This window comes from Oreochromis niloticus, linkage group LG3, assembly GCF_001858045.2.
Source record: "Oreochromis niloticus isolate F11D_XX linkage group LG3, O_niloticus_UMD_NMBU, whole genome shotgun sequence".
NCBI classification, from domain to species: Eukaryota; Metazoa; Chordata; class Actinopteri; order Cichliformes; family Cichlidae; genus Oreochromis; species Oreochromis niloticus.
Genome location: NC_031967.2, coordinates 3,125,319 through 3,244,614, shown reverse-complemented (window position 1 = coordinate 3,244,614; position 119,296 = coordinate 3,125,319). Strand labels below are relative to the sequence as shown.

Below are 119,296 nucleotides of genomic sequence, written 5' to 3'. Positions count from 1 at the left end.
AGGATTATAGTTTCTAATTTTAGACCGGGCCCCCACGCTACAACCATGAAGTGTTGATAGTTATACGCATATTGAACGTCCCCCTTCCAGCTATTACATAACCGAATAACAGCCACACAGTTGTAAATCTTAAATGAAACATTTGAAAATCAGCTCCTGTGTGGAGGCAAACAGTTGGAAAAAGTGGAGTTTATTGAAGCTAAATATTCTCCAAATGAAAGTGATGTTGGAGACCATCTCTCACTCACAGAACCAAGGTTACAATGTAACCGTACCATCCAAAGAAATGTAAGTCAGCAGCTTTTCATAAAGGAAACGATGTACCGTTTGCATATATAATAAAATACTGGCTGCTGTGGTATTAATTTGAAAATACTCGGTGATTTCCTTCTTAAGTTTTCGTGTTCACATTTTTAGAAAATTTGAACTCTGACCTCAACCTGAGATTTTACGTTGTCAGAGTTTCACCAAAAACATCCTACGTAGCTTTGTTATCAAGTTATAACATTCACAGACTTCAGTTCTCACGCTGCCGACCACATCAGCCTTTTACGGCTCAGGGCTAAAAACAATATAAATGAATGTATCAATATGAGACCCACTACTGTAAAATTCAATCCTGGCATCAGTCTGGCTCTAGTGTCAGGCTTTAGTGCCTGAAAATCAGTGACTAGCACAGGTGTACAGGTGGGTTCAATCTGAATCTACAGCTTATGATTCAGATCAGCATCCAGAAAACAAAGACTGCTTTGTCAGAGTTCACAAACACCTTTGACTGATTTGCACTGACTATTTGATTTAGAGTCAAATCACAACAACAGTTCACTGGAGTGGTTTGAGAATCTGCACCTGAAAGTCTGAGGCCAAGAAACGATTTCCAGTATTTGCCCAAAAATTATTGTTGGTATTTAAACAGCTATAAATGAATTGTTGGGCTATGATGTGTAACATATTGTCAACCATCTCTTATGAATAATATCCAGCAATTTTAAGCCAGAGAGAACATTTTTGTCACGAGGTAGAAGCTGGAATCAGTTTGTGGCAAAACTGATCAGATACATTAAAAATGATGGTGCAGAGAAGGCAACAAATATAACAAAAATTCTATAAAGATTTAAAGTATCCAAAAGGACTGGTTTGGTTATAATGTAGCAAACACAGTAAATATAATAACACAGAGCTATAAAGATGGCTGCAAAATATGTCATGTTTTTACATTATATGTAGCTGCTTCATAAATCAAGTTGACCGCAGATTATTTATCAGGATAAGTGAAGATATTTGATTTTTTTTTTTCAACACCAGAAAAGGGCGGAGTGCTCACTCCAGGTCAAAGACCATCTATTGGAAAATCCAAATCAAAAGTAGTATTTGAACTACACCTTCATGATGAATCCAAGACATCAGCAGTGGTTTTAAGGATGCGGTGAATTCCCTTTGTTTAATCACAGACATGAAAACCTAAACCTACAGCAGCAGTGCTGCTCGTCACCAACAGCTCCACGTTTCTTCGTCTGCACCTGGACAGCACCTGCCTGTGGCACCAAAGGCCTCCACCCCAGCAGCAGCTCTCCTCTCCTCCTCAGGTCACCTCATCATAAACTCATCATCATATTCTGTGTAATGATTTACTTTTGTTTGTGTTTGACAAGGTTGGTGGTGTCGTCACGTGTCACAAACCACATCTCGGCTGTTGACTCCCTTTACGATTTGCCGTCATCATCAACTGAGTGAGCGTGAGCAGTGATGCCTTTAGAGCCGTATTTCACACTATGACAGACGAAAGAAGTAGTTTCTACCAATCATTAGACCAGGGGTCTCACATTAATGCTGTGGGCCACTGCTGGCCCGGTCTACTCATGTGAGGGTTCAAGTGTTCAAGTAGTACAAAACAAAAACAAACAAGAAAACACTCACAAATATTTCCAAAGATGTTTTTTTGTTGTTGTTTTTTTCATTTCAAATATTGTATAAAAGACAAAGCTGCAAACGTGAACACATTTTTTTTTCTCACTCTTGACTAACTGAAGCCTTTCATTGAACTACAAAATAACCACATTGCTCCTCTCTGTCTGTGCACACACGTGGCAGCACTGCTGCTGTCATTGTGTTCATGTTTAACAAAATCAAACTGCAGACATAAGTGTTCACATTAGTTTGTGACTCTGTCACTGAACTAACAGCCTCAGCATGGTTGTGCTCTCTGCTCATGTCGCCTTCATATTCAATCAGCTTTTTAAAGAACTTATTTGAACATTGAACTCAACAACAAACAAATCCTCAAACAAAACAGTCACTTAAGGGACAAAATGCATTAGATTTCTTCACTTCAATGTGCAAGTGGCCCCCGGGACGCAAGTTTGGAACCCCCGATTTAGACAATCCTAATAATATAATTACTTTCCACTGTGTTTGAAATGATTAAAATCATTAAAGTATCAGTATATTTATATTTATTGTAGAACATAAACATCAGGGTTTTGTTCACAACAAAGGGGAGCTGGAGATGCAGTCGTGTGGACGTCGTGGTGAAGAGCGAGCTGAGCCTGTCCCGACCCTGACCCATGCTCGACACGGCGAATACGAGCTGCAGAAATGAGCTTTGTCCAGTGGGAGGCTGCCCTTAGAGGACTGCAGTTACTGAGGAATGATCAGATGGATTATACTGAATATGTTTTACTTCATACATTCATTAAAATCTTCATGACCACACAGGAGATTATTTACTAAACACTAATATTCACATAACTTTCAAATGACTGACCATATCTCCTGTTTGTATGATTCAATATTCAAAACTATAATTAGTGGGAGAGGTTTCAATCATAAGAAAAGAAACTGAGATACAAGGTGTAGAGTTGATTTGGTTGAGGTTAAATGTGTTTTTCAGCCCTGAATTGAGTTCTTGCCAAGGTTACGAGAAAAACTGGAAACAGTGATTTCAGAATCAGAATACTTTATTAATCCCAGGGGAAAATGTAATCTGATTAAAAAAAACGCCAAATGTGCTGCATGCTTGTACGTTGGACAGTATTAATAATAATATGATGGTGAAATGTTTCATGTGTTCATTAAATCTAAAACTATTATACAAACAATGAGCTGATTGTGAGGGAACTTGAACCCTGAAGCTGGACTCTTTTAGCTCATTTTTGATGCTTCTGGTGTTTCAAACCACATTTCAAGTGTCAGTTATTCGAGCTTGACTGTGCACAGATATAGTGTAGTACAGACACTCCACAGACAGCCTCGTGGTAATGAGTATTTATTCAAAGACCACAGAGGAGAGAATGCACATGTCGACCATTTACAGATGAAAGGTGATGAGAACATAAAGGAGGAGAAGCTCCTCCCCCCACAAACACAGTAAACACACACATCCAATCAAGTGCATCATGTCTCACTTAAATGAGCCTCTGATTCTTTTCACTGCAACTCACTTCAATTTAAAATATAAGTGCTGTGTCAAAACTTTATCAGAGCCATGGTTAGACCTGCTCTAATGCAAAAAATGAAATCATTTGTAGAGAGTGTGACAGGAATGGAGCCGCTGACCACACACTGTAGCATTTAAAGGGGAAAACAACGAACATCATCGTGGTTTACAAGTTGTTTTTGAGAATGAAGTCATATTCTCTGCTTTAGGTGTAGAATATGTCACAATAAACATACACTCACTGACCACTTCATTTGGTACACCTGTTTGACGGCTCATTAACAGCCAATCACAAGACTTTCCTCTACGACCGTATCTAGGTTAACAGAGAACGGTCTGAAAAAGGAGAAAACACACGACACGTTAGCAGCAGCAGGAGACTAGACCAGGTGCTGCTCAGCCAAGTACAGCAGGCTACGGTTCACTCACCAAACCTGGACGACAGAAGTTTGCAAAAACACCCTGATGAGTTTTTATTTCTGCTACAATATACAGATGATAGTGTCCGAATTTCACCACAGTGACAGCATGGAGCCGTCGTGGCCTGCAGCAGTGGGCCAGGCTCTGTGTGCCGGTATTAAAGTGTGGGCGTTCTTTTGGTGGCACACTGTGGAGCCCTAAGTACCAGCTGAGCATCGTTTAAACACCACAGCCTTCCTGAGTACTGCTGCTGACCTGGTTTAATCATCTTCTGATGGCTGCAGGTTATCACACCATGCCACAAACCTCAAATCACCTCAGACTGCTTTCTCGAGTTCACTCCACAGCGTCCACTGTGGGGCGGCAGCTGGATGATGTAAGAGTGCAACCCAGCACCAGCAGAGTGTATCTAATAAACTGATCATACGTTTTTCATATATGTTTTTTTGCTCACAATTGTAAAATTCTATGAGATTCTAACGTGACTTTTTCTTAAAACATGACTTTTTCCCCTTAAAAATCCAACTTTTTGTGAAAGCACAACTTCTTAAAAATACAATAAAAAAGTAACGTTTTTAGACTTCTGTTTTCTTTAAACAGTGGCCCACGTTCTCATATTTCTCCCACCTGTACAACCAATCCTGACTCTTCCATCAGTACATCGACAGCCTACAAGGTGAGAACGATTATGTGAAAGGGCTGTCGATGACAACAAAATCCCTGAGGTATAATTTCCAGGTGAAGAACTGGTTATGGCCGACTTTTCTTTTCCAAATAATTCATCTTCAGTTTTCTTCGTTGCATAAACTTTGTACAGTGAATGAAAAATATGAAGCGGTACCAGAGCGGGAGCAAAGGTTTCAAAGTGAAGGCAGAAGTTCAACAAGCTTCGCTCCAAGTGTTGAAGAATGACGCTGTTTGGAATAAAGTAGAAAAACTGGATATAATTACAAACGGACTGTAGAAACCAGGCTGCATCAAAGTGCTCATATAAAGAAATAATCATTCATATTTACATATTTTTGTACAGCTTTTAGCTAACAAAATGATTCAGGCTGATGTTGATGCCAAATGCTGAGGATAAGTGAGAAGAGGGCCTCCTCTTCCTCCTCTGTAAACAAGAGATTAAATAGACTGGAGTGATGTGAACCCAGTGACTGCACGCTGCCATTCATTGTCTTCAGCAATAACATCAAACATAGTCTCATTCTATTGGATGCACACGAGGACATTTGGGGTTTAGTACATTTCAGGGGACAAAGTGCTGAGTTGTCTTAAATTTGACTCCGTTTTCTTGCTCGCCTCACTGAGCACTCTGTTTCTTACTTCCTGAGAGAAGACTCAGGCCCCCACAATGCCACATTTCCAGGAGTTCACCGTGCCATAAGTGCTTAAGTCCAGATACTCGTTGGGTATCGAAGGAACAAACATTTTGACTTGTAGCAGGGAAACCAATGGCTCATCTCCACTCAGTCAGCAACTTGCTCACCCCTTTGTTAGCGAGCACTGCTGAGCATCATGAAACTTTGTGGCGAGATCAAGCATTTTTTTAAGTTATTATATTTTATTGCATATCTGAATGCCTTTCTGTAGAAATGCAAAATAGGGCATTGGTATTAGAAGTCCTCTCTGAGCTTGCCTGACCTTTTCCTCCTCTGACAAGCTAACGTCTGCTGTGAAATACATGAACGAGTATCAGTGTTTAAATATTCCACACTGATTCAGACCAGAGAGTTATTTCTGTTTTTCCTGAACTAGCCCACATGAGACGCACAACATGAACTGCTAATTCTGTCTGCGAGCTAGCTAGCCCAGGAAGAGGGTAGCCTGGTGACCTCAAAGTGGAATTTGCGAGTTTGTTGCCACGTTGGGATGTTTTCACTGGAAATCTTTGTTGTGTTTACACTAAACTCGAAGCTTTCAGCATTCAGTAAAGCTTTCCTTTTTGGAGGACAGGAATCAGAACATCAAGCGTAACAGTGCCGCTATGCTAACTGGTAGACAACTGCTACCTGCCAGTTAGCAAGCTTGCTAATTAGGCAAAAGGTTATTAAAGACATAGCCTGTCCCATTACTTTCAGTTCTTTTGTGGGGCACTTTATTCTCCAGAGGAGCAGTTGCAGCTAATATCTTGCCTTGATGACATGTCAACCTTGACAAAATATTAAGTCCATGCATTGCTATGATTCTGACATAAACATAACTATTAGCCTTGGCTGTTAAATGTTGCCATCATAAATGCTGCTCTGTATGCGCCTGTACCTGGGGACCCCATCAAATTTGAACAAAACTGGCATATTAGCACATTAGCAGCTAGTTTGGTACGCCCACAAAGCCCAAGGAGCAGAATAAATTCACATGCAGCTAGCTGCCTAGCAGCTCATCGTTATTTCTTTTTTAGAGCTGCTTCTGCTAACTGACACATTACAATATTTTATCGAGAAGCAAAGCAGAAATGTTTTGTTGTTGGCTGCCAAAGAGAACCCTGCATCAATTCTTGGGATGTGAAAAGTGAAAGTCTCCCAACAATAAGAAGATCCATCTATGTTCAGTGTTAGCCACATTAGCAGTGAATGTGGCTAATGTGACTGGACAAAAAGCATGAGCCCCATGTCATTTTTCTATACATTACTTTTAAAAAGTATCTTAGCATTACTCTACAGTTTGTGTCCGCAGATTCAGAGATATTATCCGAGTGCTCCAGAGGACCACCCACTTGGGTTCATGTTGATTTATATTTAAAGTACCAACAGATACAAGGCTAGGAAATAAATACATCAGCAAAACATACATTTTGTACATCTAAAGCAATAATTTCCAAAAATCTTGTGAGGTCCTCAGGTAAAACAGGCGATGTGCAAAAAAGCTTTAGTTTCAAATGAGTGGCTGCACTTTGATTTTGTTTTTAGGCTGCGTGATATTTGTATTGTTGTCGATTCCCGCGTGGCACCCGTTATTGTCCTTTAGCCACAGCAGTACTCCCAGATGCAGACTTAAAGGGAAATTGCAGTCTTTTACAAATTACAAATACCTGAATTTCCCTTCAAGAAAACAAGGAGGGCTGTTTCTGAAGTCATGTGAGGAGCAACAGACAGAAGCCCTTCCTAAGTGTCCAAGTGTGTTGAAGTGGGGGCCAGCTCAGCATGTCCATGGTCCCGGGGTGAAAAGCAGTCATCAGAATGGATGAAATGCAGGGCAGTCTGGTTGTAGCTCTGCAGGGCCTGCTGCTTTTCCACTGCGCTGAAATACAGCGAGTGAGGGTGGACCTGCTGAATGTGCCTTTTAATAGTGCTGACCTTCAGTGTGGCCAGAGTGGCTCCACACACCATGCAGATCAGCCCGTGCCTCCTACAGTCGTAATCCATCAAGTAATCCGTCCGCCAGCGCACCTGGTAGTTCCTCCTCTGGTCCTTCCCGGGGTAATGACCATGACGAGAAGGTGTGTTTGCAGCGCCGCCATCCTTTGATTTGCCCTTGCCTTCGCCCACACCTTCCTCCTTTATCACCTGTTTGCTGGGTATTTTGACATCAGGGGAGGCATCTTCATTTGTCTCTCCTGCGGTACTGAGGACATCAACTTCACTGGGGTTGATTTCTGTGGAAAAAAATTATAAGTGAGAGGAGAGGATGCTAGATTCTTGCCTTGTTCCACCACAAAATCAAGTCACACGTTAGTGTCTTTGCTTGCTGTACCTGATAGCACTCTTCTAGCCTTTCTAAACACTCACAGTGCTGAGTCAAATGGCGTCTTCACGGTAAGTTGCAAACAAACTATGTTAATACACGCTATGCGATTAGCACTCCCGCCTGGTTTGACCGAGCCAGGACCCCATAAGTTCTCCCTGTGCCTGCATGTGACACAGATTAATTTATACACTTTAAACTCTTCACATGCTGAATGAATGTATGGTTAAACTGTGACTTGTAGACAAAAGTGCTTTCAGTGGTCAGTAAGGTTAGAAAACTACCATTAGATTGCTGGAGACTTAATAAACAAGCAAACTATCATCTTCTATTATTATTACTATTTATTACATATTACTTTCTTTTTTTTCTTCTTCCTTAAAAATACGGCTTGTATATTGTACATTTTATATTATATATATATATATATATATATATATATATATATATATATATATATATATATATATATATATATATATATATATATATATATATATATATATATATATATCTTTTTCCCTATGTTATACTGTCCATATATACATAGCACTGCAGAACTGTACCCCCCCCCCCAGCATGTTTACACTGAGTAGGAGATGCTCTGTATCTCATTGTACGACTGTATAGTGACAATAAAGGCATTCTATTCTATTCTATTCATTTTTCAATAAAACCCTAACAGAACAACATTCCTAACAAAGGTCACGTTGTTTAACAGATTTATCTGCTACATTAGCTAACTTCCTGCCTACACTGTAATTCTTGTGGGATCTTTTACTGGCTGTATCAGCTGTGAAATGTCAGTATCGGCTGGACTCTACAGATAATTGTGAGATGCTGAGATTTACCGTATTTTTCGGACTATAAGGCGCATTAAGCAAAACAAAACAGATAAATCAAACTTTACTCAACTCATTCTTCTTGCTTCCTCCACTTCAGTACCATTGATTCATTAATGTTGAATTCTCTGGCAGCTGCTCTATTCCCATGTTGTTGCAGTATATTAATGACTAACCTGTATTGTGGATGGATTATCTCAGTTGTTCTCCTGACTGATGTTTGGTCCATTTACAGCATCCTGCCAGGCGATTGCATTTGTCTCTAACCATCGGGAACCCTCACGTTAACTTTTATCAGTGGAAATAAGTTAGCGTTCATCCTCCAGCTTCACTGTGTTTATGCTATGCTAACATAGCTGTTTAGCTAGCGATCACGTAGCACATCATTATATACCAGCTAGTCCAACTTCCGTAACCCTACAAACGTCACTGCTGTTTAGTTTTCTTAAAGGATTTTAAGTGCGCCTTATAGTGCGGAAAACATGGTATATGTACAAATGTCTATTTTCTCAGGCTAAATAGTAAGTGAGGATGCTAAAAAGACCAGCCAAACAAACACAAACAACTCTTAACACAGCAGTAAGGTGCTTTTTTGCCTCTTTGAGTGGGGATGTGTTGTGTTCCACTGACACTTTTCACTGTGGATGTCAGCAGCAGCTGACAAAGCTGACTTATAAAACATGAAAAATATGAAACCACCAAACTTTCTAAAAAGGCCTGATATTGTTGAAAAATACTACTAAGAAGTTTACAGCTTTACAGAGACGTGTAGCAGTGAAAGCTTCTCACCATCTTGTATCTGCATGCCTTCACTGGGGTAATCTTTGGTCCAGGCTGCAGCCATGGCTTCCCTTTCCTGTCGGCTCAGGGTTGTGGTCTCTGGGTGACATTCCTGGATGTGGCGGCGGAAGCTGCTAACCTTGGTTTCGTGCAGGACCTGAGAACACACCATACAGAACATGCCCTGGCCTTGGGGCCCGTAGGCCACCAGATAGTCCAGACGCAGCCGCCACGGGTCGCCCCCGTGTAGCCTCCTCTTCTTAGGCTGCCGGAAGGGCTGCAGAGCCTGCTGGGGAACTCCGACACCGCCGTCTTCACCAATAAGACAAGTGTCCTGAATTAAAGTGCCGTCGCCCTCCGTGTACACGTCAGTGTTGATCTGGATGGTTTCCACGTCCTCAGAGAAGAGCCCCACAGCGCCATCTTTGGTGTTGGTCTCTGATTTGTTTGAGTGCTCCGCTTCTTCTGCTACAGGGCACAGAAACATACAGCATTTCTAATATTAAATCATCCATTTGTTTCAGTCTCATTGTGGCTACATCAGTCTGTTCAAATGACAACTGTGAGTTATTCAGAATACCCCAATTTTTCCAGTTTTTACAGCAAAATTTTTATAGCAAATTTAAGCAGTCTCATTGCACTGAAATCAAAGCATAGCACAAATAAGTAATTGGAATCAGTTTATAGACCAAAATGTATTCTAAACTTTAACTCGTGAAAGTCGCCCCCTCAGGCAGATATAACAGCCGAACACAGCCGTGGCATTCTTTCTACAATAGAAATCAAATATTCTCCCATATCTGCTGCAGAAGGTCCCATAAATGTGGACCTTGTAGGCTGCTTTGCTTTCACTCTTCTGTCCAGTTCATCCCAAACCAGCTGGATGGGGTTTAAGTCTGGAGACTGTGCTGGACACTCCATGTTTTCAAGCTCACCGTCTTGTTCTTTCTTCCTGAGCTAGTTCTGGCAGAGCTTGGACTGATGTTTTGGGTCATTATCTTGCTGTAGGATGATCCCCTGACCAACTAGGTTCATACCAGAGTGTGTTACATGGTACTGCAGAATGCTGTGGTAGCTGCTTTGGTTCAGGGAGCCTCTCACTCTGTACAGTCACCGAGCCTGGATCCAGCAAACAGCCCCAGACCATCACACTTCCGCCTCCATGTTTGACAGTTGATGCCACACACTGTGGAACCATCCTTTACCTACTCGATGGCGTACAAAGATCCTGTGTGATGAACTGAAGATTTCAAGCTTTGATTCTTTGGTCCATAATACCTCTTTGTCTTATTCTGACGTCTTAGCATTGGCGTTCTACCTGCAGCTCGAAGTCTTCTCTTCACAGTTCAAACTGAGACTTGCTTACTATAACCACTGTTACGCTTGAAGCTGTTGTCCTGTGAGCCGCCGATCACACATGCTGTTAACTCTCAGAAACTTGTCCTCTGACTCAGTTGTGTCTTTGGGTCTGCAGACCTCTTCCTGTCACAGTTTGTTTCTGAGCCTTTGGATGGTGAAGGAAACTGTACTCACTGACACCCTGACTTTCTTTGCAGTCTCTCTGTAGCACAGACCTACATTTACAAGTGTTATGATGGTCTGTCTCTCTTCCATTGCCTTTTTCTCACATCACACTACTTCCTGCAGTACAGTACTGTTCAGCTGATGCTGACGAGGGTATGGTACCACAGTGTGTCCAACACTGCTTTATGCACAAAGAGTTCACAGTTCACCACTTACATTTGTACTATTTCAAGCTGTTCACTGGACTTGAATGACTTGAATTGCAATAACTGGAAAAATTGTTCTAAAACTTTTGAGCGGTAGTGTAGGTTACAGAACAGAGAGCCACACTTTCACAGCATCACGGACTGTGAGAAATCAAGTGACATATCGTGCCATCATCTTTAGAGGTCACGTTCGATGTGTAGTTGTTGTGCATGAGATAGATTTAAGGCCAGAAAAGGTGGAGTGCTGGGTCTCTGACTCTGCCCTCCATCAGCACCATCGCTGCACTTTTATCATTAGTTTTGATGGGAGTTATTGGCATTCCTGTTTCAGTTTAAATTATTTAGTTTCCTGATAGTAACGTAGGAACAAACCTTCTAAAGTGTGACATGTGACAGTTTAAAGTGTCCATACTGATGCTACTGTGAGAACTAACTGATGAAGTCACTGCTGCTCTTCCTCCTGCACATTTAAATGCAACCATCTCTCTCACAGTTAACCTCTCATCAAAACTCTGACAGCAGCTGTTGTTAATGTGACCTGTCACAGTCTCCACAGTAAAGAGTTCAGCAGGTAACAGGTGTGTCAGGTTAAGTGATACATCAATGTTCCTCGATCACACCTTGGAAGAATGCCACTGTGAAGTGAGCTCGATGCTCAGCTAACAAGTGTCGATGGTGTCAGACGAAATGGAATGTGCTACATGTCTAACATGTTGGTGTTTATCTTTGTCACTGTCTCATCGAACTGCTGTTCAATGATCAGCCAACCACAGACTACTGACAGGGGTCAAAGGTGAATTCATCAGGAAGATCTGGTTTGAGAATATTCATCAAACAATCATTTCTGTTGCTAATCCCAGTTGTGTTCAGGCTGACTCGGAGACTCATGGTCTCTGTGGATGTCACCAAAGCGATCATGGCTGATTTTGAGCTCCTAGACCAGGGGTCCCTAACTCCAGGCCTCAGGGGCCGGTGTCCTGCAGGTTTTAGACCTCACCCTGGGTCAACACACCTGAATCACATGATTAGTTCATTACCAGGCCTCTGGAGAACTTCAGGACATGTTGAGGAGGTCATTTATCCATTTAAATCAGCTGTGATGGATCAAGGACACATCTAAAACCTGCAGGACACCGGCCCTCGGGGCCTGGAGTTGGACACCACTGTCCTAGACAGTATACAGCACAACCTGGTGTTTGAATCCAACCAGCATGATAAGCTTAAATTAATCTCTGGTAACCTTTTACTGACCATGACGATAACAGCCTGGTCTGCACCAGTGCAACCATCTGACTCAAACAAGTTTGGCATGAATCTGAAAATTACATATAAAATTTTAATTTCCAGTTTGTGTCCATCTGTCTCCACGCAGTGTTTTCCTCCACACCAACACTCGCTAAAGAATTAGTCATCTTACTGTCCCGGCCTCTCTTTCTAATGTAAATGCTTCGGAGTCTGAAGATGAACTGAACTGGGGTATTGTTGATTTACATGCTCTGAGAGCCAAACTCATTACAGGGTTTATTCACTGGTAAATACAGTAAACACTGTACACTTAGCTAACAGACACACTGGGATCCAAACTGGGACCACAGCTTTATGGATCTGAACCATGAACACGTCACAGCAAAGAGAAGGAAAAAAGAAGACGGTGAAAGTGTAAAAGGACCACGGGCGACATTACGTTCTTACGACTGCGATCACCTGGAAGCAATGATCGAAAAAAATGATCTCACTTATTATCATGTGCTAATCAGCCTATCAGATTTAGTTGCTCATCGTTTGACCTTGCTGATCCACTTTAACCACCTGACTACAGATGACATGAGTGACAAGAGATAAGATGAATTAATGTGTCGCTACAGTACCTCCTACTGGTTTCACTTGCACGAGCCATTTCCTTAATACCAACACTGCCTTTTGCTCGTTGGTGTGTGAGGTGTTGCACTTCTTACCGTGAGTCTGAGTCCAGGCCTGAAGGATGCAGTGCTTCTCCTCAGAGCTGTACACCAGTGAGTTAGGGTGGGTGTCCAGCAGGTGGCTCTTTATGTGGTCCAGGTGAAGCGAGGGCAACACCGCTCCACACACCATGCACAGCAGCCGACCGGCATGAGACTCATATTCCATCAAGAACTCCTGACGGAACCAGGCATGCAGCGAGTCATTCAGATAGCGTTCCAAGATCTGCGCTGACGGCTCGGGCAGGTACTGCTCCTCTTCTTTAGGCTGCGGGGCTTCACCCTCCACAGAGCAGGGAGTCAGGCTGATGGGCTGCTGGGTTTGCTCCTCGGCTGTCACAGGGTCTGCAGTTTCTGCTTATAGTAGAGACGAAACGCCATGAGTACAAATCAACTTTTTTAGCTTTATGGCACTGTACTAGCTTTGTTTCCAGCAGACGGGCAACGTCAGGTGTTTACATGTTCATTCTACACCATGGTTATTATAGATGTCTTCAATCAGCCAGGACAAATTGCCTTTTTGTCCTAATAACAATGTGGCCCCAAAGCATTTCTCCTCCAGAATACCAGGATGAGACAGATGTGCAAGATAGCAAAGAAGACACCGCTAAACTAAAAGAAACACGAAACTCTTTTTCTGAATCTAGGAGAGTTTTACATTTGGGAAACTTCCCTAGCATCACAATGTTAAATCTTTTTTTCTCTTAGAGTGAACTTGAGCTGATTCTGCTTGAAACGTTTTGCAGTATTTAACCATTGTTTTTACATAAAGTAATATCTGCCACAATCTGCACCTTTCTGCCACCTACTGTGAACACACGGGGTGGCTGCAGCTCAGGAGGTAGAGGAGGTCCTCTGCTAATCAGAATCAGGTTTGTTCGAGCCCTGGTCTGCATGCCAAATATGCAAGATACAACCCCAAGTTGTGTGTGAATGTGTTTGAGTGTTAGATAAAAGGCACTAATGTAGAAAAAGTGCTTGTGTGAGTGGGTGAAAAATGCATGCTGTATAAAGTGCTTCATCCCAGCTTTCACTTGTCCACCGTGCACGGCTGGGATCACAGGGTCAGTGGTTCAGCTTCACCTGTTTGCTTTTCCAAGCATTATGGGATAGCAGCTCCATATTCACTGGTGTGTGTGAGTGTTTATTAATGTTATTTTTGTCAGGCAAGAAAGAGTGCTATATCTCTCTGCAATATTAAATAACAACATGGACTACCTTCAAACAGTCCAATCCAATCAAACATTACATCATCACTTCCTCCTCACACATGACCACGCCATGATATAAAGTCATACTGAGTTTGAGAAAAACGTCTACTTAAACCAACTCACCTCCAGTCTGTTGACCTGAGTGCCGAGTGTCCTCTTCTCCCTGAAGTGAGGGTCCAGAAGCAGGGCTGTATAACTTCTGCCCTCCCCCCAAACTCAGGTGGCTCTCCCACCCCGAGCGGATCACCTCTTTGTCGGCAGCGCTCCACAGCAGGGAGTCTGGGTGCTTCTGTCTGATGTGCCTCTTGATAGTGCTGAGCTTCAGAGTGGCCAATGAACTACCGCACACCATGCAGATCATGCCGTGCCTCTGGGGGTCAAAGTCCATCAGGTACTCGCTGCGCCAGTACTCGTGGTAGTACCGGCGGTGGTCACGGCCTGGAATCCGGCTCAGGCCTGGACGCGAGGCTCTCTGCACCCTGGGTTTGGCTCCAGAGGGCCCCGGGGCCAGGGAGAGGAGGAGAGGGTGATCTGGGCTCTCTGTGATGCTCCAGTAGCTGGTGCCTGGTGACCTGACAGGCGTGACCACACCGCTCTCTGATTCCACCTCTCCATGGCCATTGGCAAGGCCGTCTTCTTCAGACAAGAACAAGACAGAGTCCAGATCAGAGCAGCAGGTTTCATGACATGCAAACTGAAGCAGTGTCTTCATGTTGCTAAAGCAGGGATCTCAGACTTAAATGAGCTGTGGGCCACTGCTGGCACTGTCGTCTCATGTGAGGCCACTTTAGTGGTTAAGTAGCACAAAACAAGAAAACACCCACAAATATTTCAAAAATGTAGTTTTCTGTTTGTTTTTCAACATTTAAAATATTGTATAACAAGACTAAACTGCACGTGAACGCAATTTTGTTCGTATTTAACAAAATCAAACTGCAGACATAAGTGACACATTAGTTTGTGACTCTCTCACTGAACTAACACAGCCTCAGCATGTTTGTGCTCTCTGCTCATGTTGGCTTCATATTCAATCAGTTTTTGCTTTTTTGAAGAACTTATTTTAACACTGAACTCAACAACAATCAATCCTCCCTAACAAAAAAAGTCACTTCGAGGGACAAACTGCATTAGATTTCTTCATGTCCATGTAGAAGTAGGGGTGACGTGGGCTGCAGGTGGCTAATGCATGAAAAATAAAGTCCTGTGAAAACCTAAGTACATCCTCACTGCTTCCATTGGCATTAAAAGGTTCATTAGGTGCTACTAATCAAAGCACTTTGAGCATCATCTGTAAAAGCAGAAGTGTTTGTCAGGCTGCTGATCCGGAGCATTCAGATGTGTGTTAACACAATGCTACAGTCTTTCCAGGATGTCCCAGTAAATTCACCTCAGGTTCAGATCATGCAGGCCTTCAGGCCTCAGTTAGCATATTATGACAGCACAGTTAGAAAAAGGCTGAACTTGTATCACTTGTTTGGAGCAGTTAGCAGGAGAAAGGCTCTTCTTGTGTAAAGAACATGGTGCCATTGGGTTTGTAAAGCTGCATCTGAACAAACCAAGACTTCTGAAATAATGTTGATTAGTCAGATAAGATCAAAGTGGAGATGTTTCCCCATAATGTAAAGAACAAACCAAACACAGCACAGCAGCAAAAAGACTTCACACCAACTGTCAGTGCGGTGGTGTGTGGCTGATGACTTGTGCTTGTTCTGCAGCTTCCTGAGCATCTTACAGTGTGTACAGCTGCTGTGTACCAAAGCGTCCTGAGGCCACCAATCTGACAGCCAGAGCTGAAACTGGACCGCACCACACAGTGATCAACGTGCTGCTCCAGACCTCAATGTGATTTTAATGCTGTGGTGGGACCTTAAGTTAGCTGTGCATGAATGAATGCCTACACATCTCAATACACTGAAACAATGATGTAAGCAAGAGTGGACCAAAGATTCTCTTCTGTTTTCCTGAGGTTCAAACTCGTCCAAGATTTTTCGTAGACACACCCATGGTATCAATTTGAAGCTCTTACGCCACTTTATTCTACTGCATGCACAAACTTGGGTGTCTACATCGCCCGCCTACCCATCAGGGTGACATCAATACCCAATCACCCATTATGGCTGATGGGTGAAAAATGTTGAATGTAAGAGAAGATTCTTTAGGAGGCTGGAAGATTTGATATTGGAACTGTGACTTTTAAGCAATCACTAAAACAAAGAATATAAAATGCTGCTAAAACTTGTTTAAAATTGTTGAAGCTGCTGCTGGATGTAATCTTTCACTCATAAGTCAGAGTTTAAAAGTGTTGATAGCTGACATTTGAATGCAGACCTGTGCTAATGTCGGATTTTTTTATCACCCCACCATCCAATCCTTGGCTCTACGTTCACTGGCTTCCTCTTCTTGATTTCTAAAGTCATCCTATACACTAGCATATGATGCTGCCGAGTTACATTCTCCCATAGCACGACTTTACAGTCTCCTATCTCTTTCAGACTGCACACTCAATAATAATCACACATCTGACAAATAATCAATAGTATGACTCAATGCATTGCACTGGCACACTCAAAAACAAATCCCTGGAGCTGACAGAGACCAATAAAAACAACATACACCATTAATATGAAGTTATTTAGGTAAAGGCTGTCCACACAGGTCTATTTCTATCTCACTGAGGATGGGTAACATTTAAATTGTGTGTTTAAATGATACCAATCTTTACAAAAACCCAAACGGTTACATGAGAGAAAGCAGCAGAAATATCATGTGAGTAAACTGTTAGGTCTAACATTGGTAGGCATGCTTTCAGGCTACAAACGCTAGCCTTTCAGTTCCTCACAGCTTCAGCTTTAAATTTCCAGATAAAGTCGCTGCTGTCATTTGGTAATCAAGCACAACTTGCTTCCGGACATTTCTGCGGTCAGTTCGCACCTCACGTCAAAGGATAACCCTGTATGTCCCTTCTTCAGTGACCAGCGTTTGTTCCGCTCTTTGACAGGTCTGAGACGGCCTGTACCGCCGCTGTCCACCAGGTGTCAGCAGTGTGCGCTTCGCCTGGCTGCCTGCGTGCAGTTGAGCCTTTGTTTATAGGAGCCACAGAGACGGAGGGGCCATGCTGCTCCATGGCTTTGTCCCTGACACGGATTAACTGGCTGCCTGACAATGGCTGTGTCTCTGACAGCCACGCAGACCCACTTAGCGTTGGAACAAAAACAAGAAAATTAACACTAGATGTGTTTTTTTGCTCTTTACCTACTAACTCGCTCTCCTCCTGCGTGGTTTCCTCCTGCCCGCTTGTTATTAATGAGAGCAGCTCCGGCTGATAGGCACAGCGGAGCTTCACGGGCTCCCTCTGCCCCGCTCCTTTCTCTTCCATCACTGGATCGCTGCTCTCGCTTTAGTCGTGGTTGGCGGTGCTTCGTTCAGTGGGTCGTGTCGCCGTCGTGGGGCATGTCACCCTCACAACAACAACACGTTCTCGCCGCTCCGCAGCGTTCGACACGCATCTGCCAGGCGCTCTATAACGAGCCCACCGCCGAGGAGCCCGTGCTCTCCGCGGTCCCCCCACGCGCCCCGCACGGGAGCCAAGTTAACTTTTCATGCAAGCACACAATCATAAATCCACCGGCGAAAAGGGCCGCTGCTCCGCGGTGCTCGGTGGAGGCGCCTCGGCTCAGGCCTCTACTCATGAATTTTTAGGCTCTTGCTTGTCTTCAGGGTGGGGAGCCGGACTAGGGGCCCCTGGGGCTCCTTAAGGGGCTCCTGGGTAAATTTAAAGAGACAGTAGCAGCTTCGACGATGCACACCCACCCCGGGGGGCAGAGGGAGCAGCAGGCGCTAATACCGGTAAGCTGCTGCTGCTGCTGTCCCACAGCCGCGACATGAAGGCAGAGCGCCGGTTAACCACGAGGCGGTGAGTCGGGGCCCCTCAGCAGCTCCTGCTTTGTACCGGGGCCGCACGTGCTGTTTTCATGTGTCACGGTCCGTCATACACATCTGTGCAGATGTTCGGCTCAGCGGCGCAGAGACTGAAACGCACATGTGTTCATGACTTCCTTCTCCATAAGTAAACTTGTCTGAGCTGACATAGTCCGACTGAAACCTCTGATGCATTAACTTTGATGGCCTCAGTTGTAAACAGTATTAAACTGATGTTAATGCTATTAAAATGAAAAATGTTTCAGCTACTTAACTCACACCTTTGGAACACAAAGATTTACACACATTTAATTAATGTATTCAGTCCCTAGCTATAATCTTGCTGTGACGTCAATTTAGTTTTTTCAAACCGGATCCACGTTAAAGGAACCGGGCCGTGGCCCCCAGCGCCCTAACACTGGCCGTCAACCCCTCCCTCATGCTCATTTGGCCGTTGTGTAGAAAAGTGGATCCCTGCTTGAAGCGTGTGCACATGAATTCAGGTCATGTGTAGAAAAAGACAATAAATCAATGGACCTTTGTGCAGCTATTCCAACTGAGAACAGCTGTGCGGGACCTCCGTGTCCCGGCACTGCATTATCTTTGGCTCAGTTTGGAAGAGCCTGCTGTCACAGACAGACAGACAGACAGACAGACAGGGGGACTCGTGACAGGTTTGTAAAATCCTTATAATGCGACCCAGTGAATGGATGTGGCGTGGAAAGGAGGGGGCGTTGCACACTACTGTCTCGATGTACACAGAGACACACACACACAGCGAGCATCCCACATCCTGGTACTTTTCAGCGTTGTCAAGGCAGCCTGAGCACGACTGGCGGAAAGTAGCTGCAGTGTCCTGGCAGAATATCTGTGCAAAACCGCCCCCAAAGTGTCCCGGAAAGTTAAGTGCCGCTAAAAGGTAACGGACGTGCATGTTTTCTGTCGCTCGTGCTTCCGGGCGCGCGGCTTTGCGGCTCGAATCTGCGCCTGTCCTCGCGGCTTTCACGCGCAGGCAGGCGCCAGTCCGCGAGGACCAGAGCAGGAAGATGTTGTCCATTGTGCCGCTGAGAGACACAACGATCCAGGCACCATTTCCGCTCTAGTGCGACCGCTTTTCCACGGCCGCTCTGCGCGTTTTGCTGTAGGTTGTTCGGCTGAGTGGCCTGGTGTCGTTTGACTGAAACACACTGAGAATAAAGAAAAATGGCAGATAGACTTTGTGATAGAGAGAGACAGCTTTAAAGGGACAGCGACACGCTGTTTTCTTCCTGCTTTCTGGAGCCGAAGCACTCCCACACACGACGGCAATTTCATTTATTTCATAGTTATCTCCTGAAATCTTACACTGAAACTCGTGTTTCACGCGGGATTCCGCACAGATGTTGTGACAGATGAGGTGGGCGTTGTGCCGTATTTATTGTCTCCTGACTGGTGCACGAAATCCTGCTGGAGTGAGTGCGCACAGATCTTAGAGTACGTCAGTGCTCCACTGAGACCACCTTACTCCGTGTACTCCGTGTACTTTCATTTAATCGTGAGGCACACAAATGTGAGTTCAACAGATAAAATGACTTTGGTTGAACTTATTTGGTGAAAATTAAAAAAAACATAAATTGTTACATTTTTGTAAATAGCTATTTGACTCTTCAGTCCTCGCTAATATTCTAATTATCATTACTTTGCACAATAGAAGTGAATTATTGTGCGTAGTGTTTTATATACAGTATTCTACTTGTTAATGTTGTTGTGCTTGTTGTTTCATTACTGATCAGTGAGCATGTTGGAATTCCTATGGCTCCAATCACTGCTAAGAGCATAGATCCTGAAGCCCAGGATTTCAGAGGTTCCGGCAGTTATTTCCAAACCTAACTATGGCCACCGCACCTGCCTGCTTATACACTCTTTAAAACAGCAATGGCAAACCTCAGTTTGAAATTTAGAGCAGCAGTAGGTGCTACACATTATGTTTTAAAAAGTGGAAAAATATTGTCTTGATGCATGCTCGATCATCCAGGTAAGGAAATCCCAAAAAGGTCTTCATTCTGTTCATCGGAAACGTTTCGTCACTCATCCAAGTGACTTCAACTTGTGTTAGTTTTGCTGTTGCTTAATGTTTTTTTTTTTTACAAAGTATTACCTAATATTTAGGTCATTTTCATCACATTTTAATGCAAGATTGTTTTCTGTTCCTCAGGATATCTGCACACCAATGTGATGTCGGAGAGCATAAGAGGTGCTCAGAACCGTGATGATGCTGATAATGACAGATAGGATCCTGGACTGAGGGGCTACCAAGGCCAATCACTGCTGTTGGATGAGAACCGATGGGCTGTCTAACCTGGCAACAGCATGCCAACTGCAAAAGGTAAAGGTGGCTCAACGTCCCACCGTTACCGGCCGGCCTCGGAGTACGATGATGCCACGCTCGCCCTAAAGCGAGAGTACTGGAGAAACAAGAAGCGAGAGCAGCGGGCCCGTCTGTCAGAGGAGAGGGAAAGGCACAAACACAACAACAGCAGCCAGGGAGGAAAGCAGCTAAATGCCCCTGCAGAAGAGAATTCCGCTCTGGCCCAGTCCTCAGGTGCTTTGTCTTCTCCTTTGCAGAGTAATGATAATTCATACAATTCTGTGTCAAAGCACAGAAATGCTCTGGGGGATGGGTCATGTGAAACCACTGAAAGCCAAAAGGAGAAGTGGCTCCAGACAGTAAAACTCAACAAGCGTCTGCCTCAGTTGCCAGTGTCGTGTTCCATCTCTGCCAGATCAGCCAGCGGCAGCACAGCCGCAGGTAAACGTCAGACAGCAAGGGACGCAGCCGTCTCCTTACCCGTGTCCAGTGGAACTCAGCTGAACACCGTATCCTCAGTGCCTCCAGTCAGAGTGACCAGAATAACCAATGGCAGCTCCAGTAAAACAGCACCTCAGCCATGTGTGTCTATGCAGGGTGCATCAGTCCCCAGAAACCAACATAAGGCACAGGTTGTATTACCCACTCAGCCCAAAGTCTTACCCACAGGTCTCGTTCTCGTGTCCTCTCCATGCGGCCCCACTTCCACTAAAGCAGAGAGCAAAACAGCCATCTCACCACCTCAGAGTGGAACAAAGCGTGCCTTGGTCACCACACAGAGGGCTAAAGGTGTTGGCAATGCACAAGCTTCCCTGGAGTCCGACGAGGAAAGAGCAGCCAAGCGTCGGGAACAGTGGCGGCTCAAAAAGCGAGAGCAGCGAGCAAAGCTTGCAGCTAGGTTAGCTAAAGCCAGAGAGAGGGCACAGGGTGCAGAGATGACGTTTCAGAGGCTAACGGCACCAAAAACCGGACACGTGGGAAGCATAGTTCTTCCATCAGAGTCACTTTTGAGAGGAGCAAGCCAGAAGCAGTGTCATACACGGGTCAAAACACCATTTACATCAGCCAAAAGTGAAAACAACAAACTGCAAAGTGGGACAGCAACTGTAGTTGTAAGTGCTCTGCAAACATCTGATACTCCATCTGTGAAAAAACCAGTCGACTCTCAGGGAAAGGTTCCAAGTTACGGTCATCTTTGCGGTGTTACCCGGGGTATCGCGAGATATAAAACGCCTAGACAAAGGTTCATCGAAGCACAGAGAAACTTAATGAACCATAGAAGTCTAAGGTGTAAATCCCCAATGCTGCCCTCAGCTTTTGGTACCAGAAGTATGCCCAAAATCAACCCTGACGACACGCCCGAGCAGATAATAGCTAAACGGAGAGAGTACTGGCGGATCAAAAAGCGCGAACAGCGAGCTAAGCTGTCCATGGAGGTAAAGGTTCGGTTGAAAGAGAGAGATTCTTTGATGAGGAGGGTGAAACGTTACCAGAAAATCCTCGAGGAGATGAGGAAGACCAGAGTGCTGGCGCAGTCAACCGGAAGTGCCATCACTCACAGCCCAGAGACCATCGGAGGATTCATCAAAGAGGATGGGACGCTCACTGCTAACATCCCTCACAGTTCTGTAGATCACAGCACAGCAGAGGACAAAAGCCAAGTAGAGCTTTGTGTAGTTTCTACAAACACTCCTTTGGCACAACCACAGTGTCCGCCTGACGCTAAACTGAGCAGTGCTGCTCCCATCAGGATAAACACGGCTCCCCCTCCACTTTGTTTAGCTCAGGTGAAAGTCTCTGCTCCTGGACAGCCAGCCAACAAACTGCCGCGACTGCTCGCAGTTAGACCACAGACTCAGCACGAAAGCACAAGTGTTCCTAATTTGCACTCATCAACTATCCAAACTGTGGGTCAGCTCACACTTACTCATCCACAGAGCCCTCAAAATTCAGCAGGTTCAAACGTTAGCAGTTGTGTTATGAAAATGACCATCTCGAGCAGAGCGCCGTCGCTGTCAGCCCTGTCTCTGGATGCGGGGCTGACGGAGGAGGAGAGGATGGCAAAGAAGAGGGAGTACTGGAGGATAAAGAAGCGTGAGCAGAGAGCAGCTCGTGCTGTCCGACTGAGACAGGGTGTTTTACATGCTAGGGCCGGTGCAGCATTACAAAGGAGGAAGCCTCAGAAGCAGGGGACGCTGATCACTGTGCCTCAGAGTAGAAATCTCACCGACACTACAGCAAATGCACCTCCTCTTTCCAACAACAGCGTGCTTTTTCTGCCTCATGCAAATGAAATGAAACAGGAGAGTGACTCCATGCCAGCAGCTGACCTAAATTCTCCAGTAGAACAAGCCATCTGTCCAGATATCAAACCCCCTACTTCCCCACCTCCAGCACCCCAGCTGGAGTCTGACCCATGTTTGAGCGCAGACAGCCAAACTGCCACTCTGCTAGCCGTGGCCTCCATGAAGAAGCTCCTGGAAGAATCTCTCAGCACAGTGACAGAATGTAAAAGTGAGCAGAACTCTATTAAAATGGAGACAATAGAAGAGGTTTCACAGCAAGACATGAAGCCAAATTTATCTCAGCTGTCTTTTGAAAGGGATGACACGGCTCCTATTGCTGCTGACCTCACTTTGCAGATAAAAAGCTGGGAGCTAGACAGCAAGGTCTCTGCAAAGGCGAGTTTACAAAGCCCTCAACTCAAGAACCCATCGCAGGTGAGTGAGACAGCTCCACCTCTTCCTGCTTCCAGTGAGGTAGGTGTGCATCGTACCAGTGAGCACTCATCCCAGACCCCTGTGAACTACATGGTAAACACCTCCATGGAAGCACCACGCAGAACCCAGAGGCTTTGCGCTAAAAAAGCCGGCTATAAAACCTGCTGCTCTCCAGAGCCACCAAAGCTGCATCACATCACAGCCGTGACCCTGGATAACCTGCAGCCACAGCAGCAACAGCAGGAACAGCATCAGGCACAAGAACAGAACAACTGCCCCGAACCACCGCGGAGGTACAACAGCGTGGTGACGGAGCAGAGCGGCTTGACCAGCTTGCAGAGGAAGAGGGAGTACTGGAAGCTGATGAAGAGGCAGCAGAGGGCCAAGTTAAAGGCCAGGCAGAAAGACGGAGAGGGGGAGTGCAGCAGCGGGCTCTTCTCCAGAAGCATTCAGGTAACACGAGTAGCACTCGAGCTCTTTTTCTGCCAGAGGTGAAGTTTCAGCGCTTTCGTGTGTAGCTAATAGCGAATATTGATCATATTTGATAGTATGTTGTGTCCCGCTGGTTGCATGACCCCTGATGTCAGCTGTGCATCATCATCATCATCATGAGATTCATCTTCATATGTGACTGTTTTTGAAAAATGAGTGCTAGCTCTGACCCATGTAGCATTTCAATCTTTTGAAGTCTAAATTTTCATGTTGTGTTCAGGATCTGAGCGTGGCAGAAATTCAACACTAAAAGTAAAGAAGACTGCATTTGATTTCCTTCCTCACGCCTTTTATCTGCATGTAGAGTGACAAGCTTGACTAAGGGCACTGAAATCTGCTGCGTGCTACCAGATGAACCATTTCCCACTAGTGCAGCCTAACTTTGTATTTAGCTCATGCAATGGGCAGAAAACCCAAGCAGTACTTAAATGAATGAAAGCTATTGAGTGTTTAGCAGCACGTGCACATAGTGTCTATGTAAAAGAGGGGCCCTCCATGTAAAGAGTGCATTTTTTCACATACCTAAATTTCTCTGTGTATATAAAATTGGTTTCTGCAGTCGACTCAGTTCTGACTTTGACTCAGTCCAGCTGAAGCTTGAATCACTGGGACAGAAAATTCTCAGGCACGTGGTATTTGAACAGGAAAAACAAAGTGGAGTTCATCTGAAGGGGGCCCATTAAAACTAGGAGCAAACACTTGTTCCCTGACATCTGCCTCAGTTTCTGGAAACTCGTTTGTTCATGTCATATTTTCTTCTTTCAGACTCCGGGGCTTGTTATTATCAACAGTCTTAAAGGGGTGAGTCCTCCAGCAAAACGAGCCCTCCAGCCCAAACCACCTGTCCCTCCTCTGGACTCAGTGACCAGCATCCCTACCGTTCTGGTTGTTAGCCAAACAACATCTAATGCTCAACAGTCAGCGTGCACACTCCAGGTCAGACTGCCTATCACCAGCAATGAGTACAGCAGCGTCAAACTTGGCCCTTCACATGCTGTATCCAGCTGTGCAGGAGTTTCTGAATCTCTACAGCTTTCACAAGCATCTAGAAGCACTGATGTAGACTCAGCCCCCGCCCTCCCTGCTGTGAAGCCACCACTGTCCAGTACTGACATGCACCTCGTTGAACCCCTTGTTCAAAGTCCGTTAAAAATCCCCTCTGCTCACCTTCAGAGTCCCACACACAAGAAACAATCCTCCATCCAGCTGGCACCAGTAAGCACCATGGTTCCTCCAAAGCCCATCCCAGGGGAAAGTGAGCAGGACTTTCTGAGGAGGAAGCGGGAGTACTGGAGGATAAAAAAGAAGGAGCAGAGAGCCAGGAAGGCAGTTCGGGACAAGGGAATCACCCAAAGCTTCAACAGCTGGAAGACTAGGCTGCCTCCCCTGGATCTACAGACAGAGGTGAGAGTTGCACAGTTACATAAACAGCTTGTTTTTTTAGCTTACAGGCATGTAATGATTATTTTATTCATATTACATACTACTGACCATTATATTATACTTAATATGCTCAAGGTTTAGCTGGCATTTGTGGTTCGGCACCAGACTGGTTTTCTTCTTATTTATCTGGAAGGACCTTCTTGGTTAGGGTGTGCGAGTTCTCCTCGTACACTGCTTGATTAACCCGTGGGGTTCCACAAGGTTCAATCCTGGGTCCACTGATATTTTCCTTTTATCATTCAGTCTTTTTTTCTTATCCTTTTTATGCCATCTTTTAAGCCTCACCAGCCAAATAGGCTGCCCACCCTGGTTGGCTGTTTATCCCGGAGTAGTGACTGGGACTCCAATAAGTGTCTTGTTTTAAATTCCGACAAGACTGAGGCCATGATTACAGCTCCACTTGAAATACATTTAAGATTCAGTCACGTGATTGATTTCTTTTGCTCATCTTCAAAGACCAGCGTTCGTAATCTCGGTGTAGTATTTGATTCCTCGCTGAACTTTGACTTACATATAAAATGTACTCACGTTCCTTTTACTTTCTTTTAAGGAACATTTTTAAAATACGAGCCTCGTTCTTTGAACTAGAGCAAATTGTTCGTTTGTGTCATTGCACCTGTTGTAACGCCCTTTTACCAGTTTAGACAAATCATCTTTGTCATCTTTGTTATTTATGACAAATCATCTTTGTCATGCCTCCAAACAATTACAAAATGCTGCAGTCAGACTCGTAACACAGCCTCGAGAACAAAACGACATAGAACTTTCAAATTGATATGATAGGTGTATCTGCTAAAAATCTTCAGTGAGTTCAAATCTCATGACTTCAACCTGAACGTCAGACATCAGAGGTGACGTTTTCTGAAAATCATACCATAGTTGTATCTACCAGGAGGGTGAGGGGTACCACTGTCCACCACCAGTATCTTTCTCATCACATTGGTTCCCAGTAGATTTTAAAATTCTCACACTTATAATTAATTAATTTAAAAATTGAAGAGGGTCCTTTCAGCAGCATCAAGTATGTTCCCCACATAAATGAGGGTTAAAAACATCGGTCAGACTTTAACGCAGGTTTTCTATCACAAGCCTGATACCATCATTCCTATGAATGATCTCTCAGTGACACAGAAACAGAGTAGTACTTTAGTACTCTAGTGGAAAATGAATGGATCACTAAATGGTCTACTCGTGCCCCCAGCTTCTTTACCAAAGCCTTTGTTTGTAAGTAAATCAGATGACCTAAAGACACAAAAGCACCAGAAAGAAACTACAAAAATACACAAAATAATGTCAAAGTGACAAAACCACCACAAACACCACTACAGGAACTCTGCTTAAGCATCTCTCCAGTCTGACTTGTGTCTAGGTTCACCTTGTTTCAGGGAGCTCATAAAAGCACGTAAAAACACTGCGCGTGGCCTGTGCTTTAGTTTTTCACTCTTTGCCTAATATCTATAGGAACCTGGTCAGTGGGTGAACTCTTCTGAGGAGTCAGAACATCTAATGAGGTGAGAGATTTCTTTTGCTCGCTTTCTTTTGACATCAGCATCATCAACATTCAGGATAACACACAAAAATCTCCCTTCACAGCTCTTCAGTGGACTCGGCATCCTTTACATACTCGGATTACACAGCGCCAATCGAAGGTAAAGTATGTCACTTTGAACTTGAAGGAATGCACATAAAATAGTGAAAGTAACCAAAAACAAACTCTTCTCTAACTGCCTTCTCAGATGAGTCAGAGCTGCTGTTTGCTGAAAGTGAGGAGGATTCTGTTTCCGATGCTGTGTGGAGGAGCCGCTACCTCATGGACTATGACCCACTCAACCAGCTGCTGGTGTGCATGGTGTGTGGGGAACTGCAATATTCCCACAGCCTAGAGGGAGTGAAGGCCCACATTGACGAGGCCCACCCGCACACCCTGACCTTGGAACCCGGCGAGAAAGAGCAAATACGGGAGGCCTGGGATGAGCAGGTGTCCCGGCGGGAACGCTTCTTCAGCAGCCAGCTGCAGCAGCACAGCAGACCTGTGGCAGGTACAGTATGTGCTCGGATCACGTAGTTAAGCCGTGTTTGCAAGGGTGTTGGAAAAGTGACGAGTCAAACAGACATTTCAGACTTATTCACACAACCACAAGAAGTCACCTGACTTTGTAACAGAGCAGAGTTAAAAGTAGCTGCAAAAGAGCATCTGTTAGCCTCATCTGTACGACTGATCCCCAATGAGGTATATCCTTTAATCGCCTCATATATTCATATAATGTAATGGTAGCAATGCTGGCTCAGCAGTTATATACAATAGTTGACAGTGCAAACTCACCTGACTGCACCGATCAGTGAAACAACGCTGTCTGACTTCTTTTGCAGAACCACACAAGAACTGAAGAGCTGGAGAGACGGCTGCAGGAGGAACTGAAGACCATGGACCGGGAGACACAAACCCTCCCTCCTCCTTTCTCTCATTTATTGTATTTTTTTTATCAGTGTGTTTACCTCTGTAGGAAGACACCTTGGACAAGAAGGCCCTAAAGCAGCTTTACCTCATTTCCTGCCAGGGTTGTGTATGTTTATCAAAGGCAGTGAGGACATTTTTATACTGAAGCTGCCTCATCCAAGTTTTGCTGTCAGTCCTTCCCTTGTCCTGTTCGTGGTCTCGCTGTGCTCCTTTTTTTCTCTCACCCCCAATCAGTTGCAGCAAACGGTTGCTCCTGCTTCTCCCAGAACGTTCCTCCTGTTCAAAAGGAGTTCTTCCTCCCCACTCTTGCTGCTCATGGGGGATCATTGCACTTCTCCATAATATTTTTGCTTTTTACAATACAGCACCTTCAGATGAGTGTTGGAGTGAAACATTACTATATAAAGGAAACTACATTTTGGAAATCTTCACTCTGGGAAGGCTAAGCTAATGGGATTCTGGATCTGTTTATTAGGCCACTGAGCTTTCTGTTCTTAATTTATTGATCCAATCACAGACTTGCACAAACATTTTCTTTGATCACATGACCTCTGTGGGCACCATAATAAAATATAACCTGTGTTTTCCAGCTGGAGCATACTCATAGCCAGTTTGTACATTCCTTACTGCTCTCTTCTGCCTTGTTGGGTTTTCTGCAGGGATAAACATTTCAGCATCCTGGGAAGACACTATAGGTATTCCAAGGAAAAACGGGATAATAGGTAGTATGGGGGTAAAAGACTTGCTGAATGAGTAGCTCAGAAGCTCAGTCATAAAATTAGCACCAGTGGCCAGGCTGTGAATTCCATAGTGGGAAGTGTTTTAGCACCAAATATAAAGAAAAATATTGATTGTGTAAAGTTCCTGAAAACTCCTGGAAGGTGGAACCTGCTGGCTGAGCTGCTGAGAGCACAAACTGGGGCTGAATGCACGGGACTGAGGAACATTACTGCTGAATACGTTTGTATTGGAGGACGGGGTCATCCTTCTTTCTAATGTCAGTCTTGCTTTTAACTCGTAGACGGCAGTTAGCAGGCTTGTGCAGAGACACACTACCTGTTCACTGATAAGCAGCCGTGGGATAACATCCATGGCTTTTGTCAATGTGACATTTATAGTTAATTATAAATTAAGTTAATATTTAACCCTGGGATTAGTCAGCTATAGAAAAAACAGCATCAGCACAACATTTTCTACTATTTGGAAGCTGATAGAATCTGCTAGTGTGCAGATTTTCCTGCAGGCTTGTATTCAGGTTAGTCTGCTCTAGATTCTTGATAGTTTCTCAATCACTGAATGGGGCATCTGGAACTGAGCTGCAATTCTTTTCTATTTGCTACTGCATCACACCCTGACCTGTTTCTCTACGGCAGGGGTCCCCAATCCCAGTCCACGAGGGCCGGTGTCCTGCAGGTTTTAGATCTCACCCTGGGTCAACACACCTGAATCACAAGATTAGTTCATTACCAGGCATCTGGAGGACTTCAAGACATGTTGAGGAGGTAATTTATCCATTTAAATCAGCTGTGATGGATCAAGGACACATCTAAAACCTGCAGGGACACTTGCCCTCGTGGACTGGGAATGGGGACCCCTGCTCTACGGGCAACGTTTTTTACCCAGACAACTTTCTTAGGGACAGTTTGTCACCTCTGCAAAAATCTCCTGCAGCACTGTAAATAGACTAATATAAAGCTGGTTATGACATGCCAAATGTGACTTTTTCTGTGCCGTTCCACAATATTTGGAGCAGCCTTGTTATTTATTGAATCTCCTCTTACGCAAGTGATCGTTGATGATGCATTATTCATATCTGTAGAAAGTTCCATGTTAGAAAAGTATTTCATTTGTGAATGTTATCAATCCAAGGCTTTCCTACTTAAGTAGTAAATGGATGAAGTGCTCTGGAATGCTTTTCAATGATTTTTCTATGATTTTCATGAAGACTACAACACTGAAATATTCTTGTATTTGAGCACAAAGCTGAGGAGCTGAACACTGTCTGTGGAGCCACAAGGCAGTGGAAAGAGCTTGTGGTGACCAGATCACTCATGAAAATCAGACGTGATTGTCTGCCAGTTTAAAAGGGAATGTTTAAATGCCTTTTCAGTAATAAACTTTTTCTACTGTTCATTCGAATCCTTTGTCTTTTTTGTTAAACTCTGTTTTCTCCAGTGCAGTTGTGTGGCATTATCATCAGAGATATTAAGAATTTCACATTAAAAAGCACAAAATTCCTGCTTTGTACATTGACCATATCATTTTTATTGAATCCATTGAAGTTGCATTTGATGGAGCCTGGACGAAGCACCAGTGTGGCTGCACCCTGGGCCTGCGATGGCAGCTGTGGGTGACCTTTGTGTGAGCAGTGCAAACTTGCCAATGCACTGCATTAAGGCAATGCATGGATGCAGAGCATGATGATGCACCTCATCAGGAGCTTTTTTTACTAAGAGATGGAATAACAGTTTCACAAACACACATTTTGCTAATTAACAAAACTACAATCAAAAATGGTTTTAGAGAAACCCTACCAGACACTCCACTGCTGAAAGACCACAGACGATGAGACGAGTCTACAAAGTTTCCTCCACAGTCTGACCTCAACCCCAACGTCATGACGACTGAAAAAGCCAAACAGTCCTGACAGCGTGAGCTCACTGAAGTCTGCGTGGCGAGCTGTTGTCATTACAGCAAAAACCAAGTAAACCAAAATCAAGTACGGACGTCAAAAACCAAAAACAGCAAGAGCTTCAATAGTAGTGAAAAACAGTCAATGGTTAAAGAGAGTCCAAACGTAAATGGAAGTCAACATTTACTGTGACAACTTGACTTCATCATTGTTTATTTGCACAGCTATAATGACTTCATCTGAACACATACGGAGTTAGTACTTAGTACTTCCCCAGATAGTCTGCTGTATTTTAAGGGAGTCAAACATTTGTGACTGAATAAATACGTTTGCAATCATTTTGTATGGCTTTATTAAATATGCTAAAAAGAATTTACAAAAACCTCCCAGCTGGTTGGGAGGGAGTCAGGAGGAAACTTTCTCCTGTTCACTGCTTCACACCCTGGCTTCTCCTGGGCTCCTCTTCCACTACAGCCTCAGCTTCTTCCACTACAGCCTCAGCTTCTTCCACTACAGCCTCAGCTTCCTCCCCAGGGTGTGCTTCTTCTCTTTGGACGTGTGAAGGAAACCAGGATCGACTGGCCGAGTCGGCGTCGCCCACCCCTTGCAGCTCCCGGGGTCCAGCGCCCAGTCGGAACAGCGTGGGGATCTGACCTAGGATGGGGTTACTCTCTTGGAGGCCAGAGATCCACTGATTGAGGGTAGCCTGGTCCCCCTGACTGGTCATGCACATGGCAAAGACTGGACCTTCATCCACTGGATAGACACACAGACACAGATCATCTATGTTACACCCTGGAAGTGAGGGGTTGTGGTCAACAGCAGTGATGCCATATCTTACAGTCTTCCACATCGAAGCTCTCATCGTCCCCCAGGTCGCGATCCAAATCCAGGTCTAGCTGCAGAGGATAGCTCAAACACCTCTCTGGGTCATAGGGCTCTTCTATCTGGGGGGAGGGAGGAGGAATGTTTTTGTAATTTAATTCACATATTCTATATTCATCAGAGTCTACAATGAGGGGAACACACAGGCGGTCACTGCTGAAAAGGCCGGCTGTTTGCAGATGACAGCCAGCCGAAGAACCGGGGAGAGCTTCACAGGCAGTGGAGTGAGGGTGGTGTCAGTTCCCCAAACACCAGCATGCACAGATGTCTACAGGAAAGCAGCTACAACTGCTGCATTCCTAATATCTGAGTGTATTAATGAACACACCAAGCTGGACATTTCTGTATTATAAATCCTGTTTTTAATTGATCTTAGGAAATATTCTAGAATCTGAGATTCTGGGTGTGACTTTTCTGAGCTATAACCCACAATCATTAGAATTCAAACACACTGTTATATGATCATCACACAGCATTTATTATCCACTACCCACTTTGTAATGGATAACAGTAATGTTCGCCCACCTTCTCTTCAGGTGGGGTAGGGTCAGCTCTGAGGACGTAGTAGTAAACACACGTTTTTCTCATCCACAGAGGGAAGGGGCCCTCCACAAACACGGGTCTGTCAGGGTTGTGCTTAGCGAGCGCTTCCATCTGGCCGGGGCTCTGGATGCCTGGTGCAAACACAGGAAAGACAGAAACAAACAACAAATATGGAAATTATGCCTCTATTAGTATTTATTAGCAATATATTTCTGACTAAAACACAGAATGTAGTTTCTCAAGTCATCCATACCTACTATATGTGGAAGTGTGACTTCAGCGCCGCTCTCTGTGACGTCTGTACAGGGCAGCTTGTGAGGAGAGCACACACACAAAGAGTTTGGTAAATACAAGATTTACATCTGATGACAAAAGTCAAAGACTGTTTCCAGCCTTCATGCTAAGCTAGGCTAACCCACACGTATACCTGGTAGACGGTCACTTTTGCATCCCAGTCGTTTGCCATGCGAGTGAGGCTGAAGCGTGCCAGGTCTACTGGGTCTTCAGGCAGTTGCTCAGGAATAGGAAAGGGGTTTACGTGCTTGAACTTGGGGAACCAGTACATGATACGCTGGTACTTTCTCATAGGGTGGGTCTTTTCTCCAAAGATCTGGACCAGCAGCACTTTGGTCTCAATGTTGGGCATGATACCTGAAGCACAGACACTGACACTTAGACACAAAAACAGTGTAAAGAATACCTCAAGATTCTCAGCAACTACCACAAAACTATAGACACCCACCATAATTCTCCATCTGCTCCAGGACCTGCACTCCACACTCCTGCTGACGGGGATAGTGGTTGAACATTCTCTGGATGAAGTTTCGCGGCACGAATACCTCTTTAGGAAAAACATCCAGCAGCTTGTTGTAGACAGTGAGGTCTTTTTCCACCCCGAATTCTGGCATCTTCTTCAGAGCAGCATAGATAAACTCCACATGACCTCGACGCCTTATGTCTCCCTTGGTGTAGACGTCTATCACTTTGTTAAATGTGGCCTTGGTTTTGGCTTCTTTGGCAACCTGCTCAAACAGGTCATCGTGGGTGACCAGAGATTTGTCCCTCGTCTTGTCCTCCTCCTGAACGAACCGTGCAGGCTGACCCTTGGTGCACGCTGGGCTGCTGTGGAAATGTCTCAACACCTAAAAGCAACATGTTTTAGTTATGAACGCATATAAAAATTCATTCATATGATCTGATTAGATTATTTATTGATTAACAACAAACAAAGAGTCGACTGCCAGCTGCCTTTCTCTGCGGTTATATCAGTGTGGTTTAAGAGCTTAAGTCTGGTCGCTGCTAAAGCTCACCTCGCGCTGTGCGCACTGCAAGCCGCCGAGCTGACTCGAGGAGCGTGGCCGGAATAGAGCGCCGTTGTCTCCAGCAGCAGGAGGCAGCAGCCTCCCTGCGTGGCTGAGCAGCCGCAGAGACTTGAGCTGATGCAGGCAGCGGCTGCCCTTCATAGTCGAGCCATCATAGCGAGTGTTAGAGAACAGAAGTGCGCACGGACGTGAAGCTCACACATTCACTCTTCGGTGAACCTCATCCAGCTGTAAATATTTGTACAGAACAATAAAACTTTACATTTCACATTTTTGTGAAGTTTAGTTCGTCAGCTGCTCAAACGTTGTAGTAAGGATAGTTATTATTATTACCCCAAAATGTATAACCAAGTTAATACTGACCATTAATGCCGACAATCGGACAAGACTAGAGTCTCCTTCAGAAAGCGCTGTCAATGTACGCTACCATGTTGAAAGGCCAGTACAGCATTCCGGTCCGACACGCGTTTCCTTCCCCCAAACAACGGAAACAGTGACAGAAATGATTGTTCCGTAAAACCGCAAATAAGCGCAGTAAATATTCTCCATTGAAATGCAGGAAAATTATTATTTAATCAATGCTATTATCCGCGTTGTAGCTATGATTCTTCAAACTATTAAACAAAAGTAAGAAAAGAGAACGCTAACTAAATTTAAAAAAAAAAAAAATCATTGTCGTGTTCTTGTCAGTTTAGTCTAATTCAGGAGATATTTCTTAAGGCAAGAGTCACCACTTTGCAGCCATTGTCGAGCTTATGTTGGCTGACAATGGAGTATTAAAATTCCCTTGAATTCAGATACACTCACGGTGACACAACGTTGCATTTATAGAATCGCTATATAAGGAAAACAACAAAACAACAACAAAAACAAAAACAAATAAAATCACAACTAAAAACTAAAAGAGATTTTAGTTATAAGGGAAGGGACGCGTAGAGCTGCCACCCAGGCAAAAGAAAAATACAGCTATATCACGTTATAACGTGAAAACTTTATTGTTCTAACAATATACCTTTCATGTTTGTACAATATAATTTTCGCGTTTGAACAACATAATATCACGTTTTTAGAATATACAGAATTATCACGTTATAACAAAAAAAACCTTTCACGTTCTTACAATAAATAAATATTTATCTGTCAATAAATATTATATTGTACGAACGTGGTAATTATGTATATTGTAATAACGTGATATTATGTTGTTCAAACGCGAAAATTATATTGTACTTACATGATGCTATATTGTACAAACAAGTATATTATTAGAACAATAAAAATTTTCACGTTACAACGTGATATAGCTCTATTTTTTGCCTGGATGGCAGGTCTACGCTTCCGTAATAAGGCGTTTTATATAAAATAAATAAATCACCTGTCTTGCGGGTATCTTTATGACGTCAGATCACTGTTACAAAAGGACATTTTTAACGTCAATTACGCTTTCTAACTGGATCAATAAAGGATATATAAAGTCACTTTACCAAAAACTAATTGAAGCTTCTACCTTGTGACAGGAATATTGTGTGTGGTGAAGACGACTGGATATCATTCATGAGGGATGCATGTGATATACGTTTCATTTCTTATAGGCCAACAAGTTATTTATAGCCGTTTGAATGCAGGCGATCACTTTCTGGCACAGGTTTCAGGGCTTGTAGTGCACAGCGCCACCACGAGATGGAAACAAATGCTCGTCTTCTAGCTGTCAGATGATGACTGCAGAGCTGCAGCCATAAGAAGCTGCTGTAAGAGTTCTGTGAAATGTTCTGGTATGCGGACACTGTGAAATCCTCTTTACTGAATCACTATGACTGAGGCGAATATCTGGCAGCACCTTTAGCCGTACCTGGTGCCTTCCCGCCAATAGTGTCAAGTTAGCTATAACGAGGGGCTACACTTCCGGAAGCGGTTTTCAGTCTGTGGTGTGATTGTTTTTTAGTTTTTCATTTTATATAAAGTAATTTCGAACTATATTTTATATTTAAGCTCGATTTACTTATAAGTACCCCCCACACCCGTGCGTTTAATAAACTATTACGCTTTATGTTGCGGAAAATTTCGCGTTTCCGGTATTCTTAGACCTGTCAATCGACTGAAGTCTCCAGAGTGTGGGCTGTGATTCTCTGCTGTCAGCATGGAAAACACACCTTAGTGCATGCTGCTCCTCTAGAAACAGGAGACACCGTTTAAACTGGGATTATGGATTCCTCTACCAACAGTTTGGGTGAGTACAGCAGCGACAGTGGTCCTTTGTGTTTGTGTGTGTGTTTTTTTACTGACACCATTAGCATTGTGGAAACTTCACTGTCCGTGCTCGGATCAGATAATCACATCGCTCTCAAAGGAACGCTGTCAAACAGCTTCAAAGATGGCAATCTTTAGAGAAAACTAGCATACACCGCACCATACACGTCTTTACACAGTTTAACTAACGCGTTAAACCTCGAACTTTGTTCGGCCGCCTTTCAGTCACACCAAAACTCTGTAACTGAACACTTAAATCCAGTTTTTCAGCAGTTTGGCAGCGCTCGTCGCCGCATTCTTTGGTGTCTTTTATTGCAAGCGGATAGTCGGCGGAACATCCGCTCTGTCTTTCAAAGGATTTTTGGTGCTTAATTTTGGGCTTTTCCACATTTCTCCATGTTTTGTTCAGTAACTCGTCCACACTTTAGCAAAGACAGACAGTGGTCTTAAACGTCGATGGAGAAACAGGACGTTACAGCAGCACTCTGTGACTGTGTAGATGTGTGGGAACGGGCTGCACATCGTTTACATTATTTCTGTGGCATTCAAATAGTTGTCTTAAGTCTGGCCCGAGTGATCAGGACACCCTGGAGGCGTGCCTGCAACGCCCTCACTTTGTGTTGCAAACTGAGTTGTGTGCTGCTGATAGATTCCATTTTGTCACGCGTGGGTAGTTTGAGCATCAACATTGAGACCACCGGCAGAGCGTTCAGGAGCCTGAAATAATGGAATAAAATGCACGGAAGATCGCAGCAGCCTGTGTCCATGCACAAACAGTTCATCAATATATTAGACGAAGTACCAGCTGAACATCCTTCTCTCCAAGTCACTGTGGGTTGGGTGAAAAAGCTCCACCCTGTCTGCCCCCACAATACTTATTATTATGCAGGAACTGGAAGTTTGATAGCTGCCCAGTGCTGCTTTTGATTCCCATCTGTATACAAACATCCACACCCCAAGCCTATCTTACATACTCATAACGTGGTTTCTTGAAAGCTGGTGGGCAGCCAAAGTACTGGGGAACAGCGAATATATTAATATCACATGGGGAAGCTTGAGGAAGGCAGCTGTGACTCAGTGCTGGAGGAACCTTTAAGACACAGCCATTTCTCTTAGTGAAGACCTGTGTTACGATGGTGATTATGTTTAATAAATGAAGGTTGTGATACATTACCTGCCTTGGAAAGCTGTATGAGGTGTGCTGGAACTTTGGAGATTTGCTTGTACCTCAGTGTCAGCTGGCTGGCTTATGTAATATGAGTTTGTAGGGATCAAATCACTGCTGTGTTCAGCAGTAACATGCAGATACTGATACGCAATATTTCCTCCACTGAATACAGCCCAGTATGGTGGACAGATTTGCAGGAATCAAATGCCAGCATAAAAGGTGAAGTAAATCTGACATTAGATTAAATGACTGGCTGATAGACAGAAAAACTATCTTTGCAAACTAATCATAGTAATTTTTTAGGGAAGAGGGGACAAATGTGCAGTGTATGCAGATTCCAGTGCCACACAAAAGAAACTTTACTGCTTTTCCAACAGTTTACTTCTGTTAATGGGTATTTGAGACTTAACAAAACAAGACATTTTAAAGATACTGCCTTCAGTTTTAATACTGATATCATTTTTTAGATGTTAAAAATAAAGTAAGATAATATATCCATATTGGAAATACAAAATAAGCCTGTTATCTTACTGCATTTCTGTTGTTTCATAACATGAGTCCTGTGTTCTGTAATTGTTGTGTCCATGACTTTTATCAGTAATGATAACTGTACAAGTTCAGTCTGGGCAGAAATTTGGAAAAGCATGAAAAACTCCTCAGATTTTCAAAATGCATTTACTGAGTCACTCCTAGCAGATGAACATGGACACATGCATGCTTTGTGTGTGTCTGTGTGTGTGTGAACACCATACAACCCAATGAAGTATCACACCCTCTTAAGTAACTGCATAACTTTAGACGTTACAAGAAACTCCCCGGCACAGAGTAAGGAATGGAAGACCTTTGTTTCAAATGACAGATGTGCTGAAGTCTGTAGTTTATGGCTCAGGAGGTAAAGTGTTTGTTTACTAGTTGGGAAGATAGTTTTTTCATACTCTGATCTTCCATAAAAGGTCACAGCTTATGCTAATAGGGTCAAATAGACCAGATTAGAAGAACTGTATAGAAATTCCAGTGAATGTGGGATTTATGTTTGGACGTAACTCAGCGTTACCTTGCTTACATTGGCAGGAATCCTAGTAAAGGTGGGGGATCGTACCATTAACCCTGACTGACTAACACTTCTTTCTGACCCACACAGATCATGTACAGTCGCACACTTAAAGGAGCTCAAGTGCATAAGCATAATATAAGTACCAAGCTCTTTACTATAAATGAGAACAGTGGAGGGAAAATAGAATCAGTGAAACGCTTTGCTGACACCGACATGTGCTTTGTTGTGGTAATTGTCAGCCTCTCTTTTATAGACTCCATCTTTGATGAGCTATTTTTCTTTGTCATGGTTTGCTTTGGTGTATAGGCAGCTGTTGCTAATGCTGGAATAGCAACTTTTCTTACAGGAAGTGACATCACTTACTCCCTGTTTCAAGCATCTGAAGAGGCATCCCTTCTTCTGTCATGAGTTTGATTTGTATAACTTGAAAAGAGAAGAAAAATTTAATTACAGTCTGCTTACGGATTACTGTAAAAATGTGTGCATACCCCACTTACACAGCTGGAAGATGTGAACGTGGTCACATTGCTGTAGTACATAAGACAGGACAAGAAATACACACCTTTACACTCAAACAAGCATTATAAAAGCCATCAGAGGACTAACGCCAGTTACTGTTACTGTTAAACCCAAATACTGTTTATACTGTAGCACTTAGACACGTGCTCTAATAGAGAGGTTTAGAATTAGCGCAGCAGAATCGAGTCTATTCATACAGCACTTAGTCAGTGGAGCTCATTATCTTTGTCAGTTTGCTGCTGTAAACACCACACTGAGAACAGGAGTTATACTTGGTGTATATACGGTAAGGATTAAATTAGTGGAACCAAAGTGGATTTATCATTTCAGCGTGTTGTGGTTTTGGCTCGAACTGCTGTCTAGAAGGAGTACTGTGAGGATTTGGGACGCGTTGCAGTTGTGCAGAGATCAGCAGGAAGTTGCATCAGCAAATAGCAGCTATTTCAGTGTTTTTCCCAGAATGTTGTAATAGTGCTTCTTTTCAGAAGAACACACATGCTCTTTTGCTGGAGCCTGGAGGTAAACACTCTTTCTTTCTGTCTCAGGGCTGCAAGTTAAAGCTCACTACTTTCTAATAGACACTGAAACGTCTCTGTAGCATTGAATGAATGCTGACTACTGTCTGGTCAGTTTAAAGATTGAAGTCTGGTAAATCAGAGTAGTTTCAGTGGTGCCTTGTTTTGATCTCCTCAGTTTCTCAACTGCCAGTACACCTGTAAATGACAAGGAATGAACGAAACCACAGCAGCTTAAACATCAGTCTGTGCAGTTAAAGCAGTTCTGATAATAAATCAGTCTCACTCAGTGAGATCATGATGTGGCAGAGATTTATGTTCCATGGGCCTTCAGTGGCTTACAGTTTTGTTAACTGTATGTAGAGCAAGCATGGACTTGCATTGTGTTTGTCTGCCTCATTGAGGCCTGACGGTTAAAATTGTGACAGCGTGTTGTAAGCTGCACCATCTCCTCTGGTTTTTTGACAGTTACTTTATCCATGGTTTTATCCTTTAAGATAGCAAGGCTGGCTTAACTGGTTTTGGGGCCCCTGCTGCAGTTTGCGAGAACAGTGTAAACCAATAAATCCACTCATGCAACAGTAATCAAACCCAGCATTATTTGTCTTTTGTTAAATCATTGTCCTTTGGATTTTTATGCTGTGCTTATCCCGTATAATGGTGGCATAGTGTTACTGAAGTGGATGTGCATGCGTGCATAAAGATTGTATAATGTGTGTGTGTTGTTAGTGGGGTGGGGCTGGGTGACTTTTCCAATTTTATATGAACTTTGTACTTTTAACTTCGATATTGTTTATATTAGTTTATTTAACGTTGGGTTCACCTGCCCAGAGACTGGCTAGGAGCTAAATTTGGTACGAGGTGTCTCGTATCTGCTGAGATCCGCGTTCTTGTTTGTGGTTCGTGACAAATAAAAAGTAAAAATGAAATGAAACGGGGGTGTCAGACTCAGTTTCACTAAGGACCACATGGGGAAATGAGACTCGTCACACGTCAGTCCCGCCGACATGCTCTAGGATCATCTAAATGTCGTCGTAACCACTTGTTTCATGTCCCTGACCCAAACCGAGTGTCACCGTCTCAGTGACGGGTGGCTCGGAGAAATATTTAGTTAAGATATAAATATTTTTGCCCTCATATGTCTTCTGTGCATTCAGTGTTGGAAACTGTTCCTTGAAAACGTGTTCTCACCCTCCCACCTGTGAACGTATCTGCCTGCAGCATCAACTTTCCATTTGTATGCCGTCTTTTTTTCACCAGCTTGTTGGCTTCCAGCTGCAGTGTAGAAGTGCCTGTCGTTTGGGTGCATTGTGTGCACAAGGCACAGTTTTGTGTGCAGACTACAATCGGTTAGTTTTAATTATAGTCCTTTCATAAATTCTCTTACTACAACCGCAGCAGAGTAGAGAGTACTCAGAGGGAACACATTCAGGTGCAGGGAGAACATGCAAATGCCACACAAAGGCACCACCCGGCCTACAGAATCAAACCCACAATATGTTTCTGTGAGGTGACAGCGCTAACCACTGCATCACGTTGTCATCGGGTGTGTTTTTGTGATCCTCCCTGAAGATAAACACAGGAATGAGAGTTGAAGTGAGGGACTGTAAAGGAGGTCAGCTCGTCTAATGTACAGTCCTGGTGAATTAGGAGCCGTTTGCAGCCATACAAGCTGTGCAGTCAGTCACATGTGTGCAGCGGCATGGTGGTGGGGTGGGGGGAGTATTTCTCACAGATGGTGCAGCTCTCTGTTTCACTTCTCAGATGGGACCTCGGCACTTGTGCAGGGGCGTACAGGATGTTGAGCAGCGGCAAACATCTAAATCAAAGTAGAGAATTACAGACTGAGCGCTGTGTGTCTGTAGGTGGCTGAGGTCATGATGCAGCATCCTTGGGTGACAGGTAGAAAGAGTGGGCGGACGCTGTGACAATACGTGTGTTAGTCAAACGGATGCAGGACACAAATACTCTTTTTAACTTGTATTTAAGCACACTGCATGCAGATAAGCAGCTAAGCAGGGCTTATTAAAAACTAAAGCAACATTTGGAGAAGAGCAGTAATCTAGATTTGTAGTAACATGTTTAATGTAGATAAAAGTAAAACAGGAACTTTAGTGGCTGATTATAGTGGCTGGGTCCTTAAATGACCCTGAGCCTTTTACCAAAGAGATCATCAGTGGATTATTCTTAGCTTTGGGAGCAAATTCTCTCTTTTTTAACAATCTGTGGATACGGCAGAATGCCAACAACGCATGAGGCTTGTGCTGTGTTTCACAGACTAATTTTTCTTTTCTTAAATTGATCCGCTTCGTTTTCTCTCAAAACCTGAATCATAGGTTTAGTATAACCTGCCAAGCGGGGTTTACATCCTGTAATGTTCAGAAACACTCCTTTTTTTCTCCTACTGAACGCTGCTGCTGGACTAGAACTGCTGTCACGTCCAGTAACTACTGTGTCACTGGGCTTCAAGTGCACCACAAACACTTGAGCTCTGTTCCTAAACTTTCCCTTGTTGAGAAAACCCTGTGACGTGTATGAAGAGTCTTTTGTCTAACATTCCTGTGTCATTTCCTGTCAGTCATTCTGTGTCTGCTGGCATATGTTGAGCAGGAATGAGATGTCAGCAAATATCCTCACCTTGATATAATAACGATATTCAGATCTGAAATTTGTGGAATGTGAAAAAAGTACTGTTAGTGTGTTTGTTCACATAATGCATATTCAGATTACTCAATTATGACATCCCTAGCCATAACTCAGAAACTGAGAAGCAAGTCCACGCAGAGATAAGACATTCCAAAATTGGTGACATAACCTGCTTTTGCACTTCCATGTTACGACAGACGAACTGTGAATAGTAACCAGAATTCCAGTATAGCTACACTGAATTTAATGTGGATCAAATTCCAGCTTCCCCTGAGCTGTTGCCAAACAGCTCTGAGTCATCCAGTCTTGGCTTCCATGTGAAAAATGAAAAGAAGAAAACCAGACTGGAAGTGGAGTAAGATCATTTATGCAGATGTGTGCTTATGTTGTGGTTAGACCTTTACAATAGCAAAGATTGTATCTGTTTTCTGATGGAATTGTACATTGTGTGAGATTTTCTGTGATGACCAATAGGAACAGTGGTTATTCTGTTTTATTGCCTCTTGGTCCAGCTTACTGACTGGTTCAGATCATGTCTATCCCTTCAAATGCCGTGTTTTGTTTTGGGTGGCTTTGCTTTGAGTAAAGCAGTGCTGATGTTTTGCCTCCAAATTAAAATGCCTCTCACAAGGACGTGTGGTCTCATGTGCTCTCCCTAATCATTTAAATCTGTAGTAATGACATCAAAAATGTGGCTAACTAAGAATTTCTTACATTTATAGCAAAAAAAAAAATGGCAGACAGTCAAACAACTGTGGAAGGATGGTGAGTCATATATATATAGACTGTATATTAAATGCCTCTCACTCTCTGTGGCCGTCCAAACATGCACATTTACAGAAATAGCACAGAGTTTAAAGAGTTTAGAATGTTTTTGGCATTTTAGTGTTAGCTTTTCAGAAATTCATTTCAGCCTCCACACTTTACTTCTACAACCAGTAAACCAGTAAAACCAGACAATAAAACACCCCATGGATCTATAAAACCAGCCTACTGAGTACAGGATCCCACTGCCAAAAACAGATCCTGTGAAGAAGCCACACTGGGTGTGGCACCACCAAACTGCAAGTCATGGTCTCACCAGAAATCCAACTAGCAATTTCCCCCTAGATAGCATGTACACATATAGCATTATAGCAGGCAATACTAGTGTCTCATTTGCAATAGCTTTAAGTTTACTGTTAAAAAGTAAGATTTGGACTCGTCGGGGGGAGGGGGGGTCTTTGGACTGTGGGAGCAAGCCAGAGAGGGAACATAGACAGTCCACACAGAAAGAACCCATCTGGCTTATTGATTGACTGTCATCACTCACATCACTCGTCGATCTCCCTTTCAAGAACATCTTGTTGTGAAACACAACAGTTAATCATATCATCCTGATAAACAGACCGAGAGACCTGGTTGGGATGTCTGGCTCTGTTCTAGACTGGTTTTTATCCTACATATCTGAAAGGAGTTTTAGTGTCTCTGCAAACCAGATCATGTCTGAATCTACAGAGCTGCTGTGTGGAGTTCCTCAGGGCTCCGTGCTGGGACCTATTCTGTTTTTAATATACATTTTTCCTTTAGGCCAGAGTTTCCTGATGTATCTTATCATCTTTTTGCTGACGATATTCATCTGTACTGCTCATTTAAGCCTTCTGAAGTTTATATGGTTTCCACTCTGACTGTTTAACAAACATTAAAAAATGGTTGAACAACAATTGCTTACACAAAACTGAAACTTTGATTATTGCAGCGGACAGTGCAATGTCTGATATTAAACACCAACTGGGTGACTTAGTTTCCTCGCAGAAGCATAACCTTAGAAATCTAGCTGTTATTTTTGATGAAGCTTTTTCACTTGAGGAACATTTCGAAACTTAGATCTATGGTGTCAACAAGTGAACTCGAGATGATAATCCATGCTTTTGTCTCTACAAGACTCAACTACTGTAACAGTCTGTTTACTTGTCTAAACAAGAAAGGGCTAGCTCGTCTACAGGTTGTTCAAAACTCTGCAGCGAGGCTACTGACCCGCTCAAAAAAGGGAGCTCATATGACCCCTGTTTTAAAGTCGCTACACTGGCTACCAATCAGATTTAGGTTCCAGTTTAAAATTCTAGTTTTAACCTTTAGACCACTACAGGGACAGGCCCCTCCCCATATTGCTGATCTGATTCATATACATACCTCTTCTCGTAACCTGACGTCATCGAATCAAAACCTATTAGTGGTCCCCCACACTCATTTCAGAACTCGAGGGCACCGATCTTTCCAAGCTGTTGCACCCAGACTGTATAATGCACTTCCTCTATTTCTACGGTGTCTAGACTCGGTGGAGACCTTCAAAAAGCAGCTAAAGACATTTTTATTTCAAAAAGCTTGTAATTAGACCAGGGTTTTATGATTTATTTATGACTGTATGTATTGTGTTTTGTTATCTTTCTTGTGAAGCACTTTGTGACATATGTCTGTGAAAAGCGCTATATTAATAAACTTTACTTAGTTACTTACTTACTGAAACCTCTGGAGCATTCAGGCTATATTTTTACATCTTGGCTTTCTCATAAAGTAAAAAGAGATGAGTAAATACAGAAAAAGCCTCAGTTTAGTACAGCCTAATGAGAGCGAGCTCTGTGATGTATCACAGAACATTTTTCTATGTCAACTGTAACTCTTATATTCTTCGTAGCCAAGGTACGAAGGCTTCGTTCATGATTTAGAGCTCGACTGTTTACCTCTGCTAAAATTGCATCACAATACAAAATTGTCCGGAGAGAGTTTGCTTGAGTACCTCTTATTACCAAGTGGGTGAATCCTTTTCTTAGAATTTCTTAACCAATTAATGTTTGTGCTGTGAAAAAAATAGAGTAGAGCTGTAGCAGGAAAAATATCCTCCTTAACCTATGCTTTGAGCTGTTTAGTGACTGTGATGCTAGAACTGAAAGAGCGGCTGGGGTGGCTGTGGTTTAGGAATCAGAGTAGGTCATCTACTAATCTGAAGGTTGGTGGTCGTGTCCCTGGCTGCATGGGTGCACTTACTAAAAGTCTCAAAAGAGTTCCAGTCCCAGTGTTTGTGAAAATCACCTACGACTTTCTAATATATATATATGTATGTAGGTGCAATAGGAGGCTGAGCAGTAGCACCAGTGGCCAGCAGTACTTTTCCCTTTCTGCGACCAGTTGCAACTTGTGGTGATTAGATGATTGCCCAGAGTTAGAGGGTGTTGCACACACTCAGCCACTTTTGGTTCTTGCTGGGAGGCAACGTTTCTGACTTGGACTGAATGCAATGACTTTCAGAGATATTGTTTAAGGTTTGCAAATAATTTCTATCAAATTTACAAATTTAGAGCGCCAGCATGTTGCCATCACTCTGAATAACCTTTGTCAATGAGCGCAACTTGAGGGGACTCACTCAACTTGCTGGCGACTGGTTGTGCTTAGCTCTATTCCCATAGAACAGGAACGTTGCTGAGCACAAATATAGTTACATTTGAATTTTGGTTTGTGTAGACAGCAACACATTTTAGATTTTTTGTGATTTATCAGAGTTAATTGCTGCATCATCAGAAACAGACTGCATGTAACAGCAACCCCATTCAATCAGACTGAGAGCAGATTGAGTCCATCTTATCATCAGAGTCGAGCAGAGTTAATCCTGCTTCCAGAGAGGATTTCCAACTAGCAGTAATTTAAAGGATGGATCCAAAAAGGCAATGAGCTTTATGACAGGATGCTTTCTGAGATGAGAGGAGAGAGATGTTTTATGATAGGTTTAACTGATGTCTATTTTTTAATTTCACTGGACAAGCTATGCATGCCTTACTTGTCTTGATGGAATGCCTCTGCACATTTGACTTTCTATACATACAAGAACATTCACAGGCCTTTAAACCCTAACCCAACCTTCAGACAGTAGTACCAGAAAAATGTCCTCACAGTGATGGTTGTCATGTTCACAAAGATAAGTTGCCAAAAGGAAGGTAGGTGGTTCGATCCCTGGCAGCTCCAGTTTGTATGCCAGAGTATCCTTAAGCAATATCCTGAACCCTGAATTACTCCCATTGTGTTCATCTGAGAGTGAATATATGTTAATGATGGATAAAAAGTATTTAGAAAGCCCGTTACCAGACTTGGTGAGCTAAAGCTTCCTGAGTCTCTCACCTAAAAAAAAAGAAAAGGCAAACTGTGGCTGAGAACATAAACTGAGAAAAGCATTTCTGAAGAATATGCTAAACTTGAGTGTCACACGGGCTTAATCCCAGCATTGCATGAACAGGCTCTGCAGGCAAAGAGCTTTTATTTCTTTTGACATTCAGGGACATATGATACTAAATGTTACATTTTGCTCTGTCTCACACCGACAACTAATTTTTCCAAAGATTCCTGGATCCAGACGTGGGTCCAGACGTGGGTCCAGATTTGGGCTAAGCCCCACCTCTGATGAAATGACATAAACTTGCTGTAAAGAAAATAACAACAACATTGTAGCCCTAATTGTTACCTGAAGTTGAAGCCATGAAAGAACAAGCAACAGGCTAAGATTATTTGGTAGTGCAGCTTTTTTCAGAATAAAGCCCTCTTCTCTAACCCTCATCCTGCTGCTTCCTTTGTAGATGATGTGTCTGCTGACAGCAGTGCTGAATTTCCAGACCGGGCATCCATGATGGAGGTGCGTCTGCAGGCACAGGAGGACGAGATCACACTCCTAAAATCCTCTCTGGCTGATGCCCTGCGCAGGCTCCGCATCCATGATCAGGTCCTACAGTTACTGAAGCAGCAGGTCATAGCAGGTGGGTGATGTTAACTGAAAACTAAAACTAGTGTGGCTCATCTGTCTTCGTTCATATAAAAATGTGCAGAGTGCAGCTGCACACGCAGAAATAACTAATAATCCACTTTGATCTACTCAGTGAACCCGGGTGCTGCACGGGTGCTAAGCCAAGCATGCTGCTCAGATTGTTCCACAAGCAGCAGAAAGTTGTCCTCCAGCTCAGCCAGCGATGGGATCCGGCACCCTGCTACGAGGTACTACACCTTCCAGCCAAGGGCTTAAAAGCCCAGGAAGAATGACAAGGGGCCGTTGTGTTGTATTAGACAACACGCTTGTCTATTCAAACTCTCGTTGTGTTCATATGTCTGTGTGAAGTGCCTGTATGACTGCTTTGTGTTGTTCTCAACCTTTGAACTCTCCAGCCAACTGTCAGACACCACTGTGACCAATGCAAACAGCCAAAGAGGAAGCTCTGCATCCACGGACATCCAAACCATTCCAGCAACACTGGACAAGTCGACCCAGACAGAGTCGACCCTGTCAGGCCAGGACTCGGGCCAGGACAGGGTCCCTCTCCACAGACGAGTCCAGAGCCTGCAATTGGAAGATGCACTCGTGGAAGGTCCTTCTGTATCTGAGGGAAACCGGGCCAAACTCCACCGTGTCCCTGGTATGGAAGAGGAGGATGAGGAGCCAGAAGAAGATGAAGGAGGAGGAAGAGGGGAGCAGGAAAAGGAACTATCATGGGCATCATCAGTTGAAGAGCCCATTCAGCCCACCACCGTCAGAGGCCTCCAGAGGGAGGACCTCCTAGATGGAAGCTGCTCTCCGGAGGAACCAGGCTCAACCTCGGCCTCATTCAAATCTTCAGACCAGAACCTCAGCTCCCGCTCTGGACCCCTGTCTCCCATCCAAGAAGGAGAGAAGGCTCTGTGCGTGATCCTGCATCATTGCCGCGTTCTTTACAACCTTAATCATCTTTCCTTAATCGTTGATTGATTGCATGACTTTTAAGAACGAATCAACTCTAACACTGATTTTCCAGATTCTGACTCTGCAAACCCCAGTTGTGCTATAACCCACTTTATGAACCAGTCATCCTCAGGCTGCGAGGGTGTGTCATGCTGCTTTAGAATATGTCACCTCCCCAGGTGTCCTGTTCTGTTGTCTTAGTCACTTAAGTCCACATGTGCTTTCTTTTCAGTGTGTTTGAGCTGGAGAAACAAAAAGCTAAAGTCTAACTGGATGTTTGACTCATATGTCCATATTAAGCTTCATAGCACCCAGAGATTTGACTCCATTGGAAAAAAGAATGAGAAGTAAACAAAAGGCATGTCTACAAGCTGCACACAAGGCTGCACCAGTGTATACTCCTGCTGCACAGCTCCAGAGCACTCCTCAAAATGACTCAGTGTCATGATTCTGTAATGTGACACAGCGCCAGTAAGGATCTGGTTTTTCAACTGGGTTTTGCAGATTTGCACAAACTGTTTTAACGATTTTTCACTGTAATTCTACTCTAAGCTTGTAATCGCTCCTAATATCTTTGTCATTAAAACATATTCTCTTGCAGCAAAGCATTTCTTCTATAAAGGACTACCTTACTAATGGTTGGTGGGGACCACAGTGAAGGGGCTCTGCTTTTGTTTACTTGTGCATGTGCTCTTTGTTTTGCCCTACCGCCTTGTTATTCCTTTAAAAGGATTTCCCAGAACATCAGTTTGATTTTTGCCATCCGCCTCTGACAAAAGCTCATGTGGGCCTCCAGGCTCAAACTAGCACAAATTAGTATTCACTGCTTTACTCTGTGATTATTTCAGTCAGGAAACATGAATGCAGAAGCTTTTTTTTTGGTAGACTTCATAGATTAGATGTTGGACTATAGAGTCTGCTCCGATCCTCTCAGCTCAGGTTTGCTTCCTAGATCAGTCAGACAGCAGTGTCCTGTAACTCAGAAACCATTAGGAGCAGTAAGCATTACTTTTATTTTAGTATTTGTATTTAAATAAGTTTTAGTATTTGTTTTTGTCTAGAGACACATTAAGACTTTCAATATGAACTCAGAAGCTATTTTTGTCATAGCTATCCCCTGCAAGCTGTCCAAACAGCATTAAACCTTTAGTATAAAGAATAAAGAGTCATTCTATTTTCAAATTGGGTGTTTTTAATGATTTTGTTTCTGGTTACATTTTGAGAAATGTTGTGTGTTGCTGAGATTTCAAACTCAGATGGCATTACTACAAATAAATTTCATCTAATCTAATAAATTAGCCAAACTGTTTCATCAGGTCAGCTTCCTCCTCTTGTGAGATTGTTTGCATGGCCTTAACAGTGTGTGTGTGTTTTAATCTAAATATTAAATGTTACCATTGTGCTTGCAAAACTATTTAAATGTGTAACACTCTAGATAGTTTCAGTTTGTATTTGTGCTGTAGATGTCAAAGCAAACACAAACCCGGTCTCATTTGTTATCAAAGTGTCTGTTTAGGCAACAAATAGTTTCTTTTAGGTTTAAAAAAATGTAAAATCCACACACAAATCATGTTTTTGTGAAGCTACAGAGAGCTTCTACTAGTTGTGACTGATTGTTTCCAGAATCAGAGAGTTCAAAAACTTGCAGATCAATGACAAAAACATGTTGTGCCTGTTTGTCTCTGAAGTTAGCATAAATTTTAAGTAGCACTGTTTTTACACCCTATAAGGAGGTCTTTCACACAATTGGCACAGTGACAGGTGTAGTAGGCGGGGCTTGGCAAAAGTTATTTATCCTTTGATGGAGAATTCAATCTGTAAGTAAGTGTAGGCGCACTGGGGATTTGTGGCTGCTTTGCATGCAGAAGGATAGGTGCAGTAATCTGTCTTGAGTCTGTTAAAGCTGACTCTGTGTTTCTGTGACGCTTTAGGGTTCGTAGAAACAGCGAGAAACTAGGAAACCCGGAAAGGCAGAGGAAGCGTCTAGACAAGAAGGCAGCATCTTCAGCGAACCTCCTCACCCGCTCCCCAAGCCTGGAGAAGTGAGCCATCCTGCCGTCACTCACAGTTGACACCACACCGCTCGCTTTTTCCCACAGCTGCTGCAGCCTCGCATTAAAGTGACACTTGTTGGAAGTCTGGTGGCTCGTGGGAATCACCCTGTGAAACCCTCATAAATACACATAATGTGATTGTGAAGCAACAGTCTGTCAAATGGCTTCTAATATCTTGATTTTTCTCTCCACAGCCGAGCTAAAGAGCTTATCGCCAGTGCAGGTGAGGTCATTGACAGCAGCATTATTAACAGAGGCCTCTGAGGCAAAGTCCACAAAGGCTCCAGGGTTCAATCAGGAATCAGTCCACCACCGTTTCACTCAAACGCTCTTTGCTGAATTCAAAAACGGCTTTTGTGATCATCGTTACATGTTGTTGTGTTTAATTTTTCCAACATGATGGTATGGCCTGGCTCCAGTGTTGGCAGGCCTGAGCTGTGCTGTACTTCTGTACTTGTGACCCAGCAAACCCTGTTGGTTCACACATGTAGTCATTTGTGTAAAAATGAGTGGATTTCCCAACCAACCACGCTTGTGGTTTGCATAGCTTTTATGAGTATTGGCCTTCAGTCTGGTTCTGGTGGTTAAGGCTTCATTCCCTTCACCAATCGGGCTCAGCCACTAGTTTATATCTATTGTAGCCTCTTACGTGAATAGCTAGGGGCTAGGGGATGGACCACTTTTAAACCTGTGTAATTTACTTGGACCACATCACATACTTGTTAATATAAAACACTGACAGTTCTTGATGTAGTCAAATACAAGAATGCATTTCATAAATTCGAGACTTTGGATCAGGGGTGTCCAACTCCAGGCCTCAGGGGCCGGTGTCCTGCGGGTTTTAGATCTCACCCTGGGTCTACACACCTGAATCACATGATTGGTTCATTACCAGGCCTCTGGAAAACTTCAACATGTTCAACATGAAAGCTGCAAATATTTTCACCAAAAACCTTGCTATAGTGTGATATTACCAAACAAACTGTGGGTGCACCGTCATTAACTTACACAGGAGCTGTTGTATAGCTGCTGGATTAGCTCTCCAAACTGTTCTAGCGTTTTCTGGTCAGTCAGACAGAAAGTTAGTCGGTCTCAACATTCATGTCGCTCAGCTCATCCTTACTGTTTAACGTTACTTTGAGTCCCACAGAAACCAGCAGTTGCCAAGAAAAGTGGATTCGGCATGGATTATAAAGTTTGTGGATGTAACTGATGTTAATGGAAGATTAAACCCTCTGAAATGTCTAAAGTTATAGTAGGCTATAAAGCTACAGGTCAGTTGTGATTTAATGCACAGGGGATCTATTTGTTCGTCTGGCTAACCTTTATTTTTTTCATTTACACACAGGATCCCCTGGCTCCAGAAGAGGAACCTACAGCCAAGGTAAGCCTGCTGTTATGTCTTTACCGTCTTTTATGGGAAGGTGGACAGTCTGCTTTTCCAGGAGTGTCTCACTCCCATTCTTGTTCTGCTGCTGCCAGTTGGCAACTGAGAGCTAGAGCTTGCTCAGCCATGAAAACCCACGAAGCTCTCAAGATGTTTAAAAAAACAATTATTATAAAAAAGTAACCCAAGAAGTTTGGAGCTCTGACTCACTTTCGCTCACTCGAGGTAGCAGACCGTTGACGACTCTTGGGTGAATTTTCTCTGCAGGGCTGTATAGACAGAGGAAACCCACAGATATCTCACCCACAGAAAACCCTCGTAGGCACCCGAAAGGGCAGAACTGCTGTGGGTCCCACATGAGTTTCTGTGATTAAGAACACTTTGGTGATGAATCTGTGAGACAAACCCATTGTTTGTTTTTCAGGACAGTCAATCAAAATGTTTATCCGAGGCCGACCCATTACCATGTACATCCCGTCCAACATCCAGAACTATGACGAGCTGAAGATGGAGCCTCCCTCTGAGAGACTGGAGCTGGACTGGGTGTATCCTTCCATAATGCCACGTGTTTGTGAGGGTTGTTACATTCAGACACTGCTGGTTTTACCAGGATTAATGCCTCCTATGGTCTATAATGGTCTAGTATTTCTAAGAATGAGCAATTTTTAGCTGTGAAGATGTGGGTGCCATGGTTATAGCTGGCTGGCTCAAACTAAAGCAAGGTTCAGTAACACAGTTTTGTGTGTGATTTGGTTCTTTCTTGTATCCTGTTGTTACCTTAACGCTGTTCTGCTAGCTATGGTTACCGTGGACGGGACGGGCGAGCTAATCTGTATTTCCTTCCGACAGGCGAGGCCGTGTACTTCATTGCCTGTGTGATTGTGCTTTATCACATCAACAACCGCACACAGCGGCACTATCGTAAACACACAGACTGCGTCCGCTGGTTAGTAGGATGGAATTAATGAATAAATCATCCATATGTTGAAATCAAACTTGGCAGTTTAGCTGACTGATTAGTCTAGCTACATAAAAAAGTATTTGACCCCCTCCTGATTTCTGTGTTTTGTATATTTGTCATACTTAAATGTCTTAAAATGTTAAAGAAATTTTAGTATTAGTCAAAGTAAGTCCAAAATGTAGTTTTTAAATGAGTATTTAACTAATTAAAAACCTATTCAGCAGCTCTACTCTGAGCTTCTGTCTAATGACTGAATTCTTTACCCTGTGGTGATGGAGAGCCCTGGAGAAAGCTAACTCAGCTGGTTATATCCACGATCTCGTTCTTTCACCTTTAAAATAACTAACATTAATAGTGTTAACAAAAATAGATTAACCTATTTGTGGTATTTTTCAACAACGATGCTCCATCTGGTGGCAGATGGCTGCATAACATTTAGGACACAACAACTTGGCTGCCATCAAAATATAAGCAGCTGTAGTAGCAGTTTGTAAAGATTGTGGCACGAAGACTTGCTTTTTAAGACAGATGGTTTCTTAATTCAACAGGTCTGTAGTAATCAGCTTGGGTGTAACTAGTGAAACTGAACTCAGCTCTTATGAAGTACTCCTGGTCTACGGTGGTCAGTATCTATCAAAAGTGGTCCAAAGAAGGAACAATAGTGAAACAGCGACAGGCTCACTGATGCACATGGGGTGCGAAGGCCGGCCCGCGTGGTCCGATCCAACAGACGAACTACTGTAACTTTAAATTGCCGAAAAGGTTAATGCTACCATGGGTCCTGGCATCCATGTGGATGTTACTTTGACACGTACCATCTACCAAGGCATGGTTCGGTATTCCCTGATGGCTGTGGCCTTAAAACCTTCCTTTTTGAGAAAGTATACAGTTAGGGCGATAGACTAGGCCTAGGCTGCTGGGGACTTCCCATGATGCACAGTGTTTCTCACTGTGTGTTTACATACCACTCCAACCCCTCCCCCTCCACCAGAGGAAGCCTGGTTTTGCTGGAAGTTTCTTCCTGTTAAAAGGGAGTTTTTTCTTGCCACTGTCGCCAAGTGCTTACTCGTAGGGGTTGTTTGATTGTTGGGGTTTTCTCTCCTTTATTATTGGGTCTCTACTTTGCAATATACAACACCTAGGGGTGACTGTTGTGATTTGGCACTATAAAAATAAAATAAAATTGAATTGAATAGGATTAGTTTCCCCCCTTTAGGTAGTGAGACTAGACTGATCTCAGATATTTGTGGGCAGAGGTCTGTGTGACCTCCTAACAGAAAAACACTTTCTGTATCGGGAACAAAAGGGAAGCTACTGTCTGCTTTAACCGGCTTCTGAACGCAACTCCATTCCTTGGATTATCACTTGAGTCAAAGTATTTGCACTGCAGATTTTGGAGGGGATAAGCGTGCTGGCATGTTACTGCATGGTAGCTAACCTATCCAGCCACAACACTCTGCACCAAAATATGTGATTCTGAGATTTCGGTAGCATGTGAAGTAGAGACCAGCTGGCAGAAACGGTAGCTCAAGGGTCCGGAAGTATCATGTAGGTCCATGTGACAAAAATGTTCTCATTTGCCTTTCGCAACAAAGTCCATGTTCAAATTGTGCATCCATGGAAACCATCAGTCATATTTAAAGATTAGACACTTTGCCTCTGCCAGATGAATAAGTATCAGCTATTTACCATTGAAACTGCACAGTTCTGCTCACAGCTGTAAATGTCTGTTTATTGACTTTAGTCTTTTAGTCTTCTTTTCTAAAACAGCACAACAGAGTATAGAAAGGCTAAAGTTGCTCACTCGATGCTTTTTGTGCCAAAAAGACAGCATTTAACCTTTGAGTCATTTTCATCGTGCTGCAGCCAACACAGCCAAACAAACCTCTGTGACCAAACACAGACGGCACTGTTTATTTGACCGTAAGCACATGTTTGTCATTTTGCCATGATGGATGCAACCCACCACCCTCATGTTTCTGTACAGCAAACATACAAAAGGTTTACACAGAAAATGTCTTTCTCTGCAGTCTCACACTCCATCCTGACAAAGTGCGAGTGGCATCTGGCCAGACAGCAGGGGTGGACAAAGATGGCAAGGTGACTATTGCTGCCCTTAAAATAACATAGTTTGAGTCCCCGTCATAAGTTAAAAGATGATCAAACTTTCACAGGACGAGGATGTGTGGAAACATTCAGTACAGCTTGGTTAATTTTGCAGTGAGTGGCAACAAAAGAGTGAGTGATGTTTCTGTATCTGCATCAGGCTGTGCAACCGTGTGTTTATATTTGGGACTCCACCACGCTGGTCACCCTGTGGGAAATCGGACCGGGGACCTTCCAGAGGGGAGTGGGATCAGTGGCATTTTCCTTTGCTGTGAGTTGTTTGCTGTGTAACATCCTGGAACTTCATGTTTTTCCATTCACTTCAACAGGAGCAAGAAACAGGCTTTTTTTGTAAATGCTTCGATTTAGATATGGTAATTTACACATGCATGTAAAACATCTGGTAAAGTAGATTTATTTGCCTTAGATTCAGCATGATTTGTTTGACTTGCCTTCCGGTCGCAGCAGATGGCCCCGCCCCTCCCTGAGCCTGGTTCTGCCGGAGGTTTCTTCCTGTTAAAAGGGAGTTTTTCCCTTCCCACTGTCACCAAAGTGCTTGCTCATAGGGGGTCATATGATTGCTGGGTTTTTCTCTCTGTATTATTGTAGGGTCTACCTTATAAAATAAAGCGCCTTGAGACGACTGTTGAATTGAACTGAATTGAATTGTTCGGACATGCAGACATTTTCTAATTCTGTTTCCTTTTTTCTGGTGGTGTGTTTTAGGACGCTGGATCATTTCTGTGTGTCATTGATGACTCTAATGACCACATGCTGTCACTGTGGGATTGCACGAAGCGCACCAAGCATGCAGAGATCAAGGTAAAGGGAAGACGGTCAACGTCAGGTGTTTATGAGTTTGTTATAGCTTTAACCACTGAATCTGTTCAGTATACATACTGATGTTAATCTTTGACGGCACTCAGACGTTAGAATAACACCAGGTTATTTAGTTTGAATGTCATACATTCAAGACAAATTGAGCCTACAGCCTGTGTTATCATAGCTCACCAGCCCTCAAGTGTGGCTGAACTCAAACAGTTTTGAAAAGAGGAGTAATGAGACTCATTGCCAGTTGTTGCAAACACTTGATTGTAGTTATTAAGTGAAGGGGGCAATTATTTATGTAGGTTTAGACAGCTTTTTTTCTCTTACTAAATGAAACCATCATTTAGAAAATGCATTTTGTATTTAATCCGGTTATCTTTGTCTAATATTAATATTTATAAATGTTTGTTTGATGGCTTAAAAGTGACTCTTATGAAATAATCAGTGCTTCATCCTGTAACACAGTGACAGGTACTCGGTACTGTAGGTCCTGTTTCTAATATGGGCTTTCTCTGTAGATTGTGGGCGGGGCAGGGGGCGGGGTGTTGGCAGCCAAGTCTCCCCTCTGCTGTTATGGGCTTTAATCCCCAAATGCCTAAACTTCCCTGGGACCAGTTTCAGCACGGCTGTCATGGCAGCAGTGTAAATATTTCATACAGTGCGTTTGTCTGCCATACGTGGGCTCAGTAAAGCGGCAGTGCAAATACTGCATAGGTTGGTGTTTGAACTTGTCATCTTGAGAAAAGAATCGAATGGGCTTGTTTAAGAGCTTCCAGGGTATTCTGTGGCGCGTAGCAGGCTGCATGCATGGGCTGAAAACACTGTGTCAACATAGGATTCGCAAGTGGCCAGAATGTCAGTGTGTGTGGCCCAAAATGCAAGAGTCTGTTTAACATTCTTTAAAATACTTAATATGGTAGTTTGCTCTATGCATAAAACACAAGTGAAGACGGTACCACAAAACCGTGTGACAATTTCACAACAACGTGCAACATTTTACTGGCTACATTACCAGTGTTTTCTATAGTGTGCTACAATGTCCCACTTTGTCTCATTAAATGAGCTCTGAGCTGTATCCCATCTTTCTAATCAGCAAAAATGTGACTTCCTGAGTTGATTCAGAACTTCTCACTTATCTGCTGTTCATAGATTGGGCAAAAAAGCATCTTAGGAAAGTAGAGGATTGCCAGCTTGTTGTTCCACGTCCATCAGTCTGACAGCAGGGCTCCAGTAGCTCGAGTCTGCCTGCAGCAACTCATGAACATTTGTTAATGGGACTTCAAGTGTGTAGCGTTGGTCACATGGTCACTTTCAAGATTAAAACAAAAGAAATCTTTCCTTTCTTTTACAGCCCAAAGTTGTTGTTTGTGTATCTGATTCAAGAGCCTTAAATTACTTTGCAAAATGTGAGTGGAGTTGAAGTACGACTGATGCACTCGGATCATTTCATGCTGTAATAGCGCTAACCCTTCTGATGCTGTTGTGTGTTCAGAGTACCAACGAGGCTGTGTTTGCTGTAGAGTTTAACCCACGGGACAGCGCCAACATCATCACCTGTGGAAAATCCCACGTCTACTTTTGGACGTTGAGTGGAGGACAGCTCACGAAAAAGCAAGGGATCTTTGGAGTAAGATTAACTTCAGTCGTGTTTGTCCTGACTGACATTTCTGTCTTTTTAAACTCATTTAACGTGTGCTAGTGCAAGGAAGTAGAGGAAGATGGAGTTGGCAGCTTCTTTCTGTAGAGGCCAAAAGAGGAAGAAGCTCAGCAAAGAGAACTTGAAAATTCAACATGCTAAAAAAATGGATGGAAACATGTAAACGGTTATTAGTACAGTTAATATAAAAGATCAAATAACTGTTTATTATTTTCAGAAATACAAGAAGCCCAAGTTCATCCAGTGCTTTGTGTTCAGCCTGACTGGAGATGTTCTCACCGGAGACTCTGAAGGGAACATCCTGACTTGGGGAAAATCTGCTGCAGATATCAAAACTCTCGGGAAAGGAGCCAAAGGTTGGTGCTGTATGTCAGTTCAAAGTCTAGAGAATGAAATATCAGTATGGATATCATCTCTGTGGAGACACATCACTGTCAGATGTGCTGGCAACAAACTAGATTTCAAATAAAATAGATAGAATCTTGATGAAAAGATGAGGAAATGATAATCGAGTGGGCGATTTTACATACCTGAGTGACTCCAGGAGCTGTATTGTCAGGGATAATTGTTTTGATCTCCCAAGGCAAATAAGTCACAGGTGAGGCTCATATTTTATTTATACTGCACATTTAAAACTACAAAGTTCACCAAAGTGCTGCACATAAAAAAGTAGGGTCTAACAAACATATCTAAATATCAGATAGCTATATAGGCGGTATTTAAACATATCTAAGAAACCTCCGGCAGAACCAGGCTCAGGGGGGGGCGGGGCCATCTGCTGCGAGCGGTTGGCGTGACAGGAGGAAGACGAGACAAAGACGCGCTGTGGCAGAGAGCCAGAGATTCCTAGAAATATGGTCTCTAACCAGATTCTGGCCTCCAGTAACACTGAGAGTCATACTTGACCAGGATATGTCCTTCAATGCACATATTAAACAAATATGAGATTAATAATAACTAATGATTGTAGTGAGTGAAAAATGCCAGGACTCTCTCGGAAATGAGATTTTTACCTGGATAAATAAAGGATTTTTAAAAAGGTGAGTGAAGAAGAAACACCCAGTGCATCATGGGAATCCCCCGGCAGCCTACATCTACTGCAGCATAACTAAGGGAGGATTCAGGGTCGCCTGGTCCAGCCCTAACTATATGCTTTAGCAAAAAGGAAAGTTTGAAGCCTAATCTTGAAAGTAGAGATAGTGTCTGTCTCCTGAATCCAAACTGGAAGCTGGTTCCACAGAAGAGGGGCCTGAAAACTGAAAATATCCTCGGACACGTGTGAGCTGAAACACTGTGCCTCTCAATCCCCACATAGTGCTTGGGGTGAGAAATAAGAATACTTTGGTCGACTGTGTCAAAGGCTGCTGTAAGATCAAAAAGCATTAAAATAATAGAATCCCCAGAGTCAGTAGATAATAAAATATTATTTAAAACTCCTTAAAGATTCTGTGCTGTGAAACGCTTTGAAACCAGACTGGAACACTTCAGTGCTGAAGAAAAACCCCCTTATACTAAATCTCTGAAATAAAAAGGGTTTAAAGATTCGGTGATAGTTGGAGAGTTTTGTTTGAACATATAAATGTGGTGTTTGGAAATTGTTTCCAGTTTTGTTGAGTAAGGAGTGACAAGTTGAAATGTTGGCTTACATCTGGAATCGTACATTCATGTGACTGAAATGATGTGTGTTAGAAAATCAGAAGCTTTAAGAACTCAGAAATGTAAACGATAAAGTATAGTGGTGTGAAAAGTGCCTCCTTCCTGATTTCCTATACTTTTGTATGATTGTTTCACTTAAATGTTCAGATAATCAAACAAATGTAAATATTAGGCAAAGATAACACAAGTAAACACAAAATGCAGTTTATAAATGAAGCTGTTTTTATCAAGTAGAAAAAACCCAAACCTACATGACCCTGTGTGAACAGTGATTGCACCCCTCCCCTCCCTTTTATAATGTAAGACTATAATGTTTGGAAAGCAAAGTTCAGTTTTTCTGGCCACACCTCGGCCTGATTCCAGCCACAGCTGTTCACAACCAAGAAATCAGCTAAATAGGACCTGCCAAACCAAGTGGATCCTCTAAATCCCGACATCATGCTGCGATCCACATTCAGGAACAAATGAGAAACAACGTAATTGAGATCTCTCAGCCTGGAAAAGGTCATAAATACTGTTGACCATAATATCCTATTAGAGCGATTAGAACATGCTGTAGGTATTACAGGTACTGCACTGCAGTGGTTTGTATCATATCTATCTAATAGACTCCAATTTGTTCAAGTAAATGGAGAGTCCTCTTCACACACTAAGGTCAATTATGGTGTTCCACAGGGTTCAGTGCTAGGACCAATTCTGTTTACATTATACATGCTTCCCCTAGGCAGCATCATTAGAAGACATAGCATACATTTTCACTGCTATGCAGATGACACGCAGCTCTATCTATCCATGAAGCCAGGTAACACACACCAATTAGTTAAACTGCAGGAATGTCTTAAAGACATAAAGACCTGGATGCCGCTAACTTTCTGCTTCTTAATTCAGATAAAACTGAGGTTATTGTCCTCGGCCCTGAAAATCTTAGCAATATGGTATCTAAGCAGATTCTTACTCTGGATGGCATTACCTTGGCCTCCAGTAACACTGTGAGGAACCTTGGAGTCATTTTTGACCAGGACATGTCCTTCAATGCACATATTAAACAAATATGTAAGACTGCTTTCTTTCATTTGAAATTAGAAATATCCTGTCTCAGAGTGATGCTGAAAAACTAGTTCACGCATTTATTACTTCCAGGCTGGACTACTGTAATTCTTTATTATCAGGATGTCCTAAAAACTCCCTCCCTCATTCTGCTTAGTTGTTTTTCTTGTTATGTGTGCGTCATGATATGATTTTTTTCCTTGAATTACTGCTTAAAGTGTCCCATACAATCGATGGCTCAGCCTCTCCCGTATCTGTAATCTGCAAAAATCATTTTAATTCCTCCCTCATCAGAACCATGAACTGAGGGTTGTTTAAGGCACCGTATTAAGTCTCCAGAGTGGAGACAGTTTCGTGGATCGTCTCCTATATGTATTGTACAAAAAACAGGAGCATGATCGGATAGGTCACTGCTTAATCTGTGGCGATCCCTCTGAAGCATGACCTTGTGTTGACCAGGTCCCAATAGGGGTACATCTCCCCTCCTTGCTGAGGGAGCGCCTTAATAAATGTCCACACAGTAACATGTTTCTGTCTGACGTCTCAACTCGGAGTTATAAAAATATATTATTACGAAAAGAAAAGGAAGAAACCAAGTTAATTACTCTTCATAATTATGATGTTCCCAGAGAAGAATATAGCCAATCTTACACAAATATCAGATTTGTAAAACAATCCGAGATCTTCAGGCGTCACTATCTCTCATGAACATCTGAAGCGAAGGCCACTCCGGCGAGCCCCTCTCTCGGTGTCCGCGTGCCGTGCACTAAGCGGACAGCAACTGGATCACTTCTTGATCTGGGGTGCTGTAGGTTTTAGCACAGTGACAGGCAGTCACCACATCTCTTGTTGCTTCGCCTTGTATAGGCGAGTGCCATTGTCAGAAAAAACCCCGCAGTTTAGATGGATCGGGGGTTTGAAACCTGATGCGGTTCTCTCGAAGTATCTTGGCCTCCCTGTATTCATTGCGTCTTCTGAGGACCTCAGTAGGACAGTCGTGGTCCACGAAACTCTTCATAAAACACCTCCTCCTTCTGCCATGCTCTATGAAGAACCTCATTTTTTCATACGATGGCTCCCAAACATCACGACAGTGAAACGTCTGTTATCTTTGTCTAATATATAAATTAGTTTGATGATCTGAAACTGAAGTGTGACAAACGTACAGAAAAATAGGAGATCATGAAGGGGGCAAACACTTTTTCACACCAGATTTTGCAGGTTAAATTAAGTTTTGGTGTCGTGACTTCCCACAGAAACCTACCAGATCATGCGACAGACCAGAGCACACGAAGGCAGCGTGTTCACCCTGTGCGCTCTACAGGGTGGAGGTCTGCTCAGTGGAGGAGGGAAGGACCGTAAAATAATCCGCTGGAGCGCTGATTTGGCACCTGAAAGAGAGTGTGAGGTGAACTACAGCTATGTGTGTGTGCATGTGTATGTCACAACTGGTGGAGAGGCTCTCTCATTAATGGCATTTGTCCAGATTCCAGAACAGTTTGGGGCTGTCCGCACCATTGCAGCCGTGGACGAAGAGGAACTGCTAGTTGGTACGACTCGAAATGCCATCCTCAGAGGAACCTTCTCAGACGGGTTTGTGGCCATAGTGCAGGTAAGCTAATGACCTCACAGACATCAGTGTTGTCAGGTTTGTAGATGCTCGCTGAGAATTTTAGTACCAACAGATAAAACAACATGTGCATTTTTATATTTTTATCTGATATATGATTTATAGACAGCTTAAACATTTAATAAAAGCATCTTCCAATTATTTCACAGATTGGATGTATTTGCTATTATCACCTGATGCACAGTTAAGGAATTGGAATAGTTGGTAAAATGACGTCATTAGAGGTTTGTCCTGCAGAGCAGCCTGTCTACAGCACATGTAACACAGCAGCAGATATACGACACATAGATTGGTCAGGTGTTGGGTCACATGTAATCTCACTTGGTGCCTTTAGCATAATTTTATTCTGAAAAGTGACCTTGGTTACTAGTTGGTTAGTTTTAACCAAGGAGCTGCGGTGTCTAATATCAAACTGATATTGGTATCGTCATTTTGTTTGATGTCTTTTTACTTCAGCTTTGCTCAGATGAAATCGTAGATAGCGTCTTCTTCTTCTTTGTTTCTGTTCTCAGCAGTACTGATGAGCATCAGTTACTGACTGACTGGTTTGAGTTGTTGTGAAAAGCTGGTTAAGTGAAAACTACTGCAGCTCTATAATGATGTCACAGACACCACTTCACTGCAGCAAATGCAGTTTTATGACAGTCCCTGAGCTGAAGTGGCTGTTGGCCCAGGCCTTTGGTGCTGCTTTCCATGTGAAGGGTGAAGTGGAGGGACGAGCACCTCCTGGGTTATTGAATTGGCTTATTTTGGGGCATTGGGCACAATTGCCCATAACGCTAGCAGCTGGTGCTCTTCTACCTCTCTGGCTCTTGCTGTCAGGCTCCTAGGACATCATGGTTCATCTACTTCTACCTGCATTTAACCAGCCCTCACCTCTCCCCATAGCCAGGGCCGGCCCTGGCTATGGGGAGTCATACATGCATGTATGACAGCTGATCAATGTTGAAGCTAACCCAACATCTGTTACAGCTTCTGCTTCACCTCACGTGTGTCGAGCATTCAGATGACGGAAGTTTCACAATTTTAAACACATTTAACAAATTAAAGACATGTCTGTGTCCTTTCAGAAGATATATATGTATATATGTGAAACCATGTTCAAGCTTTAATGTGTGTGTGCACATTCAGCTATTCTGAACTTTTCAAAGCTGTGTCGTGTGTATGAGAAGATGTACATCAGATATCAGGTCTGTGCCTACAAAACTGCTCTGAGGTCAGACATGTAAATGTTTTAAGGCATTTCTATTTATTTATTTTTTTAATATAGTGCGTCAAATCACAACAACAGTTACCTCAAGGCACTTTGAGCCACTTGAGCCTTGAGCCACGATGGCTCAAGGATCGTGGCTCAAGAGTTGGCAGTTTGTCTTGTAATCGGAAGGTTGCCGGTTTGAGCCCCGGCTCCGACAGTTTCAGTCGTTGTGTCCTTGGGCAAGACACTTCACCTGTTGCCTACTGGTGGTGGTCAGAGGGCCCGGTGGCGCCAGTGTCCGGCAGCCTCGCCTCTGTCAGTGCGCCCCAGGGCGGCTGTGGCTACAATGTAGCTTGCCATCACCAGTGTGTGAGAGTGTGTGTGTGTGTGTGTGTGTGAATGGGTGGATGACTGAATGTAGTGTAAAGCGCTTTGGGGTCCTTAGTGACTAAGTAAAGCGCTATTTACCATTTATATTGTAAGTTAGGGCAAAGATCCTACAATAATACTGAGAAACGGTATTACTGTGTTATTTAATATTGTATCTAGTATCATTCTATGTGGTTAACATAGAATGATGGATGCAAGTTAACATAGCAGCTATTGTTCTGTGTTAAACTGAGCGTCACTCTACTCCACTTTATAGGATTATAGCACCATATTTACTTGGTATCTATCAAACCTCTGAAGAACTAAACTCACGTAGTTTGATCAATTTAAAATTAAGAAGGTTATTAAACTGCCATACCTTTACATTTATTCATTTTTATTCCTTTGTGTGTCTGTGTGTGTGTTTCACAGGGCCATGTAGATGAGATGTGGGGACTGGCTACTCACCCCTCCCAGAACATCTTCCTCACCTGTGGCCATGACAGGCAGGTGTGTTTGTGGAACACAGAGGAACACAAGCTGGACTGGTGTATCACCCTCGAGGTGAGATTCCTCAATTCCAACCTTCATTCTTTGAGTGCTTTGTTCATTTATATTCGAGATATTTTACAGGGAAGTATACTCCATAATTCTGATTTGAATTATTTACTGTCTCTGGCAGGAGTACGGCCTGTGTGCTGATTTTTGCCCTAATGGATCGGTGGTTTCAGTCGGCCTCAGTACAGGACGGTAAATCAAAGCAGCAGCAGTTATATATCTGAGCTAAACACTGAAAAATCTCACACCCTTACATCCACAAGTTTTTAGATATTGAAACATTTTGGAGAATTTTCCTCTGTATGGATTTTAAATCAAAACAGTGAAGATGTGAGTGAAATGCAGACTTCCAGCTTTAATTTAAGGGGTTTAACAAAAGTATTACTGCCGGTTGTTGCTCTTCATTAAATAAAAAGCCTGTTTTGTTGGGTTAGATCAGGTGATTTGACTGTTGAAGAATCCAATTTCTTTGTCTTGAGACCCTAAGCGTACATCTGTCACCATCTTCACCCCAACTCTCTGTGAATGGGACTCATGCCCACTGATCAGTGATCATGACAATTTACATATTAATGACCAAGGAACTGACCTCCCAGCTCATTGTTCCTCAGTGGGCTGGTGTCAGTCATTGTGCAAATGTACTGTTTATAAGGTTGGAAACCTGCAGTCAGCTGAGACTGAAGGAGTCACTTGGATGAGTGACGAAACATTTCTCCCACTGAAAACATGCAGATGTACAGAATCAGCCGTTTGGGATTTACTTACCTGGATGAGTGAGCATGCATGGGTCCATACTCTTCTTGTTTTATTCTGTCACAACTTTATTTTGGATTCATCTGTCCAACAGCTTTTTTTTTTCCAGAGCTGTGTCGACTCTTTTAGATGTTGTCTGGGAAAATCTACTCTGGTCTTGCTGTTCTTAGGTTCAACCAGTGGGTTGCACCTTGTTGTAAACTCTGTATTTCAAATCATAAAAGCACCTCTTGATTGTAGATTTTGACAGTAATACACCTGCATTCTTGAGTGTTCTTAAATTACCTCAGTGTTGTAAAGGGGTTTTCTTTACTTGAATCAACTTGTGTTTTTGAGCCTGACACTGAGAGTGCCTCTACCAAATGCAAGTTTAAGTCTTGGAACCAACTCCACATCTTTATCCATTTAATTTGAAATAATGGGGAACAGGCCTCATCTGGCAGTTTGCAATTCAGTCATGATTGTGATTGTTTCATGTAATATCCAATGAATGGTGTACAGAAGCAAAATGACCAAAAAACAAAAGTAAGGAGAGAAGCTTGGTGTCTTTGTGTTTGGTACAGGAACTCTGGGAATTGGTAGCTTCTATTAACATAAAGAGTTCCACCACCTGTATTGATTATGACTGTGAAAGCAAGGCGTGCACAAATGATGACCAGATAGCTAAAAGGTTTTGTGAAGCTGCACAGTTGTTGATGGTCTACCAAAGCAGCTGGTATAAAACTGGGTGATAGCTGTTTTGCATACTGTTGATCATGACACATGGCAGTGAGGGGAGGCTGAACATGGCTGAACCCAGTTGCTGAAAACAAATCAGCATCTGATCATTTTAGTTGACTGGATCTGTCTTTGTTATCAACAAAACAGAAAAAAAGAAATGGAATACATTTTTCCAATTCTGGATACCAAACTGGACTGGAAAGCATTTGTTAGTCACCACTACTGCGGGCGATTTAAAACACATCTTCGACAGAGAAAAGTAATTTGAAACTACAGAGGAGAGATCAGTGTTTTATATTTCATAAACCATAAAGATGATTTCCTCGTTATGCTTCATGACAATCCAACGACTCCACCGTCAAACAAGAAGCCTGGTCTTCATTGACTCTACAGCAGGACAGATGGACTGTGATCCATCAACCACTCTGTGGCTCGTTTAATTTTGTGGTGCTCAGTGTGTGGAGTGATTGTAGAGCAATGTTGAAAATGGTTAGTTTGTTAATGAGGATATGAATTAATAGGTAATAATTTGCATGCAAAAAATCATATTTTGCATGGTTGGATCTCAACAAGGTTCCAAGTCGAGCTTCAACATGCAACAAGAGGAAATGAGAGTTACACAAAACATTTTGCTGAGCGTGCAATTTATTGAAAACAACACTTAAACTGAAACAGGTTGTTTTACAGCTGATCAAAGTTTAGGACCACATGCCTTTAAAAGGCCAAATCTGTGCAGTAATGTGGATTCACTGTCATTTTCTGTCAGGTAGTCACACTGTCAGGATGTTCTGATGGGAAAGGCAAAAAAACTTTCGCTTTTTGAACATGGTCGGGTGGCTGAGCTGCATCAGCAGGGTCTCTCGCAGTGCGTCATCGCTGCTGAGGTGGAACGCAATAAGACAGCCATTTGGAATTTCTTAAATGATCCTGAGGGTTATGGAACAAAAACGTCAAATGGAAGACCCCAAGAAATGTCACCAGCACTGAGCCGGAGGATCCAGTTGGCGGTCCGTCAAGACACTGGACGATCCTCGACCCAAATTAAGGCCGTTACTGGTGCCGACTGCAGCCCCATAACCATCAGACAGCATCTGAGACTGAAGGGCTCAGATGCCGAACATTTTTGTTCTCAGTACAAAAATGTCACCTTGATGGTCCTGATGGTTTCCAACATTACCAGCATGATAAGCAGATCCCACCTGAGATGTTTCCACAGTGGAGGGGGCGCCATGATGGTCCGAGGTGCTTTTTTTTCAGTGGAACAACAGAGCTTCAGTTGGTGCAGGAGCGTCAAACAGCTGCTGGCTCTGTCCAGATGTTGCAGAGAGCATCCTCATGACTGAGGGCCCTCGCCTGGGTGGTAACGACTGGGTATTTGAACAGGACAACGCTACAGTACACAACGCCATAAAGGACAAAGGACCTCCTCCAGGAGAATAACATCGCTCTTTTGGACCATCCCGTGTGTTCCCCTGATCCAAGTCCAGTGGAGAACCTTTGGGGATGGATGGCAAGGGAAGTTTACAGAAATGGACGACAGTCCCAGACAGTAGATCGCTTCGTGCGGCCGTCTTCACCACTTGGAGAAATGTTCCCACTCACCTCATGGAAACGCTTACATCAAACATGCTGCAACGAACTTTTGAAATGATCAACACTAACGGTGGAGCGGCTCATTACTGAGTTCATGTTTGGAACTCTGATTTCTGTTTTGGGGGGTTTACAGGTATTTTTGGAGGTGTGGTCTTAAACTAAACTGTAAAACAGCCTGTTTCAGTTTAAGTGTTGTTTTCAATAAACTACACGCTCAACAAAATGTTTGGTCTCACTCTCATTTCTTGTTCATGTTGAAGCTCTACTTGGGAACTTGTTAAGATCCAACCATGCAAAATATGATTTTTTTTCAAGTGATCTTAAACTTTTGATCGGGACTGCATCAGTATGGATACACTTCTTTATTAATCCTATGACAAACTGACAGAAATAGAAACGGACAAACAACACATAACGAAACTTAAGCTCCAAACTAAAAGAAAGGTTAGGAAGCATTGATCTGTGGCTTCCTGTACAGTAGATGGAGAATTTAGCCATGTGCATTCCAGTGTGTTCTTTTCTCTGACTCTCCACCTGTCTGCCTGTATCCTGCTGATCCTCCTCCACCCCCTGTAACACTGACAGGTGGATGGTCCTTGACCTGCTGACCAGGGAGGTAGTTTCTGAATCCACTGACGGGAATGAGCAGCTGTCTGTCATGAGATATTCACCAGGTCAGTCAGTAACTCCTCCTCCTATCTTAACTGTAGATGTGACAGATTAGGGTGGTGTTCACATCCAACCACGTGGTCATGGAGTTGGAGTTAATGATCTCCTTCACACAAAAAACATGCAGTAAACTTTGAGTTAAAGCTTAAAACTATTTTCACAGATAAAAGATTTTTTTCTTGTTTTGTTTTTTGTTTAAAATTTTCATTCTCCGAAGCCAAATAAATTATAGTCATAAAAAATGCGCAGTCATAGTTTATGAGTTATTTGTGCATTGATTTTGTTTATTTGCCAAAGTAGACAGAGAGACAGGAAACGAATAGAGAGGGTACCACGTACCAAAGTTTCACAGTGGGAATCCTCTTTGACTGTGAGGGACCGCTTGCTTTTCAGATGGCAGCTTCCTAGCTGTTGGATCACATGACAACTTCATCTACATCTACAGTGTGACAGAGAGTGGCAGGCGTTACACCCGCTTTGGAAAATGTAATGTGAGTTAAACTTTAAATTATTTCTTCTTGGTTAACATCTCCATCAAATATGAGCCTGCTCTAGTGCTGTATTTTCCTTCTTGTCAATAAATCTTGTGTACAGACTTCCATTGTTGTCCACATATTATTACAAATCACACTGATCAGTGGAATGACCGTTACCTTCACAGCACAGAATCAGCTTTAGTGAAGGTTACAAATGATCTTCTTATGGCCTCTGACAGTGGACTCATCTCTGTGTTAGACCTCAGTGCAGCGTTCGATACTTTTGACCACAATATTTTATAACAGCGATTAGAACATGCTGTAGGTATTACAGGTACTGCGCTGCAGTGGTTTGTATCATATCTATCTAATAGACTCCAGTTTGTGCATGTAAATGGAGAGTCCTCTTCACACACTGAGGTTAATTATGGTGTTCCACAGGGTTCAGTGCTAGGACCAATTCTGTTTACATTATACATGCTTCCCCTAGGCAGCATCATTAGAAGACATAGCATACATTTTCACTGCTATGCAGATGACAGTCAGCTCTGTCTGTCCATGAAGCCAGATAACACACACCAATTAGTTAAACTGCAGGAATGTCTTAGAGGCCATCCAGGTCTTTGTCTTTAACTTTCTGCTTATAAATTCAGATCAAACTGAGGATATTGTACTCGGCCCTGAAAATTGTAGCAGTATGCTATCTAACATCTGTTAAAAATAGTTCATGTATTTGTTACTTTTAGGCTGGTCCACTGTAATTTCTTATTGCTATTATTATACTCATGCTAGACATTAGAAAGAATGCCGTTTAAATGCACTTGAACATTAACTTCACTTTTAATGACCTGGAAATCTTTCATATGCAACGTGTGGTATGGAGCTTGCAAACACGGAGATTAATGCCAAAGACGTTTATGGAGTTTTCTGATGAAAATCCAGAATAAAAGCTTTGCTTGCTTTAGCTAATATGACTGACACTCTGTCTGCTTATCTGTTCGATCAGGGCCACTCCAGCTTCATCACTCACCTGGACTGGTCCAAAGATGGGAAGTACATCATGTCAAATTCAGGCGACTATGAGATCCTTTACTGTAAGTGAACATCCAGCACTGTGCTTTTAGTGCTGTTATAGGAATGCCATGCAGTACGTTCTTTAGCTTAGTGACTGTGTTTTAACAGGGGACATAGCAGCAGGATGTAAGCTGCTGAGGAACCGCTTTGAGAGCAAAGACAGAGAATGGGCCTCTTATACCTGTGTGCTAGGCTTCCACGTGATGGGTGAGAAACTCCAAGCAAAATGCTGTTGTCCTCCTTTAGCATTGCATTAACGTCATGGAGTTCTTTTATCCAATCAGACTGATGAGTGTGGTACTGTGGTGTTCAGGTGTGTGGCTGGAAGGCTCTGACGGCACAGACATCAACGCGCTGTGTCGCTCCCACAACGAGAAGATGGTGGCTGTGGCTGATGATTTCTGTAAGGTTCATCTGTTCCAGTACCCCTGTCCTAAACTCAAGGTAACTATTTTCTTTTTTAAATAAGAACCAAATGATGAAAGTGAGCCAGTTTTAAGAGTTAGAAACAGTTAAACCGTTTGCCAAAGTCAGTCCAGCTCAAGCAGATCAGATAACCCACGTTAACGGTTTTGTACACAGTTGTATTCGTTCATTAAAGCAGTGTTCAGATGACACACGGATTGATTTAATAAGCTGCTCAGTTTTCAAGAGCAGGTCACATCTTCTAAGACCCTGAGCCCGCTGTGTTTGTAGTGCTGTCACTACAGTTGTGGGACATTCAGTCCAGATTCAGCATTAACAGTAGGAACCTTGTAGAAAGGTGTTTATCCTAGTCTGGAAAGACAAATTGGGGGGCGGGGGACTGGGATATGATGGGCCTTCCTCTGCGCTGACCCAAAGTGGACCTGCTTCTTTTCTCTTCAGGCACCAAGCCACAAGTACGAGGGCCACGGCAGCCACGTCACCAACGTCTGCTTCACTCACAGTGACTCTCACCTGCTCTCCATTGGCGGGAAGGACACTTGCATCCTTCAGTGGAAGGTGATTGGAGGTGGGGTGGGTAACAGCCAGGAAAGACTGGCCTCGGCCTCATCCACCTCTACCAGCTCTCCAGAACCTGCAACCAGCTAGGGAGACGGCTGCTTATAAGAGTGAGGGAAAGCAGGCTGTTTTCTTACAGCCGCAGAGGCATCGAAGTGAGTTATGGGCTCAGTATATCCTCTGGACTGACACTGCTGCTAGTTTCATGCAGAACATCCTCTTCAGGAGGAACATCCATGTTAATGTTATGCTTTAAATCCTTGTGAAACTGGACAGTGTGTGTGATGTTTCCCATAAGACAGAATCCTCGTCATTCTGTTGTGTATGTGGTGAGAACTGTTCTTGTTTGATTGCTGGTGCAGAACAGTGCTGCACTGCCATAGTGCCTGTGCACGTGATTTTATACATGTTTTAAACAAGGTTTGGTTAAAATCTCAACTTTTTATATGCTTAGACTGTGACAGGCCTGTCCCATTAAAATCAACTCAGCATCTCTTACTAATTCATTTCTCTAACAGTAGATCAGTACACTTGAAAATTATTACTTTAGTGCAGTTTTGTATGTATTTAAATGAACGTCGGCAATACTGTGATGTCGTATCAGCTGAGCTCCAAATAAATGAGAGAAGACTCAGAGGTGTGTTGTGTGTGAAGTGTCACTAGTGGGCAGTGCCACTCCAGAACCTGTGAGTGTGTTCCTAAATAACAGGTCTCAGGTGAGAACACTTAGGACTGAAGTCTCAACAAATGTGTTTTCATTGAAGACAGCAGTAAAGTCTGTGGTGCCCTCCGGTTGGGATGCAGTAAAGGTACATGGTTTAAGGTGGAAAATATAAAATTAATTGAATAAAATGAATTCAATCATTAACTGCCTTTAGGTGTGATGCTTCAGTAAACTGATTTGCTCTCCAACACTGCCATCTATTGCACTACCAGCAGCCTGTACAAGAAAAACATAACTGTTTATAATACTTGTATCTCCTTTTTAACAGCTTCCGTCCATTCAAAATTTGACCTATTTGGGGCACATTTGCTGCCATCATTACACTGACTGGTCTGTATATTCTCTGAATTTGCAATATTAAAGCCTGTGTTTGTGTGTAAATCTTGTAAATAAGCGTTTGTTTCCGGTAAGCATCCTGCGACACTTTTTAAACTACAAGCAGTAAAGTAAGTTTAGCGTGTCGTTCATTTCATAAAACAGACGGTCTGTGTCACTAAACCAGCGCCGGTGAACAAGTTGACTGTGAGACGTCGGTGATTGTCGACAAAATCCGAAGTTGACGATTTGTACACGAGCGGGGGGGGGGGGGGCTGTGTGTGTGTGTGTGTGTGTTTGTCTCTGTGTGTGCGCGCGCGCTGAACTGAGCGGAGGTGAAGAAGAGGAGGATGAAGCTGGGAGCGGAGGATGGGAGGAAGAGTGGAGTAAGAGACAGGCTAGCTGTATGTGAATAAGTGAGTGAAGAAGAGGAGAGGAAGGTCGCCAGAGAGAGAAAATATAAACTTCTATTTTTGGAGATAATTGCCGGAGCGTCGCCAGCGGAAACTTTCAACTTTTTACCCGCCACTGCTCTCTTGTTGTACCCAGAGCCGGCTTTGTTTCGCGGCGGGGGTGTTGACGATAAATGAAGGAATAAAATAGACTCCCATCGACCTGTTTCTACCCAAGCGGGGAATACCCTGGGACTGCTTCTGATAAAGGTTACGAGAGAATGGCGGCCAACATGTACCGAGTGGGAGGTAAGGAATGGTTTACATTTTTAAGACACCCCTTCAACGTGATTGTTCGCTTCTACTGGGAGCTGGCTAACTAGCCGCTAGCTGTCTCTGCTGTTAGCAGCTAGCTAAAGCTAGCGTACGCTGCGCGACTCCGGGCTTTCATCAAGACCGTCAGATCTGCCGAAACAATGTAGTATGACTTAGCTTACAGACAGACGTAAATAACTTCACATTGATTTGGTTTCCACACAGCTGTAGCCAGGTAGAGCTGCTTCTGTGTTCGGACTATAATAATACAATACATTGAGCAGTGTATATTTGTTTTAAAGTTCAACTTTCAGAACAGATCTGTGTTATATCCCAGTTAGTTCACGCCATCATAGTACCGTACCACAGGGCGGCCGTCGCACAGCATGAACCGGTTCTGAAAGTTTGTATTTATATAAATCCATCCAGCCAGCTGGATCCAGGAGATCCAAACATATGTGGTGGTTATAGATAAGCGAAATAACAGTAAATTGTCCAATTCTCTGACGTGTAGTCTATACATTTGATAACGTCCTCAAAATGAACACAATGCTAGCTAGCATTAGCTGCTGGCTGTTGAGAAGTAAGCATCTAGCTAAATTTGGTGACGTCTGTGATGGCTTGCTAACACCGCTCTGCTAGCTGTGTCAGGCTGGTAGGTTAATTTCATTATCGCCTCCGCCATATCACTAGATGTGCTAATTCTGGCTGCTAAGTCCTGTTAGCTTGGCGTAATAGCGGTACTACCAGAGCTTAGTTAAAATTGTGTTAAGAATTTAGTTTACAGACTGTGGACAGTTATATTGGAACACCTGCAAGTGAACGACTGAATTTGTACCAAGTTAAGTGGTAATAAGTCGTTAAGTTCTCGTTTGTTAAAAATGTTTTATCAGTACTTCATGACTGCAAAGGAAACTGGTATGTCGGCGGTATTAATCAGGTAATTAGTCATTAATATTATCTTTCGCAGCCCCCCGCGACACCAGTGGCAGGCATTTATAAGATGCAGTTCATTTGGAGTTTGCTTTGCACCGTCAGAAAATAAACTAAACTATGGTTCATACAAAGCAAGCTGCTGTTTTCTACTGTTAGTTTTCCAGTCGGATCATCTGGACAGTTGATTCTGGGCTTCAGTGTTGATTGTGAAACATTTTCAGTGCTAAGCCTCGGAGACGGTGCTAGCTACGGGTGGACTGAAAATCTTTGAGTGGGGGGAAGGCTAATCGCAGTCTCACGAGTGTGTGGGGTATTTAGGTCATAGCGATTAAACTATGCTCTGCAAAACATGCTGCATATTTCTGCGCTTAATGTTTGAACAGTTAAAGTGGGGTTTTTTTTCCCCATTAACTTCTTATCACTTACCCGCAAAAATACACACACTTACGTGTGTTTTTGTGTGTGTGTATGTTGCATATTATTGCCGGTTTCTCTCCTCTGACTTCAGCAGTGCAGTTTCATGGATCCACGTATGTTGCTGCTAAAACACTTGACCATTCGGCTTTAGGATCACTGCTATTGTAGCTACTATTTGTGGAGAGATGTGCAGGGTTTTATTTTTGTTGAGAGCAACAGAGCGCTATGTGGAAGGAGAGCCAATTTAGAAATATCATCTAGAAAATTGTAGTAATTTTGTAAGGTGGGTTCCTAGACAAAAACCTATTGTTTGGAGCTAATTATTGGAATTTATAGAAGAGATAAAGCATCAGAAGACAAAGCTTGGCACTGATCATGCACTAGCTAAAGAGAATTGTTGACGAAGGTTTATATGGAAAATTGTCAGAAAATTAAGTGTGAAAATCAAGTGTTGATTTGAGTCACATTTGAACAAAGATGAAGTTTTCTTTCCTCAGGATGAGAATTTTTTTCTTTTACAATACTGTGTCATACGTTCTATATGTTACACATTGACAAACGTGCTTCCATCACTTTGTGGTTTGACTGTAGAGGGGCTGGAAGAGCTGCTGGATCTGTCCCAGCCACCTTGCTGGATCAAGTTTGTGCAGGGAAATAAAGGCAATAGTGTGATGCCACATACAGTGCTGCATCAATGAGCCATAAACCCAGGAACAGGATTTTTCATTGGCAAAGACTATTAAATGCATCATTATGTGTATTTTAAATCAATTATAGGGTAAAAATAAACACCTGTACAGTTGTATTTAAAAACTAAAAACTTCAGTTTAAGAGTTCAGTTTTTCTTGTCACTGAGGCTTTATAATATTTTGCATCTGGTGAACTGATCCAGCCAGCAGGGACCTTTCTGTGTGGGTACTTACTGAGTTACCCACTCTGTGATTCTAAACTGGCTGTAGCTGTGGATTGTTGTCTGTCTCTGTATTAAGCTGGTTTCATGGTCCCGCACGTATCTGTTCACATACACAATCTAGATTGGAACTACTGAATGTTGACTGGTTGACAAGTGGGCCGGAATAGAGAAGGGAGCAAAGTTTACAGGAAACGGGAGAATGGAGAAAAACGCTCCGACGGTGGTTGCAGTGACACTTTTGTTTTTGTTTCACTTCAGCTTTTTGTATGTCAGAACTTTTCTTTTCTCAGCGTGTGGCTGAAGGACATGGATTCATGGACAGTGAATAAGGCACTTTTACGGGACCTTTGGACCAGCTTGAGTCGTGTGATAGAGTAGTGATCTTTCCGGGGTGTGCCCCACCTCCCAGCCCCCTGATACCTGGTGAAAATGTTCAAAAGTAGTTTAAAAGTAAAGACTGGTTTGTTAGTTTTAATGGACTGTGTGTGTCACTATTTTATGCTCGTACTGTGGTTGGTAAGAAACCTAGTTATGTGGTGTGATGCAGATGTAGTAGCACATTATGTTGTAAACTGTTTGGGTGTGCTTGGGAAAACTGAGACCATTTTGGTGCATAAAATCACGCTGATGATCGCCTCTTGTGACATCTGCTTGGCCAGCTGGTTGTGCTGCTTGATCTGTAAACCCGACGAGGAAAAGATCTGACTCCAGCTTATCAGTCTGGTGAACCACTGGCACGCCTGACTCTAACAGGCACGCCTTCACACTGTCTGCACAAAGTACTCTACAAACCCAAGCATTACAGCTAACAGCTGGAATTTCCCGTTTAGATTTAGATAGCCAGCAACAAAGAACCGCTTACTGCTAAAGAGAATGAAAGTGGACAGTATATCTTTATTTTATTTATTAGAATGTTTTTTTTACTTTGTTTCCTTATTTTGCACTGGGTTATCAGTTCTGTCACTAGTTAGCTAACAGAAACTAATGTAAAGCCCCTTTACATTGGTATCTACTGGGATCGACTCACCACGACTCGACTGGTTTTCCAATATAATCCAGTATTACCTAATGTGCGTGTCGTCATAGCAATGCATCCAAGCGTTCCATAATATAATATGCAACGCGAACGCTACAAAAAAGGTGGACGTGGAGGCAAGAACACACCTGCTGCTCGGTCTGTGGCTTTTCGTCAAACTCGGGGATCACAGTGTTGTTTTTTGTAGCCATTTGCCTCAGTGCCGGGTTTCAAAAATGGTGGTTTTAATTTACGTGAATGACACGAGTGTGGCGAGAGTGACGCACTGACCAGTCAATCGGTGGCATGCAGTCGGACGATGTCACGTTTTAGTACCTGCTGGGATCGCTTGGAACCTTGGGTGAACAAGTACTCTGACCTTATGGAAAACCGTGCCAAGCCGTTCCAAAGTAGGTACTAATGGAAAAGGGGCTTTACTCTATTGGCAGCAACCAACCAACCCAGTAACAGCACACTCTGTACTGGGACTAGATGCTGCTAAACATGCTGTAAAAACTTTGACTTTAAATAGCCATTTCTTAAATCTTCATGGACAGTGAAATCTGTGCCAGTTTAGCTTAGTTTGTTTGTTTTTGTGTTTTTTAGAGTAAGGCTCCATGATGGTAGAAATTAGTCTTTATTCGTGTAGAGCTTCGTGTAAATTCACATGCGCACAAACACACAATCACAGTTTCAGCTGTTAGCATTTTGTTGCACTAATGAATTTTGCTGCCTGCAAGGTGATCACATACCACATGGATGTAGTGCAGCAGCCTGGGTTCGATTGTGATCTGCAGCCCTTTGGTGCTAACCTTCCCCACTCTCCTGTCCAAACTTCACTGCTCTTCTATGTAATAAAGGCAAAACTGCCCAAACATCTATTATTGCATGTTTTCTTTTTTTACTTGAAGTTGTACCATCCTCACATACCTGATACAATGCAAAAGCATGTCAGCAGTCAAAACCACCTTGAAAGGCTACTACATCCCAGCTCTGGACAGTAAAACACATTACTACCATTAAAACTGGCGGGGTTTCCTGTGGAACATTCGTTACATGGACAAAACAAAAGTTAAAACACTGCAGTTTAGTTGTCTGAGCCAGTGTCTGTTTAAAATACTGCCATCAACAGTTGTTGATGAGAGAAAATGTGACTGTGAAACTAAAAACGCATTTAATTTTATTTGCTGCTTGTGCTGAAATAAGCGATGATCTTTGCTCTTCTAGTTCCCTTGTTTTGAAGTCAAAAGGTTCTTTGAATAGGGTTTTGGTTGGATGCCTGAAATAAAGTGTGTGTGCTTTAGAGGATACGCACACACACACACACATGCACACGCACACACAAGGCCAACTTCAAGCACAAGTCATCATCAAGTGTGGGATCTACATAGGAGATGCTCTGTCCCTACTGCTGTTCTGCATCGGCCTGAACCCCCTCAGTGAGATCATTGACCAGAGTGGCTACGGATACAGACTACGAAATGGCGCAATTGTCAGCCACCTCCTGTAAATGGATGACATCAAGCTGTATGCCAAGAGTGAACGAGACATCGATTCACTGATCCACACCACCAGGATATACAGCAATGACATCGGAATGTCATTCGGATTGGAGAAGTGAGGTGGGATGATAACAAAGAGAGGGAAGGTAGTCAGAACTGAGGAAATCAAACTATAAGAAAGCAACATTGCAGACATAGAGCACAGCTACAGGTACCTGGGGACCCACAGGCAAATGGGAATCATGAAGAGGTCGCTAGGAAAGCTGCAACCACCAAATACCCCCAGAGGGTCAGGCAAGTCCTGAGGAGTCAGCTGAACGGTAAAAACAAGATCCGGGCTATCAACACCTACGCCCTGCCCGTGATCAGGTATCCTGCTGGGATAATAAGCTGGTCAGAGGAGGAGATAGAAGCCACTGATATCAAGATGAGGAAGCTCCTGACCAGCATGGAGGGTTTCATCCCAGGTCCAGCACCATGAGACTATATGCTAAGCGGAAGGAAGGAGGCCGGGGACTAATGAGTGTCAGTACCACAGTCCAGGATGAGACAAGAAAACAGTGGTCCCAGTGGTAATCGTAGCACTCGGTGCAGTGACCCCCAAGTTAGGCAAGTGGCTCCAGCAGATCCCAGGAACAACATCTGAGATCTCTGTCCAGAAGAGCGCAGTCCTAGGAACAGCTAAGATACTGCACAGGACCCTCAGACTCCCAGCCCTCTGGTAGAGGACCCAAGCTTGAAGGAGAGATGATGTGCAGTGAGGTTCACGGCTGGTGAGGCACTGCCTTCATCAGATTTAGAAATATATGAACCCAACAGAATCGATTATTCATCATTTGACAGCAAAGGCTGGCTCAATTCGTGGCACCGGCAGCTAGTATGGGCAACTTCCTGGTTCCTGCCTTCCACTTCAGTTGTCTGAGGCAGTTACCACTGCCCTGCCATGCAACTGCTGCTGTTATGGGCATTTGATGTTATTTTTATTTTATGAAACAGTTGTCAGTGTTGCTTCAGACTAGCTGGCAGTAGCATTTCATAAAATGATTTTATTTATTTATTTATTAAACATTCATTTAGTTTTCTTCCACCACTAGCAGCAGCTGTTGCTGCCACAAATTGAGCCAGTCCTCTCTCCCATTTGATCGGCAGCAGTTAATGGGTTATTTTCTCATATCAGCATTCTTTACACATACAAACTGTACCTCATGTGACAAACATCACAAAAAAGTTATTATGGTCATACCTTTCCTTATTAATGAAGTCTCTGCGCTGATCCTTCTGGACAAAAATGTTTGTTCCTTTTGTAGAAGTTCTCCTTGTCTTGTTTCGACTTTAAAAGTCCACCTCAATGGAGATCACTGCCAGGGAAGAACGGTCCTGTTCCGACTGTACGTCTTATTTCTTTTCAGCGCAGAGAATGACCAGCTGAAGCAACTTTGTTGCCTCAGGAACAGTCTGAATGAGATCCTTGTGGGCTAAAAAGTTGAGAAGCTGTCTAGGAGATTTACATTCATTTCTCACTGTTTGTGAGCTATACAGTCCGATGAGATCCACCTCAAGTCTCACAAATTCAAACAACTTGGCACATTTTGACAGGCTCTGTAGTTTCACCTTATCAAGATGTGACATTTCACCAAATTTTGCGCAATCGACCAAACCAAGGAAATGATCAAACCTGGGCTGTATTTGATCATTGTTGTCCAAAATGAAACGGAGCGCTTGTCTCTGTTCATCTCTGATCACCTGTCTGACTCTGTTTCCACTTCCTGTCAGGCCAGGTGCGCTGCATTTCTACTCAAATTGGTCATAGAAACTATCAAACGCCAGCCTCCTGCGCTCGAGAGCTGCAGCGGTGTCGTGCATGTGCGTGAGACAATATTCAGTGTCCAGCACCTTGTTTTGCATCACTTTGAAAAGCGCGTCAGTTCCATTGAAAACACACTCACATCCCGTGAGGAGAAAGTATGTCACTGCTTTTGACAGCCACTGATTGTATCCTGCTGCCATCATCAACGTGTCATTATTCCAGCGGTCAGGATTTTCCATAATAAAATGGAATAATGCATGCAGGTCATTTTGGTGCAAATTTATGGTCTGGATAAACGGCACTTGATCATCCACCAAGTGGGAGCACTTTGTGGACTTACTGAAAAGTCCCTCTGCTGGTTTAATAAAGTGCATGAGACTTGGGCACGCACTCTGCAACTGCACTAGGTTCAGCTTGTGTGCGTACCTGTGGGTAAACATGGCCTCAGGCACCTTCTCTTTAATTTTAGCCTGCATAGATTGAAAGTGTTTGATGCATCTGATTGGCGACAGAGAGACAGTGACACGCTCTCATTGCATTACAGGGAACAGTTTGTGAGCTGGGAACATCATCTCAAAGATAAGAGCAAGCCTCACCCCTGAGCATGTCCACTGCACGCTGTAAACTTTGTTAACTTGTTATTTTGGACTCACAGGTGGGCAGACTTGAGATTTACTAAAATAATCGTTGACTAATCAGAGAGCAATTGGCAGATTAGTCGACTACCAAAATAATCTTTAGTTGCAGTTCTGACTAACTGAGATAAGTAATAGGGGTGACACACTGTATCCCTGCAAGAGGGTCAGTGTGATGTTGTAAATGAGTTCATCGTGCTTTCACTTTGGACTTCACTTGAACCTTTTAAAGTCATGGCAAAAAGCTTTTAAACAATGCTGAACTTATTTTCCAGAATTTCAAACAAGTTTAGATGTTTCTGATGTTTTTGTTTTGTGTGGTTTTTTTGTTTGTTTGTTTGTTTTTCCCACAAATTAAGTTAAAAGACTCGGTGGTGTTAGCACGGTGGCTTCTACAGAGGGAGGCTGTGAGGGAATTATTATACATACCAGAAAACCAGTAAAGGGAAGTAAATATGGAAGTATCTTACTAAGGTTATTATAAAGTGTGTTCAAGTGTTACAGTAGAACACAAACCAAATGGAAAATTAAATTATTTGGTCAGCTTTAAATGAGTAATGTAGACATTGATACAAATAGTACATTTTCAAAAGCTATGCCACACACGCACACAGGGCAGTGAGGTTCATATATGGAGCTGATGTGGTAGTGAAGTGGTAAACACCTGTTCTGTGTCGGCACACTCTGTGTAGCTGGGAAAGGGCTTGCTCAGAGAAAGTCCTTGTAGCCAGGGGGTGGGCTGCAGTTTGCAGCATATGCTCTTCTGCTGCTCTGTCAGACTGGAAACAGCCAAACTCTATCCAAACAGTGTCTTCAACAGAAGTTTTCATCAACATTTTCTGTTGTCATTTGGTCTTTGAGCTCGCTCACACTGCTAACGTACTGGTGTAGCTGCAGTAGCCCAAACATTAGCGCTGCTGCTGTGCAGCGAACATCAGCCTCTTGTTTTGTTGGCCAGCCCTGAGCAAAATTTTAAAGTGTTTTGTGTATGCCTCTTTCAGCATTTACTTTAATGATTAATGAAGCATATCACTAAAAGTTGCATTATCTCTTTTTTTCTTGCTAAAAGAAATGTCGTTTTGCACAAAGCTTATTTTCTCCAGTAATCAATAGAAATTTTGCTGAGGCAACGGGGTAATGCTGACTTCCCAGTTGGCTTAAAAAACTCATTCTGGAGCCTTTTCAAGTATCCTGCACTGTAACATAGTTTAAACTCTTTGGTATGTAACGCAGAAACAAATGCATTTTATGATATGTACATCAGTTGCAATTTTGTTTGACATTTCCATCAAGTTCATATTTCTGAAACCACGTTTTGGTAAGAGCAAGCCGGTGCTGGTTCCTATATCACCAGTCCTCCTGAAGCACACAGTGTTCAGCCTGCATAAGATCATTATCTTCCCCAGAGATTAGTCAAAGGGCTTCCTCCTCCTTATTCACCCTCAAGCACCTGACAGACAGCACCACTCCAGCTGCAAATGTCCCCAGCATACACTCATGGCTGCCTCAACACACAGCACTTTGCTTTAGATCCATTTTCTGCCCACACGTTTACATATTACCCGAACACAGAACCAGCTCCTCTTTGAGTGCAGTGCTTTTGAGGTAAAATGGTACATTGAGCTGAGACTGAAATTAACTTTAAAGTCAAGCATATTTTACCTGGGTGGTCACTGCCTCAGTGTAAGAGCATCGTCTCCCCCCTGAACTGGGTGGTAGGAAGTGATGGACGGGTTTAGTATGAAAAAATAACCCCTGCTGACGTTTTGTCTCTAGATCTAGAATTCGTCATGTTGAGCACATGAGCGCTTATCCCCCTTTGCTGTCTGAGCCAGTGTTATGTAATTTGGTGATATTTTTTTTCTCACTGTGAACAAGGAGGTGATGTCTCTCTTTTCGGGCTTCCCACCATTGAGCTAAGTAGAGCAAGAAATCCTCTCCCTGTCGTAGTCCTTTCTTCCCCGTCTCTGCTTGTGACGTTTCATCAGAAACCCACTGATATCCTCCCGGGGGTCTCTGTCCCTGCTTGTGGGAGGACCAGATGGAGCTTGACGAAAAGCAACACTGCTGTTAATAATCACATCAAAAGATACAGTGAAACACTGTGCCTGTCGTTAGTGATATGATGAATGCTAAATGATTAAAAATCTGTTATTTGTAAAGCTCATGTTGCTCAGGTTGTGCTGCTATTCTGAGCCCATAGTCAATATTGCTTAATATGTAGTCAGTTTATTCCCCTGTTTTTGTAAATTGGTGCATAAACTCAACCTTGCAACAGTGTTATATTAAACAAAATGTCACCACTCAACGTCAGTAAATTCTGTTTTCTTAGCCTTCTCAACTCAAGTGCAAAGTCCTAGAAACGGTGGCCGCCATAGGACAAACAACTCTCACCACCGTTCATCTGTAGTGAGTGTAGACTATCAGCCTGCTGTTTATCTAAGCTGTCAGTATTTGTCCTCGTCCGTTTACTCTGGTCAAGGCGGTAAAACAACTCTTGAAACTGTCTTTGAAGTGCATCTAACACTGTGGGACTCATACATTTAGCAAATAAACTCATACAATGACCCCAGGGTCAGACCGCCAGTGTTCAGAGAAACCCTGCAAAAATCAAAGAACTCCATCTGGGACTCTTCTGACCTCAGTTAGTAAATTAATATGAAAAGTTATGACAGAGATGGATGGAGCATCATTGATGAGGAATGCCATAAATATATTTCTCGGTCCATAGTTCTTTCCATGGTGGCAGATGAGTCTGTCCTGAAAAGAGGCTCATGCACATCTCAAATGGCTGAAGTCATCATGACAGAGAGAATATTCAGCATTGTTATCAGCAGCTGGGAACATCATCTCACTTTTCTTAGTGTTAGGGTGAGGAGTTCAGTCATTCAGTAGGGGCTAAGAGTCCAGTTGCTGCTTCTCCACAAAGAAAGGAGCGAGCTGTGGTGGTCACTAGAGCAGGGCGATATGACCAAAAATATTTATCACGATATATATTTGAAAATTTGCGATAACGATATAACTGACGATATAATTGATGCACGACAAAATACAACTCCACAACATTACTAGCGCAAAAAGACAACCTTCCATTTATTTTCACTTAAACAAGAAGCTGGTTTTTATGTGCATTAAAGCTATATAAAAATTTAACAGCGCAAATGCAAATTCCTTGCTGAAAGTTTAACCAAAAGGCATTTCCAGTAGAAATGGGCTGACATATCCTGAGCATAACCATGTATAATATCCACTGAAGTTAAAAAGAGTTGCTTTGCAACATTAAACTGCAGTGTGCGGTATGTATTTTTCGGACCATAAGGTGCACGGGATTATAAGGCACATTAAGCGAAACAAAGCAGTCAGATAAATCAAACTTTATTAAACTCGTTCATCTTGCTTCCTCCACTTCCCTACCATTGATTCATTAATGCTGTATTCTATCACAGCTGCTCTATTCCCATGTTGTTGCAGTATATTAATGACTAACCTCATATTGTGGATGGATTATCTCAGTTGTTCTCCTGACTGAAGTTTGGTCCGTTTACAGCATCCTGCCATGCGATTGCATTTGTCTCTAACTATCAGGAACCTTAACGTTAACTTTTATAAGTGGAAAAGTGTTAGTGTTCGTCCTCCAGCTTCACTGTTTATGTTATGCTAACATAGCTGTGTCGCTAGCGATCACGTAGCACATCATTATATACCAGCTAGCCCAACTTCAGTAACCCTACAAACGTCACTGTTGTTTAGTTTCTTGTCTTCATTTATGTTGGAAGTGATAGCAGAGCTGTACGTTTGAATTTTTTCAGAAATCTCTCAGTCAGAACATGCTATATCATGCTTAGGTAACTAGCGAGCTAACTTCCGCTAGCTTCCTGCTAACTTCTAACTCCGTTAAGTGTAATAAATTCTGTTTTCATGGATGCCTGGAAGTTAAACTTCATAGTTACACCTGGTAAAGCAGCAATGCTGATCGTTTTATTAAAGATGAAAGAATTTAGACAGCTTTTAACTCTCAGTGATGCTGCAGTGTTCGTTTGACCTGAAGCATACGGAGTTTAGGACCCAGATTACTCCCAGATTTAAGAGCATCTTAGTCCGACAAACACGGCAATAACGACGGCCCGCTTGCATGTTCTGCAAAAAAAATGTGCTTTGTCGTGTATCTGAAGGACAAACACCAAACCAGTTCCACATCACTGAAGTTGCACCATTTTTACAAACCAATTCTGGTTCATCTGTTTCACTCAACAATCGGCCATGTGCATATGAAAACAAAGGCACTGCGCATGCGCATTTTACTCCTATTCTATCGCAATATTTCATTTTCCTATCGTTGCCTAACATTATACCGGTATTACCGTGAACGGTATAATATGGCCCAGCCCTACCCGCTAGCATGCGCTACCAAAAGTAGTGCTTTGTTGTGTATCTGACGGACGAAAGCTAAACCAGTTCCACACCACTGAAGTTGCAGCATTTTTACAAACCAATTCTGGTTCATCCGTTTCATTTAACGATCCACTTTCGCTCTTCTCATTCTGCATCGCCGCCATGTGCGTATGTAAACATAGGCACTGCGCATGCGCGTTTTACCCATATTCTATCGCGATATTTCATTTTCCTATCGTTGCCCAAAATTACACCGGTATTACCGTGCACGGTATGATATGGCCCAGCCCTAGTGGTCTCACACTTTTCAGTAACAGTTTTTCAGATGTTGTTTATGATATTTTATTAGTACGTTAAGATATTTTGTAGTAACATGTTTTCATATCATATATAACATGTTTTGGTGGTTTGTTTTTGTTTTTTTTGTTTTTTTAAAAAAAATGTTTTTCTGTTTCGTTGTTCGGAGAATAATGTGTAATGTTCATAATGCACGGTGTGAGGTGACGCACATTTAAGCAGTGTGATTCATTACTGAAGAATGTGATTAATGGTTTCCAAAACTTTGCAAAGTTTTGGATATTAAACAGTTCTCAAATTTAACTTGATATCTGAGTGTTTCTTAGTGTTATAATAGTTGGTCTTTTTTTCCCTGCTTGTTTAGTCAATTAGGGAATTAGTTGGTAGCAACATCCCTAACATAAGACATTTTTATCAAAAAGTCATTTTAAATCCCTGAGGTATGGCAGTATTTCAAATGTGAATGTTTTGTTGACAGGACAGCCTGGTTGCCAAGTACCCTACTAACTACCATACCATAATGTTAATTACATGATGTTAACGTATGCATTTATATACCTTTCACCAAACACTTTAGCCTGTGGAGCATAAGTTATAGTCACAACAGCAGCAAAGACGGATGTCTCGTGAAAATGTAACGTGTATTTCAGGATCACAAAGCTCACAGTCTTTATTTAAGTCAGTGCAGACCTACTGTAGTATCCCCTTCTTCTTTAGCATGTAAAGATATTCACTGCCTATAGTTACTATGGTGGAAAAAGAAAAAGAAAAAAAAAAGGCAAGATCTTTATCTTGTATTCTGAGAATTTTGACATTAAACAGTATTGTATTTTATCGGTTATGGTGACTTCCTACTTTCAGTTACTCCTCAATCGACTTGTGGAACAAGTTGTGTAATACATTATCTGTAGTGCAGTCGTGCCACTTCACTGGCACAGGCTTCACTTGGTGTTTTAAGTGTTGATACTGGTTTTATTTTCTGCTGCAGAAGTTAATGTACTTGTTATCAGCCTGGTCATATAATCAAGACTCCTCTGACTCTGCTGGTTTAAACTTCAGGGACCTAATGTTACTGACAGAGCTGCTTTCTCCTGACTTTGTTCGGTTTCCTTCTTGTCTGAACTGGGGTCAGTGATTTGCAATGTTAAGAGGATATATGGTTTGAATGTTGGTTACACTGCAAACTGCTGGCTACTCCTGGCTGACCACTTGACCTTTTTAGATGGGGTTTCCAGATGCCTCTTAAACAGAGAGTGACAAACATCAGAGCCAGAGCCTGACCTAGTATTATAAAGCCAGCAGCTACAATCCTGCTTTATAAAACTTCAGCTGTATTTCAGTTGATCTGTTCCTGCCAGTGCCTCATTGATTTCACTGCTGTAGCCACCCAGCTGAAGTCTAAAATGAAGCGCTTACTGTAAGAAGGGTTACTTGTGGTTTGCATAATAGACTATGAAGAGCTTATGACTGAACTAGAAACACAGAGGCTTGACACTGTCACACGTTTCTGTGTGCAGCATGCTTGTGAAATATTTGAGCTGTGTTAGACTAAAGTTTTTGGTTCCTCCAGTGAAACTGAAGATTTTAAGAAGTATTAATATTATTTGCTTCTAATAGGAAACAACATTATAATATCAGGACTTCGTCGTTAAAATTGCTTCTCAATTACAAAATGTTGTTGGGTAAAATGTCAGTTTGTAGCTTCTTGTTTCTCAAAAAGCTGTGAGGATTTGCTGCTCAGTTTAACGGTCCCTTGCTCAACCAAGTGAGTTATATTGGCGCTCCTAAAATTCATTGTTAAACACTCAAGCTAATAATCAAGATTAGCACTGAGAGCATTTATTATGGAAAAAGGTCATTATTTGATCTTTAATGGCAGAATTTCAGAACTATACTGGAACCCGACAATTTTTGCATTGAATAGTGAAAGTCGTGATTCTTCATGTGATGGTTCACAAGCAAAGCAGCACATATTTCCTGAATCTTGAGTCACACGTGTTTTTACCGCTCCTTCGCCCCTTTAGGAAACTACCACCATGTCCTGTGTGTACTCACTTCAGTGGGGCAAGTCATTACCAAAATGTATTGTTAGAAGTTCTTTATTCTATTTCACAAGCCACATATCTTTACATGAAGTGTTATATGTACTTAAAGGCCTGCTTACGTCTACCGTCTTCATTACCACTAAATCTATTTCAATGCATCCACACAACTGTCAGTTGCATGAACTCAGAAGGCATCTGTGGCACTCACAAGTTTATTCAGTTGTGACTGTACTGGCAGGAGTTGCCCTGCTGTGTTAGGGGTGGGCAGCTAGATATCATTGGAGGACAGTTTGGGTGAGGTGAAGTCGAAGGTTTTGGAATTAGACTAGAGTTGTGCCATGCCCTTTGGCCCACAGTGATACCGCTATTTTTATGTAATATAAAAGTGACATTTGCAGTATTAATATAGCAATACCAGCCAGCTGGTGCTGGCTCTTCCTCCTCCTCTTCCTCACACACTGCTGAGTTTGTCCTGGTGGATCATCAGGGGTGCAAAGCCTCACAGATGATGTGCAGCAGTGGGTCCCTCAGTCTGTCCTCACTCTGGACACTTGCAGTTGTCACACATGGAAATCAAATGTGTGATAAGCTGCAGGATTCAAACACAAGTGTAACTTATAAATACATGTTCATACTTTTATTCCACAATCAGAGAGAAAGAAACAGAGAGAGAGTGCAGGACAGACAGACAGGTGACAGTCTCAGGTGTATACACTGCTACAAAACAGCACAAGAGAAGGAGGATTTAGTGTTTGTGTTATTACGAGTGCTAAACAAGAAGAGTTCCAGATGGTCCAGTGGACACATGTGTGACTCCTGTGATTAAAGCATCTTTCTTTCAGCTTAACGAGTGAACCGTCAGCTCGTTCAAACACACGTTAAAGTCCGTTTGGCTCCACACCACCGAACAGAGGCAGCAATATAACATAGCTAACATTAACAGTGCAGTGAATCCTGCTTGTGCCGTCATATTCAGGACTGAAAACCAGGCTGCCTTCACAGCGTGTTGTGTTTGTGGATATATTACTGACTTTAATTATCCATAATATTGTCACATTCTCTGTAAGATTAAAGTCAACTGTTGAATGTATATTTTAAAGTAAAGGCTTTGCCATCAAGTAGAACCTGAAGTGCATGAAGTTCTAACATCACTAATGTCAGATAACTTTGCTGACATGTGGCCAACAGTAATGTTTTACTGTTCTTCAATATTAAAACATTTGTATCGCTGCATAAATATGTGACATAAAAGTCAGTCAGTACTTACTTTTAAAAGTTTACACTGCTGTAAAGTATATTTGTTATAGTTCTTTCCTTGATGAGTATAGGGACGTGGGTTGACATGTAATTCAATTGTAAGCTGATCTTTCTTTGCTCTTTGTTTCAGATTATGTGTACTTTGAGAACTCCTCCAGCAACCCTTACCTGATCCGGAGAATAGAAGAGCTCAATAAGGTACGTCGTGTTTTTCCACAGTTTTATGTTTCTCTCAAACAGCTCTCTAAATGTACTGTACGTCCTAACTGTAGCCAACCTGTTTACCCTTTGTAATGCACCAAATTCTTCCTTTTCAAAGTGATTACTAGGACTAGGGGATGTTCTGGTGACTAATTTCATTTAAATGAGAGGGAAAAAAATTAGACTAGTTGATTGCATTGTTAGTGTTGTGCTGAGCACCTGGAGGACTGCATCCTCCCAAGTGCTGATTGTTGAACAGTGACTGAAGAGTTAAGTCCCCAGTATACCCACCACAATGGTCGCTTTGCTCACTGCCACAACCTCGTCTCACACTTATACCCGCCATTAAGGCACAGGAAGCTGTTGGAGTATTCTCATTGAAGACTAAAATGCAGACAGAAAGGCCCACGAACAAACAGCAGCTGAAAGACACTGCTGTAAAGGCCTGGCAGTGCATTAAAAAGGAGGAAAACCCAGCATGTGGTGATGTCCATGAGATCAAGACTTCAGGCTGTCGGTGCCGGCAAAGGGTTTTCAACCAAGTGTTAGAAATTAACATTTTATTTTCACTTATTTAATTTGTTCAATTACCTTTGAGCCACTGAAATGAAGGGATTAAAAAGGTCTTTAGTATTTTTGTTCAACCCACTTAATTAAAGCTGACAGTCTGCACTTCAACTGCATCCGAGTCGTTTCATTCAAAATTCATTGTGGTGATGTACAGAACCAAAATTAGAAAAAGTTGTCTGTTCATATATTTATGGACCTAACTGTGGGAGGAGAAGAAGTTAAAACCGGAAACCAAGACTTTAGTGTTTGTTTGTGTTGCAATATCATTAATATGGTGGTAAAAACTGACACAATCATTCACTCGTGTTCTCATCCTAACTGAGCGGTGTGCGGCTGGTTGACAGGCTACAAACATGTGTGACATGTGATGTCACATCAAAATCTGCTCAAAACACTGTCTGGTTGCCCACGCACCGGCTCCAAAGTTGAGGGAAGCACTGTGATTGGTTAGGAGAATATCTTAAGTTGATTAATGTTGCTAGATGTCTGTTACACCCCGGTCTAGAATTACTAGAATGCAGCGTAAGATTTATAAGGAAAATGACCCTGGCCTGGTCCCCAAAACCATACCCAGAAGCTTCATATTGTGCAAAAGTCTTGAGGCACCATTAATTTCTTTATTCTTTTTTTGCTTAAAAGTAAACTTTTCTTCTACATTGTAAAAATGGTTTTGTGTAATTGTTTGCCAGACTTTCTGAAGTCTGGCAAAGTCTTTTCTTTGCGGTCTAAATTTCATACTTATACATTTTCCTAGGATGTTCAATAGAGACGTCTACAAACATCTGCAAATCTAGTAAGGGCTCTGTCATGGTTTGGGGCTACATTTCAACCAGTAGTGTTGGAGATCTTGTCAAAACTGACTTATGAACGTAGAAAAGTGACATCAGATTTCGAGCCATCATACAGTACCATCTGCAAAGCATCTGATTGGATACATTTTTCAGCATCACAATGATCCCAAACACTCTGTTACTTAGGGTTGTGTATCAATCATACTCCATCCATCAATGGGGGGAGCAGCCTAAGCAGCGAGGCCCAGACCTTCCTCGCCCTAGCCACCTTCTACAGCTTATCCGGGGGGAAACTGAGGCGTTCCCAGGCCAGCCTAGAGATATAATCTTTCCAGGGTGCCCTGGGCCTCCTTCCAGTGGGACATGCGCACAACCCCTAGCCCACGAGGTGGCCAGGATGCATCCTAATTAGATGCCCATACACCTCAACTGGCACCTTTTGATGTGGAGGAGTAACAACTCTACTCTGACCCCTATTAAATGACTGAACTTTTTAAATTTTGTCCTAAAACAACATAAAACCTGTTTAGGAAACCTAGATTTTTTTTACTGTGAAGACCACAATCATATTTAACGAATCCATTTCATAATTTAAAATGCAAACATAAACTGTGAATTTCAACAACTTATGTACAAATTCTGAAAGCAAAGTTTTATATACAACTTTTTATAACTACTTGCATAAACAATGCAAACTATTTAAAAATCAGCTGTCACAACAAGATGCAACACGGTGTATTTGTGCCACCCCCAAAAGTGCTTCCTCTCTAACACAAGCCAGAGGAGCGAATCACACAACAGGAGCTGTATACCTTCTCCTGTTTTCTACCTAGAGACGGCGTTACATTTGCAGCCTGCCTTTGGCTTTTTGGCCAGTATCTGACATACGGTAGTCACCTCATTGTTTTGACACACAAAACCACAAAAAAAGACCTGAGTACACAGTAATCACACTACAATACAAAATGACTATATACTGCAAACTAAATTTTTTGATTGGTTGTTGTGTTGTATTTTTCTATATGGCAGACTCTCAAACACTGTGCATTTGACATCAATCATGTGATTCAAAAAAAAAAACAACCTGTCTCCAGCAAGTGTGTTTACATGCTTCCAAAAATTGCTATGCTTATTTCCACCTTGATATAGATTTTTTTTCACAGTACTGTAGACTTATTATGTTCTTGCATCAGGAGGAGCTGTGAAAACCAGTGTAACTCCAGTACTGGGTTTGCAAAAATGTTCCAAAAAGTAAAAAACTGAGCTGTGCAAAACATGTTTGACAACACTGAACAGTGTTTCTGACAGAGCACCACCACGCTGCAGAGCAGTTAGCAATGGTAGTGCTGGTTTTACCCTGTAAAGTCTGTCTGGTGGCATGCCTGCTACACATAAGCAGCTAATGTATAAAAAAGAGTGTTAACTGGAAATTTGGACAGTTTGAGGAGACCTGGGTCGGGGGATGTTCCACAGGTGTCCTTTCCTTATATGTAGCACCAATAAGGAAATCCAGCATAACCACCAGAGACACAACAGAGGCCACACACACACTTTGGTTTGTCAGTCCAAAGAAAACAAGCCAATGATTTGTCTACTGTTGATAAACTGTATGTTTGTTTCCAACTCATCTCCCGACTTTCAGAACCAGTTGTTGGGTTATTTTTGTTGTTATTGTTATTGTTTTCTTTTCTCAGAGTATTTACTTTGAGTACAGTGTAATCACGACAGAGTTGTCAAGATTTATAGATAATAACTTAGAATCTGGTCATTATCAAGGCTAAATACGCCACCAGTGGCTTTAATCAAAGGAGGAGGAAGGTACAAAATTTCAGTTTTTAGATGATTATGATGATGAGGAGGGAATTACTCTGGTGCATCATTATGGTTCTAATTTGTAATTACTGACTCTTCACTTGCAGACAGCCAATGGAAATGTGGAGGCAAAAGTGGTGTGTCTGTTCAGGAGGCGAGACATCTCGGGCAACCTCAACACTCTAGCTGACAGCAACGCAAGTGAGTAGCAACCAGTGAGCCAGAGCTCCTCCCAGTGCTCATCTTCTCCAGTCTGAGAGCAGCTATGATGTGGCTCCACTCTTTTAATAATCTTCACACTATAACACCAAAGCACTACTTCAGCTCTTACATTGAGAAATGCAAGGGGGCAAGTTTTCATGAATGAAAAAATGGTGTTTCAGAATTTTTACTCTAATTACTTATTTATTAAATGTGTACACAGTGTAAAATTAATGTATGAAATGCATTTACATTTGTACTGAAATTAGTCCAAAAACTGCTGACAGCTACACGCTGGACTTAACTAGCTAGCGGGGCTTCCTTCACATAAACACACTCTGCACGTTCTCTTGAGTCAGTTTGGCATGGTTTGGCCCAAGCAGCCCCTGCAGTGTTCAGTGGGACTGAGGGTCAGAACTGCAGGCTGCCAATTCCATCCACTCTATTCCCAATTCTGGATGTGGTCTCTGATAAACCCCTCTCTTTGATGGCAAGTTATCATCTTGGAGTTCAGTCCCAGACTGTGGTGTAATGGGATTACCACAGTCTTGATATCTTAGATTGCCTCCAATCATAACAAGCCTTGTTTTTTTTTCCAGTGAGGGAGATGCTGCTCCACACCATCACATGCTTCTAACTCCACAAGCTAGGGGCCTGTGACCGCAGACACTGTAACTAATTCAGTTACTGCAATCATCCATAGAAATTTCACTATAACAGCTGATAAGCTATAAGTGGCTGATGTTGAGAAATCCTTACAGTGGCTGGACTGAAAGGAAGCACAGAGGCACTAATCATGGCAGCACAGGAACAAGCTCTGGGCACAAGATCCATAGAAGCTGGGGTCTGTCACACCAGGCAAGACCCCAGGTGCAGGCTGTGCAAAGATGGTCTGAGACAATCCAGCACAAAACAGCAGGGTGCAAGATCCTATCAGGCAGGGCTTACATGGAACGCCATAACCAGCCTGTTCCACCCTATGAGCCCAGTGTCTGTTCTGTGTGTCAGTAGAGCCAATAGGGTAGAGGGTTGAAGCAGTGAGTTGTTAGTAATGGCGTGCACACTGCTGGAGACTGATCAGTCACTCATTAACCCCTCCCCAACAGCAGATCTACCTCCTTACTCCTCAGGCTGCAGTTCTGCAGACAAAGACACGCTCACACGGATGCATTGATAGTTCTCCCCCTCTGTATCCGTCAGCACACACACACACACACACACGCTGTTTTGTTGTTTTTGGTTTCTGTTTGTTTGGGGTTTTTTTCCCACCGGTCATGTATGGGCACTTGTAACATTTGTCCATAATTTGTGCCATCAGTGTATCTGCTGGCAGCATTTATGTGTCCTCTTTAAAGGTATGCCTTCTCTTAAAAGGAGGCTGAACAGTCTGTTTCCCATACATGGTGGATTTAGGAGATGTAGCACACGACCTGAACATCCCGAGCTGATCATTGTGAAATAGTTATGCCGGTCTTTATGGCATGCTCTTTTTTTGGCGGGGGGGAGGGAGGCCTTTTTACAGCTTTATTTGAAAGGGTACAGTGAAGAGTCACAGGAAAGCAGAGGGAGTGAGAGTGGGGAAGACGAGCGGCAAAAGGCTACGGGTCTGCCGGCCGCTCTCAGCCATGCTGCATATGGATGCCTGCTCAACCCAGTGAGCTAAACCAGCTGTCCCTCTCACCCCCAGACCACAGACTGGTGTACCAGGCCACCGGGGTCGTTTGGTACCAGGCGGCAAGAGTTGAGACTCAGGTGTGAAATTCATGGTTTTCAGGATTTTATCGGTTTCTAGCGTTATTTTTTTTTTTAATTGGGTTTTTTCCCGCTAACTCCGTTTCCCTGGGTCTTTTCCCGTGTGTTATGGATAAATCTTCTTTTTTTGGTACTGGTACTGTTTTTATTTTGTTGTATTTATCCGCAACACCTTAAAGGCCGGTCCGTGAAAATATTGTCGGACATAAACCGGTCCGTGGCGCAAAAAAGGTTGGGGACCGCTGAGCTAAACCGACTCCCGAGACATGCTCTTTTGATTTGAATTATGTAGTATTAAAAAGTCATGTTTGGCATCTTAAATGTGATGAATTTACTTCGTATTGTGCCAGACAACAGCTGAAGGTGACTGACTAAACCACGGCCTGCTGTGTTAACTGTTCTAAGGACACATTACATGACGTTCAGAAAATGCAGTTAAACACACTGATTTTTGCATGAATTAAGAGACAGCTTTTTATGAGATAATTTGCAGATTCCAAGCACCAAGTCACTGCTAATACTAAACTTTGTTCATTAGTAAGTAGTACATGATAAGAACAACAATGTATTCACCTAATTGCATTAGTCTTCGTCAGCAAAGCGTGCAAGTGTCACACACACACATAGATTTGACCACAACATGTAATGTTACTGTAATATAATAAAGACTTCCCAACAAGTCTTGCACTGAACATAATTACAGAGAAAATGAGTCATTGTTGAGAGCTTTTTAATGGCTGTTAGCTTCTACTGTGCTATGTTAGCTCTCTAGCTAGCCACCAGTGCACTGCAGCCATGATGTGTGAGGTAGTAAGAAGGTAGAACGGACCTGGATGATTGGCGGAAGAGGAAAAAATATTTTTAAGAGAAAACAATAAAAAAGTAATAAAATTAAGAATGAATTCTGGAACTCAGAGCTTCACTCAGCATTGTAACAACAGCCTGACTTCAGTGATAATCAATGAGTGTGACTGAGCAGGTTTGTTGTGGGAAGGGAATTTTTTCCATGCCTCACAAAAAAGTGATTGCTTTTAGTTGGAAAAAAATTAGAACATGAATTCACTGTGGTGTATCACTTGTGGATCATACTGTGTGTATTTGTAACGCATCAATATAGTTACCTGGATCAGTAAAGTAATGTAAGAGCAAAATAGACCCATTATACACAAGTTTTGCCAATTCAAATCCAGCCTGTCCCCAGCTCTCGAACTCTCTCAGCCTGGGCCATGATAAGTCACACAGTCACAGTCTGTAAACAGAATATAATAGCCTTTTATTGTCACTGTACATATGCAACCATGTTGTGGGTGTTCCACACCAGCTGTGGATCGTATAAAAATATAAAGCGCTATATTCTTACTTGCTTTGATGACCTCATGCAAAAGGCTAAAATGGCTACTGCAGGACTCTAACAAACACGTTGTTGTTTTGTCATTGAACATTAAACAGGCCACATTTACATACGCTCTGGTTAAAAGTGTGTTTAATAGGAAAAACGTTTTCAGGCCAGTCTTTGTTTTTGTTTTCTTTATTCATAAAATAGCTTAATTACCAAATGTATCCAGTTTTGCTGAGCAGGTGAAACTGCAACTAGCATTTGGAGTTCAAATACTTCTTGTTAGATGGTAGATACACTGTTCCTAATGTCACCACTTAACTGACTTATCAAGATTGTTTTACAGACAACTTTAAAAAGCCTGCTCGACACACTAATATGTGGTGCACTGAAGTATGGCAGAGGTACAAAGTGATCCATCATTGACCTTTGTGGGTAAAAGTAGTCCTGCTGTACTCTGTTTAGGTCTGGGTTGATTGGTTCTGGGCCTCGTAGTGCTGAAGAAGTGCACGATCTGTACTGCTGCTCATTAGGACCAAACCTTGTTTATGTGACTTGCTTTTTTCATTGCTGCTCCCTCCTCTTCCTCCTTCTTTATACACAAGTTCTTTATGCAGAACAAAAGGCCCTTGATCTGTCCACAGGGCCACAGCAACCAGTGAGTTAATTGTGATGCATCTGGAGTCTTTGTCAGATCGGGGACAGTGCGTTTCTAACAAAGTATGTGTTTTTCTCTAGAAATGTGCCCGTCGCTCCTTCTGTGTGTGCCGTGTCTTCTTTTGTGTGTGTATGTGGAGTTGGGGATACATGTTGTGGAGGGGGATGGGCGCTTTCGGTTTGGCACACAGGGTTTCCTACTTTGTCTGGCAGGGACTAGCCGGACCGGTGAAGGGGGGGAGGGGGTTGAGAGGTTAACAGAAAAGGGGTGTGGCTTAAGGTACCATCCCTCTCTTTCTCTCCTGTGCCCTCACTGACAGGGTTTCCTGTGGCTCAGTGCAGGGGCGGGGTCCACAGAGATGGGAGTGAAGTAGTCCCACCCCTCCATCTTACAGCAAATCACTTGACCGCCTGAAATTGAGAATGCGCAATCTAGTGGCGAAACACACACACACACGAGTGGGTTAGGTTTTTCACATCTCTGTCTGAAAAGTGTCTCATGGCTCTGCTAGTGTCAGATAATCACATTGCTTTACAGTAAGTCCATTAATAACATTTACAATACTAACCAGTGTCAACCTGCATCTGTGCTGACTGCTGCTTTAGTTTCAATCATTGGAAAATCTACTTTTTTAATTCTTGATTTTTGTCTTTTAAAAAATTAGTGTGCAATTTTTTTTCTTTGAATATATAATCTAAACCAATTTAAGCCAGCATCTTGAAGTCTTTGTTATTCAGTTACTGTGGTTGGACTGTTGCTCTGCACTTCATTCAGGTGTATTCGGGGGGGGGGGGGATTTGTATGAATGAGTGAATGAGGCATGTAGTAAAAAGTGCAACATAAGAACCAGTCCATCTACAATTGATGCATGTGCCGTTTCTCTCCATCTATGTAGGAGTTTAATATACACAGATTGCTTGTGACTGAAATAAACAGCTGCTGTTATCTGTTTGCTTTTATGTCACTGCCACCATCTTTGGACTGATTTGCCTATTTTCTAACAACCGTGGGTCTGCTAACTGTGGGGCTGGTTGAGGGGCTGGAGGAGAGACCAGTGCTGAAACTCTGTATTAGATGTTGTTTATGGTACTGCAGTTACTCACATGTTAATAGTAGTAACATTTTTCTGCCATTTGGACCGTTAAAGTTAACTTGAGGATTCACATTTCAAAACTATTAGGACTAAGAGTTTTTTTAAACACTAACTTTTTCTGCATACAACAATAGAATTTTTGGAGTTTGGAGATGTTATTTGCAAGGTTTTAACTAACCTTAAGGTTTGAACATGAGTACAGATCTCACAGAAACTCATCTGAGTTATCAACTAGAAGCTATATAATCAACTTATTTTCAACATGAATACATGACACACATACACTTAAAAAGCCAAATGAGGATAGATGAGAAAATCGTAGCTTTGTGGAGGAGCTCTGAGAGAAGCTAATCTGCAAGTGTGACTGTGGTCAGATTCTCGGGCTTAGTGCTTCACTTTCCCTGCGTCCTTATCAGTTCTCCTACACAACTTTCCTTGACCTTATGATGTTTTCCATCAAGGTCAGGAAGAGTGAGTAGCAAAGGAGATGGGAGGTCATTTTTGGACATAACAAAGGTGTCTTCAGTCAGGATTTTGTAGCAAAGCATCTCCAGTGTTTGCTGCACTAAAACCAGTCTCTGCTGGAGGGTTTACTTGACTTGTCTTGTGATCTCAGTCACTGCATGAACTTTCACCCGTTTTTCTCTGCCTGCTGTGTCCGCATTCAACCGTTACAAGTTAGTATGTTATACCTGTAAACTTAGAGGGAGTGTTTAGATTCTGGTTCGCGTCTTCAGTTCCTAACAGTGAGCGGTGACTCGTGCTCATTCTGATTTCTTTCTTTGTCTAGGAGAGTTTGAGGAGGAGTCAAAGCAGCCACAACTGGCTGAACAGCAGAAACACCAGCTCAAACACAGAGAACTCTTCCTGTCTCGACAGTTCGAATCTCTACCTGCCACTCACATACGGTAAGTGACTACCAGCAGAGCTTATCACAGACCTGCAGTTTAGTTACAGCTCTGACAACTGCCATGTGCATTTGGGACTGATGTGCTGAGAAATGGTCCTGGCTGCAACATTCTCACCTATTAAAGGGGTGATAAAATCTGTCCCTGCACAGCACCATATTCTTTCCTCTTTAGTCAATGAAGTCATAAACTTCATAGAATGAAAGCTAATTTCACAGACTGACTGTAAAATTCTGCCAAATATGACAATTAAATTTGCATTTAAACATTTGCCCATCAGTTCTAGCTTGTATTGTTACCTAGTTTGCTAAAGACTACAGTGATCGTAGAGAAAGATAGTTTGAGCGTGGTCATTGGTGTCAAGGACTCCAGAGTCAAGCTGTACTGTCTTACGTCAAAACAGACAGTTGAGCTATCAGCTTACTGTGACCCCTGAGGTGTTTCAGCCATGTGCTACCGAGAGGAGGCCCTGGAGTGGGCCCAGGACACCAAGATCACATCTCTTGGCTGGTTTGGGAACACCTCTGTGTCTCTGCTTAGACTTCTGCCCTGAAACCTTGATCCAGACAGGCGATGCATGGATCCGTGTTATTCATATGTTGCATAAGTCAAAAATGACTTGATTTCTAGCAGCAAAAAATAAATAAATTATGAGCAAGAAAGTTTTTGATTATGAGATGCGCAAATCATAATGACCACAAAAAAAAGGCTTGACACTACGGGTTTGTTTGTTGTTGTTTTTTTTAAATCCCCTTTTTTGGGGACTGAATGTGGCAGTGATGTCATCAAACCAGATTTTCCCTTTTCTTTTTTTTTTAACTTACTGAGAAGATGGATTTTTCACACTTTTGTCTTTGACATGCTCTCTGCTCCTCTCCTCAGGGGAAAATGTAACGTGACCCTTCTCAACGAAACAGATGTCTTAGCCGGGTACCTGGAGAAAGAGGTAAACATGCCATCTGTTTATTTGTCATTATCACATTACTTTGATACCTGATTGTTCACTTAGATATTTCATATTCCAAAAAGAGCGGCTCTGTGAAGTGGCTCTAACCTTTGCTCTGTTCTGTCCAGGACTGTTTCTTCTACTCACTCGTATTCGACCCCGTCCAGAAGACCCTGCTAGCAGATCAAGGCGAGATTCGGGTGGGCTCCAAATACCAGGCAGAGATACCTGATAAGCTAGCTGAGGGTGAGCAGCAAGTGTATTCAAGTTGTTTTCATACATAAAGTGGATGTTATTTATTTTGAGGAGGTGTTGGTGTGTTAGTAGTTCAACCCATTTGTTCCCGTCTCAGGTGAATCAGACACCCGGGTCCAAGAGAAGCTGGAGACCAAGGTGTGGGATCCCAACAACCAGCTCAAAGATCCTCAGATCGACCAGTTCCTGGTGGTAGCGAGGTAACGCTCGCCTGCCATCTGTTACCCGACTACATGTCATTGCTAGAGCTTGTTTCCATGGCAACTTCTAAATTCACCAGTTTTTAGATCATGTTTAGCGCCATCTTGTGTCAGTACAGAGCGTGACATCATCAGTTTGGTTGCCTGGTTGTGGTCAATAGACTTACATTATTATTAGACCTCATTAGCAGACATTAGTTTATATTGGCTAGCTAGTAACAGAACCAACCGCCAAACTCAGGGGGAAACGAGGGGACTTCATGTTTGTGCTGTCGCTGGATGTAACAGTGAGTTTTATGTTAGAAACAGAGGATATACTGTCCACTTTCACTGTCTGTGTGATTCTTTGCTGATTTTTGCTCGTGTGGCTGGATTTACCGAGCGGTGCGATCCAATTGTGTTTGGGTAAGAAACACAGTTATGTTTCCTTACATTCTACTGAGTTAGTGGTTCTGTTATTAGTTAGCTAACATAATCTAATCTAAGTCTGTGAGCAACAAATAACCAACCTGGTGATGTCACACTGTAAACATGTTCTAAAAACTTAAACTTCAAGCACTGATTTCTTAAATCCAGCTATGCAGACAATGTTACGTCTATGTCAGATTTCTTAAGAGCATGGCTCAGTGCTGTAAATTAGCCTTCATGCCCACTTTAACGTCACATTAGTTTTTATCAAACAGTGTAAATATGATGCGTGTTGTCATGGTACATAGTGTCATGCTACAGTGGAGTATGTAAAGCTGCCTTTAAAGGCAAATCTAACTGAAGCTACCGGTCAGGTCACACAGGGCCTCAAATGGTTATTGAAATGTTCGCACACATTAACACTGTGAATGTTTCCTGGTTTTTACTCAGGACTGAGCAGTCAGTGGTTTGTTTGTTTCAGGGCTGTGGGTACATTTGCTCGGGCCCTGGACTGCAGCAGCTCCATCCGCCAGCCCAGCCTCCACATGAGTGCAGCTGCAGCATCCAGAGACATCACACTGGTGAGACGTGAACACTAACCAAAGCCTTTAAAGGTCCCATGCTGTAAGATATATTTATTAACCTCACGTGTCTCCACAATGTGCATTTCAAGTTTAAGCACTTTTTACACACCTGCTGGGAGATCTGTTTCTAACCATCATTGTCCGTAGCTTTAAATCAAATTGGTGACAGACATGCAGCCAGTGGGGTTGGACAGCACGCTGCACGTTCCTGAATGAGACACATTGTTGTTGTAACATGCTGTATGACCCATCGTGCTTTGCTTTAAGATATAGCTCAATTCTCTGTACAGTTTTCAACATGTGAGAGTGGATTTTGTCAAACAGTCACTGTTACAAAATCTGTATTTCAGCAGCTTTGTTACATGGCTTCAGTGTGCAGTATTCCCTGCAGTTAACCCGACTCACTGTTTTCTCCAAATTTGAGAGCCATTCTGTTGTCTGACAACCAGACCAGAGAAATATGTACATGATAAGAGATTTGTGTGAGTAAAAACCAGCTGAGTTTAGCTGTTCTGAGGCATATAAAGCAACTTGAACAATACACACTCATTACTTGTCTGGGGTTTATAAATTCCATCCATCCATTATCCTTTTTCAGGATCATGGGAGCCTATCCCAGCTGTCATAGGGCAAGAGGCAGGGTACACCCAGGACAGGTCGCCAGTCTGTCGCAGGGCTAACACACAGAGACAGACAACCATTAGCACTCACACTCCACCAATTAACCTAACCCCACTAACTGCATGTCTTTGGACTGTGGGAGGAAGCCAGAGACAACCCACGCACCAACATGGGGAGAACATGCAAACTCCACACAGAAAGATGGCCTTATAGTGGAATTGAACTCAGGCCCTTCTTGTTGTGAGGCAACAGTGCTAAAATTCCCACAGTTTATGTTTTTCTGCACAGAACAATAACAGCTGTTCTGAGGGAACTTCATCAGGGGAGTCAAACAAACAAGCTTTTAGTTTCTTCCTGCACACTTGTGCTACAATCAGCTGGTTTCAGTTTGTGCTGTACAGCTACTGAGGAGTGGAGACATGAGCTTCCTTTTATTTCTATGGCACAGAAGCATCTGCACAGACACACAGTTAGCCAAGACTGCAGAGTGATGTTAAAGCGTGGTGCATACTGACCTCAGCCCAGCAGTCAGAGCTGAACCTGCACAGGTAACAAAGACAGTGATGAGCAGTCAGGCCTGCACCGTTGTAGCCGTCGTTTCTACCGGTTCACGTTTCTACATTCGAATCACTGTGACGAACACTTTAACGTCTTTCTGGGACGGTTTTGTGTTCGTATGCAGAAAATAAAAGGATCTGTGTTAGCAGCTTGCTATCATACTCCACCTGTACTAACACAGGAAATAATGAGCAATGACGGCGCGGTGCTATGTGTGAATTTTTAGTTCAACACATATTGGTTACTTATTTTCTACATACTACTGAAATTCCCCCTCTTTGTAAGTAGTACTTCAAATTTAAAGTCACTAACGGAGTTGGATTTTCTAAGAATATCACTTTTAAAAATCCAGTTTCTTGATTTGAGACGTTTAAATATGACACTCTGTTTGTGTTGTTTCCACGATTATCTGTTGAGACTCGTGTAACAAGCTTTTTAGTCTGTACTGGGTAATACTTTGGGTGATAATGGTTTTATGACGTCCAGCCCTACTGACATGTAGGGGTCAATATTTCTTGTGTATGATGGAAAACTTGATCAGTTGTCTTACTCCCTGTCTCTGCTTTTAGTTCCATGCTATGGACACACTGCAGAAGAACAACTATGACCTGGCCAAAGCCATGTCCACCTTGGTTCCTCAGGGAGGTCCGGTGCTCTGCCGTGATGAGATGGAGGAGTGGAGCGCCTCTGAGGCCATGCTGTTTGAGGAGGCGCTGGAGAAATACGGCAAAGACTTCAATGACATCCGCCAGGACTTTGTAAGCTCTCCTCACTGTTTTTTCTCTCACAGTATTCACATGAACATTTGAACAGTAGTAATACAGATATTCAGTGCTGAACTCTGAGTCCTGGGATCAGCAGATGTTTCCCTTCTCTCCCTCAGCTGCCCTGGAAATCCCTAGCTAGTGTGGTCCAGTTCTACTACATGTGGAAGACTACTGACCGTTACATCCAGCAGGTTTGTCGACAGCATGTTGTGTTTAACGGCAACAAAAAGCACTTTTAGATGTTTTGTTTTCAACAACAATCTCCCGCTCTCTCCACATTTTCTCTCAGAAACGACTAAAAGCAGCAGAAGCTGACAGCAAGCTGAAGCAGGTGTACATCCCTACCTAGTGAGTACTGATGACACCTATCAAGTTTACTAGTTTGGCTTACAAGTTTACCATTACTCTTGGGTACCACCTGATGTGCGTTGGGTCACATGACTCCACAAAGAGGACGTCGAGGTGATTCTTGTCAGACTCTGCGACCGCAGTGTTCTGTTTTTGTGTTGCCAGGTTTTAAACATGGCGTTGTTTTATTTTTGTGAAAAAGATGCTCTCAGGACTCATTGATGCCACTCAGCAGCCAATGGCACGCAGTCTGTTGGCGTTACACTTTCAGACCGCCTTGTATCGCTTTGAACCCCGGCTGAGTCTGTAAGCTTCACAGAGGGAGGACTGGGAGTATCAAGAGCTACCACAGACAGACATGCTCAGCAAAGCGGCTACAGCTAGGCGTGGGAATAGAGAACTCGGTCATGCAGAGAACAGTGGTTCGTTAGTCTGCTCGCCATGGATCCCGCTAATCAGTTCCACTTGTGCTACAATCAGTTGGACAGATGTTTAAAGAGTCCCAGCAAAGTGTTGATTGAATAAATGAATGAAAATTACGTTCAAACAGTAAAGACTTTCATATTGTTCTTTCTGGTAGATGTTGGGAAATATTCTAATAATTTGCTGGATTTGTGATTATCATTAGTTATATAAGCTACAGTCATTAAAAGCTTACCATAGATTTAATTTGATCAAAATGTCACTTTTTGATTAATGAATAAAGATATTATAGCAGCATAGCTTAAAATAAATACAAGTAACAAATGTAACAAAACAGTTATAATAAATGGAAAAAGCCAAATAACTAAAAACTGCGTATTTAACACAGAAGCATTCTAACAAATAAAGCCATGAGGTATTATGATGTGAGGCAGTAAACATTTCCAGCACCTTTCTGTGTGGTAGGAGAACTGAACCACATGATGGAGAACATGTTTCACTAACTGTTGAATAACTTTGTCCTCCTTCACCAGTACCAAACCCAACCCCAACCAGATCATGGTGCCCAGCAGCAAGCCTGGGATGAACGGAGCAGCAGGCTTTCAGAAAGGACTCAGCTGTGAGAGCTGCCACAGTAAGTCTGCACACAGGCTGGGTTTAAATAAAGACTGAACCAGACTCTTGCAGTGGGAGTGTTCACTGTCCACATGGACACATTAAAATAGATGTAAATTCATTTCTTTCTTTCTTATGCCACCAACTTCCTGTATGTTCTGATTACCAGCGATCACAGAAGAGCCATGTATTACAGGCAGGTGTTCATTGAGGCACCTGGACCTGACAGATACAGGTGCTAACTCACTAACTCGTTTGTCTCCAACCCAGCGGCTCAGTCTCCTCAGTGGTACGCCTGGGGTCCCCCAAACATGCAGTGCAGACTGTGCGCCTCCTGTTGGATTTACTGGAAGAAGTACGGAGGCCTGAAGACTCCCACACAGCTTGAGGGTGCTGCTAGAGCTGGCTCTGTAAGTCTCTCCCAGCCGGCTCTTTCTTTAGAAATGTGTTTGAATGAAAAGCAGTAAAGAAATCAACAGCAGCTGATCAGCATAGACTTGAAATCTTTCAAGTTGTCTTGCATCTCCTTAAGATTAAATCTGTTCTTCCTGTCTGTCCAGGAGTCAGGCCCTCGTGGTCACATGACACGCCAGGAGGTACAGGGAATGTCACCGTTCACCCGCAACGAGGGGCGAGCCAAACTGCTGGCCAAGAACCGCCAGACATTCATCCTGCAGACCACCAAGCTAACCCGCATTGCTCGGCGGGTGTGTGAAGACATTTTGCAGCCTCGACGTGCTGCTCGACGCCCCTACGCCTCCATCAACGCCAACGCTGTCAAGGCTGAGTGTAAGTACACACTCGCCCCCTCTTTCTTCTAAGCTCTTTGAACCCACTAACAAGCAGCAAGTTTGACAGCTTTGTCATTTAGTGATGTTTTCAAACATCTTTAAATGAGTTCAACACAGTTTGCCTTTTTATTTCCTCAGGTATGATCAGGCTGCCCAAAGCCACAAAAACTCCTCTGAAGAGCAAGCTGGTGCCTCGACAGTCACTGGCCACCATAGTGAAGGATTTGGGTAAGAACTCAGAATGTGACCAGCACACTGAATATGAAGCTGCTCCAAATTAATGCTTCCTTTAGATTATACCACATGTATTTATTAAAGTCCTCTATTTCCTGTGATGCCACATGTTCACTGAGTGGGTTAGTGTGCCTTCAGCCAATCAGCTGAGTTCAGTTTGTGTGATAGTGGCTACAGCGTGGATTTGGACTACTTTTATTTTTATAGCACAAAAGGACGAGAGCACAGTAGTAAAATACAAACGGCTCCATTATGCTGCTAACACCTTCAGCTCTTTGCAAGCATCTGCACCGACACCATGCTAAAACTAGGCTAGCCAACAACCCAGAGTAATGCTAAAGTTGAGTGAACGCAGACCCCAGATCAGCAGTCAGACCCTGAACTTCAGTAGGTCCCAAACTGATGAGCAGCCAGGCTGCAGTAGTAGAATCACCATGACGATAGTTTTAAAGTGTCTTTGTGCTGGTTTTAACTTTTGCTTCATGTTGTCAGCGTTGTGTCCTTACCTAAATACTAAGACAAGGATCACGTGTGTGTCTTCATAAGGATAAGGATTTTTGTTACTGTGTGGGACTCTAACAATATAAAAATCAGGCTAAATGGTAATTATGAGACGATGTGTTTCAGGATATTTATTTACAGAGTAAATCACTAAACCTTATCAGTCCCCCTTTTTTTCCTCTCGTCAAGCCTTTTGTGTCTTAGAAACACTGTTTGTTGGCCTTGTTTTTGAAAGATGCTATACAGATAAACTTGCCCTGCTGCTTTTGTCTTCTCTGAATTGTCTTCGCAGCCATCTCTGCTCCTCTGAAACTGAAGGCAACCAGAGGACCCCCGACACCCATCAACAGGAACCAGGCCAACCAGCCTCGAGTGGGCCAGAGCCTGCTGGGCAAGAGAAGCTTTGAAAGCGTCAGTGTTCTTCTCACACCCAGCCACACTTATTATTTAAGAAAATATGCTCACTTTGTAACTGCTACAACACACACTCCTCTGCTGCTGCCTGTTTTCATTCCTTTCCTCAGAGTAGTGCATGTAATTTCACTCCTCCCAGACTGCAAATTTCTTATATTTTATGTTGGGGCCTGCTGGGCAGCTTTGTAGTATACTAGTGCATCATGAAAAAAGTGAGGGAAAGCCAGCACGCTTTACTCACGTGTTTCCTGTTTGCACCACAGTCCGATTAATTGTTGTTTTCTTTATTGGTTGACAGGCTGCAGGAGTGCCATACCCAGCCAATGGGAGGCCATATACTTCAGGTATGAGAACCACCTCTCAGTCTGTCATCAAGCGGCAGAAAGTGAGCCAGGGAGAAGCTCCCAACCCTGTGGTGTTTGTTGCCACAAAGGACACCAGGTATATGGCACCACAGCACTCCTGAGTTAGCAACCTTTTTGCTAATTGAATTGTTATTGTGTCAGAGTGGATGATGAACAGCTGTGGGATCGGTGTGTGTTCTTATCACTGGTCTCTGTGAACCAGGGCTCTGAGGAAACATCTCACCCAGTCTGAGATGCGCCGGGCAGCAAGGAAACCTCACCTCCTGGTCCGGATCAAACTGCCACCGCCGCCACGCTCCCTACCAATGCCCCTCCTCCCCTCCAACACCAGCGAGCCCATCGTCCTGGAGGACTGAAAATGAGGGCTGAGGGTGGTCTTTTAACAGGACATGGGGGTGGGGTGGGCAGTGGGAGGGGCTGTGTTTAAGCCATCACTTATAGGCAGCACAGTACAGCATACAGTAGTCTTTTTTTTTTTTCCTCCCCCATTTTCAGTGTCATGTTCCTTTAGTCCTCTTTTACTTCCCATAAGTTAATGTGTTTCTCTCTCTCTCTGTCTCACACACACACACACACACACCTATTCAGTAAGCACACATTAAACCCTCAGGGCTCCAGTATACACGCTGAATTGGTCGCCAACGGTTACCCTGCCTCGGCTCTGTACCATTTATACCAGAACTTAGAGTGCAGTATTCTCCTGAGTGGTAGGTGTCGCCACTATTGGAGGAGAAGAACTCAAAACCAGAAGCAGATCACTTTTTTAAAGTGTTTCCAGTCTCTTCTGTGCACTCAGAGTGTCTGAGCTGCTCTGGTCATTAAAATAGTGTAAAATCCAACACACAGCAGCAATGGCCCAAATGCTGAGAGGCACAACTGGCTGATGTGACAGCAGAGCAGCATCTCGTACCAGCAGATGTCACATCAGTTTGTTGTAGAGCAGCAGTGAGCGTGATGGAGCCCTCACACTCACACTTGCCCTGCTTTTAAATGTGTCATTGAAATTCATATATTTTTCTTCCTGAAGCAATGGTGATAAAGCAGACATTGTTTGACTTTCCCGTCTCTTATCTTTGTGTAAATATATCCATCACTGAAGGGGCGACACCCTTACAGGACTGTAGGACAGCTTGAGCAGGCCCAGGGTTTGCTTCGGTTTCAGGATTCCTCTCGAGCCTCCTTTCCTCCATCCTAGCAGAGCAGAATCAGCAGGTGGGCTGTGGTGATGGAGGGAAATGTGGTGTTAGTCTGCCTCAGAGACACAGGTGTGCACACGTATCCACCCACTGTGTAAATGTCACGGGGTCTGACCTAGACTTTACAAAGAAGCAGAATCAGGAGCCTCATACAAACCTGTTTTATTCTTCTGGAGCTCCACCCGTGTATTGAACCCTCGGTATCAAATTAAGAGTTTGAGCTGTGTGAAAGTACTAACTGAAAGCACTGAAGACTTTGTCTTCAGTTGTTTTTGGTTTAGTTTGTTCCCCTCACTCAGTCCGTCTCTGCACAGAGGAAATGGTATATCACTACTCTGGGCAGCAGCCAATCAGGTTTCTTTGAAATAAGGTTTTATTCCAACAGCCACTCTGTGCTTTGCTTACTGTAAATTGTTAGTACATACAGTAGGAGAGGTGCATGAAACGTGTGTGCTGACAGCCGACAACAGAGGCCGTTTACTCACAACTGAGTTATCATGAATTTGGCTTTGAGATCATGTGTGGGATTTCTGCAGAAGTCCAAAATGAAGCCATAATGTTCAGGAGAACAGGCAGCGAGACAGTCTGAAGGAACAGAACAGTGTTCCTGATGTTAGTGGTCAGTTCATAAATAAATGTATGCAAAAAACTGGGGCTCTAGGATTGGAGTCAAATGGGAAAACCGTCTTTGACCCTTTTGTCTTCATGCAGCCTTAATCCTGTTCTGTACATGTGCCGATGTTTTGGTTCTGACTGGATGTGAGGACTGTGCGGAGGACTCGTCTGCTGTTTGTGGTTTTTCTTTTTCCTTTATTTGTACCTTTATCGGAGGGAGGGTGCTGAAACCGAGCTGTTGGATCCTCACGATTCCTTTGAGTCCTCGGCAGTGATGACTTTTTTAAGCAGATTTGGTCCCAATGTGAGCTTTGTAATATTTCCTCTCAAAAAAGAAATTGAATTGTCAAGTTTGTAGCAAATGCTAATGTGTGTAAAGAAAACTGCAGAAGTGGAATATTGAAAACTTTTAGTTTTGGTTTGTTTGTTTTTAATTTTGTACATCTGAGGTGTGTAACTCTGTTAATGAGGAGACTGCTCTAACAGGCTACTGTACGTGTGAAGCATCTCTCCTTCATCGGGTGGGTGGACTGCTTATTTTAACCAGGGCTGACCTTCAAAAGGGACAGGGTGTGGATTTTTTTTTTTTTAAATGATGGAGAGACAAACATGCCACAAGTGAAACTTTTTCTCAAGTGTTTTTTATTCCAATGTCTCTGTATCCTTTAATGTATCTTGATAAGAAAAAAATAAAGATTTTTTTTTTCTTCGTGGTCAGACATTGCTCTTTCACATCTGCTGCCTCACATCAAACAGCTGTAGCAGTTCAGCCTGTCAGCCTGATTATGGTTTTATCCTCTTCAGTGGACGTATTGGTACACAGCAAAGGCTTCCTCTTGGAAAAGTTTCAAACATTTTTATACTTTGACATGTACGAGCATCGACTTCTGTCCCACGCGCCACGTTGGGAGCTTACAGACACACGGTGGCCGACCCCATTCTGACCTACAGTGTTGTCACGTTTCTTTTTCAGGCCAGTTTAGTCTGACAGGACCCTGCTGTGTGAACTTGCTTCTGCTTCTCTGTGACATCATGGAGGTCATGACTGACTGCAAACTGGTCTAAGCAAAACTGGGACACGTGTGACAAACATACAAAAAATAGGAAATCAGGAAGAGAGCAAACACGTTTTCACACCACTGTAAATAAAAACCTCAAAGGTGCCATTTGGATATAAAGTGTCAATTTTAGGAATGAAGTCGGTCACTTTTTCTTTTAATGTCATCATCAGGACCATAGATTTTTGGATCATTGCACATTTTTGTAATTTCTCTTCTGTATATCACCACGGAGGGTTTTAAATTAAACAGCTTGTGGGAAGGGTTGCAGTCGAAGCACCATTGTTACAAAAAAGCCTGAAGGTGATATAAGAATGAGCAAAAGCTGAACTTGGGACCTTTAAACAGGCCAACTCACAGTAGAAGACACGGAGAGTTCTGTACATGTGAGCTGAAGCAAAGATTTCAGAGATGGGTTGTTTCTGTTAAACAAGGCAACACTGGTTTGCTGATGCCAAAACACATTCATTTCACCTATAAAGGCAGTATGTCATAATTTATGTGATGAATCGACATCAGTTTGCAAATTCTGAACATTTTCATGACCACTAAATCACTCTGATTGTTTACTTTCCACACGTTTCAGCTTTTCCCCAAAACTGGTGGCCTTTTGGGAGAGCCGGAATGTAAATGTGCCGTCTTTGGTTCAGCTTCTGTTGTTTAAATATGCTACATGCTACAAACACAACAGACGTGACAGTCAGTGCAGAACGACTCAGACATTTTTCATGCTGCATGTTTCAGGTAGGTTTTTTCGATTAAAGAACAACTAACACAGTTCAGTGGGCACAACTTAAAGGACAGAAACAAAGTATCGATTCCAATATTATCGGTATCAATATTGTCGATATTTAGATCGATCCGCCGGCCTGTAGTGATTGGTCGGTTCAGCACCACAGAGGCCTCCTGTGCATTTTTTTAATGTATCAGTGACAGAATAACAAACGTCACTTAGGGCCAGATTAAGGAAAAAAATAGTGTCAATTTTGAGATTAAAGTTGAAATTTCGACATTAAACTAGAAATAGTACATCGGAATGGACGTGTGGAAATATCTGCCGGGCAAAAACAACAAAAACCAGCTGCATATGAAACACCACACGGTGATGAACACATAACACACCAGTACAAGAAAACCGTGGGCAGTGTGGTTCCCCCGCAGTCAGAGGTTCTCTGTCTGCAGGTTCTCCTGAGCTGCTGCTGGAGGACTTTTCTGGAACCTGAGTGTTCAACAAATAAATTATTGGAATTATTTTAGTCAATCTGCTTGTTAAGTGTAACTATTCTATGCAATGGTGACCGTACTCAGGTGTTATGGTAGCAGGAGAACTTTGGGTGAGACTTTACGGTACGTACAGATGTGACGTCATCACGTTGTGTTCCTATGGGGCCAGAAAGATGGAAGTACGTTGTATGTAAATGCAGATGAACTATATTCTTTATGTTCAAATAAAAATGCCAAAAGGCAAAAGAGAGAGTCCCGTTCGTTTCTCGCTTATCCTCTACACACAAGAAGCTGAATCAGAATCAGAGGCTTAATTAAGGGGGACACTGTGTTGTGATAGCAGCAAATATACAAACATCAATATATGAGTGTAGAAACAGAGATATTAATAGATAAATATTAAGATAAATGTAGATAAATTCAGATTGTGCAGTGTGTTATGGAGGGGATGGGAGTCATTGTCCATGATTACCAGCATTCTGTCACTGATCACTTCCTCCAGGGTGGCGAGCTTCATGCCAACAACAGACTCGACGTTCCTGAGGAGTTTCTTCAGTCTGTTTGCGTCCTTTGCTTTGATGCCTGCACCTCAGCACGCCACAGCAAAGATGATGTTGCTTGCTACAACTTAATAGAACATATAGAGCAGCTGCTGCAGACATTGAAGGATCTGAGCCTTCATAGAAAGTAAAACCGGCTCAGACCCTTTTTGTAGGCAGACCACTCCAGCTTGTGATCCTGATGAAATCCCAGATACGTGTATGATGTGACTATTTCAACATCAGTCCCACCAATGCAGACAGGGGACGGTCGGGATCTGTTTCTGCCAAAGTCCACCACCAGCTCCTTTGTTTTGGCCACAGTCAGCTGCAGGTGGTTCACCTCACACCATCTCACGACGCGACCAATCTCTGTACTCCTCTTCCCTTCCCATCTCCACGCTTCCAATAATGGCCGTGTCATCAGAGGATTTCTGGAGGTTTCTGTGATGTACTTGAAGCCTGCACAACTTTTACTTTTTTCAAGTATTAGTTTCAGCATCACAGGGAAATAATGAGAGCCTTGTTTGGAGGGCATGGAGCAGGAAAACCTGCAGCAGCCTGACACCAGAACCATCACATAAAACGAATACTCCCAGTGCCAGAGTTCTAGATTTTCTGCAGTGTTTTCACTCAGATCAGCTCGGCCACATGAAATATTTCACTAGTTTTACCAGAAACATTAGAGAATTTGTCAGCACCCAAGGAAATGTCCAAAGGTGCTTAGTTAGACTCTGAGTGGAAAGACTTTGTACACTGACCTTCAGATGGCTTTAATGGAAAAGAACTGTTCAGACCCGTAACAGAGATCAGGCTCTCGTCTTTAGGAGCCGGTTCACGGGCTGTTTTCCAATAACCTGTTATGCGTAGAAAGATTCCTAACTGAGGACATGACCCACAAGTATTTGTGTGGCATCTGTAATAAGAGGTGTTCAAATACTCCAAATACTAAGGAAAGGCGCTTTAATGCTTCCTTTATTGCTCCTTTATCATAGGATACAATGGACCATCCCTTTCATCCATAGTAATGGACCATAGTTGAAAACAGCAACATAAAGTGGAGCAGAGAGGTTAACTGTAACTGCATTTTCCACTTCATGCAATAACCTGCTGATAAAATTAAGATTTTTCACAACAGTTTATTAAATGGACAGCTGAACTCTGAACATCACACTGGTGGAATAAAAACGACTTCCTGTTTCGTTGTTGCTGCATGAACGCAAAACGTTGTATTATGATGTAAATCAGGGGTGTCAAACTCGCGGCCCGCGGCCACTTGTGGCCCTACTTAAATTCGCTGTAGCCTACTTTTGGATCCACGGTTACCAACCGGACTGGCCCACAGCAAAGCGCTCCCTGCAGACGTCACTGTGACGTAGAGCCGAGCGCACCTGAGAAGCGTTTGTGCTGAGAGGCGGGAGGTGAGCGGAGGTTTAAATGACAGCCGCACGGCGCGTGTTTCGGTGCTGGTGACCCAGGGACACGGCAGGCGTGTGGAGGCTCCTGGCCTTTCTAACAGTGCAGGTTTCATTGGTTTCTGTTCGTCAGACGCAGTTTCTCACCTCCCACAGCCTTACACGCAGCTCTGTTTACAGTTTACATTTGCAGCCATGTTTAAGGTAACCGCAGCACATCAGCCGCACCTTTTAGCACCTCCACATGTAGCTGCTCCTTATTATAGCAACTGAATCATTCCGAGAAGTGAAGCGCGTGTGTGCGTAGTTATCAGGATCGGGGGTTTACGGTTGTTCCTGAAGGTCTGTGAACCGTCGATTCTTATATCAGAGTGCGCATGGTGAGAATAGTTGGTTCTGTGGGGATCTTGTGAAACTACTTTGATTTTTCAAACAAGTGGTTGCAGTGCGTGCTGATCCATGACCTTGGTTACTTTTTGTGCAGTGTCCTGGGATCCTGCTGATAGGACTAACTTAGCCACAGATCTAAGTTTTTATAAAAAATAATTGTGCCTCCTTAGCTGAATTCTACTGATAGACTGCTGATATACTTGACAATTTCATACTGCCGATAAGTTACTGTGAGCTTATTTGCTTCACAGTAGGTGCTTCTGCAGCAATCGCGGTAACCAGCCTGACTGAGGACGGTCAGATCAGTCTATGCAGGTCAGACTTTAGGAAGTACCCCTCATGTGTCTTAACGCATGGGTTTCAGTGTGCAGCTTTAAAGCATGACTCTGCTCAGATTGCAAAACAAATGTGTTGAGGATGCTGTACGCGCTGTCCTAAAGAAAATGTCTCTGGTTTGTCTGCAGACATATCTGCTACGTTTGAGTTTAGTGTGCGTCTGGTTGTAATTATGCAAGTGGAAGTGTATTCTTCTCTTTTTTAAACTGGAACAGCAAAGGCACAGAGCTGACCAGCTCCCTATCAAAGCTGGTTATTCAGTTCATCTGGTCCGTGTCCCGTGGTCACTTTTGAAAGACTTCATGTATGCTGACCATGTTGTGATGACATTTGTCACTTGCATTTAACTGCTGTCATTTCAGTGGAGAACGCGCTACATTGTATAGGGCAAAACATTCAAATGCATTAAGGGACATGTGAATATTTCTCACTATATGTGGGTAGTTTGTATTCTGTTGTCAATTCATGTTGCTGGACTGAGTACAGTACATGTTATATAGATATTTATAGACTATCTGTTTTTAGACATTAAATCCCATAATTTTAAGCAGAGGTTGAAATTGCTTTACAATATCAAGCACCTTGAGGTGTCTTGTGATTTGGTGCTATACATTGAAAAACATCAAAGACTAGACAGAACTGATAAATGTTTGAAACGCTGACTTCTTTATTTTCAGACCAGTAGCGAAGACTTGCTTCTGCCTTCACCTGAGCTACTGGACAGCATGCAGTCTGTGGAGGAATCTGACGGTGACTGTGGTGGAAGCACCGTATCGTTGGCCGAAGCCCTGCTCCCTGTGACAGAGTCCTCACCACCCCTGATCCCCTGGGTCTGTTCAACCCGCTACAAGACGGAGCTCTGCACCAGTTACTCAGATGATGGTTTCTGCAAGTATGCCGAGCGCTGCCAGTTTGCCCACGGCCTCCACGAACTCCATGTTCCCTCCCACCATCCAAAGTACAAGACGGAGTTGTGTCGCAGCTACCACACAGGTGGCTACTGCTACTATGGCAACCGTTGCCTGTTTGTCCACAGTCCCACAGAGCAGCGCCCCAACCTCCGTCGTCGCAGGAACGTCCCATGCCGCACCTTCCGTGCCTTCGGGATTTGTCCCTTTGGAACCCGCTGTAACTTCCTGCATGTGGAGGGTAAAGATGAAGATGGCCGTCACGATTTGGCCAATGTTGGTGAAAAGACCTCACTTGTGCAAAACCCCCAGCGCCATCAAAAGACCAAGGGGTGGAAACCTCGAGGGGCTCTGTGCCGCACCTTCAGCGCCTTTGGTTTCTGCCTGTACGGAACCCGCTGTCACTTCCAGCACGGCCTCCCTGACAGGATAAAACCCTCCAGTCAACACAAAGGGTTGCTGTCCACATGCGCTTCACGTTTACCTTCTGCATCAGACTCTTCAGCCTCATCTCCTCCACCCACCACCCCAGAAGCACCAGCACACAATGCTTTCACCTTCTCCAGTCAGCACTTAAATGATCTGCTCCTGCCACTGGCCCTCCACCTGCAGAAGCTGGAGAGCACAAAGGGCCAGGAGATCTGGGCCAACAGGATGCTCTAAACTCATTCAATCAGAATTGCTGCTGAAGACCTTTTTTTCTTCTTTTTTTTTTTTCTCTTTTATGTAATTAGCCCCACTTTATCCCAAGGTTTTTTGTATACATGTTCTATTTGACTTGAGCTTGTTTCAGAAGGCCCAAGCAGGCCTTGGCAAACATGACTGTTCAGTCATGGATCAGTCTGGAGTAGCTCTGGAAAGAGAATCTTACAGGTGCAGCTATATGTGTAATATTTTTAATTGTACATGGCTATATGTCTGCCCAAAGCACTGTAAATAAACCATGTTTCTTTTTTTTACCAACTGCTGTGTTTGTGTGTTTGGCTGGGCTGGATTAAAGTTGTGGGGTGACTGACAGAAGTCCAGTAGCTGCCTTTTCAAGCACAAGCAAGGCTGGCATTTGTCAGTCTTTCAGCTGCTGCTGAAACAAGAGGGTGGAAACTGGGTCTTAAAACTCGGAGGCTTTCCTCCCAATAAAGAAGAATGGGATGGCTAGCTGGGACCTTGGTCATGTGACCAAAGACAAGAGTTTTGGGATGAAACGGAAAGTTGGCCTATGATCAGATCTGGCTGGTGTATGTCTGGGTTAGTTTAACGTGGAGGTGATGTTGAAATGTTTATACTATACCTCAGTATCTAAAAACAAAGTCTTTTAAAGAGACACCTGTCTGTGGATGAACTTCAACCAACCAATCCCGTCTACTGATACTCGGCGACCAATCAGTGGCCTTCACCTCCTGGTACACAGAGTGTCAACAGGTAGACCTGGGAGGGTAAAGGTAGCTCGATGCTGTATACATTAAGTTGTTTTTAGGCTTCAGTTAAATTGCACCTCTGAGGTGTTTCATCAGGGCGGGATTCTGTGACCGAGTAAACTGGACGTCGCTGCCTTATTTTGAAAGGTACAGCGGATGTCTTGGTCATGATTGCTAGCTTGATGTTATGGAGCGGCTAGTGTATCGGACAGCAACCCTGGTGTGAACTTTATTTCAGACGCTAAAGACCTCCAGTCCCCCTTTGTTCCAGTTTAGAAGGTAAAGTCTAACGTTACATGATACTTTGAAGGCCTGGTGGCGTATTTTCTGTCGTCCTTCTGAGGCTAGCTTTTAGCATCATGGTATTTTAGCTAGCTAACTCGGAGTAACCCCGTTCGGTTAGTTGACATGTATTTGATGTGACACAGTTTTATAAAGACACAGCGGTCATTTTATTCATCACTGTAGTGTAATAGGTTTGTTACTGTAGTTCTTTTTAAAGTGCGGTGGTTTCTTCCAGCTCACTGAATAAAACCAGTTCACTTTGTTAGCATGCTGAATGAGTGCGGCGGTTCGGAGAAACCAGGGCCACAGCTGAAAAACGTTGTATCCTAGTACGTGACGTTAAACAGTGAAGATGTTTATAGACGAGGAAACGTTTTGGGATGCACACATGTATGTTTAGCTAACCTTGTAGTGTGAACCTGAGGACACATGAAGTTCCGTAAAGCTTCACCGCCAAACGCGATGTTTTGCTGTGAGATGTAGAGAAGGCATGACGGTAACGTGATCTTTCTTGTCAGTTTGACTGATTTCGGCGAACATGGCGGACCGGGAGGAGCGCCGGTTCGCCGAGGTTTCCCGGGAGTCTGTCAGACTGATGGCGGAGGGCGCAGGTGTGGAGCTTGGTGACGATGTGGCGGCTCTGCTGGCCGAGGACGTGTGTTACCGACTCAGGGAGGCAACGCAGGTCAGTGATGCCTGGCTGCATGGATCATGTTCTGACTTTATAGAAAAATGGGAGAAGTTTGCGTAAGTGTAGACAATGATAATGGTTTGCTGTGGCCCCAACAGAGCAGCTCTCAGTTTATGAGACATGCCAAGAGGAGGAAGCTGACGGTGGAGGACTTCAACAGAGCTCTGCGCTGGAGCAACGTGGAGGTAGCTTGTAATTTCCATATCCGACCTCCCTCAGGTGATAGCATGTCTGATGTCACAGTAACTCCTGTGTTCATGTTTCTGTCTCTGTTCTTTACCAGGCCATCTGCGGCTATGGAGCCCAGGATGCTCTGCCTTTCCGTTCGGTGAAAGAAGGCGAGCTCTTCTTTGTTGAGGATCGGGACGTCAATCTGGTCGAGCTGGCTCTGGCTACCAACATCCCCAAAGGCTGTGCTGAGACCATGGTGCGAGGTACGCTACACTGCTACGTTCGACACGCAGGCTCATCCTGTAGTGTTCTCTACGCTCTGTCATATTCATGTGACAAGTTTACTAATTATGTTTCATGTTTGCTGGCAGTCAACGTGTCATACCTGGATGGTAAAGGTAACCTGGAACCTCAGGGTACAGGTGAGACTCACACAGCAGGCATAACCTAACCCACAGTCGTCGTACTTGCACCTGTAGATAGAATAAATGGCTAATACTCTAAAAACTGAGCTCCACCTTTCACTGAGAGCATCATTGTAATCCTGTTAGAAAACCTCAGTGTTTGTCTGACTGTGTTAAACTGTCTCAGTTCCTACTGCAGTACAGTCTCTGTCAGATGACCTGCTGAAGTACTACCAGCAGATCACAAGGGCCATCTTAGGAGAGGACCCGCATCTCATGAAGGTAAGCTGCTACAGACAGAGCAGACTTTATGTTGTGAACAGGCTAAACCACCTTTGTGTGTGTTTCAGGTGGCTCTGCTGGACCTCCAGTCTAACTCCAAGATTGCAGCCCTGCTTCCGTACTTTGTTTATGTCATCAGTGGAGTAAGTTTAAGGGTTGAACAATTCCAGCATTTATTTTTCTCATCACCAGTTTTAGTACCTCAAGCGAGGGGATTTGTTAGGAATGCTTGGTGTGTTTAGTAAGAGAAAATATTGTAGCATGACACATGAATCAGACCTATCTCATAACTCGCCCCATAACTGGAACCGCTTTTAACTCTACATGGTAACCTACGTGACCTCGGCTTGAACGGCGTTGAAGGTTCTGATTATGTCGTCAGTTAGGATGTAGAGTTCCTGCAGAACCTGTTGACCAGTGTTTCAGCTGATCGAAGTCTGAGCATGGATTCGGTTTGTCTTCCAGGTAAAGTCGGTAAGCCACGACCTGGAGCAGCTTAACAGACTAATGCACATGGTGAAGAGCCTGGTCCAGAATCCCTACCTGTACCTGGGCTCATATGTACGCAGCCTGGTCTCCAGTGTCATGTACTGCATCCTAGAGCCACTGGCAGCCTCCATCAACCCACTCAACGACCACTGGACTCTCAGGGACTACGCTGCCCTGCTCCTCAGCCACATCTTTTGGTGAGCAGAGTTTCCGTGGATGTTTAGGTGAACTCGGACTAAAATTGTTAGCCAATCAGGATTTAACATCAATGTTCAGAATTCAAAACAGTGTAGTGTTAGCCTGTTTTACAGTAAATATGGAGCATCATTTCACAAAGAACCTGTGTTGCTACAATGTTACAAGTCTGACTAATGTTAGCAGACTGTTGCTAAGGGCAACATTAACATTCACTCGGCTTCTGCCTTAAAATGGAAATCCAACAGTCGCTCTTCTTTTCTGGTGTTTCTTCTCCAGGACTCATGGGGATCTGGTCAGTGGTCTCTACCACCAGATCTTGCTTTCTCTCCAGAAGGTTCTGTCTGACCCAGTGAGACCACTGTGCTCCCACTATGGAGCTGTTGTTGGCCTTCATGCTTTGGGATGGAAGGTATGGTCACAGCTTCTACATTTGTAAATGTTTTACATTTATAGATTAGATTTGGCCCATATTCAGTCAGTATATTCAAGCAAATCATTCTCTAAATGAAAAATCTCACTTCTTGATTATTTAGCTGTGAAATATTTGCTATGTTTGCAAACCTGCATGTTTTATCTGTAGGATAAATTTTTTTATTGCTGTTGAGTGCTCCACTGCTACCCTCCTGTGTTGTAAATGCTCCACTCTCTGTGTTCACCTGTTTCTGCTGGCAGGCTGTTGAGCGCGTCCTCTTTCCACACCTTCCTGCGTACTGGGCCAACCTCCAGGCTGTGTTAGATGATTACTCTGTGTCCAACGCCCAGGTGAAAGCTGACGGACACAAGGTCTACGGAGCCATCCTGGTCAGTACTGCTGCTGCTTTGGGTGATTTCAGACACTGATGAACTGTCATTAGTCAACTTAATGAAGTATTTAAGCGTAGAAAATTACTTTAAAAAAAAGAATGAGGTTAAGCTTGATTGGTTGGTCTGAAGGTCCTAATGTTCCTTTTACCACTGGAGTCAACTTCCACATCTGCTCCAGCTGTTCCTCTTTGTGCTCGTTCTGATGTTGCTGTGAGCTGGAGTTGCCACATGTGCCGCAACTGCCATCTTTTGTTCTTTGTCAACTATGTCTGGTTGATTGAGCAGCAGCTGCTTGCCCGTCTGAAATGTAAAGTCCCACAGTGCTTTATTGTACCTCACAAAGCTTGGACTGGTTTCTTGAACACGACAATGAGACAATCACCAGATTGTTTCCAGCACCTTTTTGAATCTCTGTTGTGGAGAATTAAGGCAAAAGTGGGGCCAACCTGGTACTAGCAAGGTGTACCTAATAAAATGGCTTGTGACAATATACAAACTTAATTCTAGGAGCCATAAAATAACTAATTATTGATTGCCAAAAATAAATTGAGTGGTTAGCAATGTTGCCTCACAGCAGGAAGCTTCCTGGTTTAAACCTCAGCTCGGCTCTTTCTGTGTACAGTTTCCTCTGTAACAGTTTCCTCTGCAGCTTCCTCCCACAGTCCACACACCTGCAGGTCAGGTTAACTGGCCCTGGATCAGGGATTGTTCTATACACTTCAAGACCTTCTAAGCTCTGTGTAATGAGTGGTTAATGTTGATTTAATGAAAATGTTGAACCCCAAATTTGTGCTGAGGGTAACTAAAAGGATGAGCTCAAACTTGACATTATGCCTAATGATGCTTGTGATTAAAAACTAATTAAATCATAATTTGAGTTCATCTTGTCCCACCTAAGTCGCCACTTCCTCTCATATTCCTGCAGGTGGCAGTGGAGCGCCTGCTAAAGATGAAGGCGCTGTCTCTGTCTCAGTCAGCAGAGGGACAGTCCGGTGCTCATCCGGGTTCTGTGGTGGGAGCTGTGAGCTACAGGGTGAACTCTCCGGGACTCAGCCCACCTCCAGAGCCTCTGTCAGAAGCTGCACTTGGAATTGCCAGCCACCTCCAAGTGGGTGGGGCCGGCTGTCACTGGGAGGAGTGGACCCCCGTCCCTCTCCCCGCCATGTACTGTGAGCTTTACTCGTTCTTCGGCGACAGCCTGGCTGTCCGCTTTAGCACAGGAACAGGCTTTGGCACCCACTCGCCCTGCACTCCATCCCAGCTTGGTGACTCCAGGAAGGAACCTCCTGGCCCCGCCTCCAACCTTGACACCACCCGGAAGATGCCACAGCTCACCGCCAACCTCAACATCAGCCCCAGACAGGACGGGAGTCCGCGAACTGATCCACCTCCGCCGAGTCTTTCAGGCCCAGGGTCAGTTAGGTAAAGCAACCAGAGGAGCACCTGTCTACCTTTGTGTGTCTGTGTGTGTGTTTGTGTTTATATTTATTTTTGTGTCTACCCAGGTCTCTGCCTCGTGCCTCGTCTATGCAGCGCTCCAGATCCTCCTCATCATGTTCACGCCAGCGTTCAGCTGGTCTGTCCCGTGAAGTGTTCCCCAAAGCTCGCTTCACCTCACCTCAGACCACACCTCCTGCATTCTCCTTTCTCATTGGTGGGCGGCAAATGGGCCAGCGTTGTCAAGGCCGCCGCCCTTTCCAGACAATGTTTGCAACAACTCCGCCTGTTTCTGCTATTCCACCACGTACCTATGCACACAAACTGCCCGTCATCGGCAGGGTGGGCAAACCTGTGCGTCGCTGGACATGTTCACATTACTCCCTTCACCTGCCTCTATAGTGTGTGTGTGTGTGTGTGTGTGTGTGTGTGTGTGTGCGTGTGTGTGTGTGTGTGACAGACTGTATGAGCTAACATTAGTCTGACTGCTGCAGACTCTTCCAGGCACATGTTGCTCTGATTAGGCTGCTGAGTTTTTAGGGGATGTTGTCAGTAAAGAGGCAACTGGGGGCTAAGCTGACACTCACATGTATGAACATACAGATAAGGCCCAGAGAGATTCTCAACATCCTAAATAAACAGCTAGTTAATATCTCAATGTCAGCATCTGTAAATAAGACCATGAAATGTAACACGTGAAAGTTTGGTGGGCCTCTGGCTGCTTACACGTCTCCACAGTTACTGCTGGGCCTGTTTAGCCTCAGCACAGCCATGCTGGTGGGAAATCTGCAGTCATTAAATGATCATTCTGCCAATATTTAATTACTGCTTCATTTTTTTTAATTAATCTGTTATTCTTGTAACAAATCTATTTGTTTACTCAAACTCAGTTTTGGTCCCTGTAAAAAGCAGCTGGATGTGCTGCGTGACAGGAAGAGAACGTTTGGATCACAGTACTGACGTGTCTGCTGCACTTTCATTGGAAAATGGACACAATCATGAGTTGTGTGTGGAGCAGAGAGGGAACTGTGATCTTTCCTAAATAAATCTTTGAAGTTGGCACATTTTTCCATCATTTTGTTTTTTCCACTGTTTGATCTTTTCCTGAAACTCTTGTTTAGCTTGTGTTGGTGTCGATTGAGCTCAATAATCTCAGAGTGAAGACCTGCTGAGGACAATGCTGGAGCACGATGGCTTATGTTGTAAATGACTGTTTTTCATAGGCTGAATAAATATTTACTTGTTGCTGATGGTAGGAGACGGGTCAGAGGTCATATCTGTGCTGCCTCCCACAGTAGATCACTACTGGTGTATTAGCTATGATGCTACATGCTACCCTCTCAACAGACACTTTTTTTTCTTTTAACTTTTCTATGAAGAAAAACTGCATCAAGTAGAATAAAGGAGGGCCAGCAAGTCTGGTATGTTGTTTTTCCCGTGGCCTCCTGCTCGGGGTAAGAGAAGGTATATGACTTTTCTGGGTGGAGCTGCCACTGAGCACCACCATGACCTGATTTAGTCAGAAACACCATCGTTTGCATTGGTTCCTCTCGCTTCTGAAGAAGGTGAGTGTTTACCTTCCAGTGTGATAGTTTCTGGTCTGTCAGTGCAGTCGAGCCAAACGGACTCTGTTAATGTAAAGAAGACAAAAACATGACAGACATCCAGCAGCTCCTGGTCATCTGGTAATAAAAGATCAACTGAAGATGAGAGAAAATTTAAACGTATCATTATCTTCCTTGCAGACTTGAGAAGTAACAAAGTACAAATACAGTTACGTGCATAATAGCAGTGTGTTTAAAACAGAAGATTATATATTATTTATTTCCGTATAGACAGAGGCACTGGGAGCCGTGCACATTCAATCACAAATGAAAACATGAACACGTTTCTTTTTTTTTAACTGACTATGAAAACAAAGAATATTAGGTTGTTCAAAATAATAGTGTCTGCATTTTCATGTGCAAACTGGAATATTTTCAGTATGAACTGAAAATGAAATGAGGATTTAGCTTTTCCTTTAAGCACTGAACTAATATTTAGTTGTATAACCATTATTTCTGATCACTGCTTTTCATCTGTGTAGCAGGGAGTCCTCTAACATTTGACACCTGGACTACGCTCCACAGATCTTCTTTGGTTTTGCATCAAAAACAGAATTTTTGAGGTCTCTCTACAAATTCTCTATCAGATTGAGGTCCGGGGATCGGGCTGGCCACTTCATGACATCAATCTTTTTGGTCTGCAACCAGGATGTTGCGCGCTTGCTGGTGTGTTTGGGGTCGTTGTGCTGAAATGCCCGTTTTAAGGTCATTTTTTCCTCAGCATAATGCAACATGACCACTTCCAGAATTTTTAGGTACTGAAACTGGTCCCTGGTGCCTGTTATGAGATAAATGGGTCCCACACAACCACAAACCATTATGCTTGCACCTCCATGTCTAACAGCCTTCACGGTGTACTGTGGCTTGTGTTCAGGTTTGTGGTTGGGGGTCGTCTCACAAACTGTCTGCGGCCTTTACACCCAATAAGAACAATCCTGCTCTACAGAATATTGCACCACTTCTCTTTAGTCGGTCAATGTGTTCTTTGGCAAACTTTTCAATACATGTCTTTTTCTCAGCAGTGGTACTTCATGAGGGTTTCTGGCTTCACATAGGCGTCTTCTGCTTGTTGAAGTACTCACAGCTAAAGAGATCTTTGGTCG

At 43.2% G+C, this 119,296-nt stretch overlaps 7 protein-coding genes across 16 annotated transcripts; 5 read left to right on the top strand and 2 right to left on the bottom strand.

Annotated features, from left to right (window-relative positions):
* Nucleotides 1–3,250: 3,250 nt before the first annotated feature.
* On the bottom strand, nucleotides 3,251–21,943 carry zfta (zinc finger translocation associated). 5 transcript variants are annotated; one of them, XM_025904346.1, is made up of 5 exons: nucleotides 21,817–21,943; nucleotides 14,185–14,694; nucleotides 12,848–13,207; nucleotides 9,172–9,630; nucleotides 3,251–7,451 (listed from the first exon to the last, which is right to left on the bottom strand). In XM_025904346.1, exons 2-5 carry the CDS (start codon nucleotides 14,447–14,449, stop codon nucleotides 6,961–6,963), a joined length of 1,575 nt encoding a protein of 524 aa, XP_025760131.1. In that variant the 5' UTR covers nucleotides 14,450–14,694; nucleotides 21,817–21,943; the 3' UTR covers nucleotides 3,251–6,960. The 5 variants fall into 5 exon arrangements, with proteins under 5 accessions (XP_025760131.1, XP_025760130.1, XP_005463452.1 ...); XM_025904345.1 differs by having other exon boundaries at nucleotides 14,185–14,697; nucleotides 21,817–21,937; XM_005463395.4 differs by lacking the exon at nucleotides 21,817–21,943 and adding an exon at nucleotides 17,314–18,037 and having other exon boundaries at nucleotides 3,509–7,451.
* Nucleotides 18,661–29,570, top strand: si:dkey-28a3.2 (uncharacterized). 3 transcript variants are annotated; one of them, XM_005463392.4, is made up of 8 exons: nucleotides 18,661–18,898; nucleotides 20,174–23,499; nucleotides 24,304–24,339; nucleotides 24,712–24,942; nucleotides 26,443–26,492; nucleotides 26,575–26,630; nucleotides 26,718–27,020; nucleotides 27,352–29,570. In XM_005463392.4, exons 2-8 carry the CDS (start codon nucleotides 20,329–20,331, stop codon nucleotides 27,366–27,368), a joined length of 3,864 nt encoding a protein of 1,287 aa, XP_005463449.2. In that variant the 5' UTR covers nucleotides 18,661–18,898; nucleotides 20,174–20,328; the 3' UTR covers nucleotides 27,369–29,570. The 3 variants fall into 3 exon arrangements, with proteins under 3 accessions (XP_005463449.2, XP_005463447.2, XP_019204573.1); XM_005463390.4 differs by having other exon boundaries at nucleotides 18,672–18,898; nucleotides 24,304–24,942; XM_019349028.2 differs by lacking the exon at nucleotides 18,661–18,898 and adding an exon at nucleotides 18,905–19,528 and having other exon boundaries at nucleotides 24,304–24,942.
* Nucleotides 29,571–29,684: 114 nt separating this feature from the next.
* ecsit (ECSIT signaling integrator) lies at nucleotides 29,685–33,339 on the bottom strand. Its single transcript, XM_025904347.1, has 9 exons — nucleotides 33,185–33,339; nucleotides 32,810–33,049; nucleotides 32,242–32,641; nucleotides 31,927–32,150; nucleotides 31,753–31,810; nucleotides 31,482–31,630; nucleotides 30,913–31,018; nucleotides 29,974–30,827; nucleotides 29,685–29,888 (listed from the first exon to the last, which is right to left on the bottom strand). Exons 2-8 carry the CDS (start codon nucleotides 32,960–32,962, stop codon nucleotides 30,499–30,501), a joined length of 1,419 nt encoding a protein of 472 aa, XP_025760132.1. The 5' UTR covers nucleotides 32,963–33,049; nucleotides 33,185–33,339; the 3' UTR covers nucleotides 29,685–29,888; nucleotides 29,974–30,498.
* Nucleotides 33,340–34,644: 1,305 nt separating this feature from the next.
* eml3 (EMAP like 3) lies at nucleotides 34,645–69,286 on the top strand. Of its 2 annotated transcripts, XM_005463398.4 has the most exons (24): nucleotides 34,645–35,048; nucleotides 45,572–45,748; nucleotides 45,869–45,983; nucleotides 46,152–46,661; nucleotides 48,633–48,743; nucleotides 48,950–48,978; nucleotides 50,104–50,139; nucleotides 50,567–50,687; nucleotides 50,939–51,088; nucleotides 53,134–53,203; nucleotides 53,370–53,480; nucleotides 53,936–54,031; nucleotides 55,530–55,664; nucleotides 55,912–56,050; nucleotides 59,654–59,805; nucleotides 59,884–60,009; nucleotides 62,024–62,155; nucleotides 62,274–62,341; nucleotides 65,801–65,889; nucleotides 66,278–66,375; nucleotides 67,367–67,454; nucleotides 67,543–67,641; nucleotides 67,748–67,878; nucleotides 68,302–69,286. In XM_005463398.4, the coding sequence occupies exons 1-24, from the start codon at nucleotides 35,024–35,026 to the stop codon at nucleotides 68,506–68,508; spliced, it is 3,015 nt and encodes a 1,004-aa protein (XP_005463455.1). In that variant the 5' UTR covers nucleotides 34,645–35,023; the 3' UTR covers nucleotides 68,509–69,286. The 2 variants fall into 2 exon arrangements, with proteins under 2 accessions (XP_005463455.1, XP_019204561.1); XM_019349016.2 differs by lacking the exon at nucleotides 46,152–46,661 and having other exon boundaries at nucleotides 34,661–35,048.
* A 468-nt stretch (nucleotides 69,287–69,754) lies between these two features.
* Nucleotides 69,755–105,262, top strand: mta2 (metastasis associated 1 family, member 2). The gene is made up of 18 exons (XM_005463399.4): nucleotides 69,755–70,158; nucleotides 85,511–85,578; nucleotides 88,862–88,955; nucleotides 94,585–94,702; nucleotides 95,585–95,648; nucleotides 95,777–95,894; nucleotides 96,001–96,103; nucleotides 96,993–97,092; nucleotides 98,844–99,032; nucleotides 99,158–99,232; nucleotides 99,331–99,389; nucleotides 100,346–100,446; nucleotides 100,698–100,837; nucleotides 100,988–101,216; nucleotides 101,357–101,446; nucleotides 102,246–102,364; nucleotides 102,666–102,808; nucleotides 102,935–105,262. Exons 1-18 carry the CDS (start codon nucleotides 70,131–70,133, stop codon nucleotides 103,086–103,088), a joined length of 1,992 nt encoding a protein of 663 aa, XP_005463456.1. The 5' UTR covers nucleotides 69,755–70,130; the 3' UTR covers nucleotides 103,089–105,262.
* Nucleotides 105,263–108,678: 3,416 nt separating this feature from the next.
* Nucleotides 108,679–111,371, top strand: cth1 (cysteine three histidine 1). 2 transcript variants are annotated; one of them, XM_005463400.4, is made up of 2 exons: nucleotides 108,679–108,785; nucleotides 110,183–111,371. In XM_005463400.4, the coding sequence occupies exon 2, from the start codon at nucleotides 110,231–110,233 to the stop codon at nucleotides 111,074–111,076; it is 846 nt and encodes a 281-aa protein (XP_005463457.1). In that variant the 5' UTR covers nucleotides 108,679–108,785; nucleotides 110,183–110,230; the 3' UTR covers nucleotides 111,077–111,371. The 2 variants fall into 2 exon arrangements, with proteins under 2 accessions (XP_005463457.1, XP_003458454.1); XM_003458406.4 differs by lacking the exon at nucleotides 108,679–108,785 and adding an exon at nucleotides 108,792–108,983.
* A 467-nt stretch (nucleotides 111,372–111,838) lies between these two features.
* Nucleotides 111,839–117,651, top strand: taf6l (TAF6-like RNA polymerase II, p300/CBP-associated factor (PCAF)-associated factor). 2 transcript variants are annotated; one of them, XM_005463402.2, is made up of 12 exons: nucleotides 111,839–112,107; nucleotides 112,632–112,798; nucleotides 112,903–112,989; nucleotides 113,088–113,238; nucleotides 113,347–113,397; nucleotides 113,567–113,661; nucleotides 113,730–113,804; nucleotides 114,127–114,347; nucleotides 114,625–114,757; nucleotides 115,021–115,149; nucleotides 116,078–116,565; nucleotides 116,658–117,651. In XM_005463402.2, exons 2-12 carry the CDS (start codon nucleotides 112,652–112,654, stop codon nucleotides 116,989–116,991), a joined length of 1,911 nt encoding a protein of 636 aa, XP_005463459.1. In that variant the 5' UTR covers nucleotides 111,839–112,107; nucleotides 112,632–112,651; the 3' UTR covers nucleotides 116,992–117,651. The 2 variants fall into 2 exon arrangements, with proteins under 2 accessions (XP_005463459.1, XP_005463458.1); XM_005463401.2 differs by having other exon boundaries at nucleotides 116,078–116,574.
* Nucleotides 117,652–119,296: the final 1,645 nt, after the last annotated feature.

What these genes read in the sequence shown, in the direction of transcription:
- zfta (XM_005463393.4), bottom strand. Translation starts at nt 17,437, where the DNA reads ATGGAAGAGAAAGGAGCGGGGCAGAGGGAGCCCGTGAAGCTCCGCTGT. An exon ending in CTCAGGTCAACAGACTGGAG is followed by an intron (nt 13,208 to 14,184) that starts GTGAGTTGGTTT and finishes CTCTACTATAAG; the next exon opens with CAGAAACTGCAGACCCTGTG. An exon ending in AGGCATGCAGATACAAGATG is followed by an intron (nt 7,452 to 9,171) that starts GTGAGAAGCTTT and finishes TTTTTTCCACAG; the next exon opens with AAATCAACCCCAGTGAAGTT.
- si:dkey-28a3.2 (XM_005463390.4), top strand. Translation starts at nt 20,329, where the DNA reads ATGCCAACTGCAAAAGGTAAAGGTGGCTCAACGTCCCACCGTTACCGG. An exon ending in TCTTCTCCAGAAGCATTCAG is followed by an intron (nt 23,500 to 24,303) that starts GTAACACGAGTA and finishes TTCTTCTTTCAG; the next exon opens with ACTCCGGGGCTTGTTATTAT. An exon ending in GAGTCAGAACATCTAATGAG is followed by an intron (nt 26,493 to 26,574) that starts GTGAGAGATTTC and finishes CTCCCTTCACAG; the next exon opens with CTCTTCAGTGGACTCGGCAT.
- ecsit (XM_025904347.1), bottom strand. Translation starts at nt 32,962, where the DNA reads ATGAAGGGCAGCCGCTGCCTGCATCAGCTCAAGTCTCTGCGGCTGCTC. An exon ending in CTACCCCACCTGAAGAGAAG is followed by an intron (nt 31,019 to 31,481) that starts GTGGGCGAACAT and finishes CCCTCCCCCCAG; the next exon opens with ATAGAAGAGCCCTATGACCC. An exon ending in GAGCTTCGATGTGGAAGACT is followed by an intron (nt 30,828 to 30,912) that starts GTAAGATATGGC and finishes GTGTCTATCCAG; the next exon opens with TGGATGAAGGTCCAGTCTTT.
- eml3 (XM_005463398.4), top strand. Translation starts at nt 35,024, where the DNA reads ATGGATTCCTCTACCAACAGTTTGG. An exon ending in TTCCTCTACCAACAGTTTGG is followed by an intron (nt 35,049 to 45,571) that starts GTGAGTACAGCA and finishes CTTCCTTTGTAG; the next exon opens with ATGATGTGTCTGCTGACAGC. An exon ending in CAAGAAGGAGAGAAGGCTCT is followed by an intron (nt 46,662 to 48,632) that starts GTGCGTGATCCT and finishes GTGACGCTTTAG; the next exon opens with GGTTCGTAGAAACAGCGAGA.
- mta2 (XM_005463399.4), top strand. Translation starts at nt 70,131, where the DNA reads ATGGCGGCCAACATGTACCGAGTGGGAG. An exon ending in CAACATGTACCGAGTGGGAG is followed by an intron (nt 70,159 to 85,510) that starts GTAAGGAATGGT and finishes TCTTTGTTTCAG; the next exon opens with ATTATGTGTACTTTGAGAAC. An exon ending in CAGGTGTACATCCCTACCTA is followed by an intron (nt 99,390 to 100,345) that starts GTGAGTACTGAT and finishes CTCCTTCACCAG; the next exon opens with TACCAAACCCAACCCCAACC.
- taf6l (XM_005463401.2), top strand. Translation starts at nt 112,652, where the DNA reads ATGGCGGACCGGGAGGAGCGCCGGTTCGCCGAGGTTTCCCGGGAGTCT. An exon ending in TGCTGAGACCATGGTGCGAG is followed by an intron (nt 113,239 to 113,346) that starts GTACGCTACACT and finishes GTTTGCTGGCAG; the next exon opens with TCAACGTGTCATACCTGGAT. An exon ending in AGGACCCGCATCTCATGAAG is followed by an intron (nt 113,662 to 113,729) that starts GTAAGCTGCTAC and finishes TGTGTGTTTCAG; the next exon opens with GTGGCTCTGCTGGACCTCCA.